The sequence below is a fragment of the Thamnophis elegans genome, chromosome 3 (genome assembly GCF_009769535.1).
Source record: "Thamnophis elegans isolate rThaEle1 chromosome 3, rThaEle1.pri, whole genome shotgun sequence".
Lineage (NCBI taxonomy): Eukaryota > Metazoa > Chordata > Lepidosauria > Squamata > Colubridae > Thamnophis > Thamnophis elegans.
The window spans coordinates 123,508,908-123,633,018 of record NC_045543.1 but is presented as its reverse complement, the minus strand read 5'-3'; the positions used below and the strand labels follow the sequence as shown (position 1 = coordinate 123,633,018).

The 124,111-nt window shown below is 39.4% G+C and overlaps 3 protein-coding genes across 3 annotated transcripts; 1 reads left to right on the top strand and 2 right to left on the bottom strand.

Moving 5' to 3' along the window:
* Nucleotides 1-7,776: 7,776 nt before the first annotated feature.
* ITGA2 (integrin subunit alpha 2) lies at nucleotides 7,777-87,553 on the top strand. Its single transcript, XM_032213008.1, has 30 exons — nucleotides 7,777-7,969; nucleotides 28,716-28,839; nucleotides 33,578-33,678; nucleotides 34,501-34,592; nucleotides 39,361-39,475; nucleotides 42,402-42,529; nucleotides 44,351-44,499; nucleotides 46,413-46,563; nucleotides 48,098-48,263; nucleotides 49,774-49,847; nucleotides 50,912-51,047; nucleotides 51,796-51,941; nucleotides 52,139-52,282; nucleotides 52,676-52,879; nucleotides 53,291-53,427; nucleotides 56,012-56,151; nucleotides 60,188-60,339; nucleotides 61,046-61,156; nucleotides 64,072-64,151; nucleotides 64,897-65,044; nucleotides 65,779-65,871; nucleotides 67,199-67,275; nucleotides 67,834-67,917; nucleotides 69,081-69,183; nucleotides 69,548-69,658; nucleotides 71,267-71,371; nucleotides 71,758-71,871; nucleotides 73,944-74,033; nucleotides 78,989-79,105; nucleotides 83,971-87,553. The coding sequence occupies exons 1-30, from the start codon at nucleotides 7,912-7,914 to the stop codon at nucleotides 84,058-84,060; spliced, it is 3,540 nt and encodes a 1,179-aa protein (XP_032068899.1). The 5' UTR covers nucleotides 7,777-7,911; the 3' UTR covers nucleotides 84,061-87,553.
* Nucleotides 87,554-87,947: 394 nt separating this feature from the next.
* On the bottom strand, nucleotides 87,948-99,306 carry LOC116505659 (molybdopterin synthase catalytic subunit-like). The gene is made up of 5 exons (XM_032213006.1): nucleotides 99,215-99,306; nucleotides 97,578-97,705; nucleotides 96,055-96,208; nucleotides 89,817-89,940; nucleotides 87,948-88,603 (listed from the first exon to the last, which is right to left on the bottom strand). Exons 2-5 carry the CDS (start codon nucleotides 97,696-97,698, stop codon nucleotides 88,535-88,537), a joined length of 468 nt encoding a protein of 155 aa, XP_032068897.1. The 5' UTR covers nucleotides 97,699-97,705; nucleotides 99,215-99,306; the 3' UTR covers nucleotides 87,948-88,534.
* MOCS2 (molybdenum cofactor synthesis 2) lies at nucleotides 97,655-104,451 on the bottom strand. The gene is made up of 4 exons (XM_032213007.1): nucleotides 104,337-104,451; nucleotides 101,022-101,143; nucleotides 99,215-99,361; nucleotides 97,655-97,705 (listed from the first exon to the last, which is right to left on the bottom strand). The coding sequence occupies exons 1-3, from the start codon at nucleotides 104,346-104,348 to the stop codon at nucleotides 99,235-99,237; spliced, it is 261 nt and encodes an 86-aa protein (XP_032068898.1). The 5' UTR covers nucleotides 104,349-104,451; the 3' UTR covers nucleotides 97,655-97,705; nucleotides 99,215-99,234.
* Nucleotides 104,452-124,111: the final 19,660 nt, after the last annotated feature.

The window sequence follows — 124,111 nt, the reverse complement described above, 5'->3', positions numbered from 1 at the left end:
CTCTATACCATGCTATTTCAGTTTGTTAAAAGGGACTGAAACAAGCCAGACTAACTTTTGCAGAAAAAGTAATCATAGCTTGTTGGCTAATTCTTGGTTTGTTTCCTTTCCCTCCTTTATAACCTGCTTTTTCCTTGCATAAACATAGTTTGATAGAGGATTATAAAGGACAAAAGTATGAATAAAATGCCATGTCTAGCATCTTGTCTACTTTGATATTGCCTTCCTTCTCCCCTTCTGGGTTCTGAATCCCTCAAGTTAAAGAGTTTCCATGTTCTATAGCAGGGGTGTTAAACGTGCCGTGGTGGCATGTGATGTATCACAACTTTTCCTCCCTTCGCTAAACTGTGTGTGGGTGTGGCCAGCACGTGATGCATCTGGTCTGCAGGCACTGAGTTTGACAGCCCTGTTCTATAATGTATAGGACAGTTCAGTTTCCTGTTATTTCCTGAGTCATACAGAAGTCTTCATCTGCTTTTGCTTGGAGCAGTCAAGGCAAAGGGAATTTTGCTCCATTCCCAGAAAGGAGCAGTGCTGCACATAGACAGGTGGGAGAAAATAATTTGGTTTAATGGAAGTAAAGCAAATATTTAGTCATATCCATGATTGGGAAACACAAAATATCAGAGTAACAGAGGTGGAAGGAATCTTGGAGATCATCTAGTCCAATCCTCTGCTCAAGCTGGAAACCCTATTGTTAGGAATATAATCTAACAGTTGGGTTGGCAATATATAAACCATGTAATAATACTATACCTGTTTCTTTAAATCATACTGTAAAATGGGATTGGTTGCTGTTTTCCTCAATCGGCCATAAGAGGGAGCCAAAATGTTAGCTCTCTGTTTTGTTAGATGCTGGACTGATCTGATCTGAGTGTTTTGGAAGCTGGCTGTTAGAAAGTGCCGTGAGCTATTGTAAGTTTTGCAACTGCTAGCAAACTTTGAGTACTAGACTGATTGTATGATTATGGACTATGTTATTTGGATTAGCCCTTAACTGAAAGACATTGCTGACTGACTGTCTTATCCGTGTATGACTTGGACTATTTGATGGACTCTGATACCTCTATTTCCATGAAAGTAAAAGCCTATTTAAACTGCAGTGTCTCTGTATGCTGGTCTGTGTGTTCTCCAACACAACTCTCACAACGCTTCTCTGAAAGCACTCGCTCTCCCAACGGGGAGCTTACCTAACACCTATACTATTTCAGACAAATGATTGTCCAATCTTTTCTTTAAAACCTCCATTGATGGAACACCTATAACCTCTTAAGGCAAAGTATTTCACCGACTAATTGTTCTAACTGACAGGACATTTCTCTTTAGTTCTAGCTTGGTTAGTGTAAGAACTGTTATCTACTTCCTGTAAAAACAAAGAGAAATAAATACTAAGGTATAACGTTGGTATTCGTATAAGATATGTCTTTAAAAAAAAGAGAGACTAGCAAAATAACATATTTCTCTCTACTTGTAGTTTTGTTTGATCTGCCCATACACAGTTCTTAGTATTTTACTATTAAACACACCATATATGTGCATCTCTTTAAAAAGGTTTGCAGCAGATTTCACACATTGTGGTAAGAGATGGGGTTTTAAAATTATGGCTTTTTGAAAAAGCCATGGAGGTCTAGCTTGCACACAACATTAATCTGTAAGCCACAATTGTACCCACACAATGGCTGGGTTTATATTGTGCTAAGCTGAAACCAGACAAATGATATGATGCCTTAGCATAATGTTAAACTTGGCAAGTGTTTACCTACCACAGCCGTACATGGATTTTTCCACTTACTGTTTAGAAAAGCAGAAAAAAAGTGTCGCTGAAGAAGGGGGAAATCTTCCAACAATAACTACATTGTTAAAATGTCACCACCTCTCCGGTGCATCCTACGAACCGTAGAATGAATTTGGCTCATTTATTTCTAATTTCACAACTCCAACTTCTGTCTCCCCTGTAGCTCTTCTAAATGACTCAGAGATTTCTCCCACGCTGCTAACAACAATTCTGAGGAATGCAGGAAATACAACATCTTTTGTAAATGCAATATATAGCACAGAAATGGATTAGCAATCTGACATACAAACAGGGGTTGGCTTTATCAGATGAGACATTATGACCGACACATCCTGTCCCTTCAGGACACACAATTCTCTAATCATTAATTAGCAGGCAGGAGCATTCTGCAAAGTTTACATAAACTATCGAGTGTTCATAATAACAAATACAAGGACCCAAACCTTTTCAGAAACCTCATGATGTCAGTGAGAAAATAAATTTATGCCCATAAAAAGTAAGAACCCACTTATTCCAATGTGGTAACATAAACAATGCAGAATTCTCAAACAAGAGCACCATATAAAGAAATTGCTTTCATTATATTTTACACTTCCTTTCCACCCAGTGCTCCACCCCACAGTTCATGAACAGGTCGCATGAAATACTATGTCATCGCATGAACAAGCATTTTCAATGTTTATTTAAGGAAATGTCACATATCATTTTAACTTGACATGCCTTATTCTTTTTGTACTGCCTACAAATTAGACTAAATTTAATACAACTTATATTAGGAAGGGGATGTGGTGGCTCAGTGGCTAAGACGCTGAGCTTGTCGATCAGAAAATCAGCAGTTTGGTGGTTCAAATCCTTAGTGCTGCATAACGGAGTGAGCTCCCATTACTTCTCTCAGCTTCTGCCAACCTAGCAGTTTGAAAACATGTAAAAATGCAAGTAGAAAAATAGGAACCACCTTTGGTGGGAAGGTAATAGTGTTCAGTATGCCTTTGGCATTTAGTCATGCCGGCCACATGACCACGAAGCCATCTTTGAACAGTGCTGGCTCTTCGGCTTTGAAACGGAGATGAGCACTGCCCCCTAGATTCGGGAATGACTAGCACATATGTGCGAGGGGAACCTTTGCCTTTATATTAGGAAGGCTTGGAGAAGCACCTAGCCAAACTCAGCTGGTCCTTTAAAATTAACCAGTCTAATTCCTGTTTAAGATCAAATAATTAAAACTTACTTTTTGCTTTAGGGTCCCACTGAGTTCTTTGTCCCAATTCTGCCATTTTTTTTTAGAATGTCACTCCAGTGTATAATTTTAAAAACCATCTCCGTGCTCAGTCTTGAAAAAACTGCATGGCTCTGGTAAGCCTGGAGTTTTGTACGCGTCTTATGCTAAAGAATTGAAAGCTGATAAAAATGTAGTAAAATGCAGTAAAAATGACCTGGCAACATACAATGATCAAGAAACTAAGGTGAATTTGGAAATACTTTGGGAATGATAAAGCTTGACTTCATAAAGCATTTTACAAAGTGGTAAATAAGATTTTAAAAAATCTCAATAGAAATAAGTAGAAATGAGCCAAGAGCCTCAATAGAAATAAGCAAAAAATACCAGAAGGAAATTTATATAATAAAGACTACATAGGCATAACACTCTATGGAGATGACCTTGCAGAAGCTATTCAGAAACATTACAAAACCAAAATGTACAGGCACATGCACTTAGCCCTAGAAAGTGGGAAAATATTAGAGACTTTGACTATTAGCCCAAGGAAGCGAGAAAGTATTAGAAAGAGACTCAGACTATTTCCTGGCATGTAAGAAAACTAAATCTAAGATAGGGGTCTGCAACATTCAAAGAGCCATTTGGACCCATTTCCCACAGAAAACCAAACACTGGGAGCCAATAATTTAACATCTACTGTGAATGGGTGAGCATGGCCAACTCAACGTCACTCACTCCCACCCAGTCACATTACACTCCCCTCCAGCCACAGCTACCCAGATGGTCATTAGGGCAAAGAACCAGCTGTTAAATTATTTGCCACACCTAGCTCTGCCTCATTTCTCCCCTTCTAGCCACCGCTTGCCACACCTGGCCTTGGGTGTTTTGTTCACTTTTTTCTTTCTCTTCCTCTGTCTCTGTCTCCCTCTGCATGTGTGTTTCTCTGTGTGTGTCAGTATTTTTCCTCTCCCTCTGTCTCTGAGTATCTCTTTCTCTCTGTGTGTCTCTGTCTCTATCATTCTCTCACTGTCTCTCACTGTCTCTCTCTGTCTCTCTCTCTCTCTCTGTATGTGTGTGTGTGTGTCTGTCTGTCTCTCTCTTTCTCTCTGATTCTGATTTTCTGGCGCCTCATCTCTAGCTAGGTCTTGGTGCCGACAGACTGCACAAGGAATGGTGGGCAGCTACTTCCGGTCTTTGTTGGTGTTAGATGCAGCTCAGTTGCTCGGGGAGATGAACAGCCTCCTCTCTGCCCTGAGACATTGGCCTGACCCATGCTGCGGCTGACGACACTGCTGTTGCCAGAGGCAAATGGGGCAGGGTCACATTGTGGCTCCGCATCGTAATGGGCTCCAGGAGAAGAAGGGGACTCTGTTTCCCCCATTGTGAAGCGTGCTAAATTTCATGGAGGCAGCAACAGCAGCGGTGTCAGCCGCGGCCGAGTCGAACCAGTGTCTCAGGGCAGAGAGTAGGTTGCGCTTGTCCCCAAGCGACTGAGAGGTCCCCAGCACCAACATGGGATGGAAGAAGTGCCTGCAAGACCCAGCAAGAGATGAGGCACCGGAGAATCATCCCTGGCTGCTTCTCTCCACAGCAGAGAGATAAAAGGAGGGAGCTGCAGCAGAGGGATAAAAGAGCCACATGTGGTCCCAGAGCCACGGGTTGTCGACCTTTGGTCTAAGAGAATTGGGAATTTTACCTTGAGAAATAAAGATTCAGAAAGAGCTTCTTCGAGCTTAGAATTGGAGGTATTGAATCCGGATTGCAGAATTCCGTATGACCATTAGAACAGAGCAAAAACACCATTTACAACAGGGGTGTCAAACTCAAGGCCAGGGGGCCAGATGCAGCCCCCAGAGAGCTTAAATCTGGCCCACAGGGCCACCCTAGAAACCTGTGGTGTCACTACCAGCAAAAATGGAGCTCGGGAGGGTGATGTGCGGCTTCCAAGGTTCTGTTTTTGGCTGCGACAGCCTCCTGCCGCCCTCTGGCAGTGAAAACAGAGCTTTGGGGAATCCCCCCCCACCCAAGCTCCATTTTCACTGGCAGAGGACAGCAGGAGGCCGTCACAGCCGAAAAAGGAGATCTGGAGCCTGTTTTCACTGGCAGACTGCTTGGGCCACCACCAATGCCCCCGACACGAGTGACATCAGGCTGGCCACTCCCACCCTGGCTACATCCACCCCTGCCCCCAATGTCAAACACAACCCTGATGTGGCCCTCAATTAAATCGAGTTTGACACCCTTGATTTACAAGATAGTTTTTATGTCAGATACTATAAAATAGTTCTATTGAATAGCTGTCACACAGAATATCATTGCATGTTCTTTATAGTTTCAAAATGAAGGGACAGACAAGAATCTCAAGTATAAGAAGGGAGACCCCTAATAGTATGAACTGTCTGAAGGGGAACAAGTTACCTCCCTGGAGCTTCCTAATAAATGAGCTTCAAAGCCTATTATTAAGAATGTCTTGAAGCAGAGATTGGTATTGGTATTGGTATTTTATTATTTGTATGCCGCCCTTCTCCGGGAGGACTCAGGGCGGCGAACAATTCAAAGGGGAAAAAAGGGGGAACATAAAAGACAAAATACAAATAATAAAAGTAGACAACAGTCGCACAACCATACATGTCGAGAGGGGAGGGAACTCATCACCCCCAGGCCTGCCGGCAAAGCCAGGTTTTGACAGCTTTTTGGAAGGCCTGGAGAGAGGTGAGGGTCCGAATCCCTGCGGGGAGTTCATTCCAGAGGGCCGGAGCTGCCACAGAGAAGGCCCTCCCCCGGGTAATAGCCGGAGATGAAATAGCCATCTACCAAGAGGTGCCTTGATTTGGATTATTTCTCTGAACCAGGAGTGTCCAAAATTGGGAACTTTTAAGACTTGTGGACTTCAACTCCCAGCTGGCTGGGGAATTCTGGGAGTCAAAATCCACAAGGCTTAAAGTTCCCATGTTTGGACACCCCTGCTCTGAACAATTCATTGGCCAAAATTGTTCCCTCAATTCTAGAATTGTATGAATGCTTCGTACACATAACTGATGTAAGGAGGATGATATCACTAGTTCTAGGAAAGGAGGAAGCAGTGATGCAACATTCAGGGTTCTCTTTGTTTTCTTTTCTTTTTTGCAGTTGGGAATGTTTTTCTTCTCCTTCTAGCTCTAGACAGGATGTAATCACAGTGTAATGAGAAGTCTACGTATGAGTTTGTACCTTAGAGATTTTAAAACTCAAATAAAGGGACATTTCCTACTTATTAATTCATTTATTATATTTATTTCCTGCCTTACTCTGAGCTCAAAAGGGCACAAGGGGCCCTTCTTTCTTTGTCTTCTCAAGAATTGTGAAATAACTAAGGCTACTCAAATTTGGTCAGAGGAAAATTATGAAATTCAGCATAGATATAAAAGAATACATACGTTAATGAGTTACTTCTGGGGAGTGTTTGAGTAAAGCAAGTCATACATGTTGGAGTAGTCACAAATCAGTGAGTTATGAAAAGGCACGTCTCCACTTATTGTTTATGGCATTTAACAATGTTTTCCTGGTAACTAGGGTAGAGGTGGAGGTAAAAAAAGTTATTGTAAAAGTTACTTTATTGTGTCTCCAATGATCAACAAATAAAATATAGAATTGCTCTGGTGTATGCTGTAGTTAAGAAGGACCTATCCTTGAGTCCCAAATTCTGTAAGAGGGGTTCCAGAAATTGAATTGAAATATAAAGTCTCTATTCCCCCCCGCCCAACTTTTCAATCTAGATAGTCTAGGATTTTTCTGGTGGTCTCCCATCAGATACTTAAAAAAAATCTAGCTTGCCTTTTTTGAGTTAGATAACATTGGCTAGGTTCGGTCAACAGCTGGAGGGGGATTTGTTATATAGTATATGCCCAGGATGCCAAATCTATGGCATGCATGCCACAGGTGGAGCGGAGAGTGGAGCCATGCACGCTCTGGCCAGCTGACTTTAGCCTTATTTTGAGGCCATTTTTTGCCCTCCCCAGGCTCCAGAGGCTTTATAGGAGCCTGGGGAGGGTGAAAACAGCCTCCCTGTCTCTCCCCCTCCCCAGAGGCCCTCCGGAGGCTTTAGGAGCTTCCCTGAAGCCTCCAGGGTGCAAAAACCCGGCCCTATGGTCAGTCCTCTTCGGACAGCGCTGGCTCTTCGGCTTTGAAATGGAGATGAGCACCGCCCCCTAGAGTCGGGAACTACTAGCACATTCTGTATGTCCAAGGGGAACCTTTACCTTTACATACTCATACATGTTTAAGTCACTCTGTCTGGATGAATAGTTTACTCCTACCAATTCAAACACTAAATTACTTCTCTTTCTAATACTCACAACATATAGCTTGCCTTAGGTGCCAGAGAATAAGACCACATAGCGCACCCAGACACACACACTAAAATCCACCCAACTTTTCTCTCCCCCTTCGGAGGAGTGGGTCTTTGGCACAATTTATACATCCCACACTCTTCCCCTCTTAAAAGAGCCCTTGATGGAGCCACGGACGAGAACAGGAGCATCTCTGAAGGGGGAAGTGCTTTCACACCATCCTGTGGAAGTTGTGTTTTGTTCCCCCTCTTGTGCCTCTCTCTTCTTATTTCGGCCTTCACCCGAAAAGTAGCAGGAAGTGGGCAAGAGGCCAGAAAAAGCTCGTTTGATTGCACGTAGCGTCTTAAAACACCGGAACGGAAGAGTTTTATTTTGGGGCGAGTGGAGTAAAGAGGAGGGGCTTAAGCTTCGGCGATCGGGGGAGGAGGGCCGGTCGGAGCAGCACGCCGGTTCCGAGGGGGACCCTCGGGGCGCGGCAAGAGTGCGCCAGGTGGGCGGAGCTGCTCCAGGACTTGAGCGCTTCTGCTCGGCGCCCGTCGTCTCTGCTGCAGTCGCGGCTCCTCTTTGGAACAATGGGTGATGCGAGGCGACTTCTGGGCTGCCTGCCTCTGCTGTGCCTCCTCGGCTTGAGTAAGTTGCGGTGTTCTTTCATTCGGGCCGGGGGGTGGGGGGGAGAGAAGGTGGGCAGAGACCTCTGGGCGATTCCAGAATGGGAATCTCGTCTTTCTCCATTCAATAGTTCCCAAACTCCAAGGTCTCTCCTCTTCCTTAGCGGCGTTTCCGAATACGCTGTTAATTGTAACGCGCTCCCTTCCCTTTGGAGCGGGCTGAAACAGGTGCCGTCGAGCCCGGTAGAAGTTCGGCGGTCCTGGATTCCGCCCTCGGGAGTGAAGAGTGGTTGAACGCCCGTGTACCTTTCGGAGGACAGTGCGCGTTCTAGGTGGACATCAATGGGACGGGGCTTTTTTTTTGAGGGGGGGACCCTCCGGCCTGGGTTGACTCTCTTGATGTTATTATTTCCATATTATTTGCCGCGTTTCCAAAGAAAAGTGCTGTACATTGTTGAACACAATAGTCCCGCGGAGGCGGCGGGAACCGGAGTCGCAATGAAAGAGAGCCTCACCTAGCGCTGTGTTGGATTCCAGTAGGGCACTCAAGCTGCGGAAAGCGAGCATGAAACTTGTGGTGACTTTATGCTGATGGCACAGAACTTGTGATGAGTTGATGCTGAGCTGATGCTGATCACACAGAACTTAGGTTTTACTCCACAGGGTTGTTGTGAGAAAAAGTTATAAATGCTGCTTTTAGGCTTTTACTATATTATTGTACACAGCCCAGAGTCCCTCTAAGAGGGAGTTAGGAGATTATTATCAAATTATTGATAATAATTTACTTATTAGTAATAGCAATATACAGCATCATCCTGCTTTACAGCCCTCTCTAAGCAGTTTACAGAGTCAGCCTATTGCCCCCCCCCCCAACAATCTGGGTCCTCATTTAATCCACCTCGGATGAAAAACTTATTCAACCTTGAGCCTGGTGAGATTTGAACTGCAAACTGCAGGTAGCTGGCAGTCAGCAGAAGTAGCTTGCAGTACTGCATTTTAACCACTGCGCCACCACGGCTCTTAAACAGTAATAATAAGTAAGTAAATAAACATAAGGGAAAGGCCTGAAAGTCCCCTTAAACATTTAGGAAGCATATATGTAAATAAATATAGGTAGTCTTTGAATTATGACCACAATTAAGCCCAAAATTTATGTTACTAAGTGAGACATTTGTTAAGTCAATTTTGACCCATTTTACAACCTTCCAGTTGTTAAGTGAATCACTGCAGTTGTTAGTAACATGGTTGTTAAGTGAATCTGGCTTTCCCATTTGCTTGTCGGAAGGTTGCAAAAGCTGATCACATGACCTCAGGACACTGCAACCGTCGTACATATGAATCAGTTGCCAAGCTTATGAATTTTGTTCATGTGACCATAGAGATGCTGTAACAGCCAGGTAAAAAAGGTCATAAGTCACTTTTTTCAGTGTTGTTGTAACTTTGAGCGGTCACTAAATGAACTGTTATAAGTTGAGGACTACCTGTATTTCTCTTTTCAGTTCACTTTAGCTATACATCTTTTGGTGTATGGTTTCAAGTCAATGTTGACTTCTGGAGCGTGAACTAGGCCCTGCAGTTTTTGTGGCAAGAATTCAGAAGTGATTTGCCATTTTCATTTTCCTAGGGCTGAGAAAGAATGACTGGCCCAAGATCATCCAGCTGGCTTTGTGCCTAAGGCAGCACCAGAACTCATTGTCTCCCCGTTTCTCGCTTGGTGCCACTACCCCAAATTATATCTGCATAAAACAGACTTGGAATATTTTATTTCAGTAATTCTTATAACCCTGTTGTTAAATTGATATTATCATCCTGATATTATTGATCTATGTGAGTTGTTTCACATTTCATGCTTGGATTTAATTTCTTTAATAATGATTTATTATATGAACTAATAAATGCTTGCATACAGTGACAGCCATTCTTTATAAATGCAATGCAGAGTTCATACAACATCATAAACCACATTAGGACTGATTGTGTTGGCTGAACCCAGACACAGTGTGATTTTTGAGAAGTAAGATTGTTTGAATTCAGTGCACTAATAAACAGATAAAAGGATTGTAATCTTGCTGCATTTACTAAATAAAGTACTGCAATTTAAAACTGAGATGAGATGTTATCTAAAGACTTCAGGCTGAAGCTGAATCTGCTCTTATTTCCAGTTGACAGAAATCATTTTCTTTAGTCTTAATTTATATTTATAGTTTATATATTAAACCCATACCAGAATCTATAGAATAAAACAGGGATAGTGAAATTTTTCGGCACTCGTGAGGAAATGTTGCATGCGTGCATGCACGCTCATCGGGGTCATGCTCTGGAAAAGCTGATCTTCCAGGTTCTAGCATGCATATGTGCCCGATGATCAGCTGGCCAGGGTGCATGTGCAGGTCGGATTTCGGCAATGCCGTATGCGCGAAGGGGTCATGCTCTGGAAAAGCCGAATTTCCAGGCTCTAGCGTACCTGCATACCCAACAATCAGCTGGCCAGAACGCTGCATGTGTGAAGGACAGCTGATTGTCATGCACGCATCCGGGCCAGAAACCCAGAAGACAAACAGGCAAAGCTGCACGTGCAGGGCAACATGGCTTTGTGTGCCACTTTGGGCATGCGTGTCATAGGTTCACCATCACAGGAATAAATCTTTTTTTCACCAGAGCTGGTTACATGATTTTGGAGACTTTATTGGCAAAAGAGCCAGTAGAGATGAAATACATTCACATTCAATGAATGAGAACTGTGGATATATGAACTCTGTTCAATACTTGGATAAGTGAAAACTCCTTACAGCCATTTTTTGTCATAATATTTTCACCCTAGCATTCCAGAGTGTAAAAATCAGTCTGTTGTTTCATCTGAGCTTGTTATTAAGCTGGATGGCATACAAAAACATTTACCTGTGAGAAGTTCCAACTTGTTCCTAACTAAGGGAGACACTGCAGAATGTAACAGCGCTCGAGGGACGAAACCAGATACGGAGACATTAACCTTTTGCAAAAATTGTGCCTGCAAAGTGGCCTGTATTCTGGGCTCTCTTCTGAAAGAAGGAATTTTCAGAGCGTGGAACATTCTCTCTGCATTTTTATTTAATCTGTCCTTTATTCTGCTGGTGAAAGTGACTGGGGCTTAAACAAAGGCAGTGGGTTCTAAAAGGCACTTGGCTAGAGTGACGGGGTTATGCCAACGTTGTCGAAACACATAATGAATGGAATTTAGAACGTGAAACAGCTCATTGGTGGTAGCTGTAGCAAAAGAAATGCTTGTAGTCGTGATTGAATGACTTAAATTACCGATTATGTTGAATTTAAACTCTTTGAATGTTGAATAGGAAAAAATGCTTAAAGAATGGCCTTAGCATTAAGCTATGTTTGCTTACACCATGGTTTGTGGGATATCTACAAGTGGATCAGTACTCTGAACCAAAGCTTAAGTACTTGTTATGGTTTGCTACAATTCTGTAGTTTGGGAGATGGAGAGGTACTACGGTTTTGGTCCAGGAACATTAGTACAATGTCAGTCTGTTGTTGAAGTTTAAAGGTGGGGTGAGTGTCTTGCAGAGTATTTAAAACATCCATTTTTGTCTTTTAAATTCCATTCAGTCAGGGGAAAAAATCTGGTATAGAAATGGTTGGATTTCTTAAAGAATGACAATCCTACTTCATATTTCTGTAAGATTTAAGGAACAAATTTTGCTACTTAGACGCTCTCCTTCAAAAGCTAGGCACAGTGGACTCAAGATTTATTTGCAATTATTCTGAATGGTCTCAGAACTGCAAAAGAGAGGCTGCTGTAATTTACCTTGAGGGGTATGGTTTGAAGTTTTATCCATTAGTTGCAGTCCCTGCTATGAGTTTTCTCCTGTTCCAACGGCAAAAAAAAAGGGGGGGGGGGGGTTACAGAATTTATTTTCCACTAAGAGCCCCACCTGCACCTGGTATGAGTCAGCAATTATATCCAAAACGTGTGCAGGCTAAGAGTGGGTGGTACTGCATAAATTATCTTCTCTCTGAAATAATGCCAAAGCATTAAACATATAAAAATGGTATGTAAAAAACAAGACTATTAAATCATTTTAAGAGAAAACCTTTGCTAATAGTGTCAAGAAAGATGCAGTAGTTTCTGGGAAGGAGAATGCTTATTCATGACTTAAATTACTGATAGAAAAAGATAGCCAAATTAGAGGCTCTAATAGCTAAATACAGAGATATTAACTATTTTTAAATACATGTTACGTCAAGGGGTTTCCCACTTGCTAATTCCAACTTCTTGAAGTTTGAGCATATCATACATTACAACATTTATATGACACATAAAACTTGGTTCAGTTTTTTGTGCCTCAGTTTAATTCTCAACGACATCATAGTTAAGAATGAGTTAAGAGTACCGTCTTCTTGTATCTTCTTATAGTATGATACGCTAATGTAAAAATGAGGAAAAAGAAAAGAAATCCTAAAATTTAGCTAGTTGTTTAAGCAGTGAACTCTGCAGTTTAAAATCAGCTTGAAGGTGATAGATTGAATGCAGACCTTGTATTAACCATTGTTGATGTTAGATATACATTGTCTCCAAGGATAAAAGAAATAGTTGCTTCTATCAGCTATGAAAATACTAAGACTGTTTGTCTCTTGACTATCTCCTGCCACCGATAGCATACTTGCAGAGACCTTGCATTGACCAAGAGCAGATAGAAAGGAACATTTAAATATATTCATCAGAAACAAATGGCATATATCAACAGCAGTTTAGCCACCAGAATCTGAAGACACCCAACATGCAAACTAGCAAGTAACTGTAGGAAAATGTGAAGTCCATTAGGATCTCTCATTCAGGGTGCTCTCAGTAAACTTTCTTTCTCTTCTGTTTTTCCCTTTTGTTTCAAAGTTTTCCCACACCTATTAATTGGGAGGAAAATAAATGTGCTATCAACTAGAGAGCTTGTATTTCTCATAAATTTAACATCAGAACTCAAAACAAGGACAAAGTAACATCAGAGTATTTTATCTCCAAGACATTTAATTATAGATTTTGTTGTTAATCCTCTTTATTAGAATAACAAAACTTTGCCAGCATTACCCATAGAAAGATTGCTGAACTCACAATAGATCACAAGTTTCAGGCTATCTCAAAAATCATTAACAAACACAATAGGGTTTTAAGACATTATACTTGCTAATTATTGATATACTTGTGATCTGTTTCATATATCAGTTGCACCTGCATAACCACCCTTTCTCTCCCCCTCCCTATTTGTTTTCCAATCCATTAGTTTAATTACTCTACGCTACAGCTCACAAAAACTTATGCTTTTTAATAAAATGTGTTAGAAGGTGCTACTAAACTCTTCTTAAGTTTCCCATGCCACCCTGTGGGTCAGGATACTGCAAGGACTTTGTTTCCTGGTGATCTAAAGCTGGGTGTTGCTTTTTGCTTGGTCTGGCTTATCTGCCCCTTTTTTTGTTTGATAGGTTCTCTGCTGATAGGGCAAGGAGACCTGAAATTGAATCACTTCCTTTGAGATCCAAATGGCCATTGGATTATGAGTGAACATGACACAATTAGTATTAGAAGTTGTATTTATAAAGGAGATTTATTTTACAGAGGTAATTGAATACTGTAGAAAGGAAAAGTATATATATAAAGCCTCTACTTTCAAATTCCTGAAATAATTCATGTAGAACTCCAACTTCTGCTAGATTAACAAAATGTTTAAGAACACAATATAATTCAGATTGGAGACACTGAAGTCAATGGATATGTTTGTGGGTCTACATCATTTTTTCAGAAAGACTTGGCTAAGCCATGAATTCTGCCAAAAGACTCGGGCATTTCTCATTCAGGGCAGTTATTTTCATCTACTCATTCCAGGTGTTGGGTTTTTTTTGGGGGGGTGGGAGGAAGCATTGTGCAGACTTGCCACTATTTCCATGGTTACAATATTGAAAGGCATATGAGACACAAACTGCATGCCAAACAGAATTGTCTGTGAAGCTTTATACCCGTAGCAGAAGTTTGAAAGTTCCAGCAGTTCTTAAACAGTGGCTCTTAGTGAGTCTTTTAATAAGCTTATTTTATTCTTTATATCGATGCCAATTAAGTTTTAGTAATGTGTTTAAATTGGGTCTTTTCCTTGTGGGGGAGAATTAATAATAATAATAATACTATTAAAGAAATCACAGATTCTTCATCAAAGCAACATCCACTGTTGCAATAATGAAGTGAATGCAAAGGCAGATACCGTATTTTTTGGAGTATAAGACGCTCCTTTTTTCCTCAAAAAGAGGCTGAAAATCTGGGTGCATCTTATACATTGAATAAAGTATTTTTGCCTCCTAAAGCCACACCCCCTTCACCAAAATGGCCAGGCATAGCCTTATGAAGGCTTTCAGAGAACTCCTGGGGGCTGGGGAGGGCAGAAATGAGCAAAAAACAGAGTGTTTTTGCCCCCCCCTCCAGCCCCCAGCAGCACTCTATAAGCCTCCATAAGGCTATGCATGCGATTTCTTTTACCAAAAACAGGCCATTTTTTTGCTCGTTTTAGCCCCTCCTCGGAGCACTCTGCAAGTCCCCCCCCAGCTATTCATGCCTTTTATTTGAAAAAAAAACCGGGCCCATTTTCACAAAAACCGGGCCATTTTAGGGAGGTTTGCAGAGTGCAAAAACTTTTTTTTCCTTTTGGAAAGTTCTTTAACTGATTGATGAGAATTACATTGATCAAGGGCTGTGCCAGTAGGAACAAAGTTAGGTGCTGCAGATTGTCAGTGATTTCCTTCTCCAGCACATAGGTAAATACACCTGGAAACATCTACATACCTACTCTCTCTCTCTCTCTCCCTACTTACCTACTGTATTTCTCTCTCTCTCCCTCTATCTACCCACCTACCTATCCCCCCTCTCCCTATCTACCTACTGTATTTCTCCCTCTCTCTTTCTATTTCTCTCTCTCTATCCCTCTACCTACCTACTACCTCTCTCTCTCTTCCTAGCAATCTACTTTATTTCTCTCTCTCTATTTCTCTCTCTCTATCCCTCTACCTACCTACTACCTCTCTCTCTCTTCCTAGCAATCTACTTTATTTCTCTCTCTCTATTTCTCTCTCTCTATCCCTCTACCTATCTACCCACCTACACTTTCTCTCTCAACTACCTACCTACCTACTGTGTTTCTCTCTCTCTCTCTCTCTCTCTCTCTCTCCTTTATCTACCTACCTACTTTTTTAATTTGCCTCTTCAAAACCTTCCTGGATCTTATTCTCCAGTGCATCTTATACTCTGAAAAATATGGTAATTACCTTATTTAGTGTTTTGCAATCTTTCCATAGGCAATTGGTCTGAAGAGACACCTGTGATTCTGCTGAGAGGGATGGAGAGAGGGGGATGAAGAGAGTGAGTGAGTGAGTTGTGGAATTATGAATCGGGAGACCAGTAAACCAGATGACTTTGGGCCAAACATTCATGACACTCGGCCAATTTGTCGATTTATTTAAACCCTATATTTAATATTTTTACGAATAGCTCAAGGTGATGAACATATCTTTGTCCTCCTATTTTCCATACAACAACAAGTCTGAGATGAGTTGGGCTGAGAAAGAGTGGCTTGCCCAAAAAGCCAGTTAGTTTTCATAGGACTTGAACTCATGGTCTCCTGATTTCTATCTTAATTCCTGTGGGAAGAAATTAAAAAAAACCATCTGTTTACCAACCAACTTTGGACTTGGTAGATTACAGTGAATAGGTCTTCATCCTGCAATAGATGGATTCAGACTGATCATAAGAATAAATAATGCATGTTATGGTCATGGATCCAGGGTAAAAGGAGCTTATAAGTAGTTTTAAGTTTAGTTTAAATGAACTCCCACTCTAATTGTCCTGCAGAAGGGGCACAGAGAGGCAGGCAGAGAATGGAAAATAGAGAGGAAATAGTAGGACCAACACAGAGAGGAAATTGTTCAGTTCTGCACTATTGGCCATGGTCCCATCCTCTGCCATTATGCAGATCCAACAGCTGTACCCTGCGGAAATTTGACCCTTAATTGTAAGAAGGCCATCCTTCCTAGAAAGCATAAGTGGGATGTAGCTTTGCCTTAATTCTTTGCTTACTTAAGAACAGTTCTTGGCATTCACAAAGTTTTGTTTCTAAAAATGCAGCAAGAGCCATTCCAGATTTGGCCCTTGTTTCAGCACTCTTCCTGGCTTACCAGTACAGAAGCCTCCTTTGTGAACAGAATAAATACAGATAATATGTTCAAAATACTCTTGGGTTTGGCAAGTACCATCAGAATGTGCACATTTAGAAAACATTCATTTTTAGTGCCCATGTTTAATGAATGATTCCAGTGGTAGCGTTGAGTGGCGTTTTATTTTCGTGGCCCCAGAGTGTCATCTGATCATCTGTGACATTGTGGCAAATAAATTTGTCCTTAATTATGGTGGCAGTCAGATCAATTTAGAAGAAGAAATCCAATTTGAAAGAAAAACAATACCATGCTATATTTGTGGAAGGAATGGAACAAGGATTCTTCATTGATCAGTTCGCTTGCTCCTCTTCACGGTTGCGGATATAAATAGGGATGTGTAGAACAGTGGAAGCAGACTTAGGAAATAGATGTTTCCTGATTTGGGTGACACCAGATAAGTCTTCAAAACACTCTTCCCTTCCCCATCCTTGCAAATTAATAATAAAGCAATCTTTAGCAAACTAGTCCATTAGATATTTTTATGGTCCTTTGGCTCTTTTATTCGTTAGATTTATATCCTGCTTTCCTTCAGAGCTCACAGTTGTACACACAGTACTTTTCCCTCACAACAACATCTCTGTGATTACTCAGCTGCGAAAAAGTGGCTGACCCAAAATGAGCTTCTATGGCTGAGGGTGGACTAGAACCTTGACCTTCTTACATGGAGATCTCCCATTTCCCCTCAGTTCTTAATCTTTTTATCCTTTATTCTAAGCATAGTTTCTATTGAATACTGTAGAGTTTACTTCTGGGGTAAACATAAATGGAATGTTGTTGTTAATAAGCAATGTTTGCTGAAATACAAATTTAAAAAAAACCCTCATGTTATATCAACATTTTGCAGAAATGAAGCAGGTTTACTTGCATTTCCTATGCTATGATCATAACAAAGAACAAACTCCATAGGAATTTTTGTTTTATCTACAAAAAACACTTGGGGGAAAAAGGCTGCTTTATTTTCTTTATTTATTTATTTTTGGAACCCTCAATAAATAGAGTGTTGCCAGAATTCCATTCAGGCCTGTTCTATTTAGTCTATGTTAGAGATGGAAACTTGTGGATCCGGAGGCATTACTGAATTGCAATTCTCAACCCTCATCACCAATAGTGGCAGAACGTTGAGACTAGTAGTTCAACATCTACTGGTCCCCAGCCCTGCTGTGTATTTCTATAGAGGACTCAATACTGATCATTGGATTAAAAGCAAAGAAATATACAAGGAGTTTCAAAAATCACCATTAAGTGTCAATTCTTCAAGGCAGTCCAGATCAGGAAATCAAAATTATGAATGCTAACACTACTTTTATTATAAGGTTACAGCAGTGGTGGGATTCAATTTTTTTTTTACTACTGGTTCTGTGGGCGTGACTTAGTGGGCATGGCATGGCTTGGTGGGTGTGGCTTAGTGGGCATGGCACTAAAATCTCCATTCCCACCCCACTCCAGGGGAAAGTTACTGCAAAATCTCCATTCTCTCCCGATCAGCTGGGACTCGGGGGATAGAGGATGAGGGTGGTGCCAGTCAGAGGTGGTATTTACCATTTTTCAGAACTATTCAAAATTTCCGCTACTGGTTCTCCAGAACTGGTCAGAACCTGCTGAATACCATCTCTGGGATACAGTAACAGAATCTTGTAAGCCCTAATTCATATCTTCCTTCCATGTCTTTATGTTCAAGAGAGCTGTCTGGAGTTGGTTATAATAAGGATGGCTATATAAATTTTAAATAAATAAATAAAAACATGATTGCTTAAACACTTGCTAGTTTGTAATAAGCTGGTTTTAGAGCCATTCAAAAGGGTTAGGTAATCATGTTTGATGGTAAAAATGTTTACTGTTTTGATGAATTATATTCTATCAGGCTGATTGTTGGCTCCTAGTGACAAGATAGTTAGACTTCACTTAAGATCATCTGCCCTGAACCTGCCCCTCCTGGTCTTCCAGTGATGCATCCAATGCTAATATTATTGAGTCTATCCACTTTGCTACTAATCATCTTTTTCTCTTTCTTTCCACCTTTCCCAGCATAGATTTCTCAAGAGAGATAGGTATTCATCTTGTTCATATGGAAGGTGGAAAATGAAGCATTTCCTATCTTGTCTTACCTAATATTTCTACAGATGCTTTTTCTCCACAGCCTGATCCCAAATAGTCAGAAGAAAGAAGTCCACCTTGTTCTACTTATACAGCAATTCTGCATGTGATACTCTATTAGTATTTCCCAGAAAAACCCATAGAGTTGGAGATTTTTTGTCAAAATGATTAAAATAGCATTGTTGCATCACAATATAGACTTTGCCCTTTTTCAACGTTTATACAACCTATCAACACACATGCAAAAAAGGCAAAAGTTGTGTCACAATTTTATTCTGCTTTCATTGTTCGCCAGTTTTGAGCGTATAATGAATGCCGTTTGTTCTTATTTGTCAGTTTCCTTTATTAAAAAAAATCTTTAGGGCTTCTATATTTCATGGATAGTACTCATTTTAAAAACATGCAGTCACAATTCAAAACATGGACATATCTTTGAGTATTTAGACCTGATTCCTGTCTGATGACAAGCATTTGTTTGGTCTTCAAAGGGACTTTAATCACAGGAGATCAAAAATATAACCTTCAATTTAAAAGGCATGAATTGAAGACTCTATGACTTCCACCTGAATAAAGAGTTGTTTGTGTGAGATTTCAATGTTATAATCATGTAACAGCTACGGTATCAATATAAATCACAGTAGGGCTTTTAAGTCCTAAAAAGAGTTATATTTTATAGTTTAAGTCTCAACGTTTATGCTATTCCCAAAACTTAAAATAAGAAAACATTTTCTCTCAATGCATCATGTTTTATAGCAATTTTTCACAAATGTAGTTATTCCACTTCTGCTATTACTTTTCATTCGTATCTATTGTTTATTTTATTAATGTTTACTTATTTTTACTCTACTGTTTTATCCAAATGAGATATAGAGAATAGGAGAATAGAACAGCAACATGCAGCGCAAAAACAAGAAATAAGCTGAAAGGTCATTATAAATTGTATACTTTAGGCTGTTGTTTTTTTATTGGAACAGATTTATATTGTCAATGGGAAAACTTTTGTCACATTATTTTCTCTCTGGAGACCAGATCTTTCCAGAGAATAAAGCATCCTGTCAAAAATGTTCATTTTCCCTGTTGAAGCTCAAGTTCTTTATTACAGTTCTGAAGAAACTGAGAGGGACTTTGGTTTTTTGTAGTTACAGTGAGGCAAAAAAGAATTTAGTCAGCCACCAATTGTGCAAGTTCTTCCACTTTAAAAGGGAGAGGCCTGTAATTGACATCATAGGTAGACCTCAACTATGAGAGACAAAATGAGAAAACAAATCCAGACAACCACATTGTCTGATTTGGAAAGAATTTTTTTTTGCAAATTATGGTGGAAAATAAATATTTGGTCACCTACAAACAAGCAAGATTTCTGGCTCTCACAGACTTGTAACTTCTTTAAGAGCCTCCTCTGTCCTCCACTCATTACCTGTATTAATGACACCTGTTTGAACTTGTTAGCAGAATAAAAGACCCCTGTCTACAACCTCAAAAGTCACACTCCAAACTCCACTATGGTGAAGACCAAAGAGCTGTTGAATTACACCAGAAACAAAATTGTAGACCTGCACCAGGCTGGGAAGACTGAATCTGCAATAGGCAAGCAGCTTGGTGTGAAGAAATCAACTGTGGGAGCAATAATTAGAAAATGGAAGACATACAAGGCCACTGATAATCTCCCTTGATTTGGGGCTCCATGCAAGATCTCACCCCGTGGGGTCAAAATGATCACAAGAACTTTGAGCAAACATCCCAGGACCTAGTGAATGACCTGCAGAGAGCTGGGACCAACGTAACAAGGGCTACCATCAGTAACACTACACCGCCAGGCACTCAGATCCTACAGTGCCAGACATGTTCCCCTGCTTAAGCCAGTACATGTCCGGGCCCATCTGAAGTTTGCTAGAGAGCATTTGGATGATCCAGAAGAGGATTGGGAGGATTGGGAGAATGTCATATGGTCAGATAAAACCAAAGTAGAACTGTCTGGTAGAAACACAACTCGTCGTGTTTGGAGGAAAGAGAATGCTGAGTTGCATCCCAAAAACACTATACCTACTATGAAGCACGGGGGTGGCAACATCATGCTTTGGGGCTGTTTCTCTGCAGAGGGACCAGGATGACTGTTCCGTGTACAAGAAAGAATGAATGGGGCCATGTATCATGAGATTTTGAGTGCAAACCTCCTTCCATCAGCAAGGGCATTGAAGATGAAACTTGGCTGGGTCTTTCAGCATGACAGTGATCCCAAACACACCACCCGGGCAATGAAGGAGTAGCTTCATAAGAAGCATTTCAAGGTCCTGGAGTGTCGTAGCCAGTCTCCAGATCTCAACCCCATAGAAAACCTTTGGAGGGAGTTGAAAGTCCATGTTGCCCAGCGACAGCCCCAAAACATCACTGCTCTAGAGGAGATCTGCATGGAGGAATGGGCCAACATACCAGCAACAGTGTGCGCCAACCTTGTGAAGACTTACAGAAAATGTTTGACCTCTGTCATTGCCAACAAAGGGTATATACCACAGTATTGAGATGAACTTCTGATATTGACCAAATACTTATTTTCCACCATAATTTGCAAAAAATTATTTCCAAATCAGACAATGTGGTTGTCTGGATTTGTTTTCTCCTTTTGTCTCTCATAGTTGAGGTCTACCTATGAAGTCAATTACAGGCCTCTCTCATCTTTTTAAGTGGGAGAACTTGCACAATTGGTGGCTGACTAAATACTTTTTTGCACCACTGTATTTACATTGGAACACTTGACACTTCCACTACAGTATTACAACTGTCAAGTTTACGTTTTTGCAAAATAAGCCATTGAGTTTTCATAAGAAATTCATTTCTACACCAGGGTGCACTAGACATTGTACCATCTGGATAAAGTTTCCTCACAGAACTCTGTCATCTCATTACTTACCCAAAATGACAAATATATAGAAATTGTGATGAGACACATTATGCCTCAATTTTTTTAGTGATTGTTTCCCTAGAAGTCTTGCTGGGCTCTAAAGAAACTTTAAAGGATTTGGGGGACTTTTTGGTTCCCTGGAGAACCCCTGGTTAAATAAGTCTATGGAATTTTTTCACACAGATATCTACTAGTTTTTATACCTTTTCTCCAAAAAAATGTGAGTTAATGGAAGAATTTCATAGGAAGCAATTTGGGCAACCAATTTCAAAAATTTCATTTTATATACTGTCATGCTTCTAAACTTGTAAAATGATGAACTATTTGACTGTTTAAGTTACAGGCCAGGTAAATCAAAAAATACAACTGGACTATGCCTGAAAATGTTGCTCTGTGAAATATTTCTTTTGTTCAACATTACAGCCAGCTATTCATCCTTTCCTTTCTGCCCTGCCCTGCCCTGTCTATACTTCTTCCTTATGCCTGAATGGGTGCATTTGACTTTGTGTCAAAAACAGCTGTAATTTATGAGAAGTGTAAGTCTTGGCTACAGTGATTCACAAGCAAAACATTGTAATTATTAGTTTTAATTTATTTTATGTTTATATGTGAATTTTCTTGAAATTCTCAAATTTCTCATAACAGTGCTATGTAAATGTATAGTTGACAAAGAGAAGCCCTTATAGATTCACAGATCAAATGTTAAAGGACCTTGACAAAACATTTTAGGTCATTCCTAGGGTAAAGTGACCAGATTTTAAAATTGGTTAAGCGGGACATCATTGACGGGGTGTGTGTGTATCCTTGATTAAAATTTTTGCCACCCAGCGCTGTGGCTGAGGTGAAGCCGCCAAAGCTCCCACTGGCGCTCCTGCCTGTGGCCGCTCCCCCTCCGCTCGGAGCACTGCGTTACTCCTGCCCCCTCCTCCGCCGCCGCCGTGCTTTTGAGAAGCCATGGGGCCTTTTGTTTCCTGCTCCCGCCCTCTCCACCACCTTCCTACTGGCTCCCACGGCCTCATGCTCCTCAAAAGCATGGCGGAGGAGGAGGGGGCAGGAGTAATGTGTGCCCAGCTCAGGTGCTCCGAGCAGAGGGGGAGGCGCCGCTGCCAAGAGCGGGGGTGCCGGCGGGAGATTGGCGGCTTCACCTCAGCCGCAGCACTGGGTGGCAAAAGTTTTAATCAATTAACACCCCCCCCCCAATTCCATTCCCAGGCAGAAGAAAGAGATTCCTGGGAGTAGAGCTTGGCCAGTCATTGGAACGTGTTTGAGAAGGAGAAAAGCAGGCAAGGAAACTTCTCAACAAGTTCCAGAAGCAGCTGCTTCTCCTCTGGGCTGAAGGGAGGGGAGAGGGAGGGAGGGAGGAAGGAAGGAAGGAAGGAAGAAGGAAGGAAGGAAAGACGGGAGGGAAGGAAAGAGGGGATGGAGGCGAAAGGGAGGAAGGGGAAAGGGAGGAAGGGAAGAGAAGGGAGGGAGGGAGGAAGAACCCGGTTTTCCCGAGAACGATCTGCTCTGGGCCGGGGAGGGTGAACCAAGAAATTTAGATGGGACTTCGCTGGCGGGTGCAAAGCAGCCTTCCCCTGATTGCCTTCCCCCAACACCCCCCCAACCCTTTCAAAAGCCATCCCCATTGCCAGCCTCTCCCAACCAGATCCCCGCCTGCCTTCCCTCGGCTCACCCGGACCAGGTTGCTGACGGCGGCTTGCACAGCATGGCTGCAGGGAGAGTGGTGCCTGAGAGAAGCGGGCAAAAAAAAAAACTTCCGACGGCTGAGCCACTTGGCGCGTGACTGAGCCTCCTCCTCGCCGTGCTGCCGCCGCCCGGAAGCCGTCGCTCTCCCTGCAGAAAAAAGGCGCACGTCGGCATGCGCACGGGCAGGAGGGGAGGGAGCCTCGCCCTTCGTCAGGTGCTGTGAGTGAGCAGAGAGAGGGAAACCACTGTCTTCTAAAGGCCACATCAGGAATGACACTTCAGAGAAATAAAAACTTTTTTTAACGGCGTCCTTTTTAAAATTGATGATTCGGCATCTTTTCTTTCTTTTGGAAAATCGGGACTTTTTGAACACACCGCGGGACACGGTACAAATTATTAAAAATCGTCACTGTCCCGCCAATAGTGGGACATCTGGTCACCTTATCCTAGGGCCTACTCCATCCCATTCAATAGTGGCAAAGGAGGCTCCAGAAATGACATGGTATGAACATGTCATTTCTGTTTAGGGAAAAGGTTCTTATTGAGTCACAAAATAGTTTTGAATATCCAGCCAAAACTTCTTCATATAGTAGTGAAGCCCTCTTCAAAGTTTTACCCAGCCCTGAATCCTAGCCTGTCTATAAATGACAAAAAAAAGGTTGTACATATTTTAATTGCCATTTCCATTAAGCACATTTGAGAATTTACAAGGCACTTATAGAAAATAGACATTTTGGGGATAATTTTGTATAAGAAATTATGCCAAAATGAGTGAGAAAGAGGCAGCCCTCAAACTTCAATTGGTTTAAAAGGATAACTTTAGATATTGTAGTTTAGATGACTTTCACATGTTCCTTACTTGACAAATGTGTTGTCTCATATCCTAAAGGCATCATTTTAAATAACTTCAACAAGTATAGAAGGGATCTTTGTTCATGCATTTGTTTTCATAATATAATGATGCTGACTTCTAATTTATGAATTAACAGTAGCAGCAGTCTTAGAATGAAACTGGAGTTCAAAACTTTTTGCATGGCACATTGGATTATTTGGGGCCCGTTTCCATTTAGCTCAATTTATCCCACACAGTGCTATCCCAATGATGTTGTTCAAAAGGAAACTGGACTTTCTTGGGGTTTTTCCCTTGTAACCATTTCATTTCTCATCCAAGAAGTTTCTTCAGTTCTAGCTGAATGGTAGGGAATGAAAGGATTTATATTCTTTGCAATCCTATGGTTGTTAGCACTCTGAAGGTCATTGGTTAGCTCTCTGAGAGTAGTTGAGGCCACTTAGAAGTTTACATGTATCCTCAGGGCCACCTGAAATCAGAGTGCAAATGGGTGTGGAACCTTCTTGGTACTGCTGAAAGGACTGTGTTGTAACTAGGTGATAGGTATCCTATCCCTCCCCGTCTGATGGAGAGGGTTGTTCAATTTTAATATCGATAGCTTGTTTGAACCCTCTTTCAAAGTAGCAGCCCTGTCTGTTGAGTGTGGAGTTTGCTTTCTTCAAAAGAGTGACCTTTGTGTTTCAGATGCATATAGACTACTGAATCTTGTCCAGATGGGTTTGTTCTCCTGTGTTGTTCCGTGTATTTGTGCAGTGATTGTTTTGTTTCCCCAGCATAGAGATCTACACATCTCACTGCATTACATCCCAAATATCAAATTGTTCTGTTTAGGCCTGGGTGTTTTGTACTTGGGATGGACAAGCTTCTGCCTTAATGTATTCTTGGGTTTAAAGCATGGGTCCTCAAACTACAGCCCACTGGCCACATGTGGCTTGCCAACGCCATTAATCTGGCCCACGCAGGATGAGGCTGCCCCACCCACATCGCCCCGCCTACCCTTTCGCTGAGTGCAGGACTTACCTTTGCGAGCCCCAGGGACTGGAACTGAAAGGTAAGGCCAACAATTTTGGCCTGCAGTGATGTTCTGGAAGTGGAGGAGGTAAAAAATGAGGCGTACAGATGCCCAGGAGGCAAAAAACATCCGTTGTGCATTTCCCCTGCCTCCAGAAGATAGACAGAGAGAGAGAGAGATGGAGAGAGAGAGAGAGAGACAGAGACAGAGACAGAGGGAGAGACAGAAAGAGAGAGAGAGAGAGAGAGATTTCTCAAGCTCCTTGGGTCTGAGAAGAATTGCTGCAAAACTGAGTTTCCTGAAGTGGACCACTAGACTCTTAAACAACTGAAAAAATGATCTAGTAAAAAGAAAAGTCAACCAAAAGAGCAATATGCAAACAAAAGCAAATAAAACACCCCCAGGAGCAAAACAAATTAAAATTTAATTTGTGTGCATTGTTTAATGGACTGTTAAATTGGCCACACCCACCTAGTTGCATGACCTAGCCACGCCTACCCAGTCACATGATCACATAGCCACACCCACCCACCCACCTGGTCCAGCCTCCCCAACAGTCTGAGGGACCATGAATTGGACCCCTGTTTAAAAAGATTGAGGAGCCCTGGTTTAAAGTGTATACATTTGTTGTATTGGTTGAAAATCCTCCTGAGCTTTTCAGATCATCCTGCAACGTCCATGAATGGACGTTGCCCATGAATGATAACGTTGCTTCATTTGTTGTTCTCTTCTTTGTCTGTTGTGGAAGAGTTCCTGCTGAAACTTTTCCTGGATTTGATGAAGGTTCAGTTGGGATAGCCACAGGTTCTGAGGAATTCTTTGATATATTTTAATTCTTTTCCCTCTTTGCTGGTAGGCAAATTTCAGCCCAGTGCTGCAGGATTCTGATCACTTCCATTTTATGCTCCAGTGGGTGGTTAGAATCAAAATGTAAATACTGATCTTTGTGTGTGGGGATGGGGGAAGTGGGGGTTTCTGAATACTTCAATGTTGAAGTTTCTGTCATCCTTAATCTGTACTTCACAGTCTAGGAACATCAGACTGTTTTCTTTACAATCTTCCCGTGTGAACCTAATGTATCTATCCTCAGAGTTGATCGGTTTGGTGAAGACCTTCACTTCCTGTGTTTTAATCTTGATCCAAGTATCATCCACATATCTACACCACTGATGAATGAACTTCCTGCGAAGGAGGAAGAGCAGTGGGTCTTAACTTTCCTAATGCTGCGACCGTTTAATACGTTTCCTCATATTGTGGTGACCCCCAACCATAAAATTATTTTATGTTTTCCGTATTTTTTCAAAAATATATATTTCCCGGTGGTCTTAGGCGACTCCTGTGAAAGGGTCATTTGACCCCCAAATGGGTCCCGACCCACAGGTTGAGAACCGCTGATGTAGAGTTTGACCACAGTGGAGTGAACCCCGTGGCAGAGCCGTGTTTTTGTCTGTAGAAACTTTTATTGTATTTAAAATACATTGACCTGTGGTCAGGCAGAGGTCCAGCATGGAACATATGTGGTCTGGACTTATGTTGCTTCTTACAACTTTAGTTGTAGAAATACAGGTGAATAATGAAGTGACAATATCAGCGAAGAAATGACTGCTACAGGAAAACACAGTTACAGCTGAAACAGAAATTGCACTCCTTTATTAAAGTAATAATAATACCCTTTAGTGCAGGGGTGTCGAACACGCGTCATCACAGTGACGTCACATGATGTATCACAACTTCCCCCCCCCCTTTTTGCTAAATGGTGTGGGAGTGGCCAGGATGTGATGCATCCAGCCCTCAGGCTGTGAGTTTGACAGCCCTCCTCTCATATTACTTTATGGTGAAAACTAATACATACACTATAAGAAACATCAGTATTATTTCAACTATCAAGAATTGGCCTGTAATTTGCAAATGACTGGTAAGCTGTGTCTCTTAAATGTTGCATGTACAATAGTAGCAACACAAAACTTTCACTGTGTAGTAAAATAATATAATTCTGGGACTACTCTCATTTGTAGTAGCAAACAAGCATTTGGACTTCAGAGGATATCCATCTTTACCAGTCACAGAGAACTTGCATTTTCTGTTTAGACTACTACCATACAGATGCCATAACCTTGACATGCCTGGGAATGTGACACACAATTGTGTAGTTCCAGTAACTGTTATCTATAAACAGTCTGGGGGCTATGAAAAGGTTTCTGTTTTCTACAATAGATAGTGGCCTTTCATACTCAGAAATGCTCGCTCATGCATTAGGTTTCCTGATTTTAATGAGGTCATTCTTGGTTGGACATTTGTTTTTTTAAATATAAACTAGTTTTGTAATGTGCATGCCTTGCATGGTAATTACAGAGACACAACTTTAAAAAACTTAAATGGCTGGTTTTGAACAGCTGTCCTTAATATGCTGCATGTAAGAAAGAGGTTTCTGCCAAATGTAGAGATCTGAAAGGTTAACAAAATATTGGTAAGCAGTTATGATTGTCCCAAGGAGGGCTACTGGGAAAAGGATAAATTGTTGTGTCTACTTGAATTTACTCCCACATATTTTCAGCCCAACGGTAAAGGATGTAACATTTTTCTTCACTGTTTATCTTTGACCAGAATTTTACATCATTTCATTCATTAAAGATCTGCAAGAGAAGATTTTAGTATATTTAATTTTATCCCTATGAGCTCTAGAATGATAGCAAATTATATAAACAATTATATATTGTTGCATTTATCGCTAATGCATAGTTGTTTTTGAACTTAAAAACAAAACAAAAACAGTAGGAAATAATCAGTCTACTTAAAAGATACGGGAAAATCCAGGACTGTAGCTAGACTGGGAAATTAGGGGGAAAAAACATACTAGAAGAAGGCGGCAGTATCAAAAACTTGGCTATCATTTCCAAGAAAATTGCATGGCTATGACCATGTAGGTTGCCATAGTTCAGTTCAACTCAAAGGTGACTTTATTTCATTACTTTTTTTTTTTTTTACTGCAGAGACAGTTCTTATTCTAAGATTGCCTTCTTCAAATTTATATTTGAATGGTCTGAACTTGTAAATGTTTCTGCTCCCTTGGGCAAGGTTAAATTCTGTTGGTACCTATGCAATAGAAGCTGAGATCTTGACTAGGTTCACAAAACATACTAAGGTACAGAGTGGCTTGTTTGGGTATTAGTGTCAGATCTAAAGGTAATCAACTGCTACATAAATTAACCATGTATATAATCAAACTTTGGCCTTATGTATAGATGGAGAATTCTTTCTACAAATCCTAGTCTACAAAATATGCCCAATGAAATATACACGTATTTTTCAAAGTATAAGACACACCTTTCCCCACCCAAAAAAAGAGAGTGAAAATCTGGGTGCGTCTTATACACTGAATACAGCATTTTTGGTCTCTTGAAACCCCACCCCCTTTGCAAAAATGGATGTGCAGAGTGTTTGGGAGGCCTGCAAAGTGCTCCTGGTGGCTGGGGAGAGCAAAAAGGAGCGAAAAATAGGCCATTTTTGCTCCTCCCTCCACAACTCCAGGAGCACTCTACAAGCCTCCCAAAGCCTGAGCATGCCCTGTTTTTTGGGGGGGAAAATGGGCCCATTTTCATGAAAAAACGGGTCATTTTCGCGACACAGGGGTCTTAGCTAACTTTGTAGGCTGTCTGTGTCCAAGGCTTGATTGAATCTTGCTGGATGATGCAATGAAAGACAATTCCTATTTTGGCTGAATGGCTTTGCCTTGAAGGATAATCCCATCATCCTGGAGCTGGAGGTCTTTGTTTTGTAGATAGGATGGCCCAGTCTTTTGTCTTGTAGATAAGCTGGCACCAAAATATCTGCTGGGGCAGAGATCTGGGGTTGAGTTTCTGTCTCCAAGAGCATGTTTCTGTCTTCAATAGCATGATAAAAGTATCATGAATGAGTGTAACTAATATTAAGACAAGAAGTACACTATTGCCTTGATTTTTTAATGATAATATTTCTGTTCTTCTTAATAGACTTACTTGAAAATTGCTGTGAAGCATATAATATTGGCCTTGAAGGAGCTAAAGTGTTTTCTGGTTCCCGAAATGAACAATTTGGATATTTAGTTCAACAGATTACAAACCAAGAAGGCAAATGGTAAGTATGACTATATTTCCTGCACCATAAAGGAGAAAATGAAAGGATCAACTTTGTTATTCTTTTATTTCTTAAGAAAATGATAATTTGGTTTCTTTTTTATTTTTTTCCTCGTTTTTCAAAAAGCTGTAGATAAAATTAGTATAAATACATTTACATCTTACTATTCCTTTTTGGAGTAACCAACCTTATGCAAAATATTGAAAAGAAGTAAGTAATCCAAAAAAATGAAGGCAGTAGGTTAAAAATAAGGAAATAAGCCCTACCTATAGTTTACAAGGCTACTCAGCAATATCTTCCTATTTTTATAGATTCTTGCTTTTATCACATTCATTTAAAGATAACATATATTCTTTTTTCTTTAAAATTCTCACGTTTCTATATCTGAGGATCCACCTATGGCTTTTTCAGTCTTTCTCTTCTTGACCATTTACTTTTCCCTCTGTCTTTGATTTGTGATTCAGTTCTCATTCATTCTTTCTCTACAAATCCTCTCCAAATGAATCTTCCACACTGGTCACTCTCCTTTGTATTGAACTCACACAGGTAGTCCTCAATTTATGACCACAACTGAGACCAAATTTTCTGTTGCTAAGCAAGACAATTGTGAGTTTTGCCCCACGTTTTTGTTTTGAGTTTTTGTTACGACCTTTCTTGCCACAGTTGTTAAGTGAATCACTGTGGTTGCTAAGTTAGTAACATGGTTGTTAAGTGAATCTGGTTTGCCAGATTCTGACTTTGCTTGTCAGAAGATCGCAAAAGATGATCACATGATCTTGGGACATTGAAACCATCATAAATACATGCCAATTTCTAAGTGTCCAATTTTTGATCACGTGACCATGGGGATGCTACGACAGTCATAAATGTGAAAAATGGTCATAAGTCACTTTTTTCAATTCCATTGTAACTTTGAATGGACACTAAATGAATGGATGTAAGTTGACCACTAATATTTGCTGTGGGACAATAGAAAAATGGTAAAGTTGCTGTATATAGCATAAGTCTATAAATGTTGAAGTGTGGAATGTGGTTCCTTGATGGAGTTGCATAGTTTGATCAGCATGCCTAAGATACTTAACAAAAGGTGACTTTAAGTCAAGTTTGGGAAGGGCAATGTGGCTTTATGCCAGGCACATGTGCCAATCAGATTTGTCCTTTTCAACAGGTCATATGTAAGAAATAAAGATTAGTGTATCTTTGTTGATTTACAGGAAACATGACTGATAGGTATGCATTATAGAATTTGTGTGCTAATGTAGAGTCGAAAAAGGATTGCTGAACAATATATGGGGAAAATAAAAATATGCATGAGAATAAATAGAATACTTAGTGAATAATTTAACATTGAACAGGGAATAAGATAATTATATGTGATGTACCCGTCATGGTACATCAAGGGTATGTTGACAGTACCCTTGATAGTTTAATATATTCATTCACAAAAGTATTAGGAAAACATGGTAAAAAATTACAACAAGCAGATCAGTTTTGTTTATCTTGGTAGGTTGTTCACTAAAGATAGGAAAATGGATGGAGAAACTGATAAGAAGGTTGTGGACAGTAAGTCTTTAGCAAGAAGGAAAAATGGTACAATGCAAGAGACCTTATGTTTCTGTCCAATATCATATGTGGAAATAAGAGCTGAGTATGATAGAAGAAACAATAAAAACCTGAATGTAGTAGAAAGAAGAAAAATGTGGATTGAATTAAAATGTGACCGATTAAATATAAGAGATGTATGTTCACATGGTTTGGGCATATTGAGAGAACACTAAAGAATTGACTGGCTTCAAAACAATCTGTTCCACTGTGAAGAGGTTGGGTAGGCTGGGAAGAGAAAAGATTGCTGGGCATAAATACATTGGAAATTCAAGCCAAGTGGGGATAAATCTGGGAAAAGAGCTTCAAAGTACTTAAGTAGGAATTAAGTCATTAGCAATGAGCCTAAGACATTTCCATGGCAGTTTCCAAGGTTCTGTATTTATGCCAGCAAAGCATGAAATATACTGTGTTTTCCCAAAAATAAGGCAGGGTCTTATTTTCTTTTGATCCCTGAAATAAGCACTTGGCCTTATTTTCGGGGAGGTCTTATTATTTTTGAGGTGCAAGAGGTTGTCCCCTCATGGCTGCTGCTGTCACTCGTCAGCTGAATGCTTTTCAATCAAAACACTGTTCAGCTGCAGGAGTAAATGGCGGTAGGTAAGAAGTGGGGTATGAGGCGTGTCGCTGTGCCTGCCACTCTTTTTGCAGCGGCTATTAGTGTGAGAGAAGGGGCATGGTGGTTAGGGTTGTAGAAACAGCCGTTAGGCAAGGGTATGTGTGGTACGTGGTGCATGTTCTCTCCTCCCTTTCCCCCTCTTTCAGCCTCACCTCTTCACCTTGTGTTGTTTGCGCAGCAAGCTAGCAGAGGAAATGGCGGGGACCAGCTGTGCATGCATTTAAATGTTTTCAGGGAGGGATTATTTGGGGGGAGGGCTTATTTTAATGCATGCACTCAAAAGCCCGATTGGCCTTATTATCCAGGGAGGTCTTATTTTTGGGAAAACAAAATACTTTTCTAAAATCCATGTATCTTTGGTTATGTAGGACTTGATAGGCACTGCTAAGCATTTACTTAGTGCTGCACCCATGTGTATTCTTGAAGAAGAGGTCATAGGCTGACTTGAACAACTCATTTTGTATCTAGATTTGTTTCCTCCCACAGTCTGTTTTATGTTTAAACAGCTCTTGATATCACAGAATTTCAACCCATGACAAGAATATTCATGAGGAGGACATTCAAAAGGCTGACTAATTGTTCCCCACAATAGCTTAGTCACAGTATTGCGTAAAGGAGAGAAACAATTCACAAACCTGCAAAAATGTTGATGTATAAAGTAAGAATGTCTGAAGGCTAAATCATACAATGACCGGCTAAGAAAAACTAGACACTAGAACACTAAACTATGTTTAACCTAATGAACAGAAAGCTCAGGGGAGACATTTTCCAATGCTTGAAAGGCTGTCACAGAGGAGAGGGGGTCAACTTATTCTCTTGTCTGATGGCAGAAGAAGAAACAATGGGGGGAAGTTCATCAGAGGGAGATCAAACCTGGGAACAAGGAATACTTTTGACAGTGAAAATGATTAATCAATGGAATGGTTTGCCTACCCAAGTTGTGGGTGCTCCATTGCTGGACATTTTCAAAAAAAATTGGACAACCATTAGTCTGGGATGGTATAAGAACTCCTGCTTGGACAAATTAGAAGACACACACCCCCTCAATGTCCCTTCCAGCCTTATGATTCTTTGTATGTGCATGTCTCTGTCTATATCACAAACGTTAATAAAAGGGGGGGGAGATGAGTAATACACATTTAACAAAGATTAAAAAGCCAAAAAGGGGGAAGAGATATTGGGTTTCTAACTCCCCCCCCACCGCCGAAAGTCTGGGCAGTGAGCAGATATAAAGACATCAAGCAAACTATAGAAATCCATTAAAAAGAAATAAGTCCTTAAAAATCACAATATCAGCACATCAAAAAATCTAATCCCCCGTAGCAGAATTCCATGATCATCCAAGTCCCAATACTTTGGGAAAGAGATGTATCTTCACTGCCTTCTGGAAAATCAGTAGTGATGGTTGTCCTAATGTTGGATAAAAGCTGTTCCATAAGAGAGAAACCATGATGGAGAAGATACACTTTCTAGGAAGAAGTTACACATGGGGAGTAGCTCACCCTATCAGTAAATACATTTCTTTGGCAAATGCATGTGACAATCTCCACCAATACCTCCTCTGCAATATTGGAAATGTCCCAGAATTCGCTCTTAAAATGCATCAATGATAAATGTTTTTTTTAAAAGAGAAGTTTGATAGAATTTATATATACTTCTAGCACATTACATACTAATTGTAATGTACTGCAAAATAGACTTTATAGAAATGATCTTCTAGCAGGAGTGTCCACAGGGAGAATATCTGTATGTATGGGAGACAAATAAAAAACAGATGGAGCTTCTATTGCATCATTGAACTTCTCAAGTTATTTGAACATCAGTTACAGGTACCACTGCCCTACATATTGCATTTCCGACTCTTCTAATATACCATATTTTTTGTACTATAAGACACCCCTGACCATAAAATAGACCTAGGTTTAGAGGAGGAAAACAAGAAAAAAATATTCAGAGTACTGTGAATATGGAACACCGTCTCAGTGTGAATATGGAGTGCTGAATATGGAGCAGCAGTGTAGTGAGGGCAGGAGGCGGAGCATAAGAGGACCACAGATAGGTGTCCTCTCATGTGCTGGCTCTGCTTATTGACCCCTGCACTGCAGAAAACAGACAGAAGAGGTGGGCAGTGACAAAGACAGAAGAGGTGGTGTTCAGTACTGTAAAAGGACCCCGCCGCCGCAGACTGGCAGCTATTCACCTATAGTGGCATCTATATTCGCTCCATAAGATGCACAGGCATTTGTACCCACTTTGGGAGTCGGGGAGTGATATTATGGAGCACAAAATATGGTAATTGTCATCAGTACTCAAAGTGGCTATTAGTGACAAATGATAGAGATGAAAGCTACCTGTTCGAAGAGCACCATGTAAGAAAAGGCTTCTGGCAGACCCAAAAATGTGATTTTAAAAGGTTAGTATCACATTAACAAAAGAGTTATTTCCAGTTTTTTCATTTAAATTGAATCTTCTATCAAATATGTCAGGACATTTAATAAGAGTTTGTCAATTTTTCAGGTTGCTTGTTTCTTCACCCTGGAGTGAAAATAGAATGGGAGATATCTATAAATGTGCTGTTCGTCAACAAGGATCCAAATGTTCCAAGATGGACCTACAGAGTAAGTTGTGTTATTAGTTTGTTGTGATTGGCATTCTTTGGTGGCCACTTTGTAAAATAACAACCATTTACTTCCAGAGTCCAAGTCTTGCTTTCTAATGAGTGACTCATAATCTGAGAAGCCCATTGGTGCTGCACCAAACAACAGTCAACAATAGACAAGTTCTGACAAATTTGGTATTGGTATTATTAGTATTTGGGAATAAAACCATTGTGCATTGGATTGGAAAAAAACTGCATTTCCTTCCTCCCCACAATCCATGCACAACCTTGGAGAGATCAAAAGCTGGAGGTCTTTTGTTTGGCTTCTCCTTTAGCAAAGGAGACTGTATCCAGAGACTGTTTGACCAAATAACAGTAAGCTGTGGTGTACCAAAGATATTTAAGATGCCACACACACCTTGAAGTTGCCAAGATTGAGAAATGCTACACTACTTTTGCTCCACAGTTTTAACTCATAGACTAGGGTTGTGAAACTCAAGGCCTGCGGGCTGGATCCAGCCCAGGGGGTGCTTAAAACTGGCCCATGGGACCAGCCTAGAAATAGCAAAGGACCAGCCCACGATGCCTCTGGCAGCCAAATTGGGGCACGAGGGGGTACCGCCCCATGCCCTGTTTTGAGCCTGGACTGCCTTCTGCAGCACTCTGCCGGCCAAAATGTCCATCCCATCTCTCTCCCCCTCCCCACCCAGGCCGAAGAAGAGAACTTCAGTGCTGATCCATCCCTCAAAGAAATCCAGTTTGAAACCCTTGTCCATAGACCAAGTTTCATGTTATGCTTTTTAATGTATTGCTCAGATTTACTTTCATTTATTCTTTTTAGCTGTTACGAGCATACCAAATGTTAATGAGATAAAGAAGGACATGAATCTAGGGTTAACTCTAGTAAGAAATCCAAGAACTGGAGGCTTTTTGGTAAGTATAAAGATGTGAGCGCTAACAAATATAGGTTCTCTCCATCAGGGACAAATTACAGTCGTTTTTGTTTCTCTCTGTGCAGATATTGAGCAGATAACATTCCTGAGCAGTAAATCTATTTTCTAAACGGGATACATGACTGCAAATATCAGTATGTTTGATATTATACAGGTAGTCCTCAGTGTACAACCACAATTGAGCCCCAAATTTGTTGTTAAGTGAAAAATTTGTTAAGTAAGTTTCCCCCAATTTTAGAACTTTTCTTGCCATGCTTGTTAAGTGAATCACTGCAGTTGTTAAATTAGTAACACGGTTGTTAAGAGAATCTGGTTTCCACATTGCCTTTGCTTGTCAGGAGGTCATAAAAGGGGATGAACAGTCACTAAATGAACTGTTGTGAGTGGAGGATTACCTGTATTTAAAGTTGCTTTATGTGTATCATATATAGTAGAGAATCTTTCTTTGGGTCTTCTTTGGAATTGACAATTTCACCTGCAATCCGAGATTTTACCCACAAAGCCTAGAAACTACCTCCAGCCAAACATATCTTGATATTTCACTCAAATGATCAATTTTTATTTCGGTCATCAACCAGCATATTTCTAGGGTAATGTTACAGTTGTGATTCTTTTCTGGGCTGTGGGCAAAATAACAAACACAGTTTATCAGTGCAATTTAAAAGAATGGGCTGAATGTTAGGGCAGTAGCCATCCAGAGTTGGATAGGAAAACAATGAGCAAACTAAATGGAAGGTTTGCATTTCATTTAACTTGCACATCACATTCAAGAATATTTCAAGATGAGATTTATGAATCTTACTTAGTATACTTTTGCACTTTATCTTGTGTGTGTGTGCTTGTGTGTGTGTGTGTGTGTGTGTGTACACACACACACCATATTTTCCCAAAAATAAGACAGGATCTTATTTTCTTTTGACCCCCAAAATAAGCAATTGGCCTTATTTTCGGGGAGGGCTTATTATTTTTGAGGTGCAGGAGGCTGCGAGCGTGGTCACCTCATGGCTGCTGCTGTATTGCAATATTTTGGAGGAGGGCTTATTTTCAGGGGAGGGCTTATTTTAGTGTATGCGCTCAAAAACCTGATTGGGCTTATTATCCAGGGACGTCTTATTTTCAGGGAAACAATGTATGTATGTATGTATGTATGTATGTATGTATGTATGTATGTATGTATGTATTGATGGATAAACAGACAGAGAAAATGCCTTCAAAGATATATAGATAGATATAGATATAGATGTATAGATATATGCCTTTGAAGTTCCTGTATTGTAAAATTAGATATATTATTAGATATAATATCATTCAGAATTGCTCTAAGAAATCTGAAACTGAGCAAGATAGCTTTTTAACCAGGAATCTTCACATTAGAAAGCTTCTATACTGCTATATTTAAATACAAGTGCATTAGATAAGGAGACAATATAACAGATGCCTTTTACAAAATCTTGTCCTATTGTAATTCTCATTTTGCTGTCACAATACCATTTAAAAAAATATCATTTTAGATAGAACTCAATAGTCCAAAATTGATACAGATGTTGAGGTTTTTTAAAAAATTTCTTGTTATCTAATGAATTTCGTGAGTGGAAGGGGATTTGAACATGCAAATTCTTGATCCCCATCCAAGATCTTAACCACTACACTATACTCCCTCTGATAACAAATACTGCATTTTTCAGACTACGCACCCAAGTATAAGACGCACCATGATTTTTAAAGAGATAATTTTTTAAAAAAATGTTTTTGCACTCTGCAGGCTTCCCAAACTGTCTGCATGCCTCATTTTTTTGCAAAAAGGGGGGGGGCATGCACGGCTTTGGGAGGCTTGTATAGTGCTCCTGGGGCCTGGGGGAGCAAAAATGAGGAAAAAATGGGCCATTTTTGCAAAAAAAAGGGGGGGGCATGAAGAGCTTTTGGAGGGTTGTAGAGTGCTACTGGGGGCTGAGGAGGCCCAAAAACGAGCAAAAAACTGTTTTTTGCTTGTTTTTTGCCCTCCCCAGCCCCCAGGAGCACTTTGCAATCTTCCAAACCCTCTGCAGGTCCATTTTTCCAAACGGGGTGTGGTTTTGGTAGGCAAAATCTGCTGTATTCAGTATATAAGACACACCCAGTTTTTCACCCTCTTTTTTGAGGGGAAAAAGGTGCGTCTTATACTCCGAAAAATACGGTAAGTAATTTATGCATTGCACATTTTTAATGGAATTTACTGATAATTGTCAACTCACAATCAATTGCTTAGCAACCATTCAAAGTTATGATGGTGCCTGCCGCCAATGGTATCTATAACCAGCTTCTAAGGCCCAACTCACCCCGTCCACATGTTGGGTGTTCAACAACCAGCCATTTGCAACAAAAGTCACATGAGTGCATTTTATTATTATTTTTTTTGCTAAAAACTGACATTTAATTCTGGTATTTGTGGCAAAAATAGCCATTAGCAAAAAAAATGAGTTCACTTTATGGCTGCCTGTTTGCTTAATGACCAGCACAAAAGTGATGCAAAAGCAAATGTGGTCACATGGAGACCCACTTTACAATTGTCATGACTTCATAAGTCAAGGACTGTACTGTAGTTGGAGCTATTTATTTAAAATATTTTTTTAATCTAATCCGAGAATTAAATTCTAAATTTAATTCATTTTAATGTGCATATGTGTTTTATGTCAGTGCATGAATTCTGAGGAAGCAAACTTAAAAGTAGAGTTCACTTTTGCAGTCCCAGCAACATTTTTTGTGCTTACTGATAATGAGATTTGGACTTATCGTTTGGAGAAACCTTTTAGAGTGCATTATTTACATAGTCTTGAAAAGTGCAGTTCAGTAGGTTTAGCTTATATATTGCAGACACGCAAAATTAAATCCCTTATGACTTCCTTGCATTGTGGATAATGTTTCCTATACAACAGAGACTATTCCAACATAGTGCAGCATTTATGGGAACTACTAAAAGCAGATGCATTGGAAAGGTATACACACGGCAATATAGATATTTCCAGAAGTTCAAGAACTTTATTGGAGTTCAGCCAGATGTTTGCTATCCTTAGCCTCTGATGTAATTCAGTTTTTAGTCCTGTTAAAAGTGCTCAGGGTTCCCCAGTCACCAAGATCTTCCTGATTCAATTCATCTGTACACATCATGGTGGCGAACCTATGGCACGCGTGCCACAGGTGGCACATAGAGCACTCTCTGCAGGCACGCAAGCCGTTGCCCCAGCTCAGCTCCCCCATGCATGCACATATGCCTCCTGCCGGCCAGCTGATTTTCGGGTCTCTGCCATGCATGTATGGGGGTGGGGTGCATGTAAAAGATGTGTGTGCATACACAGGATGGGGGTCATGGGTACATGGGCGGGTGGGGAGATTGTGCAAATGCATGGGGTTAGCACTGGGATGTTGCACGTTGTATGTGGGGGGGGGGTGGAGCATGTGGGAGTGTTGTGGATGCATTGCATTATGAGTACAGGTGCGCACACAAGTACACATGCTTTTGGCACACAACAATAAGGTTAGCCATCACTGGCATAGGTGATTAATGTTGTGTGTTGTTCTTAATAAATAAATAATTTTAATAATAATTTAAAAACTGCCTTGAGTTCTGCTTTTTTCTGTGAATTGGTCACTGTTTGTTTTTGAAGAGAAGGAAAACTGAACGTTGCAGGTTTAAACTAAGAAGACTGCACAAGCAGTTCAAAGCCACAAGCAGGCCAAGCAAAGAGCTGGTATATTCCCCATTGTATGCCTGATCACTTTCTTGTAATCCTTTTCACTTCAATTTCTCTGCTCTGCAAGGTAGAGGAGGGGGAGAAAAAGAAAGAGTCGGGCACAGGAGAATGCAAGGGAAGGAAAAAAGAAAAAAAAATATTTAGACAACCTCTCCAGTGCATGACCCATTTCCTGTTCACCTTGCAGAGTAGAGAAATTGGAGAGGAAGGGATTACAAGAGAATAAGCAAACATACAATGGGGAATACCTATCAAAGGAAATGGGATAGTGCCAGCAGTCCTGGGGGTGCAAGGCAAATAGATGGTGTTTTTAAGGACACTCATGTGGGCAATACAAGCTCATAATGAGAGAAAGACAGTCCAGTGCACTCTCAGGCAAAAGACCTGGCTCATGTGTACCATATTTTTCGGAGTATAAGACACACCTTTTTCCCTCAAAAAAGAAGCTGAAAACCTGGGTGCGTCTTATACATTGAATACAGCATTTTTTTTGCATCTTGAAACCTGCCCCTTCACCAAAATGGCCGTGCATAGCTTGTAGGAAGCTTTCAGAGAGCTCCTGGGGATTGGGGAGGGCAAAAATGAGCAGAAAATGGGCTGTTGTTTTTTTTTTGTTGTTTAATTTTGCCCCCCCCCCAGCTCCCAGGACCATTCTATAAACTTCTTAATTTCCCTTTTTTTGACAAAAACGAGCCCGTTTTTGAAAAAAACGGGCCATTTTGAGGAGGTTTGCAGAGTGCAAAAACTTTTTAAAAAAATTTGTCTCTTCAAAACCTTGGTGCATCTTATACTCCAGTGCGTCTTATATTCTAAAAAATATGGTAATTCGCTTGGTTTGGGTTTAGTTTGAACCTCATTTGTTAAGGCTGAACTCTATGCTCATCCCTTTGGATTGTTCCAACAAAGCAGATTTTTAAAAATTGAGGGAAAAGAGATCAAAGCTATATCTGCTCTACTGTCAGATGCTATATTTTTGCTTTTGCTTTAGAATATTATTTCTTTTTTTGTTTTGTTTTGAAGGCATGTGGTCCTTTGTGGGCTCAACAGTGTGGAAGCCAATACTATGCAACGGGAATCTGTTCTGAATTTGGTCCCAGTTTTCAGCTCCTGAGAAGTTTTTCACCTGCAGTGCAAAGTAAGGCAATAAGTATCAACACATTAATTATTGTAAGAGAAGTTTGAAAAAGGAGACACAATAAATGCATAAAACATAGGATTGCCAGATTTGGACTGCAAAACTCCAGGTCAGGGACGAAATGCTACCGTTTTTGTCTGGTTTGCTAGAATCGGTAGCAAAAAATGCTAAGTTTTGCCGGAATCAGTAGTAAAAAAAAGTTTTGAAAAGTGAAAAAAAAGGTTCCGTGACACTCAGCTGATCCGTGTGATCATCAGAACTTTCCCCCCTCCCCACTTTTTAAAGCATTTCTTTTAGTACCGGTTCCGGCGAATAGGTAGTGAAAAAAATGCTTGAAAATGTGTGGGGAAAGGTTCTGATGATCACACGACATAGCTGATTATCATGGAACCATTTTTCTCCACTTTTAAAGCATTTTTACTACCTATTCGCCGGAACCGGTAGTGAAAAAATGCTTTAAAAAATGAAAGAAATTGGTTCTGACAATCACGCAGATCAGCTGTGAGACGTGCAATTGTTAGACCCCTTTTATTTCACTTTTTAAAGCATTTTTCCCTACCTATTTGCCCGAAACAGCAGGGAAAAATGCTTTAAAAAGTGGGGAAAAGATGGCCATGCCCATCTGGTCACATGACCCACCACCACCACCAAGCCACGCCCACACTGGCAAATTTTTTTAGATTTCACCACTGATCCAGGTGACTACTAGGTGACAGAAGCATTTAGAGCTATTTGAATCTCATTGTTGCCATCTAACAATCACCAAGATTTCGGCAACCCATATTTGACAGCTTAATATAGGGTAAGTGGTGCAGCCTTTAAGTATGATGAATATTTCATGTGCCCTTTGGACTAGAAATGTTAGTCTTCTAGATCTGCATGAGAGAGCTATTTAGTAATTATTTTTGCTAGAATTTTTTATATGTTTAGACCATTGTGATTGGTGGCTAATTGCTGTGATTATAAAAATGTTTAATAGTACATTTGGCCCTTTGCCCATATTATTTGGGGAATTTAAAAAGCTTTTATATTTTAAATTTAGGTAAGCAATTATACTGGACCACTTTAAGTGGTAACTAACAAAATAATATGGAAGAAAGCAAGGCTTCATATTACATTTTAGTATTTAGTATTTACATATTGAATGATTATAGCAAACATCCATATAAATGTAATTATCTTTCTCTTCCTAATCTTTTTTGATATCTTCTCTCTCTGGCTTGTTGAGAGGTCAAATAGCTTCCGGAGGGGAGTGGTGACAGGAATAGGATTGAAGTAATGTTAGGATATAGTGATAAGATAAGATATAGTTAAGATATAGTAGCCAAATAATAATACATATATAAAGTACAATATATGTAAAGTGATATTCTGATATAAACAATCAAGTACAAATAAGTATGGAATAGTATAAATGATTAAAGAACAAGGGGACTGAATGTAAGCTGTAAGCGTATAGGGGGGAAATACTAATTGTAAAGACAAACTGATATGTTTGTGTTAATCTTGTGTTCCTTTGTTGTTTTAATCTATATCTTGTTTTCTTTATGTATTTATGTTTAAAATTAAAAATTAAAAAAAAAGATTGAAGTAGAAGCTGCGGTTGCCTTATTGCACTTAGCATGGAAAAAGTTAAATCTCTGGGCTTTCCACTTCACAATATCCCGTAATCCTGAAAAGAATACAGGTAGTCTTCATTTAGAGACTGCCTTATTTAGTGACCATTTGCAGTTAGGATGGTGATTCTGGCAAGTCCTCATATTTCCTACCTCTGCAGGTTTATAAAACAAAGGAAAGCTGAAGGAAGATCACTAGCATAGTTGCAGTTTCACATAGCACCTACTTTGCTCAATGACCAAGTTGCTGCTCCCAATTGTGGTCACTAAACAAGAACCACCTGTATCTTTTTTTCTCTCTTAAAAATGGAGATAGTGGTTTCTCCTTACTTGAATAAGGCAGCTTTCCTTTCAATATATTAAAGATATTCTTCTTGTGCTATTGACACGACTTCATTGTTAGGAGCAATGGAATTTAAATGCAATTTTCAGGAGACAACTACACTTTCTTAATTTTTTTAAAAATACATTTTGGTTCTCATCCAAAGAAGCTTCTTCAGCTCTGACTGGATGGTGGGAAATGGAAGGATTTATATTCTTTGCAGACAGCTGGTCATTTGCATCCTTTTAGAGAGTCATTGGGGACACTTGGAGGTTTATCTCTGTCCTCGGAGTTAACTGAATAGTGCAAATGTGTGTGGAGCATTCTTGGCTGCAGGAAATTTTTTGCCCTGTGTCCCTTCACTTTTGAAGACAGGTGCAGGCTGTTGGGGATGAATCTGTGCTGTTTGCATCTCAAACTGAAGTGTGAATGGTTCCTGTAGTCTGCAATTTTTCTGGAAATTCGTTCATATTCCCGCGTCATTCAAAAGGTGTTCATACCAAAGTGCATAGCTAAATATCTCTGGAGATTCTCAGTCATCCAGGTCATGGTTGTCCCAAAGGTGCTTTTTCTGGAATATCTTATTTTTCTTTGAAGACATTTCACTTCTCTTTGCACTACTCAGATAACCCTGAGGACACAGATAAACCTCCAAATGGCCTCAATGGCTCTCTAAAAGAATACAAATGACCAGCTGTCTGCAAGGAATATAAATCCTTCTATTCCCCACCATACAGTCAGAGCTAAAGAAGCTTCTTGGATAAGAAGCAAAAAGACGTCAAGAAAAACAAAAAAGTTGCCTCCTGAAAAAGCACCTTTGGGATAACCATGACTTGGATGACTGAGAATCTCCATAGGCAAATTTAAATGCAAGTAGCAAAAATCACTTCCATGCAGTTTTAATTGAACTCTGTAAATGTTTAACATCAAGTGACACAGGTTTCAAAGGAGAGAATTCTTAGAATGATTTCTGCCCTTTTCTTTTCAGACTGTTCTTCAGCTGTTGATGTGGTGGTCATATGTGATGAGTCAAACAGTATTTATCCGTGGGATGCTGTGAAAGAATTTTTGAAAAAATTTGTTCAAGGTTTAGATATAGGGCCAACAAAAACACAGGTAAGCAAATGAAAACTTTATAAATGCAGATGTAGATTTTGGCTCCTTGGCCAATACTTATTTTCCTTAGCCCTGAAGACTTCTTTCATGCAGTTTTAGCATGAGAAGCAGCCCAAAAACAAAATAGCAAAATATGAGAATTAAAGCTGAAGTGGTTAGGAAGCAGTATTGCAGACAAACTCTGTCCACCACCAGGAGTTCGATCCTGATGGGGCTCAAGGTTGATTCAGCTTTCCATCCTTCGGAGGTCAGTAAAATGGTGACCCAGATTATTGAGGGCAATGTGCTTAGATTTGTAACTGCTCAGTGAGTGCTATAAAGCACCATGGGGTGATATATAAATCTAAGTGATATTGCTATCATCAAATTACTACTAGATCTTCAATTTTTCCCAAAATAAATAGAGGGAGCCTCATAATATTAGTACTATTTTTTTCCTTTTTATATTTTTATGTATTTTTGTCCCAGCTGAGACAAATGCATGTTTGCTTTTTTTGATGCCATCTTAGAAAATAAGAGACAAGTGAATTAACACATCTTTACTACTGCTATGATGCATTATTTCCTTGGTAATGGTATCAGATTGGCCTGCAAATCATTGACCGTGCTTGATGAAATAACTCTGAAGAGAAGAAATAGGCCAATATTATCATTGCTATAAAGAGCCAAAGAATTGAGGCCTTTGAACTCTGTTGCTGGAGAAGATTCCTGTAAGTCCTTTGAACTGCAAGGTGATCAAACTGGTCAGTCCTAGAGGAGATCAATCTTGACTGCTGTCTAGAAGGCCAGATCCTGAAGATGAAACTCAAATACTTTGGCCACCTAATGAGAAGGAAGGACTCACTGGAGAAGAGCCTCATGCTGGGAAAGATTGAGGGCAAAAAAGAAGGGGATGACAGACAGGTGGCTAGATGGAGTCACGGAAGCAGTAAGCATGAATTTAAATGGACTCCAGAAGATGGTAGAGGACAGAAAGTCCATGGGGTCGCGATGGGTTGGACACGACTTCACAACTAACAACAACAAATAAAGACATCCAATTTTTATGGAGACTTTGAATTCATCCCCCCCCTAAAGTTTATTAATAAGTACCCTCTGGTTCATAGCACCCACTAAGTTATACTATGATTGATCTTGTTTGGCTTAAGAAATTGTATGGACCCAACCAATTATGGCTATTCAGGGTAGCATAATTAAATGGTAAATTAGCATGATGTATGGTGATAAAAACATTTGCAAGAAATATCTAAGTTTGTGTCTGTGATGTTACCACGTTTTCTTGGAATCAATATTCCAAAAACTTTTTAATCCAGTTTTGTATAGAACTTACCTTCTTGGCTGTAAAAGCAAATATTCCCTTCTCAGTCATTGGTTTGTGTATATTGCAGCCTTTGTACTAATAAAAAAACACTTGCTACATGAAATGTAACACTGAACTTTGGATGGTGCAATCCATCTACAATGTCCTCTGATATCATATTCCAGATGTTGCCAGATCAGAGCAGAAAGTGGATTGTATGGAAAAATCTTCTAAAACTGTTTCTACCGAAATAGTTTTTATTCTAAAAGTTCCGATTACCTGGTTTATTACTGAATTTCACAGTCTTCAGAAACTGTTCTTGGAAGCAGGAGTTGGTCTGCAGTGTATGGAAAAGATTAAATATGAACATTTTGCATCCATAGTTTACAGCCATAGTGAGAAGGTTTCAGTTTATGCACAAATTGAAAAATACACTGACATTTTGTATAATGCAGAGAAACCAATTAATGAAGCTAGTTTATTATGCTGTTCTTTTTTATTTATTTTAACAATTATTTCAGGTAGGCTTAATTCAGTATGGCAATTACCCACGAGTTGTTTTCCACCTGAATACCTACACTGACAAAAAAGCTGTTGAACAAGCAATGTCGGAAACTGTTCAAAAAGGAGGGTACGAAACTAATACATTTGGAGCCATTGAATATGCAAGGTAAACCATAAAAGTAATGGCCAGCTGTGGTAAATGGGTATTCTTTTTAATACTAAAGAAATCTGAGGGCTGTTAATGCCAATAGATCAGGGGTGAAACACTACTGGTATGAACCAGTGAGCCCGAACTGGTAGTAAATACAGGTGAAACTCAAAAAATTAGAATATCGTGCAAAATAAGCACAGTGGTCCAAAGTCTGTTGCTCAGTGGTCCAAAGTCCTCTTTTCTAATGAGAGCAACTTTTGACAAAAGCACCAAAAACTGGTTCAATGACCGTGGGATTACTGTGCTTGATTGGCCTCTCCGTTCTTCCTCCATACTCTGGGTCCTTGGTTTCCAAATGAGATGCAAAAGTTGCTCTCATCAGAAAAGAGGACTTTGGACCACTGAGCAACAGGACTTTGGACCACTGTGCTTCATTAAGACCAGGGTCAACACAGCTGTCTACCAGTAGATTTTGGAGCACTTCATGCTTCCTTCTGCAGATGAGATTTATGGGGATGCTGACTTCATTTTCCAGCTGCTCACACTGCCAAAAGCACTGAAACCTGGTTCAATGACTGTTGGATTACTGTGCTTGATTGGCCAACAAACTCGCCTGACCTGAACCCCATAGAGAATCTATGGGGCATTGCCAAGAGAAACATGAGAGACATGAGACCGAAAAATGCAGAAGAGCTGAAGGCCGCTATTGAAGCATCCTGGTCTTCCATAACACCTCAGCAGTGCCACAAGCTGATAGCTTCCATGCCATGCCGCATTGAGGCAGTAATTGCTGCAAAAGGGGCCCAAACCAAGTACTGAGTACATATGCATGCTTATACTTTTCAGAGGTCCGCTATTGTTCTATGTACAATCCTTGTTTTATTGATTGCATGTAATATTCTAATTTTCTGAGATTGTGGATTTGGGGTTTTCATGAGCTATACGCCATAATCATCACAATTATGACAAATCACGGCTTGAACTATCTTGCTTTGCATGTAATGAGTCTATCCCATGTATTAGTTTCACTTTTTAAGTTGCATTACTGAAATAAATGAACTTTTCTATGATATTCTAATTTTTCGAGTTTCACCTGTAAATGCTACCAGTTCGCGTGAACCGGTAGTTAAAAATGCTACCGGTTCAGGCAAAATCAGTGTTTCCTACTATCAGCTGTGACATGTGATTTATATTAGCTAGAATCGTTGGATTTCCTGCTTTCTAGCTAATCTAAATCACGTGGCATAATGGATCCCCCCCCCACCTTTCTGTTCTACTTATCTTTGCAGACTTGGAAGGCTTCAAATGTCCCTTTTTTAGTGCTGTGAGGGCGCACCTCAGGTGCACATATGCTCACAAAGTGCACGCTCAGTAGCAAGCTCACTGAACCGGTAGCAGACTTCAGAGGATTTCACCACTACAACATATCTATATATGAGAGCATGTTTAAAATATGGGGACTAATCATTGGTATGAAAACGCCTTTTTTTAAATCAACAATGATGGGTGGTTTTGGATAGGACTTTTAGGCTTTTCATTTGCTTGGATGGACTGGGATCTGTGCATTTTTTTAGGCATATTAAGCCAGTCCAACAGCTTACACATCTCCTGACTTTGATTTTCTTCTGATAATAATGAGAATAAACATGCTTGAGAATAAACAAGCATCTTTGCAATGGGATGGTTTGCTGTTGAATTTCAACAGTCTGATCATAGGGATTTGAGAAGATCCAAAATGAATTCCTGTGGCCTCACATGGTCCATTGATTGCAGATCCCAGATTAAAATGATATTGGAATAATTATTTTTGTATCAAAAATGGTTACTGTCCCCCTAACTTTATTTTGTTGCTAGGGAAAACTGGTAATGAGGTCCTGTATAAAAAGCAAGATTTGTGGCATGTGAATTCCACCTGTGGTTTATTGCAGGCAACATGCTTTCACAAAAGAGGCAGGTGGGCGACCAACAGCTTCAAAAGTCATGGTGGTTGTCACAGATGGTGAATCGCATGATGGCTCAAAGTTGTCAGAAGTAATAGCAAGATGCAACGCGGATAATATCACGAGATTTGGCATAGCTGTAAGTAAAATTTTCATTCTTGCCACTCTAGTTTCTCTTAGCCTTGCATATTTTTTTTAAAAAATTGTTTTAAAATGTTTCTTGCACATTCAAATCAAAAGACTCTAGTTGCGTTTTGACACGTATGAAGCAACAATAATAATAAATCAAAATATAAATCAATCTTCCCTCAAGACATTCAAATCAAAAGACTCTAGTTGCGTTTTGACACGTATGAAGCAACAATAATAATAAATCAAAATATAAATCAATCTTCCCTCAAGACATTTGCTAATAAAAATTTCTAAGAATCCACAGAAAAATAAATTTGTCTTTAATTATCTTCTGTCTTCTAAGACCTTGACTAAAGATCTACTCACCTCTTGATAAAGCCAGAGCCATGTCCTCAAACAAGTCAGTTCTTTTGGTAAATGTGGCCATCCCACCCAGAACCAGACCTGCATCTTAGTCATGCATTTGAAAGTTCTGTTGCATCACTTCTCCTTTGCATAAATAGCAATATCACTTAGACTTGTATACCGCTTAGTAGCCCTCTGTAAGTGGTTTACAGAGTCAGCATCTTGCCCCCAACAATCAGGGTCCTCATTTTACCCACCTCGAAAGGATAGAAGGGTGAATCGATCTTGATCCTGGTGAGATTTGATCTGCCAAATTGCTGACAGCCAGTGATCAGCAGAAGTAGCCTGCAGTGCACTCTAATCACTGCGCCACGACGGCTCTATAAAGCTCCTTAAATAGGTTTATTGACATATGCCTTGGGGAAAAATTGAATAAAAACTATGATGCTCTGATACTCTAGATCACGTGTGTCAAATGCTCCGCATCACAAATGCTGTCACATGCCGAATCACAACGGTTTTCCCCTTTACGGAGCTGGGGTGGGTGTGGCCTGCATGTGACGCATCCACCCCATGGACCACGAGTTTGTTACCCCTGCTCTAGATCAGTGTTTCTCAACAAGAATGTTAAGATGTATGAGATTCTGGGAGTTGAGGTTCACACACTTAAAGTTCCCGAGATTGAGAAACATTGCTCTAGATGAATGTATAGTCAGTAAATAATAATTATGTAGAATTTTGAAATCAAAGGCAAAAAGGGGCTTCAGAAAGCACAAAGCTACTTACAAAAATAGCTACATCTTTGCTCAGGATTGCCTCCAAAAGTGTAGCATGATCTTGTTGAAGGAGTTGTACCTCTCATTTAAAAAGTTTTCTTTACCCATTTTTAATTCTCATTACTGTGTGCTTAGTGAAGGGGGAAAATAACTTTATTTGTTGGTTGGTTGGTTGGTTTATTACTAAATTTAGATTGTCACCTATTCGCCCATGGTGACTCAAGGCGGCTTTTATTTAAAAGAAAACAAAGAACTATTTCATTGATCTCTCATTGCCAACAATTTTAAAACACCGAATTGGTTAAAGGAATAAAAGAAGAAATCACATAACAAATGCACAATATTTCAGATTCCTTGTGTAGTGTGCCTTTTTACATTTCTTATCACATAAGTTTTTTTTTCATTCTTATATTTTCCTAGGTATTAGGATATTTAATTAGAAATGACAAGGATACTAAAAAACTTATCGAAGAAATCAAAGGAATTGCTAGCCAGCCTACATCAAATTTTTTTTTTAACGTATCCTCTGAGCAAGCACTTTTAGAAAAAGCAGGAACACTGGGAGAACGGATTTTCAGCTTAGAAGGTAACAAATATACCATTTTTAAACTACATTTGAAATTGTAAAATATGTTAAGACCAGATTCTGTGTATTTGTACAATGAGTTGTTAATATTAAAGGCAAATGCTATGTATAGGAAAAAGGATAGACAATTTATAGTAAACAGGAAGAGCAAAAATAGGATTAAGTATTTTTAAAAAAAATCAGCACATGTAAATGTTCCTAAAAATATTTATCAATATCAGAAAAATGTCCCAACTCTTATTTTTTCGAAATAATATCACAGATTTTCTGTTGCATTGCATATTGTCATATTTACCTGAAATAACAAGATCTGCTAATTCCTCCCCATCAGAGGTGGGTTCCTACCGGTTCAGCCAAGTAGGTAGTAACTTGTTTTTTGCTTCTGCGCATGCACAGAAGCATTTTTTTAGTACTGTGCATGTGTCCATAGCGCGCATCTAGCACACATGCAACACAGCAAACTGGCAGTAGCAGCAGCTGGAAACCACCCCTTCTCCCCACCCTAGTCAAACTGCTTATAAGCCCCCTGAAACTCCTGCACATTGCCCAGTCAATTAGGATTTGCAGCTCTCTCTTAAAATTATTTTGGGGATGGTTCTCTGCCTACAGATGTAATACATTTGTATATCTGGGTGCATACAAGCAGGCCCAAAATTGTATTTTAACAAAGAATATCAATGGCAAAAACAGCGATTTAAACCTATTGGTTAAAATGAATTACCTTTCAAATAAAATACCTCAGTCCTAAATGCAGTTGATCCCTAACTCATTTTCATACTCAGGCTATACCCTTTCTCTCTTGCACATACATACATACATACACACATGCAAACCCTGTGAGGCTAAAACTGAGAATGACTGAAGCAAAGAACAGATGGAATGCATACTCAAACCAGAAACAAATAGCAAACAATCCTTTAAGATCAGAAATGTTGGGGGATAAAGAAGACTAGATTGCTAGATTTGGCAGTAGATGGACAAGTGTATATCTGGGATGCTTTAATCTTGTTTCCTGCTTTGAGCAGAATGTGGGGCTCATTAGCATAAATGCTCCCCCTTCCAACTCTTTTACTATGACTGGATACTTAGATATTTAAAATATTGACAGTATGGATGAAAAAAATTATCTAAGTCTGCAGTCTTTATTGTATATTAAAACTCTATTTTTTACAACCCTGTAGTCCCTATTTGAGGTAAGTCAGAGTGATTGGGTAGAACTCAGCGTTTAATGGCCAGATGCCCTTCCTGATGCCTATGGAGAATTTGAAGCAGATTTTTTTTCTTTGCGTCCTAGGAGAAAAACATCTCCTAGGCTGCTACATAAGTTTGACCTCTCAACCTTCTGAGTGGAAGGCAAGCATCTTCACTACTAAACCATCATGTCATTTTTTATTGGATCTCAAGTGTTTCTTAAAAACTGTGGCTTATTTCTATGTAATATCCTTGTTTGTTGTTTAGAACAGTGGTGTTAAGTATATGAATTATATATATATATTTTCCTTCTCACTAGGTACTGATCAAGGTGATTTATTCCAGATGGAAATGTCACAAGTGGGTTTCAGTGCTGCTTATTCACATCAAAAGGTAACAGGGATACTATAACAAAATGTATTGGAATGCGAGCAACACTGAACACCAAAATTGTCTTGGAAATGCCAATTTAAATTGGAACATTTTCACCCCCTTTAAAAGTGCTGAACTTGGATTAGGACTGTATTAGTTTGTTTGTTTGTCTCAGTTTTATATTCCATTCCAGAAAAGACTCTGAATGGCTTTTAATCTGCTTATAATAATAAGATTAAAACCAAAAAAATAAAGAACAGCAAACCTCCAAGACCTTTTCCTGTTTGTTCAAGAAATTTGAAGTTGTGGCACTACCACCACTCCAGAATCTTATTCAAAACAGATATGAGACTGGCTACTAATTATCTAGAACCATGATGGTGAACCTATGGCAGCATGCGGGCCATTGCCCCAGCTCAGTCAGCTGGTCATCGGTTTTCTGAGGCGCGCAGGCACACTGGCCAGCTGGTTGTCGGGTTTCTGGTGTGCATGCACCTGCGTGCACACACACATCTTCCGGTTTGGGTACTCTGTGCCCAAGAGGTTCACCATCACTGATCTAGAAGATTAGAAGCCACTAATGACTTGGTGTTATCATTGCTTTCCTTAGACAGACCAAAGATATGATTAAGATATAATAGTCTCCCTTTATGACATCAATAACAGATTAATGTGGAATGGGTTCCCATAGATGGTAATATGTACATGGTACTTAAAGGGCATGTACAAATAATATGATTTAGTAATATATCTGTAAAAATAGTCAGGTAAGCCATGTAATTGAGTCTGCCCATGTGATTTATCCTTTTCAATGTTGAATAGGATTAAATTTCCAAGGTGGTGTGAGAAAAATGTGTTTAGTGTCTGATACCTACACATACACACCAGCCCCATTTCAAGAACATCAGTTGTGACAGTGGAAAGTATTGCTACTTAAAATACATAATGGAGTAAACTGCACCAGATACATTAGAAGACTCTGACTTAAAGAGGAGTGAGCACAACTCAATATTTTAACTGCATCACTAGAAGCTCTTAAATGAAGCATATTTAATTATTTGCCTTGATTTGGTTTTCTTGTTAAGGAAGTGCTGATGTTGGGTGCTGTTGGGGCCTATGAATGGACTGGAACAGTGGTCCAGAAGAGAGGAGAAAAAGACACTATATTTCCCAATACAACATTTCAAAATGTATTGCAAAACAGTCGGAACTCCTACTTAGGTGAGAGCACTAATTCAAAAAGCCTCAGTAGAATATTTGTCCAATGTAGCTGATCGTTTACAAGTCCTATCTAGTTCTTTTAAAAGAAAACAAATTAATGACTGAATTCAGTTAAAAATCATTGTCTTAGACAAGATTTCCCCATCCCTATTTCCCAGGGAATTCTGGGAGTTATAGCCCAGAAATATCTGGGCATTGGCACCAGTTTTAGAAGGTAGGCCTAGAACAGTCGGGGGGCCCTGTGGTGGCCTGAGCGCTCTGCCAGGGAAAATGGGCTCCCAAGCTCAGTTTTCAGCTGCAACGGACTCCTGCAATCCTCTGCCAGTGAAAATAGAGCTTGAGAGGGCCGTACGCAGCCCTCCCGAGCTCCGTTTTCACCAGCAGAGGGTTGCAGAAGGCTGTGGCAGCTGAAAACCGAGCCCGGGAGCCCATTTTTGCTGGCAGAAACACTGCAGGTTGGACCTTCACTGTTTCCAGGGTGGCCCTGTGGGCCAGATCTAAGTACCCCACAGATCATATCTGGCCCCCGGGCCTTGAATTTGACACCCCTTGTCTAGAAAGATTAGGCTGGGGAAAATTTCCTAAGAGTTCAGTACTGAAACTTCTAAGGAGCATTTAAGCATTAGGTAATTAAATAAAGCGTTTAAATAAATTTACAAATTTAAACTAATCAGTACAGATTTAACATCTTGATTTATCCCATTTGCAAATATTTCTAAGTCCTTATGACTATAATTTGGACTTTCAGGTTATTCTCTCGCTGTTCTTTCCTTGGAAAACTCAGTCTATTATGTTGCTGGTGCTCCCCGTTCCAATTATACTGGCAGAGTTGTGGTTTATCAGGTTGATAACGATGGCAAAATAATCATCATTGACTCTCAAAAAGGAGAGCAGGCAAGTGCTGCATTTTAATGCTAAGTTTGCACAATGGTGTGTTTATTCTCTTTGTACTGTAAAAAAATATGCTTTTAAAGTAGACTTTATAACAAATAAAGCCTTATTTGTTTTCAATATTGTGTGTTGTTCACGTAAATTTATTTCAAAGTATGGCTTCCATGCCCCATTTGATAGCAATGACTCTGTCATTTCAGATTGGCTCTTATTTTGGCAGTGTGGTGTGCTCTGTTGATATCAATGGAGACTCCATAACAGATGTGTTGTTGGTTGGTGCACCCATGTTTATGAATAATTTTAAAAAAGAAGAAGGAAGAGTCTACATGTTCAGGGTCACAAAGGTAACATGTATAAGATATCATTATAACAATTACAATATATTTACCTAACCTTTATGTTTTGTTCTGGTTTTTTTTTAATGCAGTTTTTTTTATTTTTAAAAGCAATTTTATGCAATTTTTATTTGAGATTGTATGTATTTGTATTATAATTATCTTTGTGTTTTGTTTCTTTTTTTCTGTTACTATTTTAAAAGCAAAAACACACAAAGGATTCTGTAAAAGGGTTAACTTCTATACCACTAGATTTTCCCCCAGGTTTTTTCCAATGGTCCTTATATTTAATTTAAAAAAAAATTCTATTTCAGTATCAGAATCTTTAGTTAATAAATTAATAGAACACTAACATAAACATCCTTGTGTTTCACTTTCATTCCTTTTGATATTTTATCGAAGGGAATTTTGGAAAAACGAGAAGTACTTGAAGGGCCTGAAGGACTGGAAAATGCTCAGTATGGATCTGCTATCACTGCTGTTTCTGATATTGATTTGGATGGCTTTAATGATGTGATAGTTGGAGCACCATTAGAAAATGAGAATACTGGTGCTATATACGTTTACAATGGTAAACAAAAGACATTGCACACTAAGTATTCCCAGGTAAGGAGTATGATGTTCTATTGTGCAAAATAGTTTTGATTTAGGATATGTAATTTTTGTTCTTTACCTAAACATTTTTTCTAGATTTGCAGAAATTTTATTTTGTTAATATATTTACATTGGCAGATAAGTAGTTAATATTTCAGCTGGTTTCATTTTTATCATTGCATTGTGTTCACTGATGAATTGCCAATCATGAAATTTCTCATATGGATGGTCTTACAGTGTAAGATCAATTGAAAGGCAATGATTTAATTTATATTCTACTTAAAAACCCAATTGTTTTTTTTAATTTACAGTATGTACCTTTGTATCCCTTTTTAGTCCCATCTGATATTGTTGCTTTGATTGTGACACTGCTAATTATCCTTTCAGTGTGTAAAGATTCCTGTTTTGCTTTTAACCTTTCAGAAAATTTCTGGATCGAACCCTGCATTTGGTCAGCGATTCCAGTATTTTGGAAGATCAATAGATGGCCATATTGATTTAAATGATGATGGAATTACTGATGTATCTGTGGGTACCAGTGGAAATGTAATTCAACTCTGGTGAGTAGAAGATTTTTAAGGAAATAACACCTTAAAGGAAGAACCTCCCCTTTGAGTTAGCTTTCCTCCAGACTGTGTACTCTGATTGACATACTGCATATAAAATGAATTTATCCATAGATACAGCTAGACTTTGACTTAGATTGGGTCATCATGATTGTCACATATGACGACTTATATTGTGCCAGTATAATCTACAAGCATGGTTTGTGTACATAGTGGTGGCACAGTGGTTAGAATGCAGTACTGCAGGCTAATTCTGCTGACTGCCGGCTGCCAGCAGTTTGGCAGTTAGATTCTCACCGGCTCAAGATTGACTCAGCCTTCCATCCTTCCGAGGTCGGTAAAATGAGGACCCAAATCGTTGTGGGCAAAATGCTGACTCTGTAAAATGCTTAGAGAGGACTGTAAAAGCACTGTGAAGCAGACTATAAGTCTAAGTGCTATTGCCATTGCTATTGGTGTAGGGTTTCCTCTGAAAGGTATTGATTTATATCTATGATTTTTTTAAAAAATTACGTCAGAAGATTTTGTCCACCACGATGGTCAGTTGTTATCTTTCAAATATGTATTTCATTCCAATACAATTGGCATTTAGAAAAAGATCCAGAAAAGGTTTATTAGCATAGTTAAAAGGTAATCAACAGCATTTTGAACATTCGACCATAAATCTCTTATTTCCTGCTTTTACTTCTCATAACAAGATTCCGTTATCAGTTCTTAATGTTACAGATCTGAATTTTTTATCCAACAGCTGGACTGGCCACTTTGAGTGGGACTATACAGCATCTGGGCTTGAGCAAATGTAAAGCAAAGAAATATGTCTTCAAGTCAGTGATAGCAATTCAATCATATGTTGTTCTTAAAGCCAGGCTTAAACCATTAAAAGAAAAACATTGGTGTTTTGAATAATATACCATATTTTTCGGAGTATAAGATGTACCTTCTTCTGTCAAAAAAGAGGCTGAAAATCTGGGTGTATCTTATACACTGAATGCAGCATTTTTTACCCCTTCACCAAAATGGCTGTGCATAGCCTTTAGGAGGCTTTTGGAGTGCTCCTGGGGGCAGGGGAGGACAGGAATGAGTGAAAAATGGGCCATTTTTTGCTCAATGTGCCCCCCCCAGTCCCCAGGAACACTCTATAAACCTCCTAAAGGCTATGCATGTCCTTCTTTGACAAAAAACAGGCCCATGTTTTGCTCATTTTTAGGGGCCCCACCCCCCCAGGAGCACTCTACAAGCCTTCTAAAGGCTATGCATGCCCTTTTTTTTTTTTTTGAAAAGGAACTGGCCCATTTTCACAAAAAAATGGGCCATTTTTGGGAGGTCTGTAGAGTGCATCTTATACTCCGGTGCATCTTCTATCTGAAAAATATGGTAGTATAAGGAGCAAAAAGGAGTTAAGGCAGTGTCTAATTTACTCAAGACTAAGTTGATAGATTTAACCTACACGGCCAGTTTGGAATAATGGTTAAAACATCAAAATAGAAACCAGGAAACTATACATTAAAATCCAGCCTTGGGTATGAAACGACCTCAGTGGCCTTGGGTCAGTCACTTTTTCTCAGACCTAGGAAGGAGGCAATAGCAAACCACTTCTGCAGGGACTTGTCTGTGCAGTCTCTAAGAATTTGACATGATTGAATGGAAGAAAAGAACATTACCTTCTCAAGAAAGTTTAGAAATAATTGTGCTTGTGTTTCAGTCTCAGAGGCAAAAAAAAAATCAGAGGAGATAGGAATATATTCATAAACCTTTCTATATGCCACATCTTCATAAACTAAACACATATTCTCCTGGGATCATGTGGCAACTGTAGAGGACCAACATCAGTGGTGAGTTGCAAATCCCGTTCCAACCAGTACAGTTGGAACGGGGCTGGTGGCATTCTCATGGATGCACACAGCATGCACATGCATTCAAGCACCTCCGCGATGCTCCGCAATGGTCCAGCTGCTCCAAGGAGCATCGCGCAGGGGCTGTACATGCCATGCACCTGCGCGGAAGCACAGAAGCTTTTAAACTTTGCTAAGGAGCTCAGGTGGGCGGGTGCCTCCAGAGCACCGTATCGGAACGGTATCTGGTGCTCCGGGCTGGCTCCGGTACACCCATACCGGGGCGTACCCCTGCAACCCACCACTGACCAACATGCTACATCAGGAGCAAATATGATTGTCAGGGCCCCAGGGCACCTTTTGGCTTTTCAGTTTGAAGTGCTGCATGTCCCTGATACATATAGACAGGAAGTAGATATTTACAGTTGGCGAAATATTTAGTTTTTGCTGTTCTCCAACATGCATTAGTGCATGTATGAAAGCCTTTTAATTTTTGCCATTCTTTTAGAATGTTTCCGTCTATTCAAGATACTTTTAAAATTATTGGTTTGTTTGTAATATACATAATTAATCAGGAATTTTGCAAGCAGATACTCAGGGAAGTTTATTCCCTAATAATAGGATTGCAGATTTTTTTGTTTAAAATTAATTCTGTAAATTCTAGATATAAAGCCAAAACACTTTTGGCTTTATATCTAGCTTTTTATAACTGAGATTACAGAAAATGCTGCCTGCCTCTCTTTTAGGTCACAGAGTATAGCCAATGTGACTGTACATGTTTTATCTACTCCTACAAAGATCAGTCTGCTAAACAAGAACACAGAAATAGATTTAAATATATGTTTTGGTGCAACGTTTAGACCTATCCATACAAGTGATAAAGTGGGTGAGTATTTCCCTTACTTAATTTCCTTTAATTAGAGACATTTGCAATTGTTAGCTAAGTAATATTCTATCTCTGTCATACACAAACTAATCGGGATACAATATAAAATTCTTAATAAATGTATAACTTTTATTTTAATGTAAATGGCTTTATTGCTGCAAAGTCTACCAAAATATAATAATCATACTGTTTAACTGCTACTATAATAATTATATTATTTTAATTGCTATTATTTCTGAATATACTGTGTATTCAGAAATAATAGCAATTAAAATAATAGTTTTTGAATATAAGACCTACAAATAGAAATAGAACGACTATGGCAAAGGCAAGCAAGGGTAGCACCATAATAATAGGCGCTTTGGATGCAGTCCCAAAACAACTGGAGCACCACTTGAACACCTCAGGCATTGACAAGTTTGGCATCAGTCAATTGCAGAAGTCAGCTTTACTTGGAACTGCTTCCATCCTGCGACGATATCTGTAACACCATCAAACATCCAGATTTGCCTATCCCAGGGCCTTGGTAAGGACTGGATAGGTAGACAACAACAACAATAACATATCCTAATAATAATAACTTATATCCTCCAACGTTACTTTAGCAGTTCCTAGGTCCTTGGTTAGGACTCGAGCTGTTGAGCTACCAACCAGCCCCAAAGGCTGTGAATCTCACCAAAGATTAACCACATAACAATAATAATTATAATAATCAACAATAATAATCAACTGTTCAGCAGTGACATCAAAATGAACTTTGGGCTTTCAAAATGTGCTATATTATCCATGCAGCAAAGAAAAATGGAATAAACAGAAGGAATAGAACTTGGAAATGGAAATATAGTGAAAGCATTAGCAAAGGATGATGGTTACAATACCTAGGCATACTGGAAGCGGATAACATTTTGAATGGAAAAGTCAAAGAGTTAATGCAAAAGGAATACATCAGGAGGGTCCGCAAAATATTAAAATCAAAGCTGAATGCTGGAAAGCTAATTAAAGCCATTAATACATGGGCAGTTGCACTGATATGCTACTCAGCTGGAATCATCAACTGGACTCTGGCTGAACTGGAAAACGTGGACCGGAAAACACGCAAACTTTTGAATATGTTCCACACTTTACATCCACGAAGTGACATCGACAGGTTGTACCTGCCAAGAAAAATAGGGGGCAGGGGGCTATTGCAATTCCATCAAACTGTAGAAGAAGAAAAACGAAGTTTGAATGATTATGTGAACCAAAGTACAGAAAAATTGCTGCAGGCTGTGTAAACGGACAACAGCTTAAAAACAACCGAAACAAAGGCAGAATATAAGGAAAAACAGCTGGATTACAGATTAAATAGATGGTAAACCAAAGCTTTGCATGGCCAGTACTTGAAAAACATTGAAGGGGAATGTGATGACAACTTGACATGGACATGGCTTAAGATGGGAACTATTAAGAAAGAAACGGAAGGTTTAATACTGGCTGCTCAAGAACAAGCACTACAAATTAATGCCATGAAAGTGAAGATAGAAAAATCCACTGACAACCCAAACTGCCGACTTTGCAATAACAAAGTCGAAACTGTTTCACATTTAATATGTGAATGCAGCAAAATTGCACAAACTGATTACAGAGCTAGACATGACCAAGTTGCTAAATTAATCCACTGGTCATTATGTAAAAAATATGATTTACCTGTATCCAGAAAGTCATGGGAACATAAAGAGGAAAAAGTTATCGAAAATGAGAACGTGAAGATCTTGTGGAACTTTCGAATACAAACGGATCATCATTTGGAGCACAACACATGGTTGTAGAGGGCCAAAGTGTACAGTTTATTGATAGCGCTGTTCCTGAAGATGCCAGAGTCGAAGAAAAAGAACTAGAAAAAATAATGAAATATTGTGACCTGGCCATCGAAATTACGTGGCTATGGATGAAGCATGTAACAGTGATGCCCATTGTCATCGGGGCACTTGACATCATGTCCAAGAATTTTAAAAGATACATCAACAAATTGTAGCTTCCTGCAATAAAACCAGCGGAGCTGCAAAAAACTGCGCTAATCGGAACATCTTCTATTTTAGGAAGATACTTGGTTGATATCTAGGATGCTGACAGCAAACCGTATCAACCATTAGTGCCAGTCAGTGGTATTTGTAATGCATTTTTGAATGTTCAGTTGAATGAGTTTCATATTTAATTAATAAAGTTAATAATAATAATACAGAGAATCAACTTTGCATCAATAAGATAAAATGGAGAGAGGAGAGAAAATTAAGTTAGTGTCTTAGTAATAGACCAGTGGATACAGGATATTAAATGATATTATGAATGAAGTAAATAATGATAATGAATAATAATAATAATAATAATAATAATAATAATAATAATAATAATTGATCACATTCTCAGCTGCTGTAAAAAAATCGCGCAGACTGATTATAAATTGCGGCACAATTCAGTAGCACAAATGATCCATTGGAATTTGTGCAAAAATTATAATATTAAAACAGCAACAAACTGGTGGGAACATCAGCCTGAAAAAGTCACAGAAAATCAGATGGTCAAGATCTTGTGGAATTTCCGTATACAAACCGACAAAATACTGGCGCATAATACACCAGACATCACACTGGTTGAGAAAAATAAGGTCACAATCATAGACATCGCAATACCAGGTGATAGCAGGGTCGCCGAGAAGGAACATGAAAAAATCGCAAGATACCAGGACTTAAAAATCGAAATTCAACGACTATGGCACAAACCAGCAGTGGTAATTCCAGTGGTAATTGGCACACTGGGCGCTATTCCAAAAGCACTGGAATTACATTTAAAACAGTTAAAAATTGACAAAATCACCATCAGTCAAATGCAAAAAGCCGCACTGCTTGGATCTGCACGCATATTACGAAAATACGTTACGACGTCCTAGGCCCCTGGGTGGGGCCCGACTAGTAACCAATGCCAAATCCGGTGAAACAACTGGCCGCTGTGATACAATTGTACAACAACAACAATAATAATAATAATAATAATAATAATAATAATAATAAGAAGAAGAAGAAGAAGAAGAAGAAATAGAAGAAGAAATAGAAGAAGAAGAAAGAAGAAGAAGAAGAGGAAGAGGAAGAGGAAGAGGAAGAAGAAGAAATAATCACAAAGTTCCGGGATCTGCAAATTGAAGTTGAGCGACTGTGGAAAAAGAAATAATAATAGTAATAATAGTAATAATAAAGTATGGTTCATTGACATTGCAAATACCTGGAGATGCACGAATTGAAGATAAACACCAAGAAAAAATCACAAAGTACCGGGACGTGCAAATTGAAGTTGAGCGACTGTGGAAAAAGAAATCGTTTGTTGTCCCGATTGTAATTGGAGCCCTTGGAGCAATACCCAAAGGGCTACCTCGCTATTTGGAAATTTTAAATTTATCAGACATTCTGATTCTACAAAAAACAACCCTACTTGGAATAGCTTATATCCTCCGACATTACCTTAATTGTTGAGCTACCAACCAGCCCCAAAGGCTGTGAATCTCACCAAAGATTAACCACATAATAATAATAATGTCATTATGGAATGATAAATATTTCCCCATTATTTTATCTTCTTGTTTTCAAACTAGATGCACTTGAAAATAAATTTGAAACATTTCAAGTGTTTCACAGTATTTCTCTCTATAACAGTTTCATTATTTTGTCACTATGTTAGTTTGTGGCAATATTCCCAAAGCAATGCCATCCTACTATGCACTGGTGCTATGGCATGTAGGATTTGCAATGTATTAGATAACATTTAGTGCAACCTGAATAGTCTAGGTTAAAATGTTTTTTAAAAAAATAAAATACCATGTTCATTCTTGCTGCTATCATGACTGAGAATCCCTCTTTTTTTAAGTTCATGGGGTGTTTTATTGATTCATTGTTTGCCTAGAAATATATCTGAAAGTGCATAGAGGGTCTTACCCTCAGTTTAAAAATATGTTGCTTTGCACCTTGAGGCTGTACCATGACACTTATATCATTGTTTTCCCCTTTAGATATTAAGTACAATATAACATTGGATGCAGATTTCTTATCTTCACGCATTACCTCTAGAGGATTATTTAAAGAAAACAATGAGAGGTCTTTGCAGAACAGCATCGTAGTCAACTCTCTGAAGACGTGTGTGAATCACATTTTTAACGTGCAGGTAAAAATTACCCCAGAATTATCCAAGCCAAGTATCAGAACTAGACAGCTCCTTTGGGACTCTTGTCCTTAGTATTAATAATAAAATCAGAGGTAAATTGAACAAGAATACATTAACATCAAGAATAAACTCAGCTATCCATGAAATGCTCATCAGAGTAAATGTGCTTTCTTTCACCTGGTGCTTAAAATTAAAGGTGTTGAGAAGCATTAGACTCCCTTAACATACGCATTGATATTGGGTTTGTTTATTTAGTTTGTCACTCATGGACAAGATAACAGGAATAAGAATAAACATGAATGAGAACACAAGACATGGGTAAAAATAAATGGAGACAAGGGTGAAATTCAGCAGGTTCTGACAGGCCAGGTTCATACGAGAGCAAATATTGCTTTGAGCCTCCCTTGTACTCTGGCACTGAGCTAACCTCCTAGGGGAGCAATTTCATCTGACTGGCTAGCTTGGCAGTTTTCCTTCCCAAAGTATTGGATATCAATTAAATAAATGCAAGCCAAGAAAGAGTTGCATCTTTAAAAAGAACTTTATTTGCAAACCTGTCCTATTGAAACGTCCAGAAGTGCCTCGCCAAGCAATATTTGAATGTTATCAGCCATTAATTACATACATTTAAATTAAGAAAGATCAAGCAAGCAAATCAAAGGTTTGGGTGGATATTTATGCTTTGTGTGCGCATTTATATTTATAGGCCCCTTCCGATGCTATCGACTCCCTTAACATACGCATTGATATTGGGCTCAAGAACCCCAACTCAAGTCCTGTTCTTGATAAAGAGTCTCCTACACGTCTTGTTTACGGTGTAAGTAAATTAATATGCTTTCTTTTTATGTGTTTTTAATAAAGTTGCTACATGGACAGGATGAATATTTCCATGGTTTCAGAAAACAAAGCATGCCTGTAATATTACAATGTTATTGGTTTAACATATTGTGTGCCTGAGTATCAGCTCCATAATTAGAGCAAACAAAAATCAAATGTGTTGATAGTGGTAGTACTAATAATGTTGATTATTCAGATGATTTATATTCCACCTTTTATCCAGATGTTATCCATGCAACTTCCTCTAAGTTTGTAGCAAATATTTGCCTCCAAGGAGGGGTGAAAACTACAAACTTGAGATTCTTCCAAAACCACAAAAAAATGCTGAGCCAAAAAATATACATAGCTATCAATTCCAAGTTGCAATGTATGACTGTGAAAGTTGGACCATAAGAAAGGCTGAGTGCCAAAGAATTGAGGCCTTTGAACTCTGGTGCTGGAGAAGACGCCTGTGAGTCCCTTGGATTACAAAGCGATCAAACTGGTCAGTCCTGGAGGAGATCAACCCTGACTGCTCTTTAGAAGGCCAGATCCTGAAGATGAAACTCAAACACTTTGGCCACTTAATGAGAAGGAAGGACTCACTGGAGAAGAGCCTAATGCTGGGAAAGACAGAGGGCAAAAGAAGAAGGGGACGACAAAGAATGAGGTGGCTGGATGGAATCACTGAAGCAGTTTAAATGGACTCCAGGGGATGGTAGAGGACAGGAAGGCTTAGAGGAACGTTGTCCATGGGGTCACGATGGTTGGGACACAACTTTGTAACTAACAGTAACATCAAATATCCCTACAACTAGCCTCTAAATTTAGTAGGGAATAGAGAAACTAGTTACTGAAGACTCTTATTTGCATTTATCAATAATTTAATTTAATTTCTAGACCAAACTAAAGCCCCATGTTATGCAACATCTTTTCCCAAGTGGGGCATAATAATACTACACGCAGTCCTCAGCTTATGATCCCAGTTGGGATCAGAACCTAAGCAGTTGTTAAATGAGTCTCACCTCATTTATGACCTTGTTTCTTACGGTCAATAAGTGATCTTAGAAGTGTTAAACAAAAATGAAAAAAAAACCCTTTTCCTTTAATTAATTGATGTCAGAACATTTTGAAGAGGCATAATGTGGTATTTAATGAAGGGAATAGTGTGAGACTTTAAAATGCAACACATAAAATAAAAAGATGTGGGAAGAATATTTGTAACATAATATTAATCCAAAGAGTACTTGGATGAAGAGAGAGAAACATGGGTGGTGCATGTTCTGTAGAGTGGATAAAGAATTTTAAAAGCAACCTCTTGCATTACTGTGTCTGCAGGTTAGTTGACAAAATCTATTTATCTAGGTCTGAATCTGTTTTCTCTGTTGTGCATCATGTTATACAATACAATACAATAGCAGAGTTGGAAGATACCTTGGAGGTCTTCTAGTCCAACCCCCTGCCTAGGCAGGAAACCCTATACCATTCTAGACAAATGGCTATCCAACATCTTCTTAAAGACTTCCAGTGTTGGGGCATTCACAACTTCTGGAGGCAAGCTGTTCCACTGATTAATTGTTCTAACTGTCAGGAAATTTCTTCTCAGTTCTAAGTTGCTTCTCTCCTTGATTAGTTTCCACCTATTGCTTCTTGTTCTACCCTCAGGTGCCTTGGAGAATATTTGACTCCCTCTTCTTTGTGGCAACCCCTGAGATATTGGAACACTGCTATCATGTCTCCCCTAGTCCTTCTTTTCATTAAACTAGACATACCCAGTTCCTGCAACCGTTCTTCATATGTTTTAGTCTCCAGTCCCCTAATCATCTTTGTTGCTCTTATCTGCACTCTTTCCAGAGTCTGTGATGAAAACTGAATGCAGTATTCCAAATGTGGCCTTACCAAGGCATTATAAAGTGGTATTAACACTTCACGTGATCTTGATTCTATCCCTCTGTTTATGTAGCCTAGAACTGTGTGGGCTTTTTTGGCAGCTGCTGCACACTGCTGGCTCATATTTAAATGGTTGTCCACTAGGACTCCAAGATCCCTCTCACAGTTACTATATTGAGCAAGGTACTACCTATACTGTACCTGTACATTTCGTTTTTCTTGCCTAAATGTAGAACCTTACTCTTTTCACCATTGAATTTCATTTTATTAGATAGTGCCCAATGTTCAAGTTCCTTCTGTATCTTAATCCTATCTTCTGGAGTGTTGGCTATTCCTGCCAGCTTGGTGTCATCTGCAAGTTTGATGAGTTCCCCATTTATTTCTTCATACAAATCATTGATGAAGATGTTGAAGAGTACTGGGCCTAAAACAGAGCCTTGGGGTACTCCAGTGCATACTTTCCTCCATGTAGATGCAGTTCTATTGAAGACTACACGTTAAGTGTGGTTGGTCAGCCACTTATGAATCCATCTGTTGGTGATGCTGTCTAACCCACATTCTTCTACTTTATCTAGTAGTAGGTTATGGTCTACCTTATCAAATGCCTTACTGAAGTCCAAGTAAACTATATCAACCGTATTCCTCTGGTCCACTAATGTTCCGTCTTCTCGTTTTATTAGTACAAAAAAATTCAAGATCTTTCCACCAGGAAGTTGCTCCAGTTTCATATCTTCATCATTGTTCTTTTTTCTGTAACTAGATATTCTGTAAATAAAAATAAGCAGATTCCTTTCCCATATTTATATATCTCACAGAATTTTCCTATTCTTTGTGCAGAAGTTAAATTTTGGAGATGGATTAGTTATTTATCTGTAATGCAGATTTTTATCCAGTAATATACCATACTTGTTCCAGTCATAAAAACCCAAATCAACAGATTAAATCTGTAATAAGAGAGAGGTAGATACTGTATCTTCTTTGAACAAAGAAGTTGAAAAGCTTTGGATTGCTTTTATATTTTTCTAGATACCATTTGTCAAAGATTGCGGTGAAGATGAAGTTTGCAAGACAGATCTCATTCTGGAAGTTGAACAGAAAAATATTGGGTAAGAAATGCTTTATTGCTATCGATTAATTCTGTTCCATAATAGAAAATGACCTGTCTGGTGTGAAAATAAATGAAGTAGATGTTTAGAAAGGATTAAGCTTTAAAAGAAGTATATAAAAGTAAAGGTTCCCCTCGCACATATGTGATAGTCATTCCCGACTCTAGGGGGTGGTGCTCATCTCCGTTTCAAAGCCGAAAAGCCAGCGCTGTCCAAAGACCTCACCATGGTCATGTGGCCAGCATGACTAAATGCCAAAGGCGCACGGAACGCTGTTACCTTCCCACCAAGGTGGTCCCTATTTTTTTACTTGCATTTTTACATCCTTTCGAACTGCTAGGTTGGCAGAAGCTGGCACAAGGTAATGGGAGCTCACTCCGTTATGCAATACTAGGGATTCAAATCGCTGAGCTGCCGACCTTTCTGATCCACAAGCTCAGCATCTTAGCCTCTGAGGCACCACATCCCCTGAAGTCTGAGATAACTATAATTCATAGTGTTTTCTAGATTAGAATAAGTCTCCATTTCTGGAAGCATCAATGAACATCTTTGTCATCTGTGGATGTTAAAGCAAATGGATACATGGAACAAACCCGCTTTGCAACATGGTAGCTTTTTAAAATTAAGCTGAAATTTAAAACAAGTAAAATAGGATGAAGGAAATAATGAGCAGCAGGGAAGGTGTCTACAGAAATAGAACCTCTGGGGAACCAGGGACTCATTTTCATTTTTTTTCCTTCTCCAGGAACAACAAACCATATTTTCTTGTCACCAGTAAAAATAAAAGACTGACATTTGGTGTGAAATTGAAAAACATGAATGAAAATTCATACAACACCAGAATTCAAGTGGCTTTTTCTGAAAACTTGTTTTTTGCTTCATCTTTTTCAGCCGTATGTATAATCTCTATTCTTACTGCTGTGCTCGGTGCAAATAACATCAATCATTTGTTAAAGAATAGTATCTTCTTTTAGACTTGTGCTGGCATACTGTGTATAAATAGGGAGCAAATTCCACATTCAGTAGCAGTAATGATGTTGCCTAGTTGAGAAATGAAATGTTTACAAGCAAATAACCAATCTCAGGGAGCACCAAGGATTTCATAATTGTATTTTTCTTCTTATAAGTTAGTGAATTAGAAAAATGTTCATTTGAGCTATTCCTGGATGTTAGTCTGAATTTAAAATATGCTTATCCTTTTTTGCGTTGGCAATAAAGTTTGCATGCCCCAATCAAGATCATCATTCTTACTCTACACTTTCTAAAAGAGGAAGACTACTTAGTATGTCTATAGAGGGGGGAAAATGCAATCCTTTCAAATTTAAGCCTTGGTATGTTTATTCTGAAATAAGCACTATTGAATTAGCTATATTTGTCCATAGCATTGACAGTTGTGATTCAGTACCAAGATAAAGTCAAAACTAAATCTGCTAACCCTACATTCAGGAAATAAGACAATAAACTGACTCATGTAGTTTCGGGAGATGAGCATGCTTGATATATGACTATATTAACTTCCTATTTTGTATTTGGAACATTGTTATTGAATCCCTCAAAATATATGAAAGTTTCATTGCACAGTGATCATGAATTTCATTCTAATAAAATATCTGCTTTTTATTGTTAGGTGGATGAAACTGAAGTTTCATGTCAGATGGCAGTTGTCCGTCATCTTGTTGTCTGCCAAATCAGCTATCCTGTTTTTAAAGCAAGGCAAGAGGTATCTAAATAAGACATACTACAGGTTCAACATCAGATCAAAATATTTTAAATATGCAAAATAAAAGCAAAAAAGCAAAAGCATTATGTTCAGCAATGCAAAATATGTAGGATAAAAAAAATTGAATTCTCAAGAACTCTTCATCAAACAAGGAAAGGAAAGTGGGGAATTGTGGGGTAAATTGTTTGTCATCCATATTCTTACCATGTTATAGTTTTAATTGGTCCATTAAAATAGCATTTGGAGATGTGGATTAGGTGCATTAGTCTTCTGGAAGACAAGCATTCATTCGCAAAGACATGGCCTTTCAGAAGATTGATATTCCCATGTGAAAAGTATCAACAACAGGAAGGCCTAGGCAGGTGTCTAGCCTCTCACATCTCAAGTAAAACTGGTCATAGTAGGCCGTGCCCCACAATAGGGCTGTGAGGGGAAGGATCTTACTCTTGACTACGTTGTCATCAGCTTTATCATTCATTGGTCATGTAGCTAGATTTCTGCGAAGGCAAGGAAAGCATCACTTCAGCAGCAAAATGATTTTAGGCTGCCTTTTCAGTGGGTTAAGGAGAGAGGCAGCATAATAGGGATATATCTCTTTAAAATGGTTTTCAGGGGTACTTTTATGCTGCTGTAAGCAGAACATGAGGATGAATCCTTAGCAATCGGGTTCATCTAGGCATAGTGTTAATAGAATAGAGGTGTATTATATTTGCAGTTCAGTTCTGAATTGGTGCTTTTGGTATCCAGAGTAGCTGTGTAATCCTGGGAAAACATGCAGTTGCTTTAATTAGTTCCAAACATGTCATATTCATGTATGGAACTGCATGTTTTCCCAGGATTACACAGCTACCCTAGCAGTGAAGAGACTGAGCTTGTCGACCAGTAAGTCAACAGTTCAAGGCCAAGTACCACATGATCAGTTGAGCTCCCATTCTTGCCCCAATTCATGCCAAACTAGCAGTTTGAAAGCGAGCTCAAACAGGTAAACAGGTGCTACTTCAGTGGGAAGGTACAGTAACAGCATTCCTTGTATCTTGGGGTACAGTAATGCTGGGCATATGACTACGGAAGTGTCTTCGGACAATTCTGGCTTCCTTGGCTAGGAAACAAAGATTAGGTTGTCCAGTTTAGAGTTGGACATGACTGGCGAGGAAACCTTTGCCTTTTTTATTCTTATCAAATATTTGTTTAAAATAAAATTGGGAGTGCTATACAGTAACACCCTTTTATGGAATATCTGATCTTATACTTTAAAGCAAATTGGATTACTAGTGATAATTGGCTTTCCCAATTTTAATGTTATTTTTCATCTTTGTTTTCTTCATAGGTATCCTTTGATCTTAATTTTGACTTCAGTTTGAAAAGTCTTCAGAATGTGGCAGTATTATATTTTCAAGCCTTGAGGTACACTGTAAATTTCCTGCTACACTTCAAAACAATACTTGCAGCCAAATTCATACTTCCTTAGTCTGAAATGCTATGTTCTTCAAGATATCCGTTTTCACAAACAAGTCATTAATCAAATAATAATAACTTCATAATAATGTTAATATAATCCTGAAGTTTTCAAAAAAGGTAAATTAGTTGCTAGGCCATCTTTAAAAGCTCATGAAAGTGTTCAGGCCAGAAGTTTTGCTTATTCCAAAAAGAATGTGCTTTATGATAACTTGCTATCTGAAGATACACAGTAGAACATATCCACCAGAGCTGGAGGAAAACAAAGCTGCTTATTGTCAATTCCTTAGATTGGAAGAGTTTAAGGTGAATAGTATAAAAACCATGCAGATACATTGTATCCACTCTATCTCACATGTACAGATAAAATTTTAATTTGTGACTTCCTTCCTGGTGACTGAACTGTTCTTAGTCAAATTTCCTTTTAGCTTCCTGACATTATTTATTAATTTAGAGATCAGAACTTTGTAAATGTTTTCAAATATATTTTATTTTTTTACTGAACAGTGCAAGTCATGAAGAAGATTATACAAACAATCAGGTGAACCTAACACTTCCACTTCGTTATGATGCAGAACTTCACTTAATGAGGTAATTCTAAATTGGCCTTGTGCTAATTCTATTGGCATTAATAGGTAAAGGTAAAGATTCCCCTCGCACACATGTGCTAGTTGTTCCTGACTCTAGGGGGTGGTGCTCATCTCCATTTCAAAGCCAAAGAGCCAGCGCTGTCTGAAGATGTCTCTGTGGTCATGTGGCCGGCATGACTAAATGCCGAAGGCACACAGAATGCTGTTACCTACCCACCAAAGGTGGTTCCTATTTTTGTACTTGCATTTTTACATGTTTTCAAACTGTTAGGTTTGGGACATGTAAAAAGCTGGGACAATTAAGGGGAGCTCACTCCGTTACGCGGTGCTAGGTATTCGAACCTCCGAACTGCCGACCTTTCTAATCCACAAGCTCAGCATCTTATCACTGAGACACTGCATCCTTGGCATTAATAGACCCTAGCTAATCTGTGAGGTATTATGTTCTGTGCTGATTGGAGAATGCTGGTACGTGAAGTCCACACAGCTTAACATTGCCATGGTTGAAATACATTGTTCTAGAGATTTTAGTGTAGTGGTTAAGACATCAGGATAGAAACCAGATCACGCGTTCTAATCCCACTTTAGGTTAAAAGCCAGCTAGGTTACCTTGGGGCAGTCATTTTCTTTCATCCCTAAGAAGGAGGCAATAGACAACCACTTCCAAAAATCCTGCCAAGAAAACTGGAAGGACTTGTCTGGGCAGTCCCCAAGATCAGGCACAATTGAAAGGGGGGAAAAATAGATTCTAACACTAGATGAATTTAGGGGGCACAGCATTGTGACTCATCGTCCATTGCAAAAAATACCCCGTATGTGTAAAGATACAGATGTTTTTCTAGCGTTCAAAGGATCCAGGAAAAAGAGGAATAGGGATGCGGAGAAGTGGAAGAACAATTTCAGATAAGCTGTCAGAGTAGACAGTATCTGTCAGTTGTTGACATTCTCACAGAGACACAGATCATTGCAAACCTTCTTTGTAAATGTCGAGACATTCACAATAACAGATGCATAGCTATTGCTATAACACTACTTTTTAAAATTAAACAAAAATATATCTGGATTAAAACAATACTCTTCCAGATGTATTTCCAAACTTAGAGTTCCTTAATATTTTAAGGAAAACTGTATCCTAAATATCTGCTCTGATTTATTTCTCTCCAGGTTTACCAGTATGGACTTCTACGAAGTGTATTCTAATCTTAGTGTTTACACCGTGGTGAATAATTTTGATGAAATTGGACCGGTATTTAATTTTTCAGTTAAGGTCAGTGAACATTTCCAAGTATCTTTTAAATATATAAAGACAATCATCTGTTCACAAGTCATGGTAAACTAAAACACGCCTTGCTTTCAGTTTAGCGTGGTGATGAAACTTACCTCTGGTGGTTTAGAGATAAAAATCATATGAAATTAGCTACCACAGGAAGCTTTGGTTCTCCAAACCGCTTTGCTTCTAGATAGGGTGCCCCACAATCTAAACAACTCAAAGTGTGCATCTATTTCATGATTGTAAATGTGCCAGCCTGTCTTTCTTTCTGGCATTAATTAAGAGAAAATGATACTTACAATGTAGGCTATTTACTATTGGAATTAAGCCCGGTATTATTAATCCCTCTCTTGCTTTCCAGGTCACAAGAGGAAGTAATCCAATCAATGCGGCAACTTTAAAAATTCATATCCCTAATCAAACTAAGGAGAATAACCCTTTGATGTATGTGACGGCTGTGCACACCAGTCAGGTGAAACAATGGTCTATTTTAAATAGAAGACAATAACGAAGATGATACAAAGCTCAATGTCTATGGAAGTCATAATTGTCCCAAAGGTGCTTTTTCAAGAGGCAACTGGACTTTCTTGTTTTCTTTGAAGACGTTTCACTTCTTATCCAAGAACCTTCTTTAGCTCTGACTGGATGGTGGGGAATGGAAGGGTTTATATCCCTCACAGATAGCTAGTCATTTGTATTCTTTTAGACAGTGGTTGAGGCCAGCTGTCTGCAAGGAATATAAATCCTTCCATTCCTCACCATTCAGTCAGAGCTGAAGAAACTTCTTGGATGAGAAGCAAAATGTCTTCAAAGAAAAACAAGAAAATCCAGTTGCCTCCTGAAAGGACACTTTGGGATACAAAGCTACCCTGTTTCCCTGAAAATAAGACCTCCCTGGATAATAAGCCCAATCAGGCTTTTGAGCGCATGCGCTAAAATAAGCCCTCCCTGAAAATATTGCAACACAGCAGCAGCCATGAAGTGACCACGCTCGCCGCCCCCTGCACCTCAAAATTAATAAGACCTCCCGGAAAATAAGGCTAAGGGCTTATTTTGGGGGGTCAAAAGAAAGACCCTATCTTATTTTCGTGGAAACAAGGTAACTAATACAGAAACTTCACCGATAATGATGAGCCTGTGATTTAAGCCTGTGAAGAGCGGATGTATGGACCTGATTAATATTGCAAATTAGAGAGATAGAGAGATAGATAGAGAGATAGAGATACACACACACACACACACACACACACACATATTTGGTACCATGTAAAATGTATAAGATTGCATTGCCTGAGAGGTCTTGTAATGAATTGTTCCTTCTCTCCTGCTTTTGTGAACATCTACAGATGTTCTTGGATCAATATTAGTATAGATGACAAAAGTAGTTGTAGGATCCAATCTGGGTCAGTCAATGGGAACAGAGATTTAGCCTTGTGAGGTTTTGGATGTAATTATTCTAGTCCGAAAGGTCAGAAGACTAAACCTCTGGTCCTAGTGACCAGCCCACGTTGGATCCTGCAGCATTATCCTGGATGCATATATTCACTATCATTCATGTTTTTGAATCCTATGGTGGGCAATTCAATTCTTCTTCAAATAAATTTCAGAATAAATTTACTAATCTTTTATCTTCAGATCCTGGATTCTAATTTGGTGCTTAACTAGACCATTTTGACTTTATATATAAAATTGCATTGATTTGCAGTTGTGCACTTGCTGTAATCTGAAGCCAAATGTAAAAGTATAGTTGTAGAGCCAAAAACATTTAAAAACGGCAATAAGGGAATAAAGATGCAGAATAGCCCCTCATTTTAAAGAACAAAATCAGAATCTATATGAATTTCTGGCTACAATAAACCCTAGTCCTGTTTCTTGAAATTGTAGAAATCTTCTCTGTTCTGGAGTGCTTGTTCTTCTCATCTTTTTTCAGAATACCAAAATATAATATAGCCTCAGTGTTTGTCTAATTCATTCTATATTTGTTATATACTAAGGTTGCTCTACTGAGCAATAGCAGTGGACATTAAAGTACCAACTGCGTATTTCATGTGTATTTTATATTATTGCATTCTCTTTATAGGGCAGTGACATCAACTGTCACGGACTCATCAATCCACATAAAATTGGATCACAAAGCTATGCTGCATCATTTCGAAAAGAAAGCTTCAAAGATTTGAAAGAATTGGTGAGTTAAATGCATAGCTCCAATATCAAGATCTAAGTTCTTATGAATTGCTCCGGAATAGCAATCACAATTGACAATGTCGAAGTTCCTCTCTTGTTATGATTCCCAGCTAATTCTTCCATCCCCTGTATGAGCAGGCTGTAATGGGGTTGCTACAATTGTCCAATGTCCACCTCAACAGGAAAGTCAATTAACTGAATTTCAGGGTCTTGGGATTTAAGCCATAAAATGGGAAAAATCTGATGGTAGCAGTCTAAATGTAGCTACACACATAAGAAAAAGAAGGCTCTAAATGGAAGCTGAGGTTGGGTGAAGAGAAATGTGAAGTACATTATTTTTATATTATCGTATTTTAAAATAATAAATGATGTTTTCTTATCTGTAAGAACTGCAAGAACGTTAGATGTAATACGATCACGTGCATGTTAAAAGATATATCTCTGAAACCTGAAAATTACGTTAATATTTCGACTAGAATCTGGAATGGGACATTTGCAACTGTAAGTAGTATATGAGTTTTATTCTGTTACCAACCTCTGAATATTTAAGAAATTGAAAAAATACCCCACCACTCTCTTTCCTTTTAGTTTACAAAATATAGGAAAGGCACATTATAAGTTATTGAAATAAAATGCAAGACATAAGGTTCAACTTTATAAGGAAAACGCAGACTGCAACTTCGCTTTATTTTTTTAGTTTTCCTAAGTAATTATGAAACTTGCAAAATGGAAAGTACAAAAAAAGGCAATTAATTTTTCTTCCTACTTCTTATTTACTGTAATTCCTATAGTAAAATTTTTATAAAGGGAAAAAACAATCCTATTGGTACCAAATTCTTTAAAAATGAACATGTCTATATGGGGGTGACTTCAGAGATGAGTAGATAAGAGGATTTGAACTGCCCAGGCTTATCTGTGGCAGTTGCAATCGTATTTGATTACTTGTAGATAAAAGTAGAAAAACATCCGTGTGTTACATTTCCAATTAGATTTATTTGGCTTGTGCAATTCTTCCAAAGAAATACTTAAGTATGCCTGGGAGTGGCTATGGATCACTTCATTAAGAATGATTAAAGTGGCCATGCTGTTCTCTGGCACATGGGCTGCTTCAGAATCATCCCCTAGTCACCTTTGCATGGAGGTGCATGATGTCACACCCCTTAAAAGAACTGCCTCTGCAGATGCTCATATTAAAAAATAGCTAAGGGGTAGTTTCGGCACAGCTGCATCTGTTTGGGAAAAGGCACAGCAGCTTTAATTGTTCCAAAGTAATTTCCCAACAAACTCTCAAACATTCCAAACGACACCTTTCAAAAGATTTGCACAATAGGCTTTATGAGTGGTTAGAGATAAGAGGTAGAAATTAGATGACGAAAGATTATTGCTATGTATGAATTAAATATAAAGATGGTTAATAATTATAAATATGCTAATATAATTAACAGAATTACAAATAAGCCAATATTAAGAGAAATCTAGTTAAAATTATTTTGTTGTTGTAGTAGTAGTAGTAGTAGTAGTAGTAGTAGTAGTAGTAGTATATGTGTTAATATTTATTTTTGTTCTTTCTTTGCTTTTTTGGAAATGATATTCCCTGACAATACACTGTATTCAAAATGTTTATGAATAAAAAGAAAAAAAAACCAAAAGATGTGCACAATCCTAATACTGAAGAAATAGGGACCTAGTCACACATGAAGCAGGATGGGACACTAGCGTGTAGTCTTGGTTTCCAGGTTTTTATTACAGACTAAAGGTCTGTAATAGGGAAGAGAACTTACCTAACAGACACTGTAGGAATACAACGTTAACAATTTAGAGATAAGGATTCTGGCCCAGCTCCTAAGTAGTTATTTATTTAAATGTAATAAAATAATTGCAATCCATTTCAAGATGGCCAGATCGCAATGAAACAGTGTCCCTACAAGCTCAGTTGCTGAAATTCTTTGTTTCATAGCTTTTAAAAGTTTTGAAACCTGCTCCATATTATATAAGGCCATCCTAAGTGAACTCTATTTCCCTTTCTACTATATATATATCACAGTTAGGCAAAGAAAAAAGTTAACAGTTTTTCCTTACTGAGACACAATTTTGGAATTGGTGGTTATGAAACAAGAAGAATGGGGATTTAAAATGCAACAGTATGCATACCTGTCCAAACATCAGACCTATTGAAATTAATGGGGTTGCAGTTTTAAATACATGAACAATATGATAAAGAACATAAATGGGCTTCCTATTGATTTAGTCCTGTGCATATTTATACAGCAGGAATTTAATTGAGAGGATGCTGAAAATTTCGTCTTAGCAACAATCTTTCATTAAAACTATGAAAGATATTTGTGAGCAAGAAGATATTCTAAATGACAAACTGTTTTAAATGCACTTAAGACCTTAAATCAAGGGTGTCCATCCTTAGCAACTTGGAGAAATCTGGGAATCAACATCCACAAGCCTTAAAGTTGTTAAGGTTGAACACCCTTGCCTTAAATACTTTATATATTTGATGAAATGTAATTTTTTTAATGTAAGATGTGAAGTATTGTATATAAAAATGTATTTTTCTGTTGCAGTCAGCCTTTCAGAAAATAGTATTATCTGCAAGCGCCGAAATTGACGCCCAAGATTCCGAGTTGTTTATAACAGGAGAAAGCACTTTATCTGTGAGTATGGCTTTATGTTTCTAGGGTTATTCTGCTACATTTCTTTTTAAAGTTTTAATGCTAAAAGGCTGCAGCAGAGAATCATCCGGTTAGATAACTTAATCCCAGCCTACCCTTAGGTGAAACTAATTTGTGCTGGAACAGGGAGGGTTTCATTGAATTGCTTTTCTGTGTTGTATGAATCCGTCCTTTTAACCCTAATGCTTTGCAACCATGGTTTTGAAATTGCTCAAATTTTCTTTCTTTTTATTGTAATTTTATTAAAAGTTACAGTTAAAAAGATAAAACCTAATGCAAACTAAAAGAATAAAAAAAGAAGTCCTTAAAAAAGTACTTAAAGGAAACAGAAAGAAAATTAGAAAATAAAAAATAAGAATATAGTAAAGAAAACAATATTTAAACAATAGCAATAGCATTTAGACTTATATACCACTTCACAGTGCTTTACAGACCCCGCTAAGCCGTTTACAGAGTCAGCATATTGCCCCCAGCAATCTGGGTCCTCACCTTGGAAGGCTGATTCAACCTTGAGCCTGCTGAGATTCAAACTAAAAACAATAGGCAATGATATAGAAGCATAAACAACAATAAGCAGAAAATTAATTAAAAATATCCAATTGAGCATTAGTGTTGAACACATTACGTTAAAGCACCAGGAAGAATAAAATAATATTTGCTTAACAGAAAAAATTCTAAAATAGGAGATTACTACACCTCACACCCTTTAGGAAAATACCACACCTGCTTTTGGAACAGATCTGGCAAGGGAGAAATAGGGAATTATAGGGGAAAAGGGGTGGGAAAGCCATTTTCAGCTTCCTGTTTATCATTAAAAGTTGTTGTATGGAAGAGCAGAAGAAAAAATCTGAAAAAAACAATCTTGTTTTAAAAACAAAACTGTTTCACTGTTCCGAGTACCTTTGCTGACAAACAGAATTCACTTTATTTAATTAAATTTACTCCTGTATCTTGTTTGCTTGGAATCTGAGCCTGTATCTTTCCATAAAATACATTAACTGGTGCCCTCCTGTGGAGATTAGTGATGTTACATATGGCAGATCATATAAAGTATCCAATATGGTAGGTTTTTGCTACAGTGTATTTCCTTCATATTTCTCTATTAAGATTATTATTAATTGTCGCGGATAATGAACAGGAAGTCCTCTTTCACGCAATACTGGAATACTGGAATCCAGTGAGAAATAGCTAGTTTAATTGGTACATTCATACAGATTTCCTAATGGTAGATATTCACAGGACACTCATGGGAAATATCTAATTGGTTTTACTTTCAACTTGGCATTGTAGTCATTTTAATGGTCTGCTCCACAGTCAGACCTTTTTGGACTTTGCTTTAAGGCTTAGTCTTTCCATTAAACTATCTACAGTTTATCCACAGGACTCTTTTCAGGAGAATAGCAATAATAACAATAGCAATAACAGTAGACTTATATACCGCTTCATAGGGCTTTCAGCCCTCTCTAAGCGGTTTACAGAGTCAGCATATTGCCCCCAACAACAATCCGGGTCCTCATTTTACCCACCTCGGAAGGATGGAAGGCTGAGTCAACCCTGAGCCGGTGAGATTTGAACCGCTGAACTGCTGATCTAGCAGTCAGCCTGCAGTGCTGCATTTAACCACTGCGCCACCTTAAAAATTCCACCAATATATGAAACTGTTCTAAGGATTCCTATCACCAGTAGGATTTGTACTCAGACCCAGTTTCTCTGGGGACAGTAATTTAAAGCAGGGATTTCTGGGAGTTGAAGTCCATAAGTCTTAAAGTTGCCATCCCTGATTTAAAGCAGTCTTTAAATTAAGAGCAGAAATTATTCTGATTTGTTTAATGCGAATGCATTTGGTGCCTCCTTTCAAAGCTCTTTTTTTCCTCAAGGAGGAAAAAAAAATACTTCTTGCATATTGTGGCCTCATTCACTTCACTGTTAAAATGTTATAAATTTGATGGAAGCATATTGATATACAGTAGATAGATGTACTACTGATGGAACTGTTCTCCATCTGATTAGGAAAAAAAGTGCACTGAGGTAGGGGGCTTTGATTTCATCCTGGTAAGGAACTGGGCCATGGGGGTTAGCAGAGATCCCAGGATTTCTCTGAACAAAAAAAGCTGCCTCATACTTGCTAGAACCAACAAAAGACTCAAGGAAGGCTTCAGATATGGCACTCTTGATGCACCCGATTCCTGATATCAGTTGTCAACTCTGAAGCGAACCTGGCTGAAGCCATCTTGTCCTCCTTCATAGTCGCCACGAATTCTGAGAGGGGAAAAGGAGGGGGAATAAAAAGGCTGGCTAAATAGTCAAAACAAAAAAGTTTCCTTGTGGGAACCAAGGTCATCCCAACAGGTGGCAGTTGAAGGAGGAGAGGAGTGACCAAGCAACCTGCCAGCTACTTTCATTGACCAGTGACATCTGGGGAAGGGAAATATTTGCTCTTTTAATTAGGGGGAAACATGGAAACTTTCAGAGTTGGTTTTCACTAGCCATGCCAATTTGATGTATCCAATAAACATATTCTTTGAGGAATCTACCCACCTCAGAGTTCTGCTTTTAGCGGATACATTACTTGGAACGCTGACATCAGGACTTTCAGCCGTGCTTCCTCAGCTGACAGACTCTGCTCATCTGGGAGCCCAATTGTACCCATCGCCAAATTTCTACCCTCACTTGTTGCTGCTGCATTCAGTGATCCGTTTTCAGCTTTGTGTTCTTGTGCACCAGCACTAGCAGCAATGCTTAAGAGGAAAAAAGAAACATAATTGCTGGCTTAAATAGCTTGATTTACGATCCACTTTGTGACAAAGATGGTTTATACTGGAGCTTCTTGCTTTGTCATTGATTCCTATTTTCAGCTAAAATGAATTTCTGGGAACTTCTTCTAGGGCCTTTCTTCCTTTGTGGTGAATTGTTTCTTGTTCTCTACCATTTGCTGACCTGTTGAAGGTTGTGACCTTTTGTTTATTTATTTTTTTTTAGTTTTCCTTATGCCTGTTTTCCCTGTTATTCTGGAAGTCTTTTGATGAGTTGGGGCGTTATAAATGCTTTTTGTCTTTGCCTTTTGCAGTTGGTAGCTTACTGGCAGATCTGAGTTATTTCTTCCAAACTTTCTTCTTTGACTTTACACTTGTCTGTTAGGTTGCATTTCTCTTTCTAAAATGGTCTTTTCAAAACAGACCATTATAGTTAAAGAGGACTGCAGCACCTAGTGTGATTCCATGAAAACAGTTCTGCAAAAGCAAGTCATAGGAATACATACTACCCTAGAGGGCATTTCTGAAGCCAATGTCATTTTTAAACACGTATTTATAATCAGCTTCATTTATAGCACTAGCACTTAGACTTATATACTGCTTCACAGTGCTTTCCAACCCTCTCTAAGCTGTTTACAGGGTCAGCATATTGCCCCCAACAATCTGGGTCCTCATTTTACCCATCTCGGAAAGATGGACGGCTGAGTCAATCTTGAGCCCGGTGAGATTTGAACTGCCAAATTGCAGGTAGCCGGCAGCCAGCAGAAGTGGCCTGCAGTACTGCATTCTAACCACTGCACCATTGTGGCTCATTCATGGAAAATTTTAGGTTTTAGAGAAGGAAGGAAATGAAAGAGGAGGACAAAATCTATGTTCACCATGCCATGCTTACTTGCTTAGTTCAGATATTTTGGCTTTTGGGGAAAATGACTATCTGAAAAATTGAACTGAAAAAGAAGGAATCCTGCAGAGTTCAATCTGTCTTCTCTGTGTTTCCACAAATGAGGAAAGACATGTATTGATTCAAATGTAACTCTAAGCAGTTAACAGTAGGAATGTTTACATGATCTGTATTTGCCTAAATCCCGCTCACATTTGGAAGATGAGGATTAGTATGATTGTTAAGAATAGAATCTAAATTAGCAAAATCGTTTATGGTATTTTTGCAATATTTTTCCAAGAAATTGCTAAGAAATCTTTAAAAATTAGACTGAGTAATTCTTTGACAGATGCTCCAGAATACATAGAGACTCATCCAAAGGCATCTCTTCAAACAGTTACAACAGCTTGTCTTTTTCCAGGTTCATACAGATGCTGCAGAAGTTTCTCTGACTGTGCAAGTGAAAGCATAAGCCCTTCATTTCATTAAAAACATGTATTTAGAAGTAAATATAATGGTAATGGTAATGGTAATGGTAAATTTATTTATAGGCCGCCCTTTTCCCTGGGGGGACTCAGGGTGGCTTACAACAGATAGGGCGGGAAGACACACAATGACATATATAAATAATATATAATTAAAATAAAAGCAACATTCATTCATCATTCGGGTGGGGACAGACTATAATCTTTAACCCCAGGCCTGACGGGATAGCCAGATTTTGAGGGCTGTGCGGAAGGTCTGGAGGGTGGTGAGGGTACGAATCTCCATGGGGAGATCGTTCCAAAGGGTCGGAGCTACTACTGAAAAGGCTCTCCTCCGCGTAGTTGCCAGTCGACACTGACTGGCAGATGGAACTCGGAGGAGGCCCAATCTGTGTGACCTAATAGGTCGCAGGGAGGTAATTGGCAGGAGGCGGTCTCTCAAGTACTTACTGGCTACTTTGGCTACTTACAAAAACGTTGTAATATTAATTTCTCCAAATAGGATGTTTTTCTTTCATTTTAAGTAATGAGCTTGCAAATGTGCTATTTCTTTGTTGCTGTTGTTTTAGAATGAGGTTTTAACATATTTTTTTAAATGAGATATTGCACAGTCAACTTATTACCATTCTGAAATTCCTAACTCTAGAATGAAAATGTAGCTGAACACTGAAATGAGTGGATTTGCTCATTCATATGCAGTTTAATGTGACCACAGTAATTAATGTGCTATTAGCTAATATTTAAAGAATACGTGCAATCTTTTTTTTAATGAAAAGGACCACTTTCATCTTTGAAATAACTGTTTTGTTTTGTTTTTAGATTCCAATTACAATAATCAAATCTGATGAGGAAGCAGAAATACCCATTGGAATTATAATAGCAAGTGTCCTTATCGGTCTTCTCTTGCTAATAATTCTTACTGCTGTTTTATGGAAAGTAAGTAAAGGTTTAGAAACGTAAAAGTTAATTAAACGAAAGATTACTTCCTATATTGTTGAAAGTATTACTTAAAGATATGGGAACCTCTGTCCTCTGATTAAATTTATATTTACTGAGAAAGAAAGTGAGACTAGTATAGATCTATTTCAAGCTATCTAGCTCTCGACAGAGAGATCTATACTAGTCTCACTTTCTTCCTTTGTCGATATATTTAAATTTAACAGGAAATAGTTTGTCATGAAAGCAACTGACAGTGGAGGCTCCTGGAATGGGGCTGAAAGTCGAAAGCGAAAGCAGTATGCTCCATCCCATAGTTGGGTAGACCAGGTTGCCCTGATAAAAAACACTGAGTCCTTTGGGGCTATCTGTAGTTCTTCTGTCCGTAGCATTCTCACATCTTACAGTTATTAATGTTGGCACACAATTTGATAGCACTTTTGAACGGAAGTGTAAGAATAAGTTTAAGAAAATGAAAGAATTCCCTTTCCAAATGCTACCTTTAAGGAAAAACATCTGATAAAGGGAAGTTTTGCAATGAGAGTGATACACACACTCACCACAAACACTTTCTCGCATAGGCCCATCCATGTGGCCTACCACACCGAGTAATATTACCTTGTTCACTAACAATCATGTAAAAATTTTGAATAAAGCGTCCTATTGAAAGAAATATTTTGAGTTTTCAAAAATAACTTTTAAGTGGTAAGAATTAATAATGTCAGATTTTTTGAGATTTTTGAGATTTTATTGACATTTGTAGGCCGCCCTTTTCCCTGAGGGGACTCAGGGCGGCTCACATAAAATCAGGGAAGGGGAAATGCAGACAATAACAAAGACACATATAATAAAAACAGTAACCAACATGCATTCATCATTCGGGAGGGGCAACTATCTTCATCCCCAGGCCTGACGGGCTAGCCAGTTCTTCAAGGCTATGCGGAAGGCCTGGACGGTGGTGAGGGTACGAATCTCCACGGGGAGTTCGTTCCAAAGGGTCGGGGCGACTACTGAGAAGGCCCTCCTCCTTGTAGTTGCCAGCCGACACTGGCTGGCCGATGGAATACGGAGGAGGCCCAATCTGTGTGATCTTATTGGTCGCAGGGAGGTGATTGGCAGAAGGCGGTCTCTCAAGTATCCAGATCCACTACCATGTAGGGCTTTATGGGTGATTAACAGCACCTTGAAGCGCATCCGGAAATCGACAGGTAGCCAGCGCAGCTCGCGGAGGATAGGTGTAATGTGGGTGAACCACGGTGCACCCACAATCACTCGCGCGGCTGCGTTCTGTACCAGCTGAAGACGCCGGATGCTCTTCAAGGGCAGCCCCATGTAGAGCACATTGCAGTATTCCAGCCTAGAGGTCACGAGGGCCCGAGTGACTGTTGTGAGTGCCTCCCGATTCAGGTAGGGTCGCAACTGGCGCACCAGGCGAACCTGGGCGAATGCCCCCCTAGCCACAGCCGTCAAATGGTGGTCGAACGATAGCTGTGGATCTAGGAGGACTCCCAAGTTGCGAACCCTCTCTGAGGGGTATAGAATTTGACCCCCCAGCCTGAGAGATGGAATATTGGTGGAATCCTTGGGAGGGAAACACAACAGCCACTCGGTCTTTTCTGGGTTGAGCACAAGCTTGTTAGCCCTCATCCAGTCCATAACCGCCTCCAGGCCCCGGTTCATCACGTCTGCCGCTTCATTGAGTTGGCACGGGGCGGACAGATACAGTTGAGTATCGTCCGCATATTGATGGTATCTGATCCCGTGCCTGCGGATGATCTCTCCCGGCGGTTTCATGTAGATGTTGAATAGTAGGGGGGATAAGACCGAACCCTGAGGCACCCCATATGTTAGGGGCCTAGGGGACGATCTCTGCCCCCCCACTAACACCGACTGCGACCTGTCTGAGAGGTAGGAAGAGAACCACCGCAGCACGGTGCCTCCCACTCCCACCTCTCGCAGTCGTCGCAGAAGGATACCATGGTCGATGGTATCGAAAGCCGCTGAGAGGTCAAGGAGAACCAGGATGGAGGGAAATCCTCCATCTCTGGCTCTCCAGAGATCATCAGTCAATGCGACCAAAGCGGTTTCTGTGCTGTAACCGGGTCTGAAGCCTGACTGGAAGGGGTCGAGATAGTTTGCTTCCTCCAAGGACCGCTGGAGCTGAAAGGCCACCACCTTCTCAACAACCTTCCCAAGGAAGGGAAGGTTGGAGACTGGACGATAGTTATTAAGGACAGCTGGATCCAAAGATGGCTTCTTTAGGAGGGGTCTCACCACCGCCGCTTTCAGTGCGGCGGGGAAGTTCCCCTCCCGAAAAGAGGCGGTCACGACCGCCTGGATCCAGCCTCGTGTCACCTCACTGCTGCTGGTAACCAGCCATGAGGGACACGGGTCCAGTACGCAGGTGGAGGCACTCACAGCCCTCATGGCCTTGTCCACATCCCCGGGGGTAACATCCTGAAACTCAACCCAGAGATGTTCCATCTGATCCTCTTGTGCCTCGGCTGGAACTGCAGGGGTGGAGTCCAAGTCCGACCAAAACCGAGCAATTTTGTCCGCTAAGAATTGGGCATAATCCTCAGCTCTGCCCTGCAAGGGTTCCCCCGCCTCCCTTTTATTTAATAGGGAGCGGGTTATCTTAAACAGGGCGGCTGGGCGGGACTCAGCGGACGCAACCAAGGTGGCTATGTGGGATCTTTTCGCTGCCCTAAGCGCTCTGGTGTATTCCTTGGTGCAGGTGGTTACCATTGCTCGGTTCGATTCGGACTTATTGGACCTCCATCGGAGTCTGTAGAGATTCTCAGTCATCCAGGTCATGGTTGTTCCAAAGGTGCTTTTTCAGGAGGCAACTGGATTTTCTTGGTTTTTGTTTGAAGACGTTTTGCTTGTCATCCAAGAAGCTTTTTTCAGCTCTGTCAGGATAGTGAGGTGTTGTGGCCCAGCAGGAGCTGTTGGAGCTGCCGAAGGACTTTGATAGCGAGGACCCCTATGAGTCTGCTATGGAAGATGAGGAGGACCCTGGGCAGGGTTCAGACTCAGAGCAGGGACCAGAGAGGCTGGTTGGCCACCAGGAGGCGCCTGAGGTATGGAGCAGTGGGAAAGATCAAAGGGAGTTTGCCCTGACACCAGGCAACGAAGGGCGGAGAAACGGAGGCAGCAGTTACAGAAACAGACTCGTAAGAGATAATCAAGCCCAGGTGGTTGTGGGTTGGCCCCTCCCAAGAGAGTGTATACGAAGAGACTTTGAGAGTAGTCCTTTTGCAGGACACAACCGTTCATAACAATCTGGAGAAGCTCTTGTTTGTATTGTATCTCTTGTCTGTGGGAGTCTGGGTTTCTGCCAACGTCTTGCCTGTGAGTCATGTGTGGGCTTTCAGCCAACAATTGCTCTGAAGAAAGCGTGGCTAACAGTAAACCTGTGTCAGCATTAATCACCGGACGGAGGGGTGTCAGAACAGTGGGGAATAGAAGGATTTATACACCTTGTAGACAGATGGTCATTTGTATTCTTTTAGTGGGTTGCTAAGGTCACCTGGAGGTTTATATGTGTCATCAGAATCACCTGAGTGGTGAAAATTGGTGTGGAGCCTTCTTGGAACTGTTGAAAGGATTGTGTTGTCACTTGCATCCCGCATTGTACCGTCAGATCTGAAGAAACTTCTTGGATGACAAGCAAAACGTCTTAAAATAAAAAACAAGAAAGTCCTGAAAAAGCATCTTTGGGACAGTGATGTCGGAGAATGTTTGAATTTGAGATACAAATCTCTTAAGCAATTCTGATATATATTGAGGTACCCAATTAATGAAGGAATGTTCTTCCATTTTGTAGTTCATGCTGAGAAGTAAGTCGGTTTGAATTTAAACTCCCCCCCCCATGGTTTGAAGTTCTGCTGATTTTCATCTATTAAATGCACATACTGTACTATAATGTCTAATGCTCATTTCAGATATATTTAGGTTTTATGTCTATCTGAATTTAATTTACTGCAATTGCTCCACTGGATGGACTACATCAAATTATATTTGTATATACTGCTTATTTGATCTAGTGGAGGATTTGCAGTAAATTACATTCAATTCTAGAACTGTGTTTTCATATTTAGGGAAAGATCAGATCAGCAAACATGGGGTAGGTTTATCTACTTGTACATTGTGAGACCCTAGACTGTTGCTTCTTGACTTTCACAATTTGAAGATGTGTGGACTTCAAGTCCCAGAATTCCGCACCCAACACTGTCAGGGGACTTCTGGGAATTGAAATCCACACATCTTCAAATTGCCGAAGTCAAGAAACATTGCCCTAGATTTTTAACAGATCTTAATTTAGCAGCCCTCAGAAGTTGACTACAGCAGGGGTGTCAAATTCAAGGCCCAGGGGCCGGATATGCCCTGGAGGGCTGCTCTGGAAACAGCGATGGACTGGTCACACACGCTCTTCCTGAGCTCCGTTTTCACTGGCAGAGGGTTGCAGGAGACCATCTCAGCCGAAAACTGAGCTCGTGAGGTCTGCATGCAGCTCTCCTCAGCTCCATTTTCACTGGCAGAGAAATGCAGGCAGCAGAAAACAGAGCTTAGTAGCCACAGCCATCACAGGCTTCCCAGACATATGTGACGTCAAGCTGGCCACAGCCACCCTAGCCACAGCCACCCCAGCTCCCTGAGGTCAAACACAACTCTGATACGGCCCTCAATGAAATGGAGTTTGGCACCCCTGGTCTACCGTTAAGATTTGTCTAATTTAGATTAAAGGACAGACAACCTATTATTAAAAATCACTGTTGAATAGAAACAGTGTGGATCCTATCCTTGATACTACATTCCAGCATTAAATACAAATATAAATCTTCTCAAAAAATTTCTTACAGCTTGGTTTCTTCAAGAGAAAATACAAGAAAATGGCAACAGATTTGGAAGATGCGGATGAGATTACAGGACTTAATAAAGACAGAGAATAAACATAGCAGAAATATTCCCGAATGTACGAATGTTGAGCCACAAACAGTGCTTGCGATCACACTGTTTAATTTCCACGAGTGCCTTATTCAAAGGTTTTACACTTTTTATAAGTGAAAATATTATACATATAACTGCTGGTCGGTTTGGGCTTTTGTTTACAGTTTTATAAAGATTTTGTTTTTATATTTTGTACTGTTAATAATGGATCCTCTGAATTGGCAGGCCCAGAACTAATGTTGAAATCTACCAGGAATACTGCTTTTTATCCTTGATAAGGGTACATGTGGAATAGTTTGTCTTTATTTACCAGTATAACAGGATCTGTTATTTTCATCCTGCAGTCAAAAACTGTCCTTGAGTTACTCAAAGGTTTACAGACATTGAGCAGTGCTAGCTCCTCAGTCGGTATCTGGATTCAAATATTACATTAAACCAGGGCTCTCAAAATCGTGGGCCAAATGCGTCACGTGCTAGTCACACCCACCCTTGGTTTAACGAAGGGGGAAATCTCGATACATCATGTGTCGATGTAACGACATGACTTTGACACCCCTGCATCAAACCATAAATTGGTTTGTTTACTCTGTGACTAAATGTAATGTGAGCAGAAACCATTGTAGCTTAGCACAGAATTGCTCAACAGTATACAACCATTTGCAGCTTATTGTGGCACCAAAGAAACGATATCACTTATTAGTTTAGGCACTGTCTAAAAAAGCTGGAGACGTGATTGCAAAGATTACTAACTGTGTTAGAGCAATATTGTATGACAAGATAAGAGCATGGCCTAGTATTGGTTGCGTACCCAAGCTGTAACAATAAACTGTACATTGAGAGTAGACCTTCTAAAATCATGTAGAAACATTCATGAATGATTCATTCTGACCGATTTTTATTATACTGGCTACCTTAATTATTGAATATTGATTTGATTTTAAATGCTATATTGATATAAGGACATCCACATGCAATACTAATCAAATGTCACTTTGAAATTTTTAATTTTGTTTTATATAACATGGAAACCTCTGATGCCTTTTTTCTAGCTTTCAAATAGCTCTTGAAATAAGTAAATAAACAATAAAAGGAAACTCAGTTTCTTTTCAGGGTTTTAAGGAGCAGTCAGGTTTTCTGAAGCAGCAAATGCTATAATCTAGATAACCAGCTTCCAGAATCCTCAGTGTACACCAGACAAAAAAACAGAGTTTATTTCTCCATCACAAAACTGTTAAAGATTTTATTCGATTTAAGAGAGCAGAATGGCTGGCCTTATTTACAATTCTTGGTGTAAAGCAGTAGTTGTAAAGGAGTAAGTTACTAATTTCTGAACATTCATTAATTTGGATTTTAATGTTATTAACCATTGGATTAACCATTCCATAACAAACACTAGTAGACTTCCTCCTTAGCAACTACAATTGAGATTGGCAACTTATTTGTTAAGCAGAGTGGTTACCAAGTTAAAAATTACATGAGCATGACTGTGCTTATGATTTTACATAGGACTGCACGCACCGACTGTCTGTAATACCAAACGTGATTTAGACAAAGAGAGAGAGATGCTGCAGTCACAAATGTGATGTTTGAAGCAAAGTTACTTTTCCAACACGGTCATAACTGCAAACAGTAGATCTTTTCAGAATTTTTAAAAAATGTTAATTAAAATTTTTTTTTAGTATTCATTTATTCCTTTTCACCAATTGTTCTTTTCATTACATTTTTTAAGATGGCAAATCTCTAGGTTTTTTTTTAAAATGTGTTTTTATAAGATTCCAAATAGCATTACTTTAATGGGATTTAAAGCATATTAAGCTGTCAGAAATCGCTGGATTTTTTAAAAAAATTAGATGTTGCAGAAGCAAGAGACAAGTACTTGTGAAAACAGGAGTAAATTGTATGCTTAATTTCCTCCTGCATATCTGCAGTGTCATGCAAATTCTTTCACTCGTTTACAATCTTGTTTATCCGTTAAGTTTGTTCTTGATTATATTACATGTACTTAAAATCTTCAAACTCATCCTTCAGAACCCATTACATTATATTTTAAGGGGAACATTTTAATTTTGGAATTGGGATGTTCTGATGGGTAATTAGGTTATTCTGCTTAGCTGCAGCCATTTATGCCACGGTTTCTGCATTCTTCACTAATATCAGAAGCATATATGCTCCTATCACTTATGCACTTACACAGCAGTAAATCTTTATTGACTAGAGTAAGGCATAACTTCTGAATGACTCAAGTCCATAACACTGGAAGATACATACTCTTACCTGTAATATATTATCTTTGTTGAAAATAACTAATAAATTATTGTCTTTACTTTTGTTCAACACTGGCTGAAATATCAGGAAGCTCTTTTTAAATTTCAGTTTATGTTTGTATGGGGAAGAAAATCCAGCCTAACATAATTAACTATAAGGCTGATTCATCATCTCTCTACACATCCCAACAGCATTAACACAGATGTTCCTGATGAATTTTAATTACCATTCTGCTTGAGTCAAGTGTTTTCACTGCTATTGGCTGTGTTGTAGAAAATATTGCTTTATGAATGGATATTCGCATTAGGTGCAAAAATGGTACACATTTTTACTTCTAGAATCAAGTTTCATAGAACAAGGCACACAAAACTGTAAGCAACTTATGTGAACCTAAGTGATGTGGTTAATTTAAAGTTCAAGCACATTGGTTCAATAAACGTTTGTGCTCTTTTATAATATTGTAGAATGAATGTAACAATTTTGTACTTTTCTGTATTTTTTATTTTTGTTAAAAAAATAGCAATTTCAGTAAACAGGTGTATTGTACAGACGAAGCCTTTATGTATATTTTGCACTTTGTACCAAAACATATGAATATAGTGAAGCTTGCGTTTAAAGAAAGATGAATGAAACCTGTTGAATAAATTTTGAAATCACCCCACTGTAGATTCATTGCTGAATTATATTGTCTGGAAAGCGATCTAATACTGAAAGAAGTATATTGTTAGATCATCTACCTATCTGTACTTTGTTTCTCTTTGTTTTATTGGGCATGCGTTTTAGGAGATAAAGAAAGGTCAGGGAACTTCAGGGCATCTATTGCATTTTTTTCCTTTCAAATTATTTGGTTCAAAAAATTGAACTATATTTGTATGGAAACAAGACAGCATTTGCAAAAATACAGCTTCATAGGTTGTTGCTGGTCTTTTTTTATTCTCCTAATGCAAAGTTCCCTGCTAAGAAAGCCAAATTTGTATAGTGCAGGGCTGTCAAACTCCCGGCCCATGGGCAGGATGCGTCACAGGCTGGCCATGCCCATGCCCGGTTTAGCAAAGAGGAAAGTCCCAATACATCACGTGATGCTGCCATGATGACACGAGTTTGACATCCCTGGCGTAGTGGTTAAGGCATTGAGTTAGGAACTGGGAGACTCTGATTTCTAGTTCTGCCTTAGCACAAACCCATCAGGGTGACCTTGGGCCAGTCACTCTCTCTCATCCCTAGGAAGGAGACAATAGCAAAACCACTTCTGATATCTTCTGAAACTGCAGGGACCTACAAAGGCAGTTACTGGGATTCAACATGGACCCAAAGGTGCCAAACAGCAGCAAAGTTTACATTAGTATAGAATGTGCAATACACACTCTCTTGCCTAGCTTTGGTTTGTGAGAGCACATGGATGTACAAGTCCTTGACTTACAATCACAACAGGGAATCTAAATTGACATTGTCACAAATGGAGATAACATGACCCTGGGAGAAGCAACTGTCATAAATACTTGCTGGTTGCCAAGTGCTGGGATTTTGGTCACGTGGCAATCATGTGACAGTTGATTCTTTGCAAACCAATTTTTTCAGTGCTACTGTAACCTTGAACAGTTGATAAATGAACGGCTCTAAGGCAAATAATTGTAAATTTTTAATTGTTTCCTATGACACTTTGCATATCTAAATAACTTTTTCTATATTTTTAATAGAATTAGTGAGAACTCTCTGGTCGTCACCTCAATTTTATGATGACTGGGCAAATCACCTAAATTTATGATAGGGAGCAAAAGTAAGATAGGGAAAGTTACATTTTTTCGTGTTACTGTTACTGCACAATGCTTCAGCTACTCCACAGAATTTGGAGATACTCAAAACATTTGATCTGAAAGAATAAACTGACAATGATTTCAAAGAAGCCCATGAAAGCAATAATATTCCTAAATAAATGATTTCATTATCTCATTCCATTTCAAAATTGGAGAATTATAATTTGTACTAGCTCAATTTTGGAATACACTTCTATATTTGAATGTTCTGTTTTTAAGGATTAAGGCTTATTAACACAGAGAAAGAAATCTAAACATTGTATATTTTAAACAGTTGGCCATGTGGCAAATATTTCCTGCATCTCTCAAAACGATCAACCAAAAACGGAATTGAATTTCTCAGTTCAGTTTAACACCCTGAGCCAGCTTTGCCTTCTCTTTTTGGTTCATTAATATTTTATTTTTCTCCCTTGATCCAAAAGCACTCCTTATTTCCTTTCCAAGCAGAATCCTCTTCATACACCTCCTGTAAGCAAAGAACATCATGGGTAAGAGAATTGTGTTACAAAGCTAACTTTTTTTATCTGAGGTGACGCAGTGGTTAGAAGTACTGCAGGCTACTTCTGCTGACTGCCGGCTGCCTACAATTTGGCAGTTCAAATCTCATCAGGCTCAAGGTTGAACCAGACTTCCATCCTTCCGAGGTGGGTAAAATGAGGACCCAGATTTTTGGGGCGATATACTGACTCTGTACACAGCTTAGACAGCGCTGGAAAGCTCCGGAAAGCGGTATGTAAGTATAAGTGCTATTGCTATCTGCTACACTGAATGCAGCCGCCACATTTTTTTCCCTAGCTTACTGTCAGAGCTGAATTAAAATATTAAAAAATATATAGATACAATTCAGGAATAAGTAGATATTTTCCAAAAGATTCTTGACATTTTAACATATTAGATCAGGGGTGTCAAAATCAAGGCCCGCAGGCCGAAAATATAAGGAGCCAGCCTGCATCGCTTTGGCCCGGTCTACCCTGTGTGAAGAGGAAATATGCCAGAAGTTTGGGGAGTGATGCCAAGCTGATCATGCCCACCTAGTTGGCCACACCCACCCAGTTGACCACGCCCACCCATCTCCCTGAGGTCAACCACAACTCTGATGTGGCCCTCAATGAAATTGAGTTGGACACCCCTGTACTAGATGCACATATGTTCTCTGTGCATAAAGCCCCCTGTTGTAGAAACAGCTGTCTGATGAGATAGGAATAGAAAGGGGAATAGGAATAGAATAGAATAGAATTCTTTATTGGCCAAGTGTGATTGGACACACAAGGAATTGGTCTTCGGTATATAACTTCTGGTTAATTTAAAGTTCAAGCACATTGGTTCAATAAATAATAGTTTGTGCTCTTTTATAATATTGTGGAATATTAACAAGAGTTCTTATAATATTATATTGTAAGAATACTATTTTAAATATCCGATCCATTTTGAACCTCCACTAAGGAAACTGAAATTTTCCGATCTCAGAAAACAGTAGAGGAAGAAGAATCATCTACCATAGTGGGAGCCTGCCCTCAACTCTGCAGGGGGAAGCCGTACCACGGCACAGGCCTCGGGGTGAGATGGGTGGCAAACAAATTTCATAATAAATAAACAGGTTCTGGGAAGCTGCCCTGTGGACAGTGTGATGTTCAGCATTGCACTCTTTCTCAAAACAAAAGTCCTTTTAACACACATACCTTTTTCCATATGGGGACAGTAGCTTTTAAAGTATTGATGCAATATTGCAAGGCATTGAGAGACTCTGCTCGGTGAGGGGAAGAGATGGCTACAATCACGCTGGCTTCACTAATGGGAACCAAACTAAAGAGAATGTGAAAAGTAACATTAGCTGTGGCTTTTAGCCACATTAGTGTAATCTTTCAAGGACAAAATAAACGTCTTGTTATCAACTACTACAAGGGCCTAGATAAACAAGAGGGGCCATGTTCTAGGAAGATCAAATTAGAGAGGCAGAATGTCTCATGATTATGTGTTCTGAGGGAAGACTCAACAGGAAAACAAATTAAGTAAAACTACAGAAGGGACATTCTGCAACAACAGACTGATGCAATCATTTAGATCAGGGAGAGAAAAGCAGAGCTGCTTTTTCTAAGAGTTTCAAGGCAGAAATAATCCCCTACCCCAAATAACATTTTAGGGATACTCCAGAGATCCTGTCAGTCATTATTCCATCCTCTATACAGGTAGTCCTCGACTTACGACCAGAACTGATCCCAAAATTTCTGTTGCTAAGTCAGACATTTGTTAGGCGGGTTGTGCTCTGTTTTATGAACTTTCTTACCACCGTTGTTAAATGAATCACTGCAGTTGATAAGTTAGTAACCCGGTTGTTAAGTGAATCTGGCTTCCCCATTGTCTTAGTTTGTCAAAAGGCTGCAAAAGGTGATCACGTGACTCCGGGACACAACAATGGTCATCGGTATGAACCAGCTGCCAAGCATCTGAATTTTGATCCCACAATCAAGGGGATGCTACAAAGGTTGTAACTGTGGAAAATGGCCACAAGTTACTTTTTTCAGTGCCGCTGTAACTTTGAGCGGTCGCTAAATGAACTGTCGTAAGTTGGGGACTACCTGCAATGTACAAAGGAATTAAAATGACAAAAAACTATACACGTATATTACAGGAATCAAATTGCACAAATTGTATTAGACATATAATCAATAGATGTGTAATTGAAATTTAAAGAGAGACATGTAGCCATCATCTCTTTGAAAGCTCCTTTATCTTTACTCCATCTCTGCATCTGAGCAAAAATAAATGCAATATTTAAATGTTTTGGTTCTGAAAAACAGAGATAGGGAACCTTCAGATTTTGGATTCTGACTCTCATGTTGTAAACAGTGCAAGCAATTTCCAATTGTAGTTCAAACATCTGCAAAGCAAAACAGCTGCTTTTCTTTTGTACAAAAGAAAAATAAGCTAAGTAAGTGTTCACGTAAGCGTTCCACATGAAACACATATCACAACTGTGTTTCCACTAGTTAGTGGCTGCCAGTCAGGTTGAAATCTAATACTTTCTAAAATAGTTATAACAATGATTGTTACCGGTTGCCCTAACTTAGTAACCACAATTGGAACCAACTCCGTCGCAAGTGCTACAGTTGCTAAGCAAGATATCACGATTGCACTAGACCAGGGGTGTCAAACTCACATTGTCACGGCGGCGTTACGAGACATATCGGGATTTTTTTCCCCTTCGCTAAACCGGACCTAGCCATGGCCAGAATGTGACACATCCGGCCGATGGGCCAGGAGTATGACAGTCCTGCACTAGACTTACAACCTCACTTCTGCTGCAGTTGTTAAGCAAATCACTGTGGTCATTAAGCAAAACATCAAATGACTGTGACGTGGGATTTTTACTGCTACCTTTTCTATTCTGCTTATCCCACGCTAGTTGCGAAGCACACAAATAGGAATAAAGCAACTGCAAGACCACTGTTCCCTCTAAGGTGCGCGCCTGCGCGGCCGCGCACATGGCTGCAGTTCCCCGCGCAGTAGTTTCTAATTGCCGCACAGAGGCACGTGGGGCAGGTATCTGGACACGAACTACAGAGCGATCGCAATCAAAACCTCCTCCAGCTAAACCTTTTCTACTGCAGTACATTGCCGCCCGACTTCAGGATTCTCTAATCAGTGTAGGTTGAAAAGAAAAACGGGAAAGGGATCTTAAAGATTTAAAACTCTGGAGCAGTTTTCACGGGGAATTAGAAGAGTCAGAAAGCCCTGCTGCCTGGAGTTTTGCTCCCCCCTCCCTCTCAGACCTGCCTGCAAGATCGGCTAATTTGCTATTGCCTGGGCTGGCTCATTTAGCAACAATGTAGCTCTTTTAAGTTCTTTTTCTCCCTCCTCGCTTCTCGGGGCTCCACCAATGGGGGAGCAAAGCCCAGCGCCAGGCTTTGGGCTAACATAGGGGTCTGCAAAGTTGGCTGTTTTAAGACTGGTGGACTTCAACTCTCAAAATTCTGGAAGTTGAAGTCCACCACCAGTCTTAAAAGAGCCAACTTTGCAGAATGCAGATCCCTTGGCTAACATGATTGATGCCCTCGGAGTTGGAAAGAGGCAAGAGAGAGCCCGGTCACATGAGTCATCATGACACGACATCAGCTTTGTGACCACATTGCTGAGTAATAAAAATTCCAGTCCCACGTTGTAACGAAGGAGTACCTATATTTGATAACTCATTGGGATTTTCAAAGTCATTGAGAATATTTTTGCTTTTAATCTAATTAAACTTCCTATCTGTCAGTTTAAAATAGTGACTTCCATAGAGCAAACTAAAATCACTACTTTATAAACAAAAGGAAGGTGTTTTTTTTCTCTTATTTGGTTATGGTAGAGCCATTTTAACAATCTATATTTGCAAGTAGTATGCAGTTTTGCAGTAGTAGTAGGTTACTGAAACCCTTTGTACAGAAAGGAGCAAATTCCCACAAATTTTTAAACAATCAACAAGCATTGTTGAACATGAGGCAATAAATCCTTGAGTTTACAAATTAACGATGGAAGAAAACTCTTAGATGTGAATGAGACTTTAATTATGGTTATTTTAATAATTTTACTCATTTAAAATAGCAAATTGCATATAATATATTCACAGAAGCATACAGTGTATAGAAAACTTTTGCAATTGAATGTTAACTCATTAAAATGAAGTACCGTATATCAAGTGAAATTCATTAAAATGAAGTATATCAAACATTTACTATTTTAATATTACTGGTATTAAGTGCCATTTATATATTCATTTCAAAGCTCTTTTTTATTTAATCCAAAATGAATTTGAAAAGATAATTGTAATAATTGATAAACCCTAACCCTATAGGTACATCATCAGTCAGTGCTGATGTCAAAACGTAAAGCTGGAGTAAATGTTGTTACGAAGAAAAAGTGCAGCTGGAAGTTTAAACTAGAATGGTCTTGGGTGACATCTGTGAAAAAAATTCAGGTGCTCAGGCATGAAAATGTGCCGCTCAAACACTATACTTTTCCGCCCACACTGAAAAAAAATTAGAGGGAACATTGTGCAAGACACTGAAACAGTTGAAAATGTGGGGACTGGTTGGAAAGTTACATTTTCAATACATTTGTAATTTTAAACAGTTACTAAATGAGGCAGTCAGTAAGCAAGGTCTAAGTGTAAGCAGTCCACTCTCCCTTAAGTTCTCAGAGCAGTATAGATATTACCTCATGGCATGCTGTCTGGGATTTCTGGCTGTCACTGCCAAGAGCCGAGGTGGCGCAGTGGTTAGGGTGCAGTACTGCAGGCCACTTCAGCTGACTGTTATCTGCAGTTCAGCGGTTCTAATTTCACCGGCTCAAGGTTGACTCAGCCTTCCATCCTTCCGAGGTGGGTGAAATGAGGACCCAGACTGTGGGGGCGATATGCTGACTCTGTAAACCGCTTAGAGAGGGCTGAAAGCCCTATGAAGTGGTATATAAGTCTAACTGCTGACTCTGTAAACCGCTTAGAGAGGGCTGAAAGCCCTATGAAGTGGTATATAAGTCTAACTGCTATTGCTATGATCAGTTGGTGGTTGAGGAATGCTGTTTTAAGTTAGGATTAGGTCCATTAATATATTTTCTATAAATGTTATTACAGGTAATCCTTGACTTTTTCTGACCTATGCTTCCCCAGCAGCACGAAGTCAGTCCTCATCCTGATAAACCCCTTTTATTTAATTTACAGTGAATTCCTCTCCAGCAAAGTGTTTCCTTTCCCACAGTCTTTCAAGACAGTTCACAAATACCAAACTTTATCAGGCTTGGAGAGGGGCCAGGCCGATACCTTTCAGACACTGCAATATTTGGCAAGAATGCAGGAATGAACTAATTGTCTCCTGCAAGCACTCTTCCCCTTTCGCTCCTCTTTTATTCCCTATGGGAGGGGCCATTCACCATCCACCTGTGGCTTTACTCCCAAGTCGACCCTTGTTCCTTAGCTGTTCCCTTCATCTGGCAACTCTGTGCATCCGCACACTGGGAACAGGCTCCAGCTGTTTGTCTGCCTCACTGATGTCTGACTCCGAAGGAAGCTGATAACTGGCATATGGCCCTGGCCCCATCTCTGCCTCTGACACAGAGCCTTCCCCAGACTCCAGGACTGGCCCATGTTCTTCCCCAATCTCCTCATTGTCTGAATATGTTGCCAGCTCTGCTGGACGTTGGCAAGCCACAACATGACTTAGAGCCACAACGGAGTGCAAAATTTCTGTTGCTTAGTGAGACAGTTTATGTGAATTTTGCCCCATTTTATGACCTTTCTGGCCACAGTTGTTAAGTGAATCACTGCAGTTGTTCAGTTAGTAACTCAATTGTTAAGCAAATCGGGCTTCCCATTGACTTTGCTTGTCAGAAGGTTGGAAAAGGGGATTGCACCACCTCAGGACACTGCAACCGTCATAAATATGAACAAGTTGCCAAGCATGTGAATTTTGATCATGCAACCATGAAGATGCTGCAAAGGTCATAAGTGTGAAAAGTGTTCCTAAGTCACATTTTTCAGTGCCACTGTAATTTCGAACAGTCACTAAGCGAACTGTTGTAAGTCAAGGACTACCTGCACAATGTTAGTGGTTCATCTATGCAGCACATCAGAGATGATATACTAAAGATATCAATCTTTAGGCATGCACGAAAGACATGGCTCCTTGAAAGGAATGTGTAGGATTTTACCTCAGCAATACCCTCCCACACACACACACACATAAGAGGATTTCTTTACTTTTATAGCAGTGATGGTGCCAAACCTTTTCAGCACCGAGTGTCCAAACCAGAATGTGTGTGCATGTGCATGCATATGTGTGCGCCGGAGCACCAGAAACCTGAAGACCAGCTGGCCAGCGCACACATGCCTGGTTTGGGGGCATTTTCTGGGCTGTTTTCAGGCCACTTTTGGCCTGGAAAATGGCATGAAAACAGCCCAGAAAATGGCCCAGAAAGTAGCCCAAAAATGTTCTGTTTTCTTGCCCCATTTTCAGGCCGTTTTTGGGCTGTTTTATGAGGGTCAAAAATGGCCCGAAAACAGCCCCAAAAACAGCTTGAAAATAGCCCCAAAACAGCCTGAAAATGGCCCGAAAAACAGCCAAAACCGCCCCCAAAACAGGATGTTTTCAGGGCTTTTTTTTGGCCCATTTTCAGCCTGTTTTCCAGCGCTCCAGTGCCCGCTAAGACCAGCTGGCAACAGCCTGTGTGCCCACAGAGAGGGCTCCGCATGCCACCTTTCCTAGATTGAGGCTAACAGTGAAGCTGAGCGTAGCATTCAGAAAACAAGCTGGTCAGGAAAATAGAATTCTAAGTGAAGAAATGAACGGCAAAAGATCCAAAGAGGTGATGTATACATAAATATCTAACACTCCATGTTAACAGGAGAAAAAAAACATACCTCTTAGCTAAAAAAATGTTTGCATCATCCGAGAAACAAACTAATTTTTTGGTCAAGTAGATGCCCTTGAAAAGACAGAAGAGATATCTTCTAAAAAGTGGGCAGCTCTACTCTAAAACAATTCTCAAACTTAGCTTACAATTCATTCGTACACTGTACATTCATTCCAGTTGGACTATTTTCCATCTCAATGTTTTTCTCCTTTGAACCATAACGTAAGAAAGCCTAAATCTGATGACAAGCTGCATCATTGCCAACATTCAGAACAAACAAGGATCAGGGTTCAGAAAACTATACCAAACCCTCAAATTTAACTCTTAATTGGAATGAGGAGATGTGAAATGTGAACATAATGTCTGTCTGAGAGCTGCCATAAGAGTAAGGCAAAATTTAATTTGCTATGAGGCAATTTTATCCCTATGGCCTCATCCAAAAAGGAGGCTCAGATGTTTGACAAATCTGCCTTTATCAAATTCACAATCTTAAATAAATAAAGCAGGAAGAGTATATGCTTTGAGTGTATTTACCCAAGTCGATGATGTATTGCTATATGCTTCATGGAAGGCCATTTCAATCTGATATCTTTGCATATCTTCTTTGCTTCAGCTTCTGCCATTGTTGTGTAAGCTTCATATTCCAACTGTACGACTTTTTTCCCTTCAAAGTTATTCCTTGTAGTGCCTGAAACAAAAGGACAACCCTTAAAAGACATTCTGGGCTGGTGAGAAGTTTAGCTTGACAGAAAGCTAAATTTAAGAGGTTCAACAAAAAGAAACTAACAATTTATCTTTATGATAAGCATGATTTTGCCCGTGGTCTGAATAAGCCCCAATAAGCTGCTTTCTGCATACCACATTGCTATGGGCTACAGACCTCTAATGAATTCACACATCTCTCAACCACATTAAGGTTTGGCCACAAATTCTCTTAACAGACACACATTCTCCAATAATGCCAATTATTAATAGGGGCCAAGCTCAACAATAGCATGCTTACTCTGTGTATACAAAAGGTTTCAATTTAACTTCTAGCATTTTATTAATTAATAAATGAATTACATATAATAAATAAATATGTATTTATTAAAAAGGCTAGGTGGGGCACTACTAGGCTAAATTTGTTCCACTTCAATGTTTTCATGTGTTGTGTGAATTCTCAATGATCAGAAAACTGAGATTAGCACAAGCGCTTCTGAAACCAGTTGTCCATATTTTTATTTTAGGGATGCAGCACACTGCTTTAAATGTAGCAATTCCCCCCGCCCCCCCCCCCCACTTAAATAAAAACCAACTCAGACCATTTAAGTTAGTTCAGGCATGCAAACTTGTTCTAACACAACTGTGCAGGCTGAAATCTCCATTCTTTTCAAGATGAGATAGATAAGATACGCTAGGTGTCATCTGAGATCTCCAACCATTATCATCTTCTTTTAACGACCCATAATCCCTTGCAGGGTGGAGTCTGGGCTACTGAATGGAGTTAGCAGAATGTTTTAATGGCCACATGCCCTTCCTGTCACCAATGCAGAGTTTTGTTCAGCAGATATATTCTCAATATGCCCAGAGAGAAATATCTGTCTCCACCTAGGATTGAACTCACAGCCTCCTGATTGTGAGGCGAGAGCTCCGCCTCTAGGCCGCTGCACCATTTTTTCTCTCCAACCAACCATAAGCATGTGTAATCAAGGTGAAGCCCTCAAAAGCACATAACCCATGAGCAACATCAAGACTTCTTTTGTGTATATGGATGCCCCAAAGCCTCCAGGGTTTCCTGATAGCGACAGTCCTCATAGATGACAGAACTATAAGTTCCATTGTATTTCTCTTTATTTCTCTGATTTCAATCCTCAAGGTTAAGAACTTTTTTCCCTTAAGTTTTGATGGTTTTCCTTGTTCTAAGGTTGGTCTAAGACAGCCTTGTTCCATTGGCTCCTACAACTGCTTATCTAATTTTCAGTTTCCAAGTTTCCATATTAAAAACTTGGGGGGGGGGGGGTAATTTAAAAATATGTGGGTTTACATATTTTAAGAGCTTCATGTGTCCGACCTACCTACAAAGAAAGATACAGCTCCACAGCAGGGAGAAATGACCAGGGCTGCAACTTCATCTAATGAGAGCTTCTCATACTTCAATTGAATCACATCCTTGGGTTCATCCTCAAGTCCATTCATGATTTCTCTACAAGTAAACAGCGATACAATGATTAATTTGCAGGTTTATCCTTCCCTGGCTATGGATCTTAAATTACATCACAGGTTACAAGCCATATTACTGTCTTATTTATTTATTCATTCATTCATTTTTAACTTACTTTTATTATTTTTATGAATAACTCAACTAATACTAATTTCATTCTAAGGCAGGACTAGAACTCTCCTGGTTTCTAGCCTGATGCATTAGCCACTATTCTAATTAACTTAATTAATTTAAATTAATTAATTCATAGTCTTCAAAGAAATATTATAGCCTCTTAACAAATGGATTACCGTATTTTTCGGAGTATAAGACACACATTTTTCCTTCAAAAAAGAGGCAAAAAATCTGGGTGCGTCTTATACACTGAATACAGTATTTTTGGCCTCGCAAAACCCCGCCTCTTCACCAAAATGGCCATGCATAGCCTTTAGGAGATTTATAGAGTGCTCCTGGGGGCTGGGGAAGGCAGAAATGAGCAAAAAATGGGCCGCTCAGGAGCACTCTACAAGCCTCCTAATGGCTATTCATGCCCTTTTTTGGGTGGGGGGAAACAGGTCTGTTTTCATGAAAAACAGGCTATTTTTGGGAGGTCTGAAGAGTGCAAATGTTTTTTTTAATTTGCCTTTTCAAAATCTTGGTATTTCTTATACTCCGAAAAATGCGGTATATGAATTCTTTCCAGGATCAGGATCCTAATAAAGGAGAATATTTGTAGCTCAGGGTTGAAATGAGGGATCCTTGGTGCTCTCTTGAGTTTGCTTGTTTTCTTGCAGACATTTGATTAGATAACACTATTAGTGCTAGTCACTGGGGTGGCATAAGATCCAAAAGACTATTTCCAAGTTATTTTTTAAATGTGCACTGTCTTATTGTCCAATCTGGAGTCTTTCAGTTGTGTTTTCCTTCCCATCTTCTCTACGAGCCGAGGTGGCGCAGTGGTTAAATGCAGCACTGCAGGCTACTTCAGCTGACTGCAGTTCTGCAGTTCGGCTGTTCAAATCTCACCGGCTCAGGGTTGACTCAGCCTTCCATCCTTCCGAGGTGGGTAAAATGAGGACCCGGATTGTTGTTGGGGGCAATATGCTGACTCTGTAAACCGCTTAGAGAGGGCTGAAAGCCCTATGAAGCGGTATATAAGTCTAACTGCTATTGCTATATAATACAGCCAATGATCATGTCTGGAAATTCTGAGAGTTATAGCCATGATCAGTTGGGAGTTGAGGTTTAAGTAAACCCCCATGAATATATTTTCAATAAATGTCATTACAATGTTGTTGGTTCATTTATGCAGCATGTCAGAACTGATGTCCAAAAGTTACATCAAAACATGCAGGAAAAGACATAGCTACCTGAAGCACATTTTGGAGACCAAACTCAAAGCGCTCTAGAGAAATATCACCTTGATACTTCTCCTTCTCCTTGTCCATCATCCTTGTCCTTCCCATCATCAAGTTTCCAGATTTGATATTTTAACGAGACACCAACACATACCTGTGAGTATCTTTCTAGACCTAACCTCCACTAAGAGGTGGGATGATGGCAACTTCGTCCCCTGTGTGGAGGCTGAACTGCTGATCCCCAAGGGGTACGTACTCCTGACAAATGGCAAAGATAACTTGATCTTCTATATCAGCAAGACTGAAAAAAACAAAAAGATTAATGAGATTGATTTGCTTCTGCAATAGATCCCTGGCTTTTTTGGATTGGATTCTACTGAACATATTTTGAGAACCTCACAAAATGCACATGAGTAGGGTCTCCATCCTCAAAATGGCTACCGAGTCAATTAAAACCAGTCACAAAGCTCTGATTTTTAAAAAAGACTTATGACTTGCTATCTCTTCTAGCTTCTTCTTTCGCAGATTGTTCCAGACAATCCCAGCAAAAGTTTCCTCTTTCTTTGACCAGGTTTCTATTTGAAAGAGACAGGACTTTCTTTCCCTGATTTTATTTTGTGAGAAAGATTATGGAATACATTTAGAGTCTAGACAAAAGGACTGCTGGGGGATTGGCAATATTCCAAATTTCTCTCTGTCTCTGTCTCTCTCTTATCTATCTATCTATCTATCTATCTATCTATCTATCTATCTATCTATCTATCTATCTATCATCTATCTATCTATCTATCTATCTATCTATCTATCTATCTATCTATCTATCTATCTATCTATCTATCATTGGAACTGATTCTATGTAGAAAGTCAGTTGAATAAGAGACCGGGGAGGGGGGGGGGGGAGAGATGTCACTGGCCATTCGGGAGTTATGTGCTTTTGCACAGCGTTATCCATGTTACCAGTTGTGCTATTTCTTGGACCAGGAAGCTCTTTGGTCAGTGACTCATGCCATGCTCACCTCAGACTTCTTTAAGCTTCAATTGGCCAAGAATGCAGTTGCACAAGGAGAGATGTTTGCCCATATTTTCCAGCTTTCCTTTGTCTGCCAGTTTGCTTCTTATGCCTTCCAGGTTCTGTTATCATCTACGGAACCCTACATGGCCCAGAACCTGGCCAGCACACTTTGGGTCCCTTCAACTAGACACTGACATCTTTTCAGATTGTAAGCCAGAAGTGTGGCTTTTATGTTACACTCATCCTCAGGAATGAGGTTCCAACCCTGATACTGACTGTTCTTTTGAGATCTTGGGCTAGCTTGGCTGCAGCTGCTTGTGGGCCATGTGTGTGTATTCTTTTTAAATTAGTCCTTTTTACTTGATGGCAAGGTGGGGGAGGATGACTCTGTATGCTGAGCTTCTTGGTCACCATAGAAGATGACAATGGATTGTCGTGACATTCAAGTTGCAAGTCTCTATGCAAGAATTGCAAGAGAGTGCGATTACCAAAAATTGACGGCTTGTCAGCTTTGGAAGCCATATTAACGCCGGAAGCTTCCACGCTGCCACATTCTTGTGCTTGGGAAATTAGGAGCGGGGATTTAGTAAAGGGAATGTAGTTAGACATAATAGCATTCTTCTTTTCGGTCAAGGTCATGGTATTCCTGCACCTGGAGGAGGAGTGGTTGAAGTGATGTCTCGAGGTGGGACGGATTGTGGTTGGACCATGTGATGGATTGATGGGTGCAGGGGATGGGTTTGGGCTTTTGACTTACTGAAGGGAAACCCAGACGCTCAGATTCGGGTTTTCCCAGACGTGCCAGTATAGCTACTCTAATAAAAGGGAACTTGGAGAAAATGCCTGTCTCAGAGTTTTTAATTGGAGTTGGATTCTTCTTTAACGCTGACACTGCTCTATACTGTAAGAGCACGAGGAAAGAATCAATTACCGATACACATCACCTTACCTTGAATGTCTCTTGACAATTTCCCTCCACAGCTGCAGCGAGGTTATTTGTTGGGGTACCAAAATGACCTCTGTACGCAACCCTGCTAATTCAGCACTTCTGGCAAAATACAGCACTGTGACCTGTTTTCAAGAAGGTAAAAACATTGAATGTTTAGTCCACCTCTGATTTAAGCCTATAAGGCCGGGATGGCGAACCTATGGCATGCGTGCCACAGGTAGCACATGGAGCCATTTCTCAGGGCACACGAGGTGACTTCCGGTTTGCTCGTAGGGTCGTTTTTTGCCCTCCAGAGCCTTTAGGGAAGCCTCCGGAAGGCCCCTGAAGGCTCCGGAGGGCTAAAACCGGCCGTACGAGCAAACTGGAAGTCCATTCCCAAACATCCGGTTTGCCTGTAGGGCTGGGTTTTTTGCGCTCCAGAGGCTTCAGGGAAGCTCCTGAAGCCTCCGGGGGGCAGGGGAGGCTGTTTTAGCCCTTCCCAGGCTCCTATAAAGCCTCTGGAGCCTGGGCAGGGCAAAGAAAGCATGCAAAAAATAGGGGGAGTGCTGGTGATGCACATATGTAGGCTGCATTTCATTATGGGTGTGGCACGCCCGCGCACAACCCCCTGCGCTCCCCCCACTTTTGGCACGCGAGCCAAAAAAGGTTCGCCATCACTGCCACAAGGATTTCATTTGTATTCCATTGTAACTAAAATTAAATTGACACATTAGAGCTTCATTTTTGAAACAGCATGTAAGTTAAAGTAATGGACATATTCAAACTTGCAATCAATGGGTTTTTGAAATACAAGGAGAATAATATGCACCTGTATCTACATTGTAAAAGGTATCCTACCCCAATTACATTTAAAAAAAAGTGAATGTCCTCAAAAAAGAGTCTTCTTCTTGTGCCATATCCGTCATCGGACATTGCCGATCATGTTGGCAATCCTATTTTTGTCAACAGCGCATGAAAAAGTTCTGCTGAGTTTTGTCCAAACCAATCCCTTAGATTTTGATGTTTTTCTTCTGCCTGGACCTCATTTGCCTTCAATTTTTTTCCTGGAAGATTAAGTGAAATATGCCACATCACATGTCCAAAATATTCTAACTTTCGCTTATTAATGGACAAGATAATTTCCCTTTTTTTCCCCTTCCCAAAAGAGTGCAAACACCAAAAAATGGAAGCAAATTTTTCAAAACTTTTTGGCTGCAGGGGTGATTGTAATGGGCTGTGAGAATGACTTTGGGAGAAGAACCTACTGTCTAAATAGCTGTTAGACAAGAATGGGAATGGAGAAAGCATCTCAGAAAGGTTCTCCGCTAGTTCTCTAGAAAGTAAAGACAAGGGAAGGGAGAAGTATTTTCAGACCTGCAAGATTCTATGAATGTCATCTTACAATTAAGTTTGTGTTAATATTCATAGTTTTTGTGCTCTGGACTATTCTAATGCACTGACAGTTACAGGAAGGAATATTTAAAGCTCAGTTCCATATGTGGCCTCATCTCAGCCTCCTAGAAGGCGCAAAGCATTTCGAAATTCAATTAGCAATTATTCTGTTTCCATACAACTTAAGGTAGGGAGGTCAAAAAAGCCAAGTTGGCAATCATAATCATTCACCTTCTCATAATGGATACCTCTGATTTAATGTATCATTGATATCCCACAGCTGGGTGGCGGGGGGGGTACTCCCGCTCCAGTTCCCATGAGTCCCAACTAATCAAACGCAAAGAAGCTGAAATACACCTGACTCTTTGCTATTACAACCCTAGCAAGAACTAAAATTACTCCAGAAAAAAAAATGTAGTTCATCCTGGATGGATACACAGGAAGGTTGTCAAACAAGTTTTAAACACTCTCTAGAGATTAGAAATCTAAACGTTCTAGCTGGTTTATTCATCAAAGCCTCCAGGTTCCACAGGTTCCACAGAACTATCAAATGACAGGCAGGTAACTTCAGAAAAATTTATAACCTTAAATGCAAATCTAACAAAATAAATCCATGGGTGGTTCAGCATTTCAAAATACAGGCAGACAATGCAGTTGGTGGCCTCCAAAGTAGGGGTATACAAGAAATATTAAAAGCTCTATTATTTGTCTAATTTCCTCCCCTCCAGAAGTGAAACTAATTCGATAAGCTATTCAATCTACAGAATATTCTCTATAGGTCATAAAAAAGCACAACAAAGAATGTTCTTTGTGCGTCAACTTAGAAAGTTCAAACTGCCCAAAGAGCTGCTGATTCTGTTCTACAGCGGAATTATTGAGTCTGTCATCTACACCTCCATAACTGTCTGGTTTGGCTCTGCAACCAAACAAGACAGACAAAGACTTAATGGATAATTAGAACTGCAGAAAAAAACAATTGCTAACAATCTGCCTTCCATTTAGGACCTGTATACTGCAGGAGTCAAAAAGAGGGCTGTGAAAATATCTACCGACACCTCACATCCTGGACATAAATCATTTCAACTTCTACCCTCAAAATGACACTATAAGGCACTGCACATCAGATCAACTAGACACAAGGACATTTTTTTTCTGAATGCCATCACTGCTTAACAACTAATCCCCACAACACGGTCAAATTATCTACTAAGACTGTATTATTATTATTATTCTCATCCTTCCTATTACTTATCTCCTCCTACTTATTACTATAACCATGTTGCTTGTATCTTTACAATTTCTATTGTTTTTGTTTCCTAGTACAATTTGATAGCGTACTACTAACCTTGACTATCACTAAATGTTGTATCTTTTTTATTCTTGATGAATATATTTTATTCTCCTTATGTACACTGAAAGCAATATGCACCAAAGACATATTCCTTGTGTGTCCAATCACATTTGGCTAATAAAGAATTCTATTCTATTCTAATCTAATCTATTCTAATCTATAAAAGGGCATGTTCAGCATTTTTACTAAGGCGCATGATCAATGACGTTTTGATATCACTGCACATTGAACTGCAGCGCCCATCATCCTGAAGTTGGCCGAGGCTAATGGGAGTCGAGGTTACTGCGAAATAGACTGCTGAGCTTCACAGGCTCGATCCAAAGTCATTTCTCGGGGGAAAGCCGGCACAGAGGTTGCGCACACAGCCATTTTTGATCAGGAGCAGGGTGCCCGGCCCTCCATGGGGACTCAGTTCTGTCTCTCTTTCCCCACAGGGGATGCGGCTTGGGGACAAACTGGGGCTCTGGGTGGGAGCTTCTGCAGGTCTGCTGCGTCTTTTCGGGGTGCCTATAGAGCAGAAAAAAAGACTCCCGCGCAGATTTTTCACTCCGGCTAAAGAGCGCCGAGCCGGGCCGATTGCAAAGTTGGCGTACCTCGCAGCTCATCGATGCGCCGATCAGGGGAGGCCCCGAAACAGATCGTCCCTTCTCCTCTAGCGACTATTTTGCGATTGCGACAGGCCCAGGAGCAGTTGCGGCTCCAGAAGGCAAGGCTCCCCGCCGCCGCTCGCTTTGTAACCCAATCGCTTCGTGGGCACACCCCCATCCCCCAAAACAGCTCCACCTTCCGTGGGTTGGCTCTCCAGAGTGGGTGGGTGCACGGCTTCAAATGAGAGTTGGTTCCACTTTTAAAATAAGTCAGTCGGGTACCTTTAGAACCTTTAGATATTTAGAATGAATGAATTAGAAATCAATTAAATATTAGGCAATAGAAAATTTTATTAACCATTATTTTTTTGGCAACTTTGCAAAACTTAGAAACCTTTAAAATGCATCTTCGCACGCCCGTATTCAATACACGCCTTGTATTGAACTCAAAACTTCTGAACAGTTTTCCCCCTCTTGTAATTGCCCTGTAAAATAATCGGTTCCCGTAAAATGGATCGACTGATTCACAAGCACAAAGCAATTCATAGAAGCTGCATCCATGTGGACTACAATTCCCAGAATCCTTTGCGTACGCAGGCCGCCACCGTGTTTGCAAGGAAGCCTGGTAATTGTAGTTCCGACGCACCTAGAGGGCGGTAGCATCGGAAAGCGGTTTTAGTTTCGCTGGGTGCCTTGAGTATACCGTACCCATCGCTTCCAACAGTCACCCCAAATTGATGGGAAAGCTGTACCAGGCATGCCTAAGGATTTACCCGGAGAGGGATTAATTAAATGAGGCGTTCACTAAAATGCAGAAGGAAAGGGGAAAATCCGGTAGCCTCATTCATTATTTCTCTTTGCAGAGAAATCGCAAGACTTTAAACAGCTCGTTACATGGAAGGAAAGATAAGCTCAGACCCAATTCAGAGTCGCAAGGAAGGTGGAGTTTCCTCCCAAAATTGCTCAAATACAGGGGCCTTTGGAAACTGCATTGCTCCTGATTCTCCTAGTTATTCCTCTGAATTTTTCTACGTTTCTTAAATCAGTGTGTAGAAAAATTCTGGGAGTTGAAGTCCACACTGGTTAAAGTGGCCAAGGTTGAGAAACACTGGTTTAAGTTAAAGAGTGAAGGGAAAGGAAACACACATGAAAGTCTGCCAGCTAACTAAATGCATTTGTTTCCTTCCTTCTTCCCTGGTAACAGAAGTTAGAAAAGTCATATCTGGTGTCAGCATGTGTGTGACTTTTTCTAGCTCCAAAACTAGGCAAGGATTACGTGTCTGGATATTGCCATATATTTTCCAGGAGAGCAGTTCAACTCAGGGTGATTTTTATCTTCAGTACTAAGAAAAGTTTTTTAAAAAAATCTTGCACAACATCATCTTTTTTAGGTTTGCAACTTTTCTGCAACAAAGAACTCTTCTGAAATTAAAAAAAACTACAAATCTTCAACTTGTGTTGGGAGAAATATCCGTCTGGTTCAGTTCCAAGTGGGGAGAAAGACACTGGAAACATGGAGGCTGTTTGGAAAAAGGATTTATTGATGAACAGGACCACATGGGTTTGAGGTCCTGGTGCAGCTGAACACCTGGATTGGAGAGTCAGGGTTATTTATACCCTCTCTTGGGCCTTGCCCTTGAGCTTCCTGTTCCTGTGGCAAGAGCATGTATTCTATTGGTTGCTGTAGTCACACTCCCATGAGGCCCTGTGGAGTCACGTTTGTCTGAATCAGGTTTGGTTGAACCTTGGGCTGATGCAATAAACCCTCAGGAAATTTTGCAATGCAGTGAGCCTTTCTGCTAGATAATCTTATAATGTCCTGGAGGGTCGAGTCTTAATCCTGTCACTTTGGAGCTGGAGGTCTTTTGTCACGTAGATAGACTGGCTCAGTCTTTCTTAATGTGCACCAAAATATCTGCTGAGGGCAGGGAGATGGGGTTCTGTTTCCTTTAAGATTTTTATTTCCCTTTTAGGGAAAATATTTTATCCTTTCCTGAAATATTTCATTCTTCTAGAAGACAGGTGGGTGATAACTTTGTTCTCTTGGTAAAAAGAATAAATCTACTCAGTGCAAAACTTGTATCAAAACATATACAACATATGTTAAATGATTTATAAACATGTGCACCAAAGCACTTTATGAAAAATTTAATATTTTGCCATTTATTTCACAAAAGCATTAGGTAGGAGAACTGCATGCATAACTACTTATTAGCATAGTAATGAATAGCAATGTTTCAATGCAAATTGACATTTGACTCTCTGACAACAGAGCAAAATGTATACTCATATTCTTATGAATATGCTTTTCCAGTCAGTTTTTTTTCATATGCCTTGGTTTTACTTTCAGGAAAGTGGAGACCATTACAGTGAGAATCGGTTTATACGTTTCAAAATAAATTCAATTAAATGCAGTGGAAACTTTTTTTTCTGAATATTCCAAGTTCCTGCTCTTTGGTTGAGAAATCAAATGGAAACTTAGAGGTTGCTAGGGTGTTGGGGTTTTTTTGTTTTTTTTAAGCAAATCTTCTCCTCATCCCAAATCTTAGCCCTCAAATATATTGGATTGCTTGCACAATTATTCTAGAAGATTTATTTATGTATTTATTTATAAAATATATCTGGCTATATATATATATATATATATGTATGTATAAAAATATCATGATTAAAAATATTAAAAAAGGACAAGGCAGAAGAAAAGATAAATACTAGTCACAGTAAAGAAGCCATCTCAAAACCTCACTGGTCCCCTGTGATTTACCAGGCCTAATGACCTAAGTCTGGAGAGATTTCAGAAACATCAGGGATGGAGTTAAACTCATGCCTGTAAGGAAAAGATTCCATAAGGCAGGCGTCACAGCGAAGAAAGCTTCCTGGAGCCCAACTAGTTCCCTAACAGATGGGACCCAGAGCACGCCTTCTCTGCCAAATCTGATGGGCCAGGCAATTGGGGAAACTCAACCTCCCCCCCCCCCCCCATACAGTGGAACCTCCAGTCATGACCGTAATCCATTCCAGGGCTTCAGTTGGCACCCGATTGGTCGTGACTGGAAGCATGCACGGACAAAGAAAAAAGATCCGGAAGGGAAATAGCTGTGGCACAGAAAATCACTGTGGTTGTGATTGATCACCACCCGAGGATGTGTTTGTGAACAGAGTGAAACATTTAGCAGATTTTTTTGGTTGGCACCCGATTTGGTCGTGATCAGAAGCATTTGTGACCCGAGGTTCCTCTGTTCCATGAAATGCTTTAAAGATTAAAACCAGTACTTTGAATTGGACCCAGAGACAAACTGGCAAGCAATGCAGCTTGTGGAGCAAAGATGTAATGCATATCAATCTGGAGGTGCATGTAACTGCAGGACGACTGCATTTGGCACCAAGTGAAGCTTCTGGATACTATTCAAGGGCAGATTCATATAGAGAGCATCACAGTAATCCACCTGAGAGGTGAGTAGGGTATGTGACAATGAGCAGACCCACCTGACCCAAGAACAGGTACAACTGGCACACAACATTAAACTGTGCAATATTGATGTTGCTTAAAGTAAAATTTAGACTAGTAAGCCCTTCTTTCAAACAACACCTGCATGTTCTTTCATAAGCACCCTTTGGGCTGCTGAAATGAAGACTACTTTGACTAATGAATACTGCTTGGAATTTATAATAAAGTCCAGGGGAAGACTATAGTGTGAAAGGGTTTTGACTCCGTTCTAGTACTAGGGGCAGGGGTGGGTTCCAGCAGGCACTACTGCCAGTTTTCTCGTGGGTGCGCTGTGCGTGTATGCACAATAAAAATTGTTCTGTGCATGCGCAGAAGCAAAAAGCAAGATGGTGGCACCTATGGCGCAGCCCACAGAACTGGTTTAGGGGTGTAGCAGGCCTGGGTCACTGCCAGTTCCAGTGACCCATTCCGCCAAACCACTACCGGTTCGGTCAGACCACTCCAAACTGCTAGGAACCCACCTCTGACGGAGATAAAATCCTAAATTCAGGATCAAATGCACATTCTTTAATTCTACATGTATCTCCAAGTTGACAATCTTTTGTTGGTTCTCTGCTGAATCTAAAAATTCAAGACAAAGCAAAGAAATTGGTTCCACTAACCAAGTCTGTTACCCCTATTGCAGCACACAAATTACTGCAACGTAGAGAGAGTATGGATTTAAAAACCCCACTAATAACCATAGGCCTTATTTCCTGATGGTTCTGTCCTCACTCTTTTCACAGCTATTTCAGATATGTTGGTGCAAAAGAATGGGTTAAAATCCATGAGAGTAAAGGAGGTGAAAACCAAAGAAAAAGACAAAATAAATAGAATGTGGTAAAAAAAAGAAGATGACACACGTAAATGGAGAGAACTTCAACCACACTGTCATGGTTACCATCTTGCCTTTTTCCTTCTTCTACCATACCTTATGGAGCATCCCTGAAAGGATGCATCCAGGATGGCATTTGGGTGATGGAAGTATATGGTCTATTACTGGTCTGTGATCTCTGAAAGTTATTGAAATTTTTAAAAAATCTCCATAATTTTAATTTATCAGTAACGCTAAAAGCACATATCACACTTTCATCTCAGTTTTGTTCACCTTTCTTATTTATCCATAAGCCATGTAGTTTGTGATATATTTCATTACTCTGAATCTTGAAAAGTGAGACTACAGGAGCCTGAAGTTGAAAGCATGACAAATATGTGTAATGTGTGTATGGATGGGATGGGGACAATAAGTGCATTTTATTGACCAGTCTGGATCATTAAAATTGCTTTTGTTGCAGCTAGACTATAGTCCTGTCTGCTCCTGTTTATATGTCTGCCCCTTGCCCTGCTTTTGCCAATTCCCATCACTTTCACAATGCAGGGATTGTTGGGCTATTCATCCACTATGACATTTACTGAAATATTGATTTCTTACTAAAGCTCCGGCGTGATACACATTTTATGCACTGTCCAGATTTTGATTTGTTCATCTACAGATCCACAGTAAAGTGATGAAACAGATCAAGTACCTGAAATGGTTTAGTGGGAATGGGGGGGAAATGCTGCCTCTTTAAAAGCCTGGATTAACGGGAGCTGACACTCTTTGCCGGAAGACAAAGATTTTTATCCTTTTCTTCAAAAGGCTATCAGACTCTCTTGATATCCATTTGGGGTCTGGGGAAGGTCCCTGAAAAATGTTGTATGCACCAAAGCCATGAAAGAGTCCCCTTCTGAAATCACACCCTTTTATCCTGCAAAGCTTATTTGTGTTGTTTTAACCTCCAGGTCAGAGGTTTTTAACCTGGGGACTTGGGTTCACTGGTGATTCACAACCATGCAACAAATAATCTCTTGGCATCGACAGAAAATAAATAAATAAAATAAAATGTCCCAATAGACAAAATGTCCTAGATCACCAAATTTTGAAAGAGTTTCACATTCTCAGCCAAAATTTCACAAGACTTCAGGCAGGAGCATTGTCTGGTGGCAACTTTTCTTTTAAAACAAGTTCCATTGATTTTTGTTTAATTTTGAATACTACTGAAGGATGTGATGCCCTCAAACACAATATCATCAGTCTCTTGCTTATGAGTAATCCTCTAAAGCTATTAATAATATCACGGTGATACGTACCAAGGAAACATTTTAGAATCACTGCTCTAGGATAGAGATATGCAAGGTTCCCCCACCCCGCTTCTTTGAGTGATATGTTGGAGGCCCAACCTACAAACTAACCTTTGCTAGGATGGGACAAAGAAATGGATGGAGCCAAAGTAAACATTTGATTTAGTAATTAATTTTTAATTTAAAAATAAATGCTATGGATGTGAGTACTCTCCAAACATTTCATTATCTGTGCCTCCTCTGTCAAATCAGAAATAAAGAGTCTTGCCAGACAGTTCATAAATCACAAAAATCCCATATATAATGCTTAAATATTGCATTCTTATCATATTGTTCCCAAACAGCATATGACAATACTAGTTATCTTCAATTATGTGTTTTTTTAAGGTCCAGTGCCAATCACGAGTGGAACTACCACAATCCTTTACCACTTTTCTTGCTGCCTGAGTCCTGTAGGATTTGTAATAGCAATAGTACTTAGACTTATATACCGCTTCACAGTGCTTTATTGCTTTACAGCCCTCTCTCAGCAGTTTACAGAGTCAGCATATTGACCCCCAACAATCTGGGTCCTCTTTTTACCAACATCGGAAGGATGGAAGGACAGTTATAATTTAAAATATATGGAAGGCATCAGGTTAGGAAAAAATCCTTCATAATTATGTGATTGAAAATCAAGTCAATTTGAAGTATACTCTAAATATTAAGTACAATTGCTAGCTTAAAATCTTGTCTTGTTATTTTTACACAACAATTCAAGAACATTCAGGTGGCCTCAAGTCTACCTTTTGTAAAGTGCTAAATTATTGTTTTTAAATTGCTCCTATCATTGGTTATTTTAGATTTATTTTCTGGACCTAGAGTTGTGAGTGGAGTGGGCAGCCATACATAGTATACCAAGGATTATATTTGCACCAAGGATTCAGAGTAAATGTAACAAGGAAAAGAAAGGGATCAAAATTATTAAGGTGAATTTCAGCAGAAATTTGGATCTACAGTTAAATACAGAATGGTTGGTGTTGGGCCTGAGCACAGAGCATTGAAAAGGAAGATTTGTTAAAAGACCAGAACCTAAAAACAAAGCATCATTGCAGTCCAGTTAGTTAAATGGCTAATGTGATTCCAGTTTGCACTTACTCAGTAATTATCTACATACAATTCTAAACCCAACTGCCTGTGAAAAAGACAAGTATGACGTCCATTTCCATATTGTTGCCATGAAATCATCAGTAGGAATCTGACTTAAAGAACATTTTTTGAAGAGAATAATATTTTTCTTTTAGCTCATGTTGCTCAGCTAAACAACAATCCCATGTATATTTACATGTAAGTAAGCCCTTTTTGAGGCCCAAGTAAACATCCAAAAGGCTTCACTGCAAGGTTATAATTGAGAAAACATTTTGGCAAAAGCAAGATTGGGTTTTAGTGACACAAAACAGATCTTGAAAACATTCACTCGGCTTCACTCACTTCAGGATGATTTCTCAAAATGGTCATGGTCGCTTAAACCCGTGTGATCGCTGTCCAACTCCCTTAGGCTAGATTAAGTTTGAGAGGCCCTGGATGTAGACTTCTACTGTTTTATGTATTTGATCTCTTGTACTGAGACTTTCAGAGGTTAATTTTATAGCAGTCAGGCATAATCCCCCATTTGTAAAAGACATGGATGGTTAACTGCTGTTGCAAATTGAACAATGCTCAAGACATAATGTGCCGATCAGGTAAATAACTGCTTCCCCTTACAACTATGCACAACTCTTTCATTGAATTATTACGGAGACTGCAAATGTTAAATGCCTGACATAAAATCCATCGCTTTCATAGGAATTACAGAAGGTGGGCATGGATTAGCCTTCCTGCAAGAATTGCCAACTGACCAAGTCTTAAAAAAGAAAAAAAGGAAAACAACCCATTCCTTTAAAAGTAGCTTCATTCTCCCAAATCAGCAATTCAAGTTTTTTGAAGGCTACAGCAGAGCATAATGAAAGCATCTCCATTTGCCGATGGTTGAGTGTCTATGTACTGCTAAAAGAAGAACCAACCGTACGCGCAGAGAATCAGAAAAAGTAAGAAGTAGCATTTATACTGAAAAACAAGTGTCTAGTTTTCAGTTTCAACATAAGATGTTTGAATTTGATCACATGAAGATTTTGTCTAACTTTTAAGCTTAGCTGTCTTTCCCTGAAAAAGAGAGATCTTATAAATGGGATCCTTTCAGTATAGTAAACATGGCTAAAAATATTACACTATGTCCTTTCTAAATCATAATTTGTTAAACAAGTCACAATATCTGCGCTCACACAATACTATTACAATAATACAATACAATACAATAATACAATACAATAATATAATAGCAGAGCTTGCCTCTGGAAGTTGTGAATACCCCAACACTGGAAGTCTTTAAGATGATGTTAGATAGCAATTTATCTGAAATGGTATTGGGTTTCCTGTCTAAGCAGGGGGTTGGACTAGAAGACCTCCAAGGTCCCTTCCAACTCTGCTATTGTATTGTATTATGTTATATTGTATTATAATTCAAAAAACACTGGCTCATACTTTAGTATTATGTGAGTACAGATATTGTGACTTGTTTAACAAATTATGATTTATAAAGGACATAGTGTAGTGTTTTTAGCCGTGTAATCAGTTTACTACACTGAAAGGATCCACATTTATAAGATCTCTCTTTTTCAGGGAAAGACAGTTAAGCTTAAAAGTTAGACAAAATCTTCATGTCAATCAACCTAGCTGATGTTCAGGATATTACGTTCTTCAGCATTCTTCCTCTGACTAGCTGTTCTAAAAAGGAGGTGGATGAGGGAGTATGGAATGGGGGAAAAGCATAACATTTCAAAGTTAGGCAAGCAATTGTCTCTAGGAGGAATGTTGCTAATTGGACTGAAGCTTAGTAGATGAAGTGCTTGGAAGGGCCAACAGTTCAGTAACGGGAAGAGTACTTTTCAAACAATATTTTTAAATGGTGGGGTTTGTGATGGATTGGGGAAAAACAAAGTTCTACACTTGAAAAGTTTTTTTTTGGGGGGGGGGAGAGGTTGCCCATAAAGGGACAGGCAAATCTGGCCTTGATATAAACAATTTTGTATGATAAATTCAATATCACTTTTATTTAATAGGATGATCTGCATGCTTCCTGTAAAATGTGTGCGGATATATTCAGCAAGTACTCAAAGATCATGTATTGATTGGAACTAGGGAGGCATAACCCCAAACTGTTGCCTTTTAAATGTTAAGACAATGTTACATTCATATTGTATGCAGATGCTTTCTAAACTACAACAGCATTTAAAGAAAAAACAATAAGCTGCTTTGAAATGTTTTCCATTGAAAAGGACACTTCTTTATTTATTTATGTATCTCTCTCTCTCCCTCTCCCTCCCTCCCTCCCTCTCTCCCCTCCCCCTGCCCCCTGCCGCTCCTCCTCTTCCTCCTCCTCCTCTCCCTCTCTCTGCTTCTTCCTCTCTCTCCCTCTCTTTCTCTCTCTTTCCCTCCAATTTATGGTCCTATTTTGTGTTAATGTTCTTTTTACAAGCAGTAATGGATATATTGTTGGAAGCTGTAAATAAATAGTACATTTTGCATAGAGCACTAGATAATGCATTATGAATTAAAATACTGTAAGTACTTGCAAACCTCAAAAGGTCACATTGGACAATGAAGATGTTGTGTATTAATGTAATTATATTAATATATAGTTATATTATTAACATTATTGTGATGAATATAATAACAAATATGTGGATTATGACTGTTCAAATAACTGTACCCAGATCACACACGGTTTGATGGAAATGGAAAGTAATATAAATAAAACAAATAAAACATGAAAAAGGGTCACATTCGCATCATGAACTTTAGCAGGTTTACAGTATTTTACTCAAATTTTTGGAATTTTTAGAAGTATACAAATATGCATTATTTAGTTTTTTACATAGAGGATTTTTAATGGGTGATGTTCTATAACACCTATTTATAATTAGCAGAAATCAAAGAGGCTTATTCCATCATTGGCTTTAAATGTTGTACCTGCTTAAATTTTATCTGGCACACTGAAGTTGAAAAACAGAGATTCTGCGGAGGATAAATAGACCTTACTACTTTTGTCATTTCACAGGTGTAATTGCTTCTCTTTTTATGGTTAACATTATTCTTCTTTTGAAAACTCAACTAAACTGTCTCTCAATTTCATCAGACATAACGCAAGACAGATCTGAATCAAGAGTGAGAATTCATCCATTCAGTACATTTCATCAACTCCAGAGTCTGATTTCATCCCATACTCTGCTGGGTGATAAAATAGAGCAGGTTTTTATCTGTTTTAAAAAGTAAAGAAAGTTATTTTCCCAGAAATATCAGCAGCTGAAGCAATAGCAAGTTAAAAAAGAGAAGGATAAATAAAAATACAGACCAAGGTGCTGTGACCTCAGTGTTTTCATGTGAAAAAGAGACATCGCTAGTCATTTGACCTGTATTTTTAACATTGTTTTGGCATGCTTTGATATTACCATTTCTTAACAGATGGTGTAATAATTACTTTCTGAAGAACTGATCTACTATAATAACCACATCTGGAACTAATGTGTAATTCCCTAAACCAATAGATCATTCAGATTTAAATAGGCATTTGGTCTAGAAGATGCCCCAAAATACAAACAATCTAAATCTTTATGGCTACTTTGAATTTTATCTTGCATGCTGCTAGCATTAAGATGGTGGCGATGTTGCAACACCTTGAGGTTTCCTCTCCCTTGTCACAATGCATACAACGGAAGAGCAACAAAAGAGGAGATAACTGGGTTTGACTTGTTCTCCTTTTCTGGACTGCAAGTAAATAGCCAGGGCAAAAACGGATGAGCAACTGGATCAAAACAGTTGGCTAGTGGTGGGAATTACCAAGGACATTTCCCCCAAGAATAGAGTCTTATTCACTCTTTATGTTTGGTAGCAATGCGCTCAGTGGGGTGGGATTCAACCGGTGTAATGACCGGTTCACTGAGTGGTCACTTTGCACACATACACACCAAATGATCGCTCTGTGTGCACACAGTGCATTGGAAAACAGCTCAAAATCTTATCTTCTACTGCAGCCCCGGTGAGTAAAATAGCTGAGGCATGGCAATCTGCTCTGCTGTGCTGATCAGCTGGGCTTCAAACAAAGGAAATATAGGTTAGTATAGCGCAGGGGCGGGCAACCAAGCCAACGTGATCATCAGAGCAAACCGATTTGCCCTCAGCTGATCATCAGAGCTACCAGTTCACCTGAACCAGTACAAACCGGCTGAATCCCAGCCTTGAGTGTCCTGCTATGTAACCAAGTGAGACTAAGGGATCGGATTGATGATTAAAAGAACACTTTCAATTTTAACATTCATTTTATAAATATAGTAACCTAGCATCACTGGGAATTTGTCGGAAACACGTATCAAACCCACTATAGCTATTTTATACAAAAAATGTGGCAAATCCTTCATACCACTTATTTCTTTCCCTTCTAGTAATAAATTGACTAAGGGCCACTCAGTTTATGGATTGTAATTTTAGTAGAGTTAGATGATGTATAATTGACAGACTGGATTTTTTCATAGATTTCATCTGTTATTTATTATTTTACTATAGAATTTTTACTTGTATTTTTATTTGTTCTAGTCTATGACTGTAAAATTCTAATAACCTAGAGGATATTTGGCTGATAGGGTGTTGTGAATTGCCCAAGATTATGCTGCTTAAGAGGAGCAGCTATATAAGTGAAGGAATGAATAAACAAATTATTTACTATCAATAGCAATAGCAATAGCAGTTAGACTTATATACCGCTTCATAGGGCTTTCAGCCCTCTCTAAGCGGTTTACAGAGTCAGCATATTGCCCCCAACAACAATCCGGGTCCTCATTTTACCCACCTCGGAAGGATGGAAGGCTGAGTCAACCCTGAGCCGGTGAGATTTGAACAGCCGAACTGCAGAACTGCAGTCAGCTGAAGTAGCCTGCAGTGCTGCATTTAACCACTGCGCCACCTTGGCTCTATCACATCCGATGAATCAATGTAAATGTTTTATGGCATTTAAAAAGTGGGTTTTTTTAAAAAATGTATTTTTTTAAGTGAGTGTAAAGCACCCAGAATCATTCTGGAATCAGATGGCCAGTAAATCTAGATGGCAATGATGGTAAATGTGAAAGTAAAAGAAATTTGGCGAGAAAACCCATCGATATATTTTCAAAATGCTTCTTCATAATTTTAAAAAATACAACACAGCCATATTTCTTTTTCTTTTTTGTGGGGTAACTTTAATTTATAATATGTTGTCAATATATAGGGGTTGTGCATTTTGTAATTCTTAACAAAAACGTTTTGTGGTATATTTACTTTTTACAGTGAAAATTGTATTTTCTTTTCCTGGATGTATTAGCAGTCATGTCCACTTGAGGGCACCAGTTGACATCCTCTTACCAGATTTAATAGCATCAACTAGCTCCTGAACTAAGTACATCTCTCAACAACCATTTTCCTCTGTGTACCAAGGCGCTACCTTGTCACTCATCAGATATGACTTCCAAATGTTCTCTTGTAAATACAATAATGTACATGACAATTCAGCATAAGTCTGGTAAGACCTACAAGCCTCATTCTCAGTTGATACAAAGTTCACACAACTTTCCAATTTGGCGGTACAAAAAACAGTCATAAACCAAAGGCAGACGTGAGACTTGTATTGTTTTTCTCTAATAAGAAATAAATATACAGATAGCCTCAACGTATGACAATAGAGCCCAAAATGTATGTTGTTAAGTGAAACACAGCTGTTAAGTTAAATTTTCCCTATTTTATGACCTTTCTTGCCACAGTTGCTAAGTGAATCACTGCAATTGTTACATTAATAATATGGGTGCTAAGCAAATTTGGCTTCTGCATTGACTTTGCTTGTGAGAAGGTTATAAAAGAGGATCACAAGGCCCAGCAACATAGCAACAGTCGTAAATATGAGTCAGTCGCCAAGCATCTGAATTTGATCACATGACTCTAGGGATGTAGTTGTAAGTGTGAAGTCATAAGTGACTTATTTCAGTGCTGTTGTAACTTCAAATGGTCACTAAGTGAATTGTTGTAAGTTGAGAGCGACCTGTATTCCCTCCCTTTATTCAGAGGGCTATATTTTGCATCCAGCAATGTGCCAATTTTAATATATTCTCAGAATCCGCACTTTCGTGCATTTCTGTGAAAGAAAGAAATCAATGCATCTGGCTGTATACTGAGTTGCAGGTAAAGGTCTAATTTTTTGGATCCTCACTATCACATCACAATTAATCCACGGTCCATTCCTAATTGTCCTTGCAGTGCAAAATTCCTTGTCACAAAATGGAATACATTTCCCATGTCTTGGGGAAAATCTAAGGGAAGTTATTTTGTCTTTAGAAGTAAGTATAAAAGAATGTATGACAGATCCAGGAGATTAGTAAGGCAATGGTTTACTTTTCTTAATAGGTAGCCATTTGGACTACGTATTATTAGCAGTAAACCAGCTGTCTTTATTGCCCTGAGAAATGATGAGGAAAATAATAATACTAATATATTTCCATAGCTAGTAATAATCTGAGGAAGCAATAAAATGAATAAGAGAGTCAAGTTAGTGTAGTCCTTAAGGTACTAGGCTAGGTACTAGGTATTTTTTACTACCAGTTCCGTAGGCGTGGCTTGGTGGGCGTGGCAGGGGAAGGATACTATAAAATCTTCATTCCCACCCACTCCAGGGGAAGGATACTGCAAAATCCCCATTCCCTCCCGATCATCTGGGACTCAGGAGGCAGAGAATATATGGGGGCGGGGCCAGTTTTTGCAGTGCAGCATTTACCAGTTCGCCGAACTACTCAAAATTACTGCTACCGGTTCTCTAGAACTGGTCAGAACCTGCTAAATACCACCTCTGAACCAAACTCATGTTATGAGGTTGTTGTTTTGGGGAAAATAGGAGGAAGAAGGTCTGTTAGATATGTTTATCTCAGCTTCTTCTGCCATTTCATTCAACTTCAGTGTAGATATTGGAAGCCATATTGTCTTTTAGTGGTGGTTAATGAAGAATGAAAGGCCATAATGGTTGCAAGAATGCTCAACGTTTGCAAGGCACAGGAAGAGTGGAGATTAATCCTTTCTTTTCACATCGTTCATATGAACAGAAAGATAATTGGAATATGTAATATTAGTTTTTCCAGTTGCAATATATGGCTGTGAAGTTTGGACCATAAGAAAGCCTTTGCACTATGGTGCTGGAGAAGACTCCTGCAAGTCCCTTGAACTGCAAGGAGATCAAACCAGTCAGTCCTAGAGGAGATCAATCCTGACTGCTCTTTAGAAGGCCAGATCCTGAAGATGAAACTCAAGTACTTTGGCCACCTAATGAGAAGGAAGGACTCACTGGAGAAGAGCCTAATGCTGGGAAAGATTGAAGGCAAAAGAAGAAGAGGATGACAGAGAATGAGGTGGCTAGATGGAGTCACCAAAGCAGTAGATGTGAGCTTAAATGGACTCCAGAGGATGGTAGAGGACAGGAAGGCCTGGAGGAACATTGTCCATGGGGTCACGATAGGTCGGACACAACTTCGCAACTAACAACATCAACAATATTGGTTTTAAGCCATTTTTTGTTGCTTAACTATCTTGTGTATTCTGACATTAGGTGGGAAGATGAGAAAATGTTGACTGTAAAAATATGTCATTTGGGTCAATTGATTTCTTTTACATATTGCATTCTAGTTGCTCCTTTACTCAGAAAGGTGATATAGAAATCTAATTTATGGATATATGTCTTGATATCTAAGAAAATATTCTTGCTCTTTGTTTAAAATCTCTCAAGAAAGAGATTGATCATCCTCAACAGATTATTTTATATGTGAGTCTGTTTCAATTTTGAACTGAGCATATTGAATTGAAGTGTACAGGCAGATTCAGACGGTGAAGTCAGGTCAATCACTTCTCTGGTTTTTAGATTTGGAAATGATCTGAGTTTAGTACGTGATAAATCCTGTTGGATGTATTTTCCATATTTTCTCCGGTGAATACTGACTCTGAAATCCTCTTTCACATCTTGTGGTGTTGTCAGATTACTTGTGTGGTTTCCCAAATAAACTAACGTAAGGTTCATTGTGATAAAAATGTTAAGTAAAACCAAAGGAAATAATTTAAACTATTGCCATGTCTTAAAAATTGTTTGATGACAGAAGTTATTAAAAATGATGTTAATTCTAAAAGAATAATGAAATGGATATTGGGAGTTACAGAAAATTCGTCAAAAGTTATAAAGTAAGTTTTTCTTCAATACCCAAGTTAAGAGGTATCAAATACATTTTTTTAAAAACACAAAAATGATATGCTGTTGTTTTTTAAAATATCCAGTGTAGACAGTTTTACTCATGGAAGAAGAAGAAATCGTAGTTTGCACTGTTCCCATTGAAAGATAAAGTTACTGCTAACTACAGTGAAAACCTTAGAAGAAATACGATGTTCAGTTCTTTCTTTGAAATTCAGACTTTTGCCTTAGCAATTGCCTTGAAGGGTGATCCCAGATGATCTGCTGTACTCATTACTATTCTGTGGTGAAAGCAACATTTTGCAGAAAGCATAGTATTAAATACAGATCCATACACAATCCATGTACTTCGGCCACATTCCATGATTTTGTCTTTTCTGTGTACAGTGCCAGCTACTTGCTTGTGCCGTTCAATGTATGTGGTTTCTGCCTGCATCTTACACCCTGTCCTATGTGTTGGAAACTCTCTGCATAGTGGTCACCTTGGGTTAGTGGTGGAATTCAATTTTTTTACTACCGGTTCTATGGGTATGGCTTGGTGGATATGGTGTAGCTTGGTGGGCGTGGTAGGGGAAGGATACTGTGAAATCTCCATTCTTCTTCCCTGCAGGGGAAGGTTACTGCAAAATCCCCATTTCCTCCTGCCATTCTGGAGGCAGAGAATAGATGGGGCAGGGCCAGTCAGAGGTGGTACTTACAGGTTCTCTGAACTACTCGAAATGTCCACTACCAGTTCTCCAGAACTGGTCAGAACTGGCTGAATAGCACCTCTGCCTTGGGTCTTGTCTAATGTGGTTGAACCCTGCTCCTGTGGATCTGCTGTTTAGTGCCTGTTCTTTTGCTGTTATGATTACTGCCTCAATAATGTGTTTAGCCCAACCTTTTCTGGCCACTGTTATGATTTTCCCATTGTCTGCCACCTCAGCTGTCAACGGTATATCCCATGCAAGGTCTTATATTGCCACGGCTTGTACTTCCTTCCATGTCTGCTGCTGCTTCAGGAATTCTCTCAGCAGCTCATCTTTAGCAGCTTCCATGTCCTCCTTTGGCTAGATCACTATACTGGCAGGGTTTGTGATTAAAGGCAAGGCATACATGTTGATGGTATTGATGCTATTCTTCCCATTTGGATATTGCTATCTTCCTTACCTCCTCATTGTGGCTCCCATATGACTGTAGGATACCAACTTACTTGTAACAGGTTGGTATGTCTACTATATGATCCATCAGTCTTAATTACCTTCCCTCTCTTGACTACAATCTCACCACACTTCTCCAGTCTGAATGACTTTCCAATGTTCTCATTTTAGATCCATGTCAGGCAGTGGTGGGTTCCGGTCCTCATCGCTACTGGTATGCTGCACATGGGGCTGGGCATCCTAGTCTTGCACACACATTGTGCACACATGCCCACGCCACTGTCTCTGCAACACCCAGCTGCTTGGCAGAGGTTGTGCAGGCTGTGTGCCCATGCGCAATTGACCAGTCAAGTTATAAAAAGTTATGGAATGCAGGTGGGCAGGTGGGCCAAATGAGCCACCGTACCGGTACGGTGGCTGCTGGTCCTGGCTACTACCGGAACAGCCGTACCGAGCCATACTAGCCAGAACCCACCACTGATGTCAGGTCAATATTTCATTCACTCTTAGCATGTACAGTAGCTTGATGTCATCCATGTAGTGGAGGTGACAGGTGGTATTTCTACTCTTGAATCTGTATCCATAGCTATTCCTTGTGGTTATCTGGCTGAGAAGGTTCAAGCCTATGCAAAACAGCAATGGAATAGTGCATCAACTTTGTATATACCGCACATGATGGCCACTTGTGTGGGCTGTCTTGACTTGACCTCTGGTGTTGTTTTCCACAGTCCCATTGAGTTATTGACGAATAATTAGTATCCTTTTGATTTTGTATAATGCCAGACATTTTTAGAGCCATAGGTGTAGCATTGAGTTGTAGCCTTTCCTGTAGCCAATCCAAAAAATGTTCATATGGGTCTGCCTAGATCTTGCATCTTGGCTAACTGCTCTATCTATGAACAAATGACATTTTGAGTTTCTATTTTTATTCCCAATGCCTTGCTAAACTGTGCTCAGGTACTGGCCATAAGATGTATGAAGAAACTATGGATTGACAATAAGTAGCTGGTAAGTGAGTGAGAGAGAGAGAGAGAGAGAGACATACATACATACATACATACATACATACATACATACATACATACATACATACATACATTGTATATATCCTCTTTCATTCTGAACAATATATTTCGAGGCACACCCTATTTATCTATCATGTATCATCTATTTCTCTATCTCTCTATATTTTTATTTATCTATTATCTAATTTATATGTCAGCCTTTCATTTTGGGATGATCAGCATTTAATATAACACCACACAAAATTTGATTTCCATTCTAATTTACTAATTTACTCCTTTAAGTTATTTCTGAAACTATTTTGTAGTAATACAATAATAATTTCATCACAATTTTGGCACTGCTGCCTTCCTGAACTATCATATATTTCTAGGTTTGTGTTCTCTGCTTCTTATCAAAGATCCATGGTGTTGGTATTATTAGATGCATAGGAGTAAGAGCAACAACACTACTTATAAGTTGACGCTCAAGTAATTCCAAGCATTCTAGTATTGTGATCTTGGGGCACATAAATATGCAAGCATTTCCAAGTGGCAAACTCAAAAATGTGATGCTGCTGTTTGGTTGACTTCTTGGTTTCTCTAGTAGAAATTTCTTAAAGAGAAGATTGATTTGAATAAATGATGGATCAATTCAGATTCTGCAATGACATATAATTAAGTTAGTCTATTCAAATTCTAAGCCTGAATTATCTTGACCAAAAATGTCTTCAAAGAAATCAGTCTCAGACTCCAGATCCTGCAAATCTGATGGTCACAAAATCTCCCAGATGCATCAATCTGACTTGCTTTTTAATTAGGAAATCGGAAATCAGCCTATTACTTGTGGAAATGCACTAGTCTAGTGGATATAAATTATACTCCTGAATACTGCTGTGCAGTATTTACAGTGGGTGTTATAATGTTGTACTGTGACAGTACGCAAAGGGGCATAGCTCAATTGCAGAACACAGTGTTTTGATGCCAAACACTCCTGTTCAATTCCTGTAATTTCAAGGGAAGATGAAATGTTTAGAGAAGTTACTAGTTACTAGAATAGGCAATGCATAAGGAGGTAGATGGATGGATGGCCTTTCCTGATAAAAGTTTCCTATGTTCTTTTTAAAACAAAATTGTTGTGTGAGACAGCAGTAAATTTTGGCTCTCTGGAAAATTTATACCCTTATCAGGAATTGGTTTATTAGGCAGAAGGTTCAAGGACTGAGCAAGATTAATCTCTTTATTGCAGGCAAGAATGAAGGCAGATATACATTGTGATATACAGAGAGTCTGGGCTCAAGGGTTAAGTTATAGGAGGAGGATTTTTTCTTCTTCTCATCTTTCTGAATCAAGGGATTTTTAACCATCATTTTGATGTCTTTGGAAGGGTTCTACCTATGTTGACCTATTGCTTCTCTCTAGCATGAAAACTGTCCATTCTTGCACTGCTAGACTAATTTTGATCCATGGGTCAAGAAAATTGGTTTGAAAAGTACATTCACTAATCAGATTACAAACATGAATATAAATATGGAAGGCTGTTTAATCTCTTAATTATCCAGTGAGAAATACAATTTTCTTACAGTGTCTCACTCACACCATTCAAGCTAGATAAATAAAAAAGCAGTTTCATGCGTTTCTATGTGTGTGTGTTACAAGGTAGTAACAAAAATAGCAGGTCTACTACTTCAGCACTGCACAGGATGCCAATATTAATTCTATGCTGGACTTAAATTCTCATAATCTTCAGTATACTTAGGTTCATCAGATGCATTACTGGAGTGGGTTTTATCATATTTTAACAGGACATGGAGATTATGGGATTGAAACCAGAGGTGGGTTCTTACTGGTATGGTACGATTCGGCCAAATAGTAGTAACTCCGGTGGACACGTGACTGTACCAGTTCTATCCTCGGTGGCGCTGTCTTGATTTTCTGTTCTGCACATGCGCAGAACAATCTTCATTGAAAAAATGTTATTTCCCCCCTTTTTAATGTTGTGCACATGCACAGACCATTTTTAGTGCAAATGCACATGCATGCAAACATTTTCAGGCACCGAACCGGTAGTAATGGCAGCAGGAACCCACCCCTGGTTGAAACCCAACAATGGAAGACAGTGGTTTATGGGTAGAAATCTATTGATAAATAATCTATTGATTTAAAAATCTATTAATAAAAATCATGGTCAAGAGAAAAACTATTCAAAAGAACAAAAAATATCTTTTTGGTACAGCTCACATGTAGGAAATGACTTCCTTTGAACAACTTATAGTTTCTGTTATTTGTGAACAGCCCAAGGAGTGTTGTTTATTTTTCTATGTCAACCATTACCAGCAAGGACATGTAAATCTTGCCTGCCTATGGCCTGCTTAAGCTGGGCAATATGAAAACTCCTTTCCCCATAAAATAGACAAGAAACTATATTCTCACTTCTTTAAGTGATGATTAAAAGAAAATGGTTATGTGTTTATAAATTTGTTCAACCGGATTTGCAGCTTATTTTGATTGCCTGCTCTTGTACTAGATGTTCAAAAGGCATTCGTAGAACTGTTTTTGTTTCTGATTAGTAGTAGCAATAGTAGTCGTAGTAAACAAACAGCAATTATAACAATCAGACTTCCGAGTAGTGCTACTACAAGGCTGGCATAAGGTACAAGCAAAGGAGCTTCCTGCATTTAGAGATAATTCTCCCCAATGCCAGGCTCAATTTA

Coding starts and splice junctions, on each gene's coding strand:
- ITGA2 (XM_032213008.1), top strand. CDS start 7,912: ATGGGTGATGCGAGGCGACTTCTGGGCTGCCTGCCTCTGCTGTGCCTC. Junction 56,152..60,187: donor CCATACAAGTGATAAAGTGG/GTGAGTATTTCC, acceptor TTTCCCCTTTAG/ATATTAAGTACAATATAACA. Junction 67,918..69,080: donor GCAGAACTTCACTTAATGAG/GTAATTCTAAAT, acceptor ATTTCTCTCCAG/GTTTACCAGTATGGACTTCT.
- LOC116505659 (XM_032213006.1), bottom strand. CDS start 97,698: ATGAATGGACTTGAGGATGAACCCAAGGATGTGATTCAATTGAAGTAT. Junction 96,209..97,577: donor AGCTGTATCTTTCTTTGTAG/GTAGGTCGGACA, acceptor CTTTTGTTTCAG/GCACTACAAGGAATAACTTT. Junction 88,604..89,816: donor CTGTCCCCATATGGAAAAAG/GTATGTGTGTTA, acceptor CTTTGCTTACAG/GAGGTGTATGAAGAGGATTC.
- MOCS2 (XM_032213007.1), bottom strand. Junction 99,362..101,021: donor ATTGTCAAGAGACATTCAAG/GTAAGGTGATGT, acceptor TGTTTTTTTCAG/TCTTGCTGATATAGAAGATC.